Raw genomic sequence first — 144,179 nt, 5'->3', positions numbered from 1 at the left:
ATGATTTCAAACAATATCGAGTTGTAAAAACTAGTTCTTAAGCATATTTGTTGTGCTTTTCTCTCTCTCTTGCAGTCTCTGTATCTTGACAAAATAGTGTGCTTATTGGAAGCAATGATAGTTTCAGATGTATAAATTACATGAGAGATTTGCAAAGCCATCATGTATGACCCTTCAAATTGTTCCCTGGCTGTTTCCTGCAGAGGATACAAGCCTTTGCTAGAGCAGGGGTGGGGGTGGTCTCTCAAACTGGGGCCCAAGACAGCAGAGTTGAAAGATGATTAAAGGTTTCTTTTACAAGTTACCTTCAAGAAGGAGAAGGAAATGTCTGATTTTGAGGACAAATAAATGGGTTGAACAGAAATCAGACACTTAAATTAGAAAAGGAAGAGAAAGCAGTTTGAGCAGAAGAAAGAAGAGAGAAAAGTCTGGGATAAACTGGCATTTCCAGGGTATCCATGGTGTGAAGCCATTGCCCAGTAAAGAGAATGACCAGCTAGCTTACCTGGTAGGGCTGTTGGCAAGTATAAGCAGAACCTCCTAGGCACTGAGGCACAGGAAACACAGGCAAGTGTCTTCTGTGTTAGACAGGAAAAAAAACAATGAAGGCAGAGGCACAGATAAGACAACACCTCCTGACTCCCTGGAAAGTGTCAGGCTCCCCTCAGTGACACTATTCAAAACATTCACATGAGAAGGCTGATGCATGGGCTGGAATTCCCAGGAACCCCATCTTTCCCTTAGGAGTGTTGGTGGATATTGGCTAGGAGGTCTGCTCCAACAGAGCTTGGAGTTGATGATACATTTTCCCACGTGATTTCAAAGCAGTGGTGGGTTCTGTCTTATATTTATACAACCAACAGAAAGAACCTATTTTAGAGAAAACAGGCAAAGAAGGGAGCCGAGGGTAGCAATTTTGTAGCCTGCTCTGTAATTTAGTCTGGTATTCTCTGCTGAAGGAGAAAAGAGTCCCTGTGTTAACACACAGTGGAGGATGAGAAAAGGAAGGATCAAGCAACGTGATCCCTATTCCCAGAATTCTCAATTATTTGGTAGGGAGGAAAAACTTTTTATCATCATAGAAAGACACTGGTCATTTGTGGAAGAGACAGATGCACAGATTCAGATAAAAATGGATGGATGGATGGATGGATGGATGGATGGATGGATGGATAAGTAGAATGGTGAGCAGTACAGGATGACAGGAAATAAGAGTATTGGCTAAGAGCATGGGCTTTGAAACCAGAGTGTGCTTGGGATTGAGTAGCCACTGCCACTGACTAGTAAGTAACTCTGGGAAGGTTATGCAACCTTTCTATGCCTTGGCTCCCTCATCTGTAAAATGGGTTAAAATAATATATACCTGGCACAAAGTAAGACAAGAAAAGCTGGCTTTTTTGTTACAGTATTATCATTAGTATAACTTCCCAGGATATTACATGGGTATAGATGAGAACTCTCTATTCCAACCTGACTTTATAAAACATACTTATTCCCCAGGCCAGGGGAAGTGACTTGGCCTGAGTCTTAACTGATCAATAAGAATTAATATGAGAGGAGAGAGCCAGTATTTCCTTTCTAGGTAGAGGAGAGGAGTCTGTAAGTGAGATGTGTGGAAGAGAAGTTTTTAAGTGATTTGTATTTTTTTGACTCAAAATTGTTTCCATGTTTGAAAAATTTGCAGCATATTTGAAGCATATATGGAAGCCACAATTTTTTTCAGTATACCAAAAATTACCTCAGTAAGGAGGTTCAAAAACATCTTATAATGTCTGCAAGTCTCCCCAAGGGTCTAGAGACCATAGTGTGTAAATTTTATTAGTCTGTGTTCTGTTGCTATTATCAATATACCTGAGACAGGATATATTTTTTAATAATGAGATTTGTTTAGCTCATAGTTTTGAAGGTGTGAGAGCCTCTTCTCAGTTCTAGTTATTGGAGCTCCTGATTGTATCACAATGTGGTGGATTGCATCATGGTGGGAGAGAATGTGAGAGGGAGAGATCACAAAGTGAGACAGGAAGGCTGATAGAGATTCAGTGGCCAGGCTGGTCTTTTACAACAATCTGTTTTCCCCATAACTACCTTACTCCATGACAGCAGCATTAATCCCTTCCAAGGGTAGTATTCCCAAGGAACTAAGTACCTTCAGCAGGCACCGCCTCTTAAAGTTTCTACCTTCTCAACATCACCACTTTGGGAACCAAGTTTCTAACACAAGAATATTTGAGGGGCAAATTGTAGCAAAAATCATTGCTGATATCTGCTGTATCTTGGGCCCAGGCCTTGTTTCCCTTCAGCAATGTTATATAGATGGAGATTCACTAAAGGTTTTCAAAAAGGGGAACCATGATAGAAATAATTATTCTGCACCTATTTCAATTTCTTTTCAGTGTGCCATTATGGATAGAAGTCTAGAGGAACAGAAAAACTAATACAGACTCCCTTGCAGCTGTGTAATTTAAGGTCTACTAATCAGATGCAGTCATTGGAGACATTCAGAATCCATTTACTTAAGTGGTGAAAGAGGAATGGTGGGATGATTCTGTTTTGCAGATGTAGGTTACAGTAGGTTTGGGGTGACTCTGAAGTCAGGGGTTCCAGTGGTAGCTTTCTGATCCCCAGATTATGTCGGAGGCAGCAATACTGGAGCCAACTGCTGAGAGGACACCTTCCTGATTTGCCCACATAACTCTTTCCTGAGGGTGATGGCTTGCTGTCAGGAGAACCTAGTTAGTACATGTCTGGTGTCTGCTGTATTCTAGACCCAAGTCCTACTGGCTTGCCTTCAACAGTGCAATGCAGTGCAGGGACCAGCCCCTCTTTCCTTGTCACCTCCACCCCTGCCCTGCCTGTAGCCCTCCATTGCAGTTATCTGAACCACTAAATTAAGTCACACAGCTGGAGTCTTAGTTTTTTTTGTTCCAGAAGGCATCTGGTTTTCTTATGCCCCTTCCCCACCCTCTCCACCCCTGTGTAAATCTGACCATTCCTCTGCCTTTAAGCTTTATGTTTGTTTAGCTTGAAGGAAATTTACCTCCACAGACACCTTGCCACAAAGTGGTGCCACTTTCAAGGGGTGGAGCAGTATAATTTTGTGGTGGGGATGCTGCTACAGCTGGATAAATTATCTAGGTAAACTAACTGAAATGGAGAAGCAGGGAATTTATGAAGGAAGCAGGTGGAAACAAGAGTTAGGAGATGTTGACTGAAGTGGAAAGAATAATTCTTCAGGATCCTGAACCAAACACTTATAGGCAAGAGAGACACAGAGTAGACTGTGGCACTGGCCTGGGGTGGAATAGCCTTTAGACCTGGGTGGAGAGTTTGAAGCATATATGGAAGCCATAATTTTTTTCAGCATACCAAAAATTATCTCAGTAAGGATTGGGGGACAGTTTCTTCCAGTCCTAGACAGATTTCCCATGTGTAGTGTATGGACTGTGTCTTGCATATGGATACCTGGCAGAGGGAACCCAGCAGGAGCTAAAATCCAGCCTTTGCCCCACTTGCCAAGCTATGAATCCCAGCATGGCACTACATACTCCTGGAGGAAGGAGCACTTTTAAAAGTCCTCACTAAGGACAAGCAGGGACAGGCTTAGTTTCAGGTGATTGGATAGAGAGGAAAGACCCAAAAGCAGCCGGTTTCAAAGCTTCCTGACACCCAGAAGGGTGTGCCTTCCCCCACCCTTCAGGCTACCAAGGGCACAGATGTGTGCAGAGCTGTTGGCCCAGCCCTCCCCAGCTCTGCGTGAGACAGCAGTTTGACCTTTTATTACAAAACCGCACAGAATGAGCAAGATGGCATTGGCTCTGTTATTGCTTCCTCTGCCAAGAGTTTTCATGCCATAAACTGCACGTAACAAACTATGCAATTATTCCTTGGACTTTGAAAATTGCTTAGGAAAGAATACTTCATCTAAGAGAGGATGTGGGAAGATGAGGGGTGGAGAGAAAAACAGGAGGAGACAAAGTCCTCTGGGAACATAAACCGCCAGTTTCTCTTTTGGAGTGACTAACTGCATTTGTCTTTTGTTCTTTGCCCAGGGAACATGTCCAACAAGTATAAGACTGGATCAGGTGGTTCATAGAAATGCTTTGAAGCCACCAGGCCTTTCTGCTGTAATAGGATCCCGGGCTGTGTTTTCTACTGTCCTCAACCACATCCACGAAGAACAAATAACAAGTCAGACCCAATGAAGTCCCTTGGACACTGAAGCTCCCACCCTGCTGTTAACCAGGTACAACTTCCAGGAAGGGAGTGTACCAAAGAAGCCTGTATTGGCAGCATGGGCACAGCCTCTGTATCAGGGTAAGAACAATGAACATACACTCGAGAGAAGATGGTTGGTAGAAAATCAGCTTTAAAGAATTTTGAACATAAATGTAAATCATCAAAACTACCCAAGAAGAAAAAGACTAAAGCAAATGTATGAAGTATGATATGTCAAGAGCTTTGTAAATGTTTTGAACAACTAACAATAAAAAAAGAAAAAAGACTAAAGCAAACTAAAACCCATACCTAGGCCTGTTCCTGCCATCTGTAGCAGATGCTTTGGTGCCCCACTCACAGCTCTCAGCAGGTACCATTTTCGTGTGTACTTACCCACCCTCCAACAGACAGCAACTACTACGCTTTGCCCTGAGACTGTCTGTGGACACCAGAGTAGCCCTCAAGCAGTGCCCTTGCTTTTCACATGGGGTTCCATCTTGTCACCTGGAGTTTCCCAACACCATTAAGCTGCACTTGACCAGGATGCTAACTTGTCTGACAACACATCCTTAAGTGGCTTCCTTCTATTCTCTTCTTTGTCTCACTTTTCCACTGTTCCTATGACGTTTCCTGGAATCTCCCAAATAAACTATTTGTACTGGAATCCTTACATCAGCTCTAATTTTTTGTGTAACCCAAACCATCTCATCCTTCAACATGTATCCATTTTATTAAAATATTCTCTCTTAATAAATAAATGAAAATAAATAAATAAGTAAATAAATAAATAAGTTATTCTCTCTTCCCTTATTTAACAGGTTTAGTTTTCCTTGAAATCATTCATTTTGAAAGCCAATGCAAAGTTGGGGTGGCTTCTTCTCATCCAAACATGTTTGCTACAAGGCATATTATCCAAGTTATAAAAATCCTTTTGTGTTTGTAAAGTACTTTTCCAATTCTTTGATAGACTGGAATTTATTGTATTAGGTATTTGTTCTGGTCTCTGAATCAAAACCAGGTCTTAGCAGGTTTGGCAGGCTTTCACTTGGTAAATGTATTTTTTGATGAGTTTTATCAGTTGGGTCACATTTTAAATAGATTAGAGGAATTTAGAATTTGAACTCTCCTGTGAATCATTTTGTAAAACAAGCCAACATTTATGAATTTTCACATACTTTGTTTTCTTAAAGTGAACTACACCCACCTTGATATTTCCTTGTTAAATCTCACATTTGAATAAAATGTCACCTGTAACTTCTTCCCTTTTTAAATGCTATTTTTACTAGTGCCAGTTAGCCTTTACCAAGGATCTATACAAAATTATTTGAAGTAAAATTATACAGCCTACGGGAAATTACTTTTGTTTCCAAACATCACCTCAGGACTACAACAATATTTCTTTTTTGTGTCATTAATTTGTTGAGGGAGGCTGGATAGATCACTCTGACTCTGCATTCTTCAGTTTTTTTCCAGCATATTGAACAATAAATTAATATTTGAAGTTATATGAAGCAAAGAAAGAATGGACTATATTCCTTTCTTAGAAATAAAGTATTAGAACTTATTTCAGTATAAAAGCTATGTAGCCTGGCATAATGGTACATGCCTGTAATCCCAGCAGCTTGAGAGGCTGAGACAGGAGGATTACAAGGTCAAGGGTAGCCTCATCAACTTAGTGAGCAATTTAGTAACACCCTGTGTCAAAATTAAAAATAAAAAAAGCTAGGACTGTGGCTTAGTGGTTGAGCATCCCTGGGTTAAATCCCCAGTACATAAAAAAAGCAACGTATACACAGATAAAAGTAGAAGAATTCAGAAAAGTAAAAGAGAAAAAAGCACCTATATATCTACTGCATGAGAAACTTAGCATTAAATTTTAGTTTATATTCTTCCATTCTTCTTTTTAAAAATTGTGTTGTTTTTCTTTCTTTCTTTGTCAATTGATCTTTATTTATTTATTTATTTATATGTAGTGCTGAGATCGAACCCAGGGTCTTACACGTGCTAGGCGAGTGCTCTACCACTGAGCCACAACCCCAGCCCTCCCATTCTTCTTAATATGTACAGCTTATTTGTGTTTTCATTATCATGACATAAGTACATTCTATATTATTATATTTTGTTGGATGTCATTATCTTAATAGCAACATGAAACACGAATGAGTAGATACACCATACTTTACCTATCTAGTTCCTTATGTTCAGACAATTCCTCCGTTTTTTGCTGTCATAAATAATGCCTAGCAAATTTAGCTCATGTCATATTGTGTTTCCCCATTATTATTTCCCAATAATTTTTCATTCTCATTCATGATATATAGAACCCATGTTTCATAGGAAATGGGTTCCTAACCCTCTTTGCATCTTGAGTGCTGCTCTGTGTTGGGCATCTTGAGGAAGCTGAAGATTAATAAATATGGTGCCTATCTGTAAAGAGTTTGGAATCTGGAAGGGGAATGCAAAATTGTAATATACAAGCAATAGTAGCCTACTAGTAGAGCTCTACATGGGATGTTATGAAAGAGAAGTAAATTTCTAACTCTAGCTAGAAAGAAGTTTGGGAAACACAAGAAAGAATTTTTCAGACATAAAACACAGATAAAGGAAATAAGAAATCAGGGTAATGTGACAGTACAAGGAGAAAAACCATAAGAGAAGATAGCAAGGATAAGGAAATCCTGTCTGGGGAGACGACAGTTCAGCCATTCAAAGAGCTAGTGGAAGAGCATTCAAAGGAGAGGATCACCAAGCACCAAGGAAACATATGGGATCTTGGCTTATTCAAGGAAGAGTATGGTGGAAATGACATAAGTGAAATGGAGAAGAGTAGACTTGACATCAGGGAATGGAGGAAGAAAATAAAGGGGGTCAAATGAAAGGACCAAAGGCAAGATTGAGAGTTCAGGTGATGTTAAGGACCATGAAGCATGAGTGGCATCAATATATAAAGTTATATGACTTTTAAGACTGCTTAGTAGCATTGTTGTAGATAAGGAGGATGGTTGGATTGATATATGGTTGGAGGTTGTGGAAGAAGTGTAGCAAAAATACAATAAAGCAAATGAATAGAATATACTGGGGGTGGAGAGTTTATACTCTAAGCTCTAGGCTGGATAAGAAAAGAGTAGAAGTTGAGATGTGGGAAGAAGTAGGTGTGACAAATAGAAAATGGGATTGGAAGTTTGGAGGTCTTAGAGGATTTGCAAAGCAGATGTAATACAAACAAGGTAGAAGGAAATCTATAAGAATGAAGGGTTGGACTCTGAGAGCAGAACACTGGGGTTTAGGAAAGCAGAGTTTCAGTAGCTTTCGGTGATGTTCAGGTCCATTATTTAAGTGAAATGAAGGTAATAGTTAAAGGGAAATGAGGGTTGGGTGGTATAAGAAAAAGTATTAGGACTTCATCAAATTAAAATCTTTTATGCTTCAAAGGCCATCATCAAGAAAGGGAGAATACAATTCACAGAATTAGAAAAAATATTTGCAAAATATTTATCTGATAAGGAACTTGTATCCAGAATATATAAAGAACAGTTACAGCTCAATAATAAGAATATAAATAACCTGGGCTAGGATTGTGGCTCAGTAGTAGAGCACTTGCCTAGCCTGAGTGAGGCACTGGGTTCAATTCTCAGCACCACATATAAATAAATAAAGGTCCATCAACATCTAAAACGTATTTTTAAAAAGAATATAAATAACCTAATTATAATTGGCAAAGAATCTGAACAGACATTTCTTAAAAGAAGATAAACAAATAGCCAGAGAGCCCATGTAAAGATGCTCAGCATCACTGGCTATCAAAGAAATGCAAATCAAAACAACAATGAGGCCAGGCATGGTGGTGCAAGCCTGTAATCCCAGCAACTGAAGAGACTGAGACAGGAGGCTGAGACAGGAAGATTTCAAGTTTGAGGCCAGCCTTAGCATCTTGCTTTGTAAGGCCCTAAGCAACTTAGTGAGACCCTGTCTCAAAATAAAAAAAATAAAAAATAAAAAGGGTTGGGGATGTAGCTCAATGGTAAAGCACCCCTGGGTTTAATCCCCAGTACCAAAAACCAACCAAACAACAACAATGAGATACTACCTCACATCCAGTAGAATGGCTGTAATCTAAAGACAAATAAATAAGTACTAACCAGAATATGGTTAAATTGGAACCCTCTTGCACTTTGGGAAGAATGTATAGTGGTGTTGCTGCTTTGGAAAATAGTTTGGAAGTTCTTCAAAAATATTAAACAGAGAGGTACTGATATGATTCAGGAATTTCACCCCTATGTACAATGCTCAAGAGAAATGAAAGCATATGTCCACACCAAAACTTGTATACAGATGTCCACAGCAGCTTTACTCAATATCCCATAGTGGAAATACCCCAACTGTTAATCAGCTGATGAATGGATAAGAAAAACATGATATATCTGTTTAATGCTACCACACAGATGACTCTTGAAAACATGCTATGTGAATGACAAGTCACAAAAGACTACATATTATAAGATATATGATTCTGCTTATATGAAATGTCCAGAATAGGCAAATCTATATATAGAGAAGTTAGATTAGTGGTTGCTGAAAGTAAATTAGGGATAGAGTGTAGCCAGTGTTTTTTTTTTCAATGAAATAGAATACTTCTGAGCATATTACACATAGTAAGAGTAAAATATGTATATGTGTATCATGTCTTGATTTTACTCTTGGTTTCTCTAAAAAATTAAGAGAAACTCCTGTACTATACCCTCTGGTTCAAACATTTATGACTGTAATTTTTTTTTTCTGAAGCATAGATCATTCTATTGGATTGAGAATCAAAGCCAGGCAGGGTGGTGTATGCCCATAATCCAGCAACTAGAGAGGCTGAGGCAGGAGGATAACAAGTTCAAGGCCAACCTCAGCAATTTAGCAAGGCCCTAAGAAACTTAGCAAAAAATAAAAGCGGGCTGGGTATGTAGCTCACTGGTTAAGCACCCCTAGGTTCAATCCCTAGTACCAAAAAAAAAAAAAAAAAATCACAGATTATAAATATAAGACTTTTGATAATTTATAATAGTAAATAGTATAGTATTTTATAAAGTATATTTTAATTGACAAATAATAATTGTATATACTTACAGAGTACATTATGATGTTTTCATCTATGTACAGTATATATTATAGAAACATACAAACTAGTTAACATATCCATCACCTCATAGCTTTTTAAAAAAGTCACTGAAGTGAAAATTTCTCAAGTATAAATTAAACATTAATTGAATTTCTTAAGTTTAAATACATGTTAATTTAACTTCTTAACCAATGAACAATGGTTGCAGTCTACATTAAAATGTTTTTTAGCCTCCAGAATATTTCAACAACTATGATTATTTCTAATAATTTATGGACAAAAACAGTAGGAAGTCCATCTTTAGTTATCTGGCAAAATGCATGTCAAAATTCTTCTACTATAAATTAATTCAAAACAGTTCAATTATAAGATTTCTTCTGTGATGTGTAGCACATCAAATGCATTTAATAATCCTCTTATTTGGCAAGCACGTGGTGGGGAAACATGGAGAATCTGCAGCCAGTCAGGTCTGCCAGAAATCCTGGCTCTATTGCCTACTAGCTGTTTGACATTTGGCATATTAGTATATTGGGACCACAGATTCTTGGTCTATAAAATGGAAAAATATTTTTTATTAGTGTGTTATAGTTATACATAATAGTGGAGTTCATTTTGAAGTAATCATAAAGCATGGAATACAATTTGTTCCAGTTCAATCCCCAGTACTTCCCCTTTCCCTCTCTTCCTCTTTCCCCCTGTTCTCTTTCCTCTACTCTATTGGTTTTATTTTTATTTGTTTATGGTTTTTTAAACTAGTGTTTTATATATATATATACATAAAAGTGAAATTTTCTGTGGTATATTCATATATGTACATACATCACTTTGGTAAGATTCATTCTACTGTTCCTCCCTTTTCCCATCCCTCCTACCTCCCCCTCAGTCCCCTTCTTATGCTCCACAGAGCTCTCTTCTATTTCTCATTCAGCTCCCCCCTTATTTTGGTCTTGCTTCTGCATATGAGAAAAAACAGTGGACCCTTGATTTTCTGAGTCTGGCTTATTTCACTTATCATGATGTTCTCTAGCTGTGTCCATCTAACAGCAAATGCCATAATTTCATTCTTTTTGTGGTTGAGCACACCATTGTGTATATATTACCACATTTTCTTTATCTATTCTTCTGTTGGCAGGTTTCTGGGCTGGTTCCATAACTTGGCTGTTGTGAATTGTGTTATAAACACTGATGTGCCTGTATTGCTATAGTATGCTGATTTTAGTTCTTTTGGGTAAATACCAAAGACTGAGATAGCTGAGTCATATGGTGATTCCATTCCTTGTTCATTGAGGAATCTCCATACTGCTTTCCAGAGTGGTTGTATTAATTTGCAGTCTCACCAGCAATATATGAGTGTACCTTTTTCTTCACATCCTTGCCAGCATTCATTAATTCTAACTAGAGTGAAATGAATTCCATTGTAATTCTGATTATCATTTTCCTGGTTGCTAAGTTTGTTGAACATTTTTTCATATATGTGTCATCCATTTACATGTATTCTCTTGAAATATCCCTGTTTAGTTCATTTGCCCACTTCTTAATTGGGTTATTTTTTTTTTGAGGAGGGGGGAATTAGTTCTTTATGTATTCTGAATATTCATCCCCTGTCTGAGGAGCAGGTGGCAAAGATCTTCTCCCATTATGTAGGCTCTCTCTTCATACTCTTAATTGTTATTGGAATGTAGGGAAACAGTTGAATTATGTATATTGATCTTGTATCCTGCTGCTTTGCTGAATTTGTTTATCAGCTCTAGGAGTCTTCTAGTGGAGTTTTGGGTGTTCTAAATATAGAATCATGTCATCAGAAAACATATAATTTGACTTATTTTCCTATTTGTATTCCTTTAATTTACTTCACTTGCATGATTGCTGTGGCTAGAATTTCAAGAACTACATTGAACAAGAGAGGTGAGAGTGGAAATTCTTGTCTTGCTCCTGTTTAGAGTGGAAATGCTTTCAGTTTTTCTTCATTCAGTATCATGTTGGCCTTGGGCTTGTCATATATAGCTTTTACAATGTTGAGGTAAGTTCCTTCTATCCCTAGTTTCTCCAGTATTTTAAACATGAATGGGTGCTAGGCTTTGTTGAATGTTTTCTCTGCATCTATTGAGAAGATCATGTGATTCTTGTTTTTCACTCTAGTTATGTGATGAATCACATTTGTTGATTTGATATGTTGAACCAACCTTGCATCCCTGTGATAAAACCCACTTGATCATGGCATACTATGTTATTATTTTTTTGAAGTTGTAGATGGACAGCATACCTTTATTTTATTTGTTTATTTTTATGTGGTGCTGAGGATTGATCCCAGTGCCTCACACTTTCTAGGCAAGCACACTACCACTGAGCTACAGCCCCAGCCCCAACATACTATATTCTTAATGTGGGTTTTTTTTTTCTTATTTTTAAAGTTATTTTGTTAGTGCATTATAGTTATACATAATATTAGGGTTCATTTTGACATAATTATACAAGCACGGAATTTGCTCCAGTTCAGTCCCTAGTACTTCCCATTTTTCTCCCCTCATCCCTTGCCCTGTTCATTTTCCTCTATTCTACTGATATTTCTTCTATTTATTTATAGTTTTTTAATTAGTGCATATACATAAGATATACATAAAGGTATACATAGAGGTATAGATATACATAAAGGTAAAATGCACTGTGGTATAATCATTTATGTGCATAATTGTGGCTTAAAATTATTTTATTATGGATTTTTGCACCTATGTTCATCAAAGGTATTTGTCTGAAGTTTTCTTTCCTTGATGTTTCTTTGTCTAGTTTTGGTTTCAGGGTGATAGTGGCTTCATAGAATGAATATGGCAGTGTTGCCTACCTTTCTGTTTCATGGAATACTTTGAGGAGGAATGGCATCTGTTCTTCTTTAAAGGTCTGGTAGAACTCAGCTAAAAATCATTCTGGTCATGGGCTTTTCTTTGTTTTAAGGCTTTTAATTACTTCTTCAATTTCATTTCTTGATATTGGTCTATTTAAGTTTTCTGTAACCTCCTGGTTCAATTTGGGTAAGTCATATGTGTGTAGAAATTTGTCAATGTTTTCCAGGTTTTCTAATTTATTAGAGTATAAATTTTCAAAGCAGTTTCTGATGATCTTCAGAAGTATCTGTGGTGATATCTCCTTTGTCATCTCTAATTTGTTGATTTGGTCTTCTCTCTCTTTTGGTTAGTTTGGCTAGGGGCTTATCAATCTTCTTTATCCTTTCAAAAAACTAACTGTTGCATTGTTCTTTAGTATTGTTTTTATTCTCAATTTCATTAATTTTGGCTCTGATCTTATCTCCTGTCTTATACTGATTTTGGAATTGGCTCATTCTTCTTTCTCTAGGGCCTTGAGTTATAACAATAGATTATTTATTTAGGATCTTTCTAATTTTTAAATGTGGGAATTCAAAGCTGTAAACCTTTCTCTTCAAATTGCCTTCATACTACTTACATATTTTGGTATATTGTATCTTTATTCTTACTTATTTATAAAATTTTTAAATTTCTCACTGATTTCTTTTGTGATCCATTCCTCATTCAAAAGTATATTATTTAATCTCGAGGTGTTAAAATGGCTTCTGTTTTTTTTAATCTTGTCACTGATTTCTAATTCCATTCCATTATAATCTTATAGGGTGCAAGGAATTATCTCCATTTTTTGTATTGGCTAATATTTGCTTTGTACCTTAAAATATGATCTATTTTAGAAAAAGTTCCATGTGGCTCTGAGAAGAAAATGAATTCAATTGTTGATGGATCAAATATTCCATTGATTTTGCTAGGTCTGTTTTATTAACAGTATTTTTTAGTTTTGAAAACTAGTCTTAGTTTATGTCTAGTTGCCTGTCAATGGTGAGAGAGGTGTGTTGAAATTGGCCATTATTATTATATTGTGGTCTATTTGATTCTTTATATTGAGAAGGATCTGTTTTATATACATAGGTACACCACTGTTTGGGGCATCATTTATAATCATTTTATCTTGTTGTTGAATGTTTCACTTAAACAATATGAAGTGACCTTTTTGTCTCTTCCAATTAATTTTGGCTTGAAGTCTGCTTTGTCTGATATGTTTGCTTTCAATATATCTTTTCCATCCATTCACCTTTAGTCTGTGGATGTCTTTGCCTCTAACATAAGTCTCTTGTAAACAACATTGTTGAGTCTTATTTTCAATTCCAATCTGCCAATATGTGTTTAGATCATTTTAATCTGGTATTATTATAGAGAGATGATTTTAATTTCTTGCCATTTTAGTTTATTTCTAATGCTTAATTCAGAATTTATTCTCCTTTAATCAACTTTTTTTTTCTAATATGATTCATTCCTAAACTGGTTTTCATTTTTATTTTTCATTTGTTCTGCATGCAATATTTCATTGAGTATGTTTTATAGTGCAGGCTTAGTTGTTATGAAATTTTTAGTTTCTGCTTATCAATTTTGAAGGATAGTTTTGGTGGATATAGTAATATTTGTTGTCACTATTTTCTTTCAGGCTTGGTATATATTATTCTAAGCCCTCCTGGCTTTTAGGGTTTAAGTTGAAAGATCAGGTAAAATCCAAATTGTTTTAGCTCTAGATGTGACCTGCAACTTTTATCTTGTGGGTTTTAAAATTCTATCCTTATTCTGTATATTAGGCATTTTCATTTTAACGTGTCTTGGAGAGGATTTTTTTTAATTTTGCCTATTTGGGGCTCTATATGCATACTATATTTGGATTTCCATTTCATTCCTAAAGTTTGGAAAAATTTTTGATAATATTTCATTGAAAATACTTTGTATTTCAGAGCCTTCAACCACACCAGTGATTCTTAAATTTGGTCTCATAATATTATCCCGGATTTCTTGAATATTCTGATCAAGGTTTCTTAACATGTTTTCTTTATTGTTAACTTTATTTTCAAGGTTATATACTTTGTCTTTAAGGCCCAAAAATCTGTCTTCAAAGTGCTCTATTAGTGATATTTTCCGTTGAATTTTTAATTTATTGAGGCTCATTTCCAACATTTCTGTTTGATATTTCACTTCCTATATTTTCTATTTATGTCCATTCATTATATCTTCTTTTAGCTCATTGAACATTTTAACTATGAAATTTCTAAATTCTCCAGCATTTCCTCCACTGTGGTATCTATGGGATCAGTTGTAGAGATGTTATGAGCTGTTTGGAGTGGTTTGTTCCCTTGTTTGTTCATAGTGCTTGCATGTCTACTCATTTGCTGGGATAGTTATCACTTATATTTTAATGCAAGGGACTCTTTCCTAAGCTTTTTTTTCTCTTAAATGCTCCAGGCATGGTGAATATCCAAGTATTGATATTTTTACTCAACATGTGTTCTCTGCTGTTCTCAGTATCAGCACCATTTTGAGAGAAGACACTGAAATCTACTTACTGCAATCACTTCAGAGAAAAGCCATGTACTAATCAACCTTAGGAAAAACTGAAAGCTTGTTTGTAATGTTCTCCACAATTCCCTTAATCAAGATATAAAATTGTAGTCAGGCATGGTGACACACACCTGTAATCCCAGCAACTTGGGAGGCTGAGACAGGAGGATCACAAATTCAAGGACAGCCTTAGCAACTTAGTGAGGCTGTTGGCAATTTAGTGAGACCCTGACAAAAATAAAACATAAAAATGTCCTGGGGATGTGGCTCAGTGGTAAAATGCCCCTGGATTCTATACCCAGTACCACAATTGTAGTGATGTTCTGGAATAGGTTCAAAAATTAGTTGTTAAATATAGTAAAATCACTATTCCATTATATTAGTGCAGAAAAGAGGAGGAAAGAAAAAATGGGCAAAAAAATAAAGAAAAGAAAAGAATAATAAAAACCAAGGTAAAAAGAAGAAAAAGATGGATGGGGTGTATCCAGGCAGTAGCTGGTAATATAAGAGAGGAAAGAGGGACTAAGAGGAGCAAGTGTAAATCTGGGCTAGGAAAAGAAGAAGAATGGTTCCCATTAATGCTTTAAAACATAAGAAGATATATAATCAGATGGGTTGAGGGCACAATATTGAATGCTAGGGAACAACTATGGAATCAACATGAAGAGTAATATATAAGATCAAAACTGACATTAGATCTATGTATAGTAAACCACATCAAGGTGAAGAAAATTCTTCTTGAGTCTTCCTGGGTTGTATGTCATCAGGATTTGGGACCTTTAAAAGATGCCCATCAATTTTTAGCTTTCAATCCTCCTAGAGGTACTGGGCACAGGAATTACTTCTCTAGTTGCTATGGATTTCTCAACAGCCAGTTCTTGTTCATCAGCCCATGGGTCTGAGGCTGCCTGCTTGGAGGGTGCTGTGTTGTGTCTCTTGCTGTTTCTATTGGGTGCAGGTACACTGGATGAAGGTCTCAGAGCTGTCCCATTGACCAATATGAAATGCTATGCACTTGTTCTCTACAGGATCTTTTAAAAAAGTGTCATGGAGCCTGGTGTCTGTCTGTAAATATGGGATCTGTGATTGTGGGTAATCTACCCTCTGATTGATGTACATTGCTCAGGCATGTCCCTATGACTGGGATATAGAGTCAGTTGGCCCATCGCATCTGAGTTCCCACTGTAGTTGTAAATGGCTGGTGCTTGCTCTCTTACACTTGTCTTCCCTGGAGCAGTGCTATCTAAGCACTCAGTGGCTGCTGGCAACCAGGGGCCCATGAGTGCAAGCTCTCTGTGGGCCATCTGTGGCACCGAAACCTCTACTCAGGATGATATATGTGACTGGGAAAGAGAGTTGGTTGGCCTACCTGTGGCTGTGATTTCCAGGCATCTGATCCCTTCTGCTGTGATCTCCTAGGGGCTGCTATCCAAGCACCTCATGCCAAGGTCTACAACCTTGGCCACTCTCTGTGGCCTTTTGTGGCACAGAACCTTCTGTTCTGGCTGGTGTAGTTGACAAGTTCTATCCAACATTATGGTGGGGGTGGGATGTCAGCTCAAAATAGAGAAAATATTAAATGTAACCTTAAAGAATTACCAGTTGTAGGAGTAAGGTCAAATATTGGCAATTTTGTATGGTTCAACCTAATAATCACCCTTACAGGTGATTGTGAGGATCAAACAAGATAAAATTTTCTTAATACCTGGCATAATTTTTATTGTTTGTATCTCTTTTCATAAAGATAAAAATATTAGCATTAGTGTTTAATTATCTCTTTTAAACTGGCAGTTTATACATTGGTCCATTGCACATTACATACTTTCTTATTTCATATCTTGCCTTGTTCCAGAAAAGATTTAATGAGATTGTATAGTGCACAGTTGGTACTAAATAAATATTTGAATACGAATAAATTAATATTTTCTGTTTGGTTTCAGTTCCCTGGTCATTTAAGAGCCATCCTTTAGTATTTTAACTAGAAGTTGATCAAAAACTAGAGGGCCAAATTTGCACTCAACTTTTCTGAAAAGTTTGTGACACTGTCGTCTTTTGTACTTTTATAACAGGTTGCTCTTTCTTACAAGCCACTCCATACAGTTGCATCTGATAAATAATAACAATAGGCTCTCCAGAAGCAGGGGTGGAGCTGATGTCTTGCATTTGCCAATTTCCATGTTGTGAGTACTCCCATTACTGCTGATTTCAGGCTACCAATTTGACCTCATTGAATACAGAGTATGGAAGAAATTCAGGTAGAATTAGTCATCTCTTTTGAGCAAGTACCAAGCAGCAAGTACCACTGGCTCCAAGACATGTGAGACCCCCACCTGAGAACTCAGTTCCATTGGCTGTAACTGAGAGCTTTATAGGGTATTTGATTTATATTTATGTTGCTAATAAGAAATTTTTCCCAAATATGGGATTTTAAAAAAATGACTAAACAGAATAAATGCAAAAATGGAACAAAACAATAATTACAGTATTTATTGCTGTCCTAGATCTGTATGATACCTTCTTCTCGTTAAATTGCTTTTCTTAATAAGAACCTTAAAGGTTTTGCTCTCCTTTCTTCCTTTTGTCAACCTATTATATTAATGACTAAAATACTTAGAATGTATTTCCAAGAAAAATATAACCATGTAATTTTGTTTATTGACCCCAGCATCTTACTCAGATGTTGTGAAATTTCTTTTTGGTGGGATTGTAAAATCAAAGATCAAATTTTTAAAAAACTGCAAGGGAATGCAAACAACAAGTGAGGGGCTCAGTATGGATTCTTTTATTCATGTATGCTTTAAGATTTTTAAAAATGACCTTCAAATGATTTTTTACTCTAAATCAGAGATTCTAAAGGGAAGGTAGCCTCATCTGAGGTGGAAGATATTTTAGAAATCCATGGTGGCATGGTTTTTGATTGTCACAGTGACTGGGGGCACTATTGACATTTGAAGTGTGGGGCTCAGCAATTCTAGAATTAGAAATTGTAGCTGGGCATGGTGGCTCATGCCTGTAATCCTTACAGCTAAGGAGACTAAAACGGGAAGATCGGGAGTTCAAAGCCAGCCTCAGCAACAGTGAGGTGCTAAGCAATTCAATGAGACTCTGTCTCTAAATAAAATACAAAATAGGACTGGGGGGTGTGGCTTAGTGGTTGAGTGCCCCTGAGTTCAATCCCTGGTACACCCCCCAAGAAGAATACAGAAATTGTCCCATGTTCTGAATGACCTTCAAATGTACTGCTGAACATTCATGCAGGTGAAAATAAGCACCCAATTTCCCAACACACAGGTGCTGTACAAAGGATGAAAGGATGCTTGCATTTAGTGTTGCTTAGAATTTTCCAGGAATTGTTCACCATGTCCAGCTTTGTGATTGAAATTGCCAGCCAAGCACACCTGTGTCAGCCTGCATCTTGAGCTGTCATTCACAGTGATTCCATGATTAGTATAAGCATCTAACTAGTTTATTATGTCTTCTAGTGTCACTATACCTATAGTTTGCATTTTGAGGTATTTATATGTTATTATATATTGGTTTCCTTTTAACTAGGGCATCCTGTTTTTTTTTTTTTTACAATTCCACACAGATGTATGTAGTATCATCTATGAATTTTATTTTCAGCTAGTATAGGGATTTACTAACTATGTTTTCAAACTGTATGTTTTGGCAGTTATTTAGATCAGCAGTAATCTAAATAACCAATCTTTAATGTATGGCAATATGTTTCTAAGGCTTCTAGTTTATCTTCCTGTCATCTGACATCAGAGTAGTATATCATATTCTCTTGGTTTCAAGACTATAAAAAGATTGTTCATTTCTGCCCTAGTCACAACTATTTGTGGTCTATGATAACAATTTTATCCATTTCCTTGATCACAATGCAATTACAGTTTGTCATTTGTTCTTTGGAATATTTGGTGCCCTCTTGGAAAAGCACATAATCAAAAAAGTTCAGTGAATCAAATCTTTAGGGCAGTTTTAAAATGAAGTGAACCTAAATTTCCTTGAGTTTAGAATTTTCCCCTGAGAAATTTAGAAGCAAGCATTAACACGCACATCTATTTAGTCTTATTCCATATACATTGGCAATAAACACCCTTGTAGGAAATAAGCAGTTAGTGTTAGGCATACAGTGACAAAAATAAATATATACGTTGAGTTGGATTCAAATATGAACCTACAGATCATGTTGTCAACACATTGAAGGAAAAATGCATCATCAGTGAATAAACCTATAATCAATATTCAGGGCTGACTTTAGGCAAAATTGAAAGTAGTTGGTATTTATTTCCACCACTTCCATCTTCTTTCTTTGGTGGCCCTTTCTTCCCTTAGCTAACCTCACAACTGCAAGCCAAAGACCTTCAGTCAGCATGGAATTAGCAAGCATTTTTGAGCTGCTTCTGTATGCCAGACACCATGATAGGCACTATTAAATTCTTTTTGTATTTAAAGCTGTCTTCCTGTCTGAAGGAAAGGGGTCTAATACATTTCTTCCCTTAGTAACTAGAATCTTTGTAGCAGATGAGCTATTTTTATAGGTTGGGATATTGATTATCTTATATAACAAGGAATGACTGGGAAGGGACATGAGGGCTGGTAATGTTGTATTTCTTTTTTTTATTGTGACAAAAAAATACATAACATAAAGTTCACCATCCTAGCCCTTTCTGAGTGCACAGTTCTGAAGTGTTAAGTATATTCAAATTGTAGTAAAATAAGTCTTAATTTTTCCATAATAAAAAACTGAAAGTTTATACCCTTCTATTCAGCTGTTGATAAGAGCTCCCATGACTTCAACACAACATGGTAGCAAAGTAGAAAGGGAAATGGTTGTGTACTGAAGGGGCCAAGCAGGTGAGGTAGCCTCCCTTTATAACAATCCACTCTCATGAGAACTAACTCACTCAGTTCTGAGAGGTCAGCATTATTCACTTTAGAGGACAGTATCCCCAGTGACCTAATTACCTACCATTGGGCCCCACCTATTAAAGGTTACACCACCTGAACACTACCACACTGAGGACCAAACTTCCAGCACATGAACCCTTAAGGGACATATCCAAACTATACCAACTAGAAATCAATTTCATTTTATAATTGACAGAAAAATTAAGAGACTATTTATGAATATCTTGCTAGGAGCTCAGAGTTTAATCCAAACTCTGTCACATACACTGTTTCCCAGAGAGCTGGGTAACAGAAACTGCCAAGAATAATGGTGTGTAGGCTGCAGGAAGGAAGGGCAAAGGACTTCTGAAAGGCCTAATAGTAACTTTTCCTAATGTCAGTTTTCTTCTGAAGAAATCCTTGATGTACATAAATAGGGGTTGCCATTAAAAGTACAACATTAGCACTGGTGAAGGAAACCACATTCCTAAACACTCCATCCTTCCCATTCATCTGTGCAAATGAGCCCAAGGTCATTCAAGGTGAATTGGGGCAGTTGCTCTGGCAGAGTTAGCCCCATCAGAAAGGTTCTGATTGTCTTTTGAAACCCTGCAGTTCATTCTAGTTCTGAGTCAGTAGAAGATATACAGAGGCCAAATCAGTTAAAGTCTGAAGCCCTTAGTTTAAAATAAAATTTTATTTGAAAGCATATAGTGAAGATTAAATAATTAATAAAATGATTCTAAATTGAGTCCTATTTTAATGGTTTATTTTTAAATCAGAAAAATAGTTAAATATAGTTAAAGGCAAAAGTCCTTTAAACAAGTTGCTCCTAGAAATAGGTAAACTATATATGATATTTTTTATACCCATTAATTTTTAATAAACTTTTCTTTCATAGGGGTTTCAAGTAAACTTTCATCTAGCTCAGTTCAAATCATGACAAAACCTTAAAACAATGAAGACCAAATTTCTTGTATAGAAGGCGTGTGTAAAACAGTTATTGGCTGGATATGCAAACTTTTAAAAAAATATTTGTTTTAGTTGTAGTTGGACACAATACCTTTATTTTATTTCTTTATTTTTATGTGCTGAGGATCGAACCCTGGGTCTCACAGGTGCCAGACGAGCACTCTACTGCTGAGCCACAACCCCAGTCCTGGATATGCAGACTTTTGATTGATACTTTTTATGGCTGTATGAAACTGTCAACAGCCTTGACCTGTGTGTTAGACAATTCTCTCAACTATGTAGGCTTCTGCTAACTCATCTACAAAATCGAAGTTGGATCAACTCATCTCTAAGTTCCCTCCACGCTCTAAAATATCTCAACTAGGTTACATCATAGGTGTGTCCATTTCTCAGGGTCAGAGGAGACTCAGAACAACCTACCTAAAGCTTTCCCTGAAAGTGATATTTTTATTTTAATAAATAAAGGTAAGAATAGTGTAGAGAAAAGTTTTCAATTCTTTCTTGCTCCCTTGGAAATCTTCCATGGGTAAAATAATAAAAAATTGGGCAAAACCCAGAATATCTATAAAGTGATAACCTCTAGATGAGAGCAAGGGATAAAGAATTGAGAAGGAGAGTAGATGCCATGAGGAAAAAAACAACACATCTATCTTTGCTTCTACAAATATCCAGAATGTGCCTGATGGGAACAAGAGATTCAATCCCAGTTAGTACATTCAGTGATGCCAAAAGTGATGTCTTCTGTTTGATTCCCATAGCTGTCAGAAAAGTGTGTCATGGCAGCTGAAATATGAGATGGGACTGTTCTTACGGCTGAACGTTTTAACTCATCCTAACTCTGATGTGAATGACCATTGTGTTCTATAGGTAGCACTTTTAAGATTGGGGCAGCTCAATATATTCAAGCCAACTAAAGTATTTAAAATGCAAATTATTTACAACATGAACCCCTTTTTTGCCAAAAAGTAGCTGTATACTTTTTGAATATTGTCCTGCAAATTATAAAAGCATCTCAAAATGTTTAACCACAGCTTCTTGCTAAAACTCTTCATCTGAGATGCCTTGTGACCATCTCCTCAGCCCGTTTCTTGAGAAAGGGACAATCTGGACAGGAGACTTAGAGTTGGGAGGGTAGACAGGAGGGTTAATTCAGCTGCTTGGCTGGGTGGCTTTGCCTTCCTGTCTTAGTTCATTTGCTGTTGCTATAATAGATACCTGCAACCAGGTAATTTATAAAGAATAAAAGTTTAATTGGTTCACAGTTCTGGAGGCCGTATCTGGTGTGCTGTGTTATGCCATGGTGGAAGGTGAAAAGGCAAGTGGACATGTATGCTTGTGGAAGAGGTGAAACATGAGAGATGACCTTGATTTATAATCACCTACTCTCTAGGTAACTAATCCAGCTCCTCAAGGATGATTTCACTTCCATGAGAATTAACCTAGAGAATTAACCTAGCATTAATCCCTATATGAAAGTGAAGTCCCCTCGACCTCTTAAAGGTTTCACCAATCTCAGTTCTGTCACATTGGGAACCAAATTTCAACATAAGTTTTAGAGGGGACAAACAACATCCAAGCCATAGCACTTCCTCACCAAGGGGACAGGAAATTGAAAGAATATGCCAAGTACACCTGAAGACTGAGTATATGTGGATACAATGGAGAATATGTACACATTAAAGGAAAGCCTAATGGAAATGGAAAGGTTTACAAAAGAATATATGAGAGTTATGATGTGGCTCATACCATTATACATATGAAGTATGAATGGTAGTGAAATTCAGGGTTTGTTCCAGAAAAGTTTGCAAAAAACGTACCATCGGAGGCATGGGAGGTGTGGTAGGCTGAAAAACATCCTTCCCCTCATTCCATTTTGTGCTGCTATAAAAAATATCTAAGACTTAATAATTTATAAAGAACAGAATTTTTTGTTTATAGTTCTGGAGGCTGGGAAGTCGAAGATCAAGGTATCAGCATGTGGTGTCTGGCGAAGGCCTTCTTGCTGCCTTCTCACATGGCAGAAAGTAGACGAGCAAAAAAGAGATGAACACTGTGTCCTGGTGAGATAGAAGAGCAGAAGAGAGCAAACCCACTTCCCTTTTTATAATGGCATTAATCCCTTCATGTTGGCTCCCTTAAGTGCAGAAAAATCTCCCCAAAGGCCACACCTCCCAATACTATTACATTGAGAATTAAGTTTCTAACACATGAATTTTTTGGAGACACATTCAGACCATAGCACCCATGAAGATTTGACAATGGAAACAGGTTGGAGTGATTCAAGGCTATGAGGAGTGCAGGCAGAAGCCAGAAAAGGTGAAAAAGGGATTCTTTCCTAGAGCTTCCAGAAGGAAGACAGCCTTGCCTACTGCTTGATTTTATTTTTTAAAGCTTTATTTTATTTTTAATTAACATAATAGTTGTATATATTGATGGGGTATATTGTGAGATACATACATACACACACACACAGAGTGGAATGATCAAACCAGGTGAGTTAATATATGCATCACCTTAAATATTTATCTCTGCTTTGTGGTGAGAACTTTTAAAATCTTCTCTTTCAGCTCTTTTGAAATCTATGCTATTATTAGCTATATTTTACACCTATTGACCAATGTTTTTCCTTTTCTTTCCAACCCCCACAACTACGCCTTGATTTTAGTTTTTCTGACCTCCAAAACTATAAGATAATAAATCTGTGCTGCTTTAACCCACTAAATTTGTGGTAATTTGTTATAGTAGCAACAGGAAACAAAAACAAGAGGATTCAACAGAGTGTTTTTCAGCTGAGCAAGTAAGGCCTGATGAAAGCATTGGGGATAACGATTGGGGGAATGTTCAGAGAACCAGTCACTGTACAGATTTTTCTGCTATCAACTGGAAACTATGCTAGGAACTGAGACCTCAGTGGTAGACAAACAGCATGGGCTCTTCCAATATTGGAATTTATAGCCATGAGAGGAATACTGGCATTAAACCAAAAATTGCTATTGATCAACTTCAAGTACACAATGTGCTATAAAGGAGGACTGCTTGGTGCTATGAGAGTGATTTAAAGGAGACCTAGTCCCATCCAGGGAAGGTTTTCCTGAGAATGTGATATTTAAGGCCAACTCTGAAGGTAAATAGGGATTAGCTATTTCAGATCAATAGGAGTGGAAAGAGTATTTCAGACAGAAGGAAGAACACAGACAAAAGCCATGGGCATGCAAAACATTACATTTAAAGGAATTAAATCCAGTATTACTTGTTTAGACAAAATAAAATCTAGATTTATACAGGAGAGAATGGGGTGCCTAAGAGAAGACCAAGTATTACCTTAGAAGCCATTGAAAGAGAGTGACATGACCATGTTTACATTTTTTAAGATCATATAGGCTGTAGTGGATGAAAGAATAGAGTAAGACAAGGAAGATAGAGGGAGACCTGTTATAATGATATTGCAATAGCCAGATGAGAAGTAATGATAGTCTTGGCCAGGATAGTGGCAGTTGGGATGGAGGGAAACAGAGGATTCAACAGAGACGACCTAGAATCAAGACACTTAATGACTGATGGAATGTAAGCTGTGACAGCAAATGAGGTGCCTAGGGTGATTTTAAGCAACCTGGTCAGCAAAACATCTATTTCCCAAGAAAAGAAGCAATGCTGGAATAAAAGGACTTTGGCAGAAAAATAATAGAATAATTTTGGACATGTATAGCTTGAAAGGATCACTAAGACATTCAATTCAAGTGAAAATGGCCAGAAGGCTCAGAATTGAAATGGTAAAATGAAGCCAGGGGGAAAATGAAGAAGAGAAGAGACAAGTAAGAAAAGGGCTGAGGACAGAGGTTTAAGGAGCTTTAAGAAGCAGTTAGAAGTCAGAAAGAGAGATACAGAGGTGATCAGAAGGCAGGAGTGTAAAATGGAGGCTATGGAGTTCTTAAACTCAAAGAGTTTTTTTTTTTTTTTCCCACATAGAGGTAGTGACCATGAGGTCAATAGTAATAGGACTGACTGAAAAGTATCCCTAGGACATGAAGATCATTGAAGATTTAAGGAGGAATTTGGTGTATTGGGGAACTGTCATGTTGGAGTGTTTCTGGCAGATGTTAGGAAGAATGAGGTTTTTAGGAAAAGGTTTGTGGTTAGGAAGGGATGAAATACATGCCCCCCACCAATAGCACACACATTCTCTCTCTCTCTCTCTCTCTCTCTCTCTCTCTCTCTCTCTCTCTCTCTCACACACACACACACACACACACACACACACACATACACAGCCATTCCAGAAAGACAAATGTAGATCATAGATCTGACTCCTGGCCCTCTGGGCCTTAGCCTCCTGTCTTAGTGTGTTTAGATTATTATAAGAGAGTACCACTAACTGCCTGGATATCTTACAAACAATAGTAAATTCATTTCTCATAGCTCTGGAGACTGGAAGTTCAAGGTCAAGGTGCCAGCATATCTGGTATTTGGTAAGGGATCACCTTCTCATAGATGGCACTTTTTTCCTGTGTCTTCACATGATGAAAGGGATGCACTAGCTCTTTGGGGTTTCTTTTTTTTTTTTTTTCATTATTTTATTTTATTTTATTTTTTTTTATTGTTGGTCGTTCAAAACATTACATAGTTCCTCATACATCATATTTCACAGTTTGATTCAAATGAGTTATGAACTCCCAATTTTATCCCGTATACAGATTGCTGCATCACATCAGTTACCCTTCCATTGATTGACATATTGCCTTTCTAGTGTCTGATGTATTCTGCTGTCTATATTATTCTCTACTACCCCCCCTCCCCTCCCCTCCCCTCCCCTTTTCTCTCTCTACCCCTTCTACTGTAAATCACTTCTTCCATTTGAATTATCTTGTCTTACCCCTCCTTTCCTCTTATATGTCATTTTGTATAACCCTGAGGATCGCCTTCCATTTCCATGCGATTCCCCTTCTCGTTTCCTTTCCCTCCCACCTCTCAACCCTGTTAATGAAAATCTTCGTCTCAAGCTCTTCGTCCCTACCCTGTCCTTGTTTCCTCCCCTTATATCAGAGGAGTCATTTGGTATTTGTTTTTTAAAGATTGACTAGCTTCACTTAGCATAATCTGCTCTAATGCCATCCATTTCCCTCCAAATTCTATGATTTTGTCATTTTTAAATGCAGAGTAATACTCCATTGTGTATAAATGCCACATTTTTTTGTATGGAGATTTCTTGGAAAGCTGGGAATGGAACCACCATTTGACCCAGCTATTCCCCTTCTCGGTCTATTCCCTAAAGACCTAATAAGAGCATGCTACAGGGACACTGCTACATCGATGTTCATAGCAGCACAATTCACGATAGCAAGATTGTGGAATCAGCCTAGATGCCCTTCAATAGATGAATGGATTAAAAAAATGGGGTTTCTTTTATAAAGAGCACTAATCCCAACCATGAGACTTACCTCCCAAAGGCCCCCACCATCACACTGAGGGTGAGGACTTCAACATATTAATTTTTTATGGTGAGTGAGGTAGAGGAAGGACACAAACGTTCAGAGCATAACAGCACAAATCCATGTACACTTGTCACCCTTAGCTAGCTAAAGTCCTTTCATCTCTGACTTTTTTTAATTCTCTAGTCCTTGCTTGAGCATCTCTGACTCAGGTCTTGGTTATTTTGGCTCGAATCACCTTTCTTTTGCTTTCTTCCTTTTATTATCCTAGTGTTGTTAGAGAGATTTGTATCTCCAGAGAATCTGAGTTAATCAAAGTTTCATTGCAATTGCTTTTCATCCAATGAATATGAAGTGATTCCTCATCATGGATACAGCCAGTCCTGTGAGCAGATGGAATACAATAGGATATTAATTAGACAGGTGAATTCATATAGAATTATAAGAAAAGGTTTCAGGTAAACCTCCTCCCTGTGAGAAGCCAGGAAGGTTATTGGGAAAGACAAGAGTTGCCCTGGGTTGAAGATTTAAATTAAGAGATGAAGGCTGGGGAATGTAGCTCAGCAGGCTGGGTGCTCACCTACCATGTGTGAAGCCCTAGGTTTGATCTCCAGCACTGCAAAATAAATAAACAAGAAGATAATGTCATTCTGCTTTTTCATTCACTGCTAAATTTTGCTTATGCTTAATTCAGATGGAATTCTTATGAGGTATATGTAGGAACAGAAGTTTTTCTACCCTGTGAAACAACAGTATAAGAATGGAAATAGTATTTTTTGGGTTATGTTACCAAATAAAACTTACCTAAGACCAAAGTGACTTGCTCACTGAAACCAGAGCGACAACAGGAATGCTGAGAAGAAAAAAAATTGCAGTGAAAGAATGAAACCATTCTGAGGGACAGGAATAAAATAAGAAAATGGTTATATAACAAGTCATAAGGAGAAACAGAATACAGTCCTGACTCGTGTAATAATCTTTCTTTGTTAGGTGGTGAAAAAATAATTGGAGTGATTGACAAGTAATATCAGAGTTCTGAACTCAGTTTTGAATAATGTTTTGAACACAAACACAGCTTTTGTTTGTAAATTTTAGAGTATTATTTTATCCTTTTTTTTACTATTTCCTTTGCCCTTCAGATTTGGAAATTGTTATCTCAAGTAAAATAAAATTATTTCCTCTTGTTCCCTGGGAAAGTACTTGTCCTAACTCTTCCCTCAGGGTCTATTGGATAAGTTACTACTTGAGGAACAATAGCCATGGGTGACTACATTGGCACGAATGAATAATTTATTATTGTAGCTAGGGCTCCTCTCATAGACTCATGATCTCCTTTGCAGAGATCAGCTGAGGTCCAGCCCTCTCACTTTACACATGAGGAATAGGCTGTGGAAATATGAAGCAATTTTTCCCAAATTCGCAGATCTAGTGAGTGGCAGATTTAGGCCTGGAATTTCAAGGTTAGGTGTCTGTCTACATTATATTGTCATGCTTGAATGTATTGAAATAGCAATGGTTTCTGTAAGTGAAATCTGACTGAGGCCTGGAGGGTACTATTTCTAGTCCTCATAACTAACCTATAAAGGGGGCTTCATTAACTCCAATATCCTATCTTTTAGATGAGAAAACCAAACCTCAGAGTGTTGGATAACTCACCTGAAACCAGTCAGTCAGTTGGTGGAAGAACTACTTAATCTTGAGGGATGATCAAGAAGGGATTATGGGTATCTAAGGCTGATCTGGTGATAGCTGCCCGGTGGCTTATGGAATGCCCAAAGGTCCACCCAACTGAAATGATCAATCCAACTTTTGGCTGTAGCTGTTGTACTTGGAATCACTGCTAGAAAAGAGCAAAGTCTTGTGGGAATGGGACACTGAAGAGTTATGTTTTTCTGAGCACTGGGAGGGACTACAATCAGAAGCAAGGAAAACTCTTTAGGCCCAGTAGGATGATACTGGTAAGGTGGAGGCAGTGTGAAGAGAAGTGGTCTCTGGAGAAAGAAGTGCAAAAGTGGAAACAGACACTGCCCAGCTCAGAACTGCCTCTAGAATGAGTCTGGATCTTTGAGCCCCTAATTGGTCTGTGGTATTTATGGAACTTGATAGTATACATTTATAGAACTTGTACAATTTGGGAAGTGAGTTCATAGTTGCATAGAAGTAAATCAGTAATAATCCTGGGCTTGGGATATTCAGGTCCATACTTGGTGCTGCCTTCTTTCTCTCCCTGCCCCGCTCCTCCTCCTCTTCCTTCTTCTTTTGGTACTGGGGATTGAACCCAGAGGTACTTTGCCACTGAGCTACATCCTCAGCCCTTTTACTTTTTTAAAAAGAATATTTATTTATTTATTTTAGTTTTAGGTGGACACAATATCTTTATTTTATTTTTATGTGGCACTGAGGATCAAACCCAGTGCCTCACACATGCTAGGCAAAGCACTCTACCACTTTAGCCACAACCCCAGCCCTCCTTTTACTTTTGTTTTGTTTTGTTTTTGAGACAGGGTCTCACTAATTTGCTTTGAGCCTCTCCAAGTTGCTGAGGCTGGCCCCAAATTTGTGACCCTATCGTCTCAGCCTCCTGATATGATGGGATTATAGGCATATGCCACCACACCTGGCTTGACCCTCTTTTTAATACATAAATACATAAATAAATATGAATACCCATGAATTCAACATCCAAACCAAAAACTAGAGCATTTGATAAAGTGATCTGACAATACCAAGTTTTGAAGAGAGGATATGGAAAAACAAATTCTTATTTTTTTTTTTTTATTGATCGTTCATAACATTACATAGTTCTTAATACATCATATTACACGGTTTGATTCAAGTGGATTATGAACTCCCGCTTTTACCCCGTATACAAATTGCTGTATCACATCAGTTACCCTTCCATTGATTGACATATTGCCTTTCTAGTGTCTGATGTATTCTGCTGTCTGTCCTATTCTCTACTATCCCCCCTCCCCTCCCCTCCCCTCCCCTCCCCTTTTCTCTCTCTACCCCTTCTACTGTAAATCATGTCTTCCATTTGTATTCTCTTGACTTACCCCTCCTTTCCTCTTATATGACATTTTGTATAACCCTGAGGATCGCCTTCCATTTCCATGCAATTTCCCTTCTCACTCCCTTTCCCTCCCACCTCTCATCCCTGTTTACTGTAAATATTCTTCTCAAGCTCTTCGTCCCTACCCTGTCCTTGTTTACACCCCTTATATCAAAGGAGTCATTTGGTATTTGTTTTTTAAAGATTGACTAGCTTCACTTAGCATAATCTGCTCTAATGCCATCCATTTCCCTCCAAATTCTATAATTTTGTCATTTTTTAATGCAGAGTAATACTCCATAGTGTATAAATGCCACATTTTTTTTATCCATTCATCTATTGAAGGGCATCTAGGCTGGTTCCACAGTCTTGCTATCGTGAATTGAGCTGCTATGAACATCGATGTAGCAGTGTCCCTGTAGCATGCTCTTGTTAGGGCTTTAGGGAATAGACCGAGAAGGGGAATAGCTGGGTCAAATGGTGGTTCCATTCCCAGCTTTCCGAGAAATCTCCATACTGCTTTCCAAATTGGCTGCACCAATTTGCAGTCCCACCAGCAATGAACAAGAGTGCCCTTTTCCCCGCATCCTCTCCAGCACTTATTGTTGTTTGACTTCCTAATGGCTGCCAGTCTTACTGGAGTGAGATGGTATCTTAGGGTAGTTTTGATTTGCATTTCTCTGACTGCTAGCGATGGTGAGCATTTTTTCATGTACTTGTTGATTGATTGTATGTCCTCCTCTGAGAAGTGTCTGTTCAGGTCCTTGGCCCATTTATTGATTGGGTTATTTGTTATCTTATTGTCTAATTTTTTGAGTTCTTTGTATATTCTGGTTATTAGGGCTCTATCTGAAGTGTGTGGAGTAAAGATTTGTTCCCAGGATGTAGGCTCCCTATTTATCTCTCTTATTGTTTCTTTTGCTGAGAAAAAACTTTTTAGTTTGAGTAAGTCCCATTTGTTGATTCTATTTGTTAACTCTAGCGCTATGGGTGTCCTATTGAGGAATTTGGAGCCCGATCCCACAGCGTGTAGATCATAACCAACTTTTTCTTCTATCAGATGCCGTGTCTCTGATTTAATATCAAGCTCCTTGATCCATTTTGAGTTAACTTTTGTGCACGGCGAGAGATAGGGATTCAGATTCATTTTGGTGCAAATGGATTTCCAGTTTTCCCAGCACCATTTGTTGAAGATGCTATCCTTCCTCCATTGCATGCTTTTAGCCCCTTTATCAAAAATAAGATAGTTGTAGTTTTGTGGATTGGTTACTGTGTCCTCTATTCTGTACCATTGGTCCACCCGCCTGTTTTGGTACCAGTACCATGCTGTTTTTGTTACTATTGCTCTGTAGTATAGTTTGAAGTCTGGTATCGCTATACCTCCTGATTCACACTTCCTGCTTAGCATTGTTTTTGCTATTCTGGGTCTTTTATTATTCCATATGAATTTCATGATTCTTTTATCTATTTCTACAAGAAATGCTGTTGGGATTTTGGTTGGCATTGCATTGAACTTATAGAGAACTTTTGGTAATATCGCCATTTTGATGATGTTAGTTCTGCCTATCCATGAGCAGGGTATGTTTTTCCATCTTCTAAGGTCTTCTTCTATGTCTTTCTTTAGGGTTCTGTAATTTTCATTGTATAAATCTTTCACCTCTTTTGTTAGGTTGATTCCCAAGTATTTTATTTTTTGGGGGGATATTGTGAATGGAGTAGTTGTCCTCATTTCCGTTTCAGAGGATTTGTCGCTCATATACAGGAATGCCTTTGATTTATGCGTGTTGATCTTATATCCTGCCACTTTGCTGAATTCATTTATTAGCTCTAATAGCTTCTTTGTAGACCCTTTTGGGTCTGCTAGGTATAGAATCATATCATCTGCAAATAGTGATAATTTAAGTTCTTCTTTTCCTATTTTTATGCCTTTAATTTCTTTTGACTGTCTAATTGCTCTGGCCAGTGTTTCGAGGACTATGTTGAACAGAAGTGGTGAGAGAGGGCATCCCTGTCTTGTACCAGATCTTAGAGGGAATGCCTTCAATTTTTCTCCGTTCAGAATGATGCTGGCCTGTGGCTTATCATAGATTGCTTTTACAATGTTGAGGTATGATCCTGTTATGCCTAATTTTTCTAGCGTTTTGAACATAAAGGGATGCTGTACTTTGTCGAATGCTTTTTCTGCATCTATTGAGATGATCATATGGTTCTTATTTTTAAGTCTATTGATGTGGTGAATAACATTTATTGATTTCCGTATATTAAACCAGCCTTGCATCCCAGGGATGAATCCTACTTGATCATGATGTATAATTTTTTTGATATGTATTTGAATCCGATTCGCCAGAATTTTATTGAGGATTTTTGCGTCAAGGTTCATTAGAGATATTGGTCTGTAGTTTTCCTTCTTTGATGTGTCTTTGTCTGGTTTCGGAATCAGGGTGATGTTGGCCTCGTAGAATGAATTTGGAAGTTCTCCCTCTTTTTCTATTTCCTGAAATAGCTTGAAAAGTATTGGTGTTAGTTCCTCTTTAAAGGTTTTGTAAAACTCTGCTGTATACCCATCCGGTCTTGGGCTTTTCTTAGTTGGTAGTCTTTTGATGGTATCTTCTATTTCCTCTATTGTTATTGGTCTGTTTAGGTTGTCTATATCCTCCTGGCTCAATCTGGGCAGATCATAGGACTCAAGGAATTTATCTATGCCTTCACTATCTTCTATTTTATTGGAGTATAAGGATTCAAAGTAATTTCTGATTATCTTCTGTATTTCTGAAGTGTCTGTTGTGATATTGCCTTTTTCATCCCGTATGCTAGTAATTTGGGTTCTCTCTCTTCTTCTCTTCGTTAGCATGGCTAAGGGTCTGTCAATTTTATTTATTTTTTCAAAGAACCAGCTTTTAGTTTTGTCAATTTTTTCAATTGTTTCTTTTGTTTCAATTTCATTAATTTCAGCTCTGATTTTAATTATTTCTTGCCTTCTACTTCTTTTGCTGTTGTTTTGCTCTTCTTTTTCTAGGATTTTGAGATGAAGTATGAGATCATTTATTTGTTGGTTTTTTCTTTTTTTGAGGAATGAACTCCAAGCAATGAATTTTCCTCTTAGAACTGCTTTCAATGTGTCCCATAGATTCCGATATGTTGTGTCTGTGTTTTCATTTAACTCTAGGAATTTTTTAATTTCCTCCTTGATGTCTTCTAAAACCCATTGATCATTCAGCATCCTATTGTTCATTCTCCAAGTGATGCTTGATTTTTCCTTCCTTCTTTTATCATTGATTTTCAGTTTCATTCCATTATGATCAGATAAGATGCATGGTATTATCTCTACCCCTTTATATTGTTTAAGAGTTGCCCTGTGACATAGTATATGGTCTATTTTTGAGAAGGTTCCATGTGCTGCTGAAAAAAAAGTGTAGCTACTTGATGTTGGGTGGTATAGTCTATATATGTCAATTAAGTCTAGGTTGTTAATTGTGTTATTGAGTTCTATAGTTTCCTTATTTAACTTTTGTTTGGAAGATCTGTCCAGTGGTGAGAGAGGTGTGTTGAAGTCTCCCATGATTATTGTATGTTGGTCTATTAGACTCTTGAACTTGAGAAGAGTTTGCTTGATGAATACAGCTGCACCATTATTTGGGGCATATATATTTATGATTGTTATGTCTTGTTGGTGTATGGTTCCCTTGAGCAGTATGAAGTGTCCTTCTATATCCCTTTTGATTAGCTTTGGCTTGAAATCTATTTTATTAGATATGAGTATGGACACTCCTGCTTGTTTCCGCGGTCCATATGAGTGATATGATTTTTCCCAACCTTTCACCTTCAGTCTATGTATATCTTTTCCTATCAAATGCGTCTCCTGTAGACAGCATATTGTTGGGTCTTGTTTTTTGATCCATTCTACTAGCCTGTGTCTCTTAATTGGTGAGTTTAAGCCATTAACATTTAGGGTTATTATTGAGATATGGTTTGTTCTTCTATCCATATTTGTTTATTGATGTTACTAAACCTGATTTGTTATCCTCTTTGACTACTTTCCCCCCTTTACTGTCCTACCTCCCATTGTTGGTTTTCAATGTTGTTTTCCATTTCCTCTTCCTGTAATGTTTTGCCAAGGATTTTTTGAAGAGATGGTTTTCTAGCTGCGAATTCTTTTAACTTTTGTTTATTGTGGAAGGTTTTAATTTCATCTTCTAACCTGAAGCTTAATTTCGCCGGATACACGATTCTTGGTTGGAGCCCATTGTCTTTCAGTGTTTGAAATATGTTATTCCAGGATCTTCTAGCTTTCAGAGTCTGTGTTGAGAGATCAGCTGTTATCCTGATTGGTTTACCCCTAAATGTAATCTGCTTTCTTTCTCTTGCAGCTTTTAAAATTCTCTCCTTATTCTGTATGTTGGACATCTTCATTATAATGTGTCTAGGTGTGGATCTCTTATGATTTTGCACATTCGGCGTCCTGTAGGCTTCTAGGATTTGGGATTCTGTCTCAATCTTCAATTCTGGGAAGTTTTCTCGTATTATTTCACTGAATAGACTGTTTATTCCTTTGGAATGGAGCTCTGTGCCTTCCTGTATCCCAATGACTCTTAAATTTGGTCTTTTGATATTGTCCCATAATTCTTGGATGTTCTGCTCATGGTTTCTTAGCAGACTTGCTGAGCTGTCTATGTTCTTTTCCAGTTGAAATACTTTGTCTTCATTGTCTGATGTTCTCTCTTCTAAGTGATCTACTCTGCTGGTAGTATTCTCAATTGAGTTTTTAAGTTGGTTTATTGTTTCCTGCATTTCTAGAATTTCAATTTGTTTGTTTTTTATTACCTCTATCTCCCTGTGAAATTGATCTTTTACTTCCTGGATTTGTTTGTCAATGTGATCTTTCATTGTCTGATTTTGCTGTCTCATGTCTTCCTTGAGACTCCAGATCATCTGAAGCATATATATCCTGAACTCTTTATCTGATATTCCATCTGTTGCAGCTATTACCTCTTCTAAAGTTGAGTTGACCTGCATTGCTTGTGGTCCTTTCTTTCCTTGTCTTTTCATACTGCTCGCGTTTCTTTCTGCTTGGTGCAACTGTTGTGTTTTGAAATTTACCCCCTATTTATTTATGTTGCTCTTGTATACTTGAAAAGTCTCCCTTGCAGGTGTGGGCGGCGGCTGTGCCCCTACTCCAATTGGGGTGATGTGTCTACCACGCTGGCGGCTCTCTGGGCCTGTTCCGGGAGTGGAAGGCGGCGCTGCTCTGTCCCTATTCCAATTGGGGTGTCGTGACTACAATGCTGGCAGATCGCTGGGCCTGTTCCGGGCGTGGGCGGTGGGCTTGGCTGGCGGGATTCCACCTAATGGCAGTCCCTAACCTCCCTGCTTGCTAATTAATGGCTTCTCTGAGGCGCCACGCCTTCTGTAGCTGCGGGGCAGGCCGCGCGAATCAGTTGGCCTGGATCTCCGGGGTCCTGCTGCTGGCTGTTTTGATGTTGCAAGCTGTTGGAGAGTGGTGGTGTATTCTTCAGCTTTCCCAGATGGTGGCCACTGACTGCCTGGATGGAGTGTCCGCTGTTTTGATGTTGCACTCTGAAGGAGAGTGGCGGTGTATCCTTCAGCTTTCCCGGATGGTGGCCGCTGACTGCCTCGGTGGAGTGTCCGCTGTGGGGGATGGGACTGTACCGCTTCCTTCCCCTTCTGAGATCCCGTGCTCGGCCCAAGGGTCCGTGTGGGCTTGGCTGGTGGGATTCCACCTAATGGCCTTCCCTAACCTCCCTGCTTGCCAATTAATGGCTTCACTGAGGCGCCACGCCTTCTGTAGCTGCAGGGCAGGCCACGCGAATCAGTTGGCCTGGGTCTCCGGGCCCTGCTGCAGGCTGCTGGGATCCCTGGCACTCTATCACTTTGATTTTTTCTGCTTGCCCCTCCCCCAGCGCTGGCTAGCCAGGTTTCCTTTTGGCTGCTACTGGGAGGAGGGGTTGGAGGTCAGGTGTCTCTGGTTTCCCCCTAGCCTGTATGGAGGCTCAGCTTGATACTCCCTCTCCCGGCAAGCCTAGGAGAGATTTTATGCGAATTCCCGCTGTCTGGGGGGTGAGCTGAATGACACCGACCTGTTTTGATGTCGCACTCTGAAGGAGAGTGGCGGTGTATCCTTCAGCTTTCCCGGATGGTGGCCGCTGACTGCCTCGGCGGAGTGTCCGCTGTGGGGGATGGGACTGTACCGCTTCCTTCCCCTTCTGAGAACCCGTGCTCCGCCCAAGGGTCCGTGTGGGCTTGGCTGGTGGGATTCCACCTAATGGCCTTCCCTAACCTCCCTGCTTGCCAATTAATGACTTCACTGAGGCGCCACGCCTTCTGTAGCCGCAGGGCAGGCCACGCGAATCAGTTGGCCTGGGTCTCCGGGCCCTGCTGCAGGCTGCTGGGATCCCTGGCACTCTATCACTTTGATTTTTTCTGCTTGCCCCTCCCCCAGCGCTGGCTAGCCAGGTTTCCTTTTGGCTGCTACTGGGAGGAGGGGTTGGAGGTCAGGTGTCTCTGGTTTCCCCCTAGTCTGTATGGAGGCTCAGCTTGATACTCCCTCTCCCGGCAAGCCTAGGAGAGATTTTATGCGAATTCCCGCTGTCTGGGGGGTGAGCTGAATGACACCGACCTGTTTTGATGTCGCACTCTGAAGGAGAGTGGCGGTGTATCCTTCAGCTTTCCCGGATGGTGGCCGCTGACTGCCTCGGCGGAGTGTCCGCTGTGGGGGATCACAAATTCTTATTTATCCATCAGAGTAGAAGTAGGTTTTGTCAATTTATAAAGTTAAATATTCCTATATATTTTTATATAACCATTCAATTTTTAGGTCTATACACCTATTCAAATGTAATGTTCACAGTAGCACTGTTTACTATTTGTAGTAGATGAATAGATAAAGGAAGGGAGAGAGAGAGAGAGAGAGAGAGAGAGAGAGAGAGAGAGAGAAAGGAAAAAAGAAAGTGAAAGAAAGAAGGAGGGGGACTAGAAACGACCTAAATGCTCCTGTATCTATACAAGTAACATAAAATGAATCTTTGTAATATAATACTGAGTGCAAAGCTAGTTCCAAAAGTCTTCTGATAGCACAATACTCTCTTTTAAAGTTCTAAGTAACTGAAATAAAATAATATAAGCATATATATGTGTGTGATAAAATTATATTTCATAAAATCCAGAGAAGGATAAAATTCAGGGCAGTGTACACAGCAGGCCAGAAGTGCTAGGGAATTGCCTCTCCTTCCCAGGAGCAACACTGACCACTAAGGTATACAAATATCCTGGTTTTCTTGCTTCTTGGATAGGATAACTCTGAGATGTGCTTTTGTACTGTTTCAAGGAGCTCCCTGACAGAGTAAAGCTCCAGCTACCTGAGGCAACTTGTGTGATCACAAGTCCTTAATTGACCTGCCTCCCTACTCTTCTAGAGGTGTTTTGGCATCCTCTCTTAAATAAACAAATAGCACATAATCTGTGTTAATTTTCCATCACTGTAATAAAATACCTGAGATAATCAATTTTTTAAAGAAGAGAAGAGGGCTGGTAAGGTAGCTCAATGGTAGAGTGCTTACCTAGCATCCATAAGGCCTTTGGTGCAATCCCAAGCACCACTAAATAAATAAATGGTAAAAGTTGATGGAGATATGGAGATTGAACCAAGGTCCTTGTGCATGTTAAGTACATACTCTACTACTGAGCTATACCCTAAACCCAGGAAAGGTTTATTTTGTTTCACGATTTTGGAGGATTCTGTCCATGGCCAGTTGGTCTATTGATTTTGGGCCTGCAGTGAGGCAGTACATCATGGCAGGAATGCTTGATGGTGGGAGACCTTATCCCATGCCTGGAAATGAAAGAGAAAGTAAGAGACCAGGGTTCCTTCAAGGGAATGACCTCAATGACCTAACTTCTTCGCACTAGGCCCCACTTTCTAGAGGTTCTATCACCTCCCTATAATGCCACAAGCTGGGGACTAAGCCTTTGACACATGGGCCTCTGGAGGATATCTATATCCACACTACAGTAGTATGCTTTGGGGAAAAACCAAACTAATATCATATCTAAGATCCTAATGGTGATATCTTCAGTGTGACACATGGAACTCTAGAAATATTAATGGAACAGCCAGTTTCAAGCATTTTAAATAGGATCTCACCTAGTTACTTTCACTAATAATTCAGTATTATATATCATCCAATGTTAGCTGGAGGTTCCTCATACCCTGAGAAACTGAGGTAAAAGTGTCCCATGCTGCTCCCATTTACCTTTCTACCCTTTCTAGTCTTCCCTTCAAATCCCAAAGCCCATCACAGTTCTCAGTATTATGTCCTCTTAAACTCCTCTGCTGCCTGCTCTTTGTTTCACATGGCTGCTACTAAGCCCTTCTTAAAGCTCCCTACCCCACCCTAATTATTCCTTCAGTTTCTGCTTCTCCTCTCCCACTTCCATGAGCACCCTGGGGGCTTCAAATTCTTCTTTCCACATCTCCAATCCCAAACTTGTTTATCTAAGCTTATCAAGGTGCTCTTTGAGAAAAAAATGAAAGTAGAAGACTAACTAGCAAAAGTCTTCCTCTTGTCACATCTAAAACTATAGACAAATATTTAAAGGAATCTTTCTTTCTTGAGTGGGGAGAGTCCAGATATCCAATAGCACCACTCAAAAGCTCTAAGTTATGATTAGATAAAAATGAAAGCAGTACTCCATCACTCATCCCCAATCATGTTTGTTAACTTAGCATCAAAGACTAGGAAGGTGTAGTTATATTTTTTCAATGAGGCTCTTCTGTGCAAAGCAATTTTAATTTTAGAGATCATATCTCCTCTGATTTATTTTTTTGTTTGGCATCACCTCTTCTGCATGTGTATGTCTTTAAATCATAGCAGAGAGAAAAGGCTTGGCAACTGAATAACACTCTGAACAATCATCCAGTGTTGAATTTACTGACAGGATTAATATGAGGATTAAAAGAGGTAATTGTACCTAACATAGCCCTGGCACAAAGAAGCCCAAGTGTTAGCTATTCTCCCATATAAAAGAAGAATAAGGGATACTCTATAGAATATCTACTACAGCAATGTCAAGTAGATTTCTAGTATGATCCCGAAATGCAATCCACAGATATGATTTTACATTTTTTAGAAGCCACACTTAAAAAAGGGTAAAAGAAGCAAATGAAATCAATTTTTAAAATCTACTTTATTAAACTAACATATACAAAAGGTTATCATTTCAACATGTAGTCAATATAAAATTATTAAGATAGTTTATATTGTTTTTCATGTGAAATCTTTGAAATTAGTATGAATTTTACATGTATAACACATCTCCATTAGGACCAGCCATGTTTAAAGGACTCAATAGCAACAAGTGGCTAGTGGTACTAAATTGGGTAGTGCAGTTCTAGCACTTATAATGAGGTTGAATCTCTTTAGATTTTGAAATCCAGTCTTTTGTATTTTATTCTATTTTATGGCACATTACAAACTGTGGGTGGTATTCAGTTCCAGTCTTGTTCCTTTAATATCACTAATTTATGGTTGTTCCATGCATCAGGTAACACAAGGGATGGATTATGCTAGAGCAGAAACTCCCAAATTCCTTGTGAGGAATAGCTATTTTTTTCCTTAAAGCTTTCGAACCAACATGAAATTAGGGTAAATGGAGGGCTGGGTAGAATGAAGAGTTGAGACTGACAATAAAACTCTAGTGGCCTGGGGATAAGGCCCTATTGGTAGGCACACAACCTTCTCTGATGGAAATTTTATTAAGATGGAAATTGATCCATGCTGATTTCAATGTCAGTGGTCAGGATGGTTGGGATGGGGACAGAGGCTGCACCTTGATAAACAGCTTGGATGGATGAAGACTTTACCAGACTCGCAGATGTGATAAAAGCCAAATTTTCTAGAAAATTGGTGGCAGTTTAGGTTCACTGTAAATAATGGTTCCTGTTCAGTTAATTATGGTGCTAAGCAAATATTATAGAACCTGATAAGATTAAGTTTTGGATAAAAACAAGAAAGCAGTGGATTCTGACAGTCTTTGAATAATTAACCTTCATCTTTTTGAGTCAAGAAGAACTGAATAAGGTCATTGGTGGCCATACTTTTAGAACACATTCCAACCTAAGGACTCTAGGACTTCCTCAATGTCAACTCTAACCATGATATCACTCAAAGTATTCTTTAGTGATTGTTGTGTTGTTGGTATTTTGCTCCACACTTTTTTCTTAAAAATGTTTTCTGATCTCTTCATAGGTGAGCTAAAATTTAATACATAATTTAGTATCTTGCTTTCTCCCCACTTAAAATGTTTTCATTTCCATGTTCTCATATGGATTCCATACAATGAATCTTTAGTCACAGTGTAATGGTCCACTGAATGTATGTGTCATGGTTTACTTAACCATTTTCCATTACTGTTTTCTTCCTTCTGAATACTATAGGATATGGTTTTGTTTCATAACACTTGAGCACAAGAAGCATTAGTTTACTTTTTAAAATCAAATTAAATCTGGATTTGAATTCACATGTGCATGGCTGGCAAAGACACCCAATAGCAGGCATTACTGGGGGGCTTGGCCCTGTACAGGATATCTGGAGAATGCTTGGTGTGAAAGTTAGGAGTTTTTTACTTTAAGTAATATAAGTATACTCAAGCTGGCCTAAACCATAAAGGAGATATGCTGGTCTATATAACTGGAAATTTAGAGAAGCTCCAGGGTTGGTTTGATTTAGTAGTCTGACAATGTCATTAAGGGCCCATTTTCTTTTCATTTCTGCTCTACTTTCTACAAAGTCAGCTTTACCCTGGTCACAAGATAGTTACCAACTGGTACTATGTGCTTCTTTGTATGCACTCAGAAATAAGGAGGAGGTTAAGAGAAAGAAGAAGAGAGATTGAGAGAGGCACTTTCAGAGGCTTTCTTAGAATACCAAGAAAGATTCTTTCACAAAAGTCCCAAGGAAAGTCTCTTCCCCTTGGCCTAAATTGGATCATGTGTCCATCCTTGGACCAAGATCCATGGTCAGAAATCAGAATTAAGCTCATTCAATTTTAGGTTGATATATCTATATGTATATATATCATTACTGCAATCAAAGTAGGCTATTCCTCCCACCCTGAAAAGCACAAATACACTCAATGGAGAAGTGAATAAAAGTGGGATCAGCTACAAAAATGAGGACAATAAATTTTGTAGAGATTACCAATAGATCACCTGTATCTTCCAAATTCTGTTTTCAGTCTTTGAGGCCAAAAAAACCCTGCCATACAAAAACAGCTAACAAAACTGCAAGTCAGAGGAGCCCAAAGCTCAGAACCAAAGTTTCTGCTGTCTTTTAGGTTGCTGAAGATAATCTACTTCTTTCTTTTGAACATCCAAGGATAGCCAAAACAAATACATATTTTATTTCTCAGAGTATCCTGTCACATCATCCCTATACTTAAAGTCTTTTCTGATCTCTTTAAAGAAAAGAGGAAGACCACTAAGGGTGAAAATTCTTCCTATTAGAAGCAAAAGGACCTGGATAAATGGACTTCAGGAGGGTTTGGGCCACCTGAAATAGTTTGTTGAAAAAAAAAACAACCCAGAAGCTGAACACTTGGAAGAAAGGAGTTACTGCTTTAGATCATACACACATTTGATCAAAGATGTTTACTTGTTAACTAGCTTCACTAATAAAATTTTATTAGGTATCCTTGCTTCCCTAGTTCACTCATTTTCATAATCTCACTTCCTCTTCTTAAAATCAATAGGGAGGCTGGTGAAACTTGGAAGCAATCAAGATGTCCATGTAGGTTAACAGATAAATAAACTGTGGCACATGCACATTATGAAATATCATTTGACCCTAAAAAGAAATGAGGTATCAAGCCATTATGATTTGGATTTTAAAATGTCCCCCAGAGAGCTCATGTGTTAGACAATGCAGGAATGTTCAGTGGTGAAAAGAACGGATTATGAAAGCTGTAACCTCATCAGTGGTCAATCCATGTGATGGAACTGGTTTGCAGGAAGAAATCAAAAGTTTGGAGATGCAAGTTGGAGAAAGCTTAGAAGGTTGTAAGCAGAACTTATTGGGTAATTCTGGCGGGGGCTCAGAAGACCAGAATGCCAAGAGGAATGTGGCCAGTGACAGTAAAAACTGTGCTCATGAGATTTCAGATATGAATGAGCACTCTATTGGAAATTGGACCAGAGGTCACATGTGTTATATTTTGGCAAAGAACTTGTCTACATGTTGCCCATGTCCTGAGACTTTGTGTTAGCTGAATTTAAAGGTGATGTACTAACTAACCTGGTGGAGGAAATATCAAGGCATCACAACACTCAAGCAGTGGCATGGATATTGCTGGCAGCTCTTGGCCAGGCTTACTTTGATAATCAGGAGCTGAAAGCAAAGAAGAAAGATTTTTAAATCTTGCAGTTTGACCAGAAAAGCACATGTAAAATTAAAGCCAAGGAAGGTGTGGTTGCTGAAGAGATTACTGGTAAAAGAGACGCTAAGTACTTTTCACAGAGACAATAGAAAAGATACTTTGATGGCATCTCAGGAATCAGCAAGACCTCACCCATGTCAGGCTTAAGGGTGTAAAGACAGTGCTTCACAATAAAACACCAGCACCAGGCAGCTGAGAAAGCTACTTCTCCAGTATTCTATTCACCACACTCAGTTACCCAGGCACTCAGAGGCCACTTCAGTCATGGTCCAGGAGGGTCCTGCTACTACTTGAGCTGGTGGCAGACCTTGGCCTATCTATGTGGTACTGGTTCTGCAGGAGTGCATGATGTTGGAGTTAAGGGGTCATGGAGGCTTCCACCAAGATTTCAAAAGAAGGCCTGGGAGGCCAGGCAGAGTGTAGCAGGGTCAGACAGCCTGTGGATAGCCCTGAGAGAGAGATGTGTGAAGCTGTGATAACAAAGACAAACCTGTAGTAGAGACTCCTGGAATTAAGAGATGCCAGGAATATGGACTATTATGGACTATCTGCTGAAGAAAGCTACAGAAAGTGAGCAGAGCCAACCTAAAAGAAAGACCATGTGGGCTGCAACTGGCAAGACTGGAGGGGTGGGTCTGCCCAAGCCCTTTGGAGATTACATTTGCCACCATGTGACATGAATTCCAGACATGGAGCTATAGGACTTTTTGCCCCTGAATTTCAGTCTTGTTTTGGTCCTATTCTTTCTGTCTAGGCCCCTATTCCTCCCTTTTGGAATGGGAATGTTTACTCTGTGCTATTGCATACTGGAAACATGTAACCTGATTTTTTAATTTTTACCAGGGCTCATGGTTAAGAGTTTGCCTTAAAACTCAGAGGAGCCTTTAGACTTGAACTTTTGAGCGATGTATTTTGCACTGTGAGATGGACATGAGGTTTTGGGGGCCAACGATAGAATTTTATGGTTTGTATATGAGATGTTCCCCTGAAAAGCTCATATGACAGTTCAGGAATGTTTAGAGGTGAAAACATTGAATTGGATTATGAAAGCTATAATTTAATCATTGGATGAATCCATTTGATGAATTAATAATTTGAATGGACTACTGGGTGGTAACTGTAGGCAGGTGGGACCTGGCTAGAGGAAAGAGGTCACTGGGGGTGTGCCCTGGGAGATTATATTTTAACCCTGGCTCTTCCTGCTTTTCCTCCTGCTCCACCCACCTCCTTCCTGGTTATCATGGCCTGAGCTACTTTCCTGTGCATGTCCATCATGATATGATGTTCTGCTTCACTTCAAGCCCACAGCATTAGAATCAGCTGACCATGGACTGAACCTCTGAAACTGTGAACCTCAAATTAACTTTCCCCCCTCTAAGTTGTTCTGGTCAGGTATTTTGGTGACAGTGACAAAAAGCTGACTAACATGCAAGCCATGAAAAGACATGGAGAAAACTTTAATGAATATTTCTAAGTGAAAGAAACCAATCTGAAAAGCCTATATACTATATGATTCCAGCTATATTACATTTTATAAAAGGCAAAAGTACAGAGACAGTAAAAAGGTCAGTGGTTGCCAAGAGTCAGTGGGGCAGGGGTATTGGAATAGTCGGAGCACAGAGGATATTTAGGGAAGTGAAACTATTCTGTAGGATACTGTAATGGTGGATACAAGTCATTTTGTACCTTGTATGCCATACAAAATCTACAGAATGTACAACACCAAGAGTGAACCCAAATGTAAACTATGGATTTTGATAACAATTTGTCACAATTAATGTAGGTTCATTAATTGTAATAAATGTACAACACTGATGATATGGAAGACTATGTGTGGGGAGGGAGTATGTAAGAACTCCTTATACTTTCCATTCGATTTGAAGTGAACTTAAAAGTGCCTTTAAAAATAAGGTCTGCTTTTTTTTTTTTAATGTCAGGCTGATTATAAAAGACCATAGAATTGTGAGGACACCTGAATTCAAATTTAGGCTTTCATTTACAAAGTGGACAAGCTTAAATTATTTTAAGACTTCTATGTCTTATTTCACTCACCTGTAAATTGAGGATAATATTTATGTCTCATATTTACTGTGAAGAGGCAACATCAGTATATTCACAGAGTACACAACAGGTGCTCAAAAATGTTAGATGAATGTGACAAGAGAAAAAGGAGGAAAAGACATGGCAAAAGTCTCTCATAGCCCTGACAAGTGATGATGGAAGTCTTTTGTAACAAGATCCACCAATTACTGATTAATGATGAAATAATCATGGGTTGTTTTTTCTCATTGGTTCCATTCTAAACTTTGGGTTTTGTCTGTATTATATTATGATTTAACACAGTGTCCATTATTGCTTGTTTGCTCAGAAAACTACAATTGCCTTCATTTCCTCACTTAGAGCTGTAAAGAAAGAATGTGGTTTGGGGTAGGTTTTGTATTTTTTTTTCTGTTTCATAAATATTTGGTGTGAACCTACATGGCAACTGGCACTTATGCTGGACACTGGTTAAGTCTAGTGGGGAAGATAGGAATTAATCAAATTGTAAAAAGGAATTTGGAGGGTTATGGTAGGAAGAATCAGAGAATCAGAGTACCAGATACAGAAAATTAGAAAACCAGATAGCAGGGGGAATGAGTAGACTTTCCATTCAGGGATAACCTCCTTTAATGTTTAAGTGATTATACTGAGACCTGAGGTATTTGCTAGAAGGAACAGAAATCTGCACAGGGTAGGAAAGTAGTTCTCACACCTGAGTATGCATCAGAATCACTTGGAGGTCTTGTATATTAGTTAACCATTGTGGCATAACAAATTATCTCCAAACTTGGCAGCTAAAAGTAATAAACATGTATTACAACAAACCGTGAAGATTTCTGGGAGGTCAAGAGTCCAGGACTTCCTTAGTTAAGTGGTTCTGACTCAAGATCTCTCCTGAGGTTCAAATTAGGTATTAACCAAGGTGCTGGCCAGAGCCATATCATCTCAAGGCTCCACAGGGGAAGGATCTGTTTCCAAGCTTTCCACAGGTTTGCCCCATAGCATGACAGATAGCTGCAGGTAGCTTCCAAGCTTCCAATAACAGGACAAGAGAGAGAAGGGGCTGGGGTGGGCAGGAGAGAAGGCAAGGAGCATTAGTATGATATATATATATATATATATATATATATATATATAATTATTATTAGTAGTAGTATGATATATATATATATTATTATTATTAGTATTATATATATATATATATATATATATATATATATATATATATATATTCTAGGGATTGAACCCAGGGCTTTGTGCATAGTAAATAAGCACTCTACCATTAAGCTATATCCTAAGTCCTTCTTAATTTTTAAGTTTTTTTATTAGTGGATTATAGTTTTACATAATAATGGGGTTCATTTTGATATTTACATAAATGCATATAACACAGTTTTCTTTATTTCAGTCCCCAGTACTTCCCCCTTCCCTTCCTCCCTCCCCCATCCCCTTCCTTTACTCTATTGGCTTTCCTATTTACTCATATATTTTTTATTTGGTACATTATAGTTATATATAAAATTGGAATGAATTGTGATATATTCATACATGCACACAGCATAAATTGGTCAACTTCATTCCTCAATTCTTCCTCTTTCTCTCCCCTTAACCCTCCCTCTTCATCTCCTCCTTCTACTTTATTGATTTCCCTTCCATTTTCATGATTCAATTTTTTATTCCCTTTTTTCTCTCTAGCTTCTGCATATGAGAAAAATCATTCAATGCTTGACTTTCTAAGTCTACCAGCCCTTTTATTTTTGAGATAGGAGATCTCTAAATTGCTGAGGCTGACTTGGAACTTGAGATCCTCCTGCCTCAGTGTCCTGAATGGCAAGTATCACAGGTGTACCCTACTGCAGCTGGCTTATGAACCAATATCGATACATAATTATTAAACAAATTTAGTCCGAAGTCTATACTTTATTCAGAGTGCCTTAGTTTTAACCCAATATCCCCTTTTCTGTTCCAGAATCCCATTCCAGATAACACATTATATTTAGTTATATCTCATTAGGGTCCTCTTGATGTGACAGTGTCTTGGATTTTCCTTGTTTTTAATGATTTTGAGAGTTTTGTAGAGTACTAGTCAGGTATTTTGTGGGACTCCAGTTGTTTTATAACCTAACCTCTGAAGTGAGAAGCCATCACTTCTGGCCATATTCTATATGTTAGAAGTGAGTTTAGCCCACCCTCAAGGGAAGTGAATTTAAGGGGAGGAGTATTAAAGAATTTGTGCTTATTTCTTAAGACCATCAAATTGCTTAAAACACAGATTTCTGTGCCCCACTCCCAGAGTGTCTGATTCAGTAGTGCTGCGGTGGGGTTCAAGAGTTTGCATTTATAAAAAGTTCCCAGGTGATGCTGCCATTTGCTGGTCTAGGAATTTCACTTCAGGAGCCACTGGGAGTGGAAACCTTAGTGCATACCAAGGAAATGGGAAAAGTTCAAGATGTATTTCTCTCAAGAGACCTTTTTTTTTTTTATAACTACAATCAACACTGAAATCAAACCACTTCTTTAGCTTCTGGACTTTGCCAGTTATCATGAAACTATTAGGTAAAAATGTATTTCTGTATAAAAGTGGTAGTATACCTTATGTTTACATTAGATGTGATTTATTTCATTTGAATGCCAGGGAGAAAAATGAGATATCTATATCTTACATTAAAAGAAGTGGAACACAGGGATTGAGGTTGTAGCTCAGTGGTAAAGTGCTTGCCTAATGTGTGTGTGAGGCACTGGGTTCATTACTCAGTACCATCTAAAAATAAATAAATAAAATAAAGGTACTGTGTCCATCTAAAACTAAAAAAAAATTTAAAAAAGAACTGGGACACAGAATGGCTAAGTGACTTGTCTAAGATCACACAGCTATAGAACTAAGCTTCAGACTGGGCCGTTTGAGCCCTGGCCCCAAAGTTTCCATTCTACCAGGCTCTTTATATTGTTTCCAACTTGTAGGACTTTGCCACCTTCTGGAGAAGCAAAAATACAGTTAGGCACATGAAGGTTCAGATAACTGAATCAACAGAATAGATTTAAAGAAGCATTGTGCAATGGAAAAGGAAGACATAAAACAAGTGATTTATTTGCAAGCTTAGGAAGATCAGCAATGTCTTAGGTTTAGGAAACCTTTTTTTTAGATACTTTAACTCTAGTTTTAGTTGGACATAATATTTTTGTTTTGTTTATTTACTTATTTATTTTTATGTGGTATGAGGATTGAACCCAGGGCCTCCCATGTGCTAGGCAAGTGCTCTACCACTGAGCCACAACCCCAGCCCTGGGGAAACCTTCTTATCCATCAATATCCAACTTCTCCCTGCTTACAGACTACCATAACTACTACCAATTACATTCCACCTGCAGGTAGCACCTGAGAAAATCACTAGAAGAACCACAGGCCATGGTCGTCTTTTTGTCTGCCCATGCACACCGACTGGAGTGCTTACTTGTGCTGATAAAATTGCCAGGTGAAAAGATTGTTAGTATGTTTTTTTAGGCTTTGTTGTGAATGGAAGAGACAGAGTAGTAGTACACATACCACCACCAAGATGACCAAGTTGTACATGAGAATCTAGAAATGTGGGAAGACCCTTGGATGTCTTTCAGTGTGTAACTTTTCTTAAAGGGAGTAAGATGCAATTATATTATGAAGCAAAGAATTAGGTGCATAAACACCCAATGAAGTCACAAAAGCTAATAGCTATACATAGCTATACACTAATAATCTTCCTTTTTAAATGAGGTAACTTTTTTTATAGCTTTATTCATTTATTTTTTATGTGATGCTGAGAATTGAACCCAGGGTCTCACATGTGCTAGGCAAATGCTCTACCACTGAGCCACAACCCCAGCTCTGAAAATCTTACTCAGTGAGAAAACCAGCCCAATCAGAACAAAGGAGTGGTTTCTAGTTGCATTTTATCTTTCTTTAATGAACATTCTACCTTTCACTTTAGTTGATGCTTCACATTACCTAAACCAAGTTTTGGTGGAAATGGTTTAAGCAAGCAATATTTCATGCATTCATATTAGCAAATAATGATTTCATATACAGAGCTGTGAGTTCAAGTTCACTCTTTTTTCCTAAAAATTTTTTTAGTTGTAGATGAACACAATGCCTTTATTTTTTTAAATTTATTTTTATGTGGTGCTGAGGATCAAACCCAGTGCCTCACACGTGCTAGTGGAGCGCTTTACCACTGAGCCATAACCCCAGCCACTCAAGTTCACTCTTATCAAACAATATCCAACACGGTGTAAGCATAAGCTCCTGTCCAAAAATGGTAGTGTATGGTGGTGATGAAACAAAAACAAGTCAGTGTCCTAAGGTGGTAAGAGGGTATGAAAGAAAGTGTAAGTGACCTTATATTTGGTGTTTTCCAACAGTACTAGTGGTGCCAGGGGGCACGAAACAGAACCAGTGACTACAATTAATTCTGTCCAGTGGGGTTGGGAGTGGGGGGCAGGAAGGCATGAAAGTGTTAGTGACCTTACAATGCATCACATCTAATGATGGTAGTGGGGGGGGCATGAAACAGAAGCAGTGACCTAACAATGTCATCTAAAGATGTTGGCCCAGGTGGGAATGAGGGGTGCAGGGCAAAGAAAGAGTCAGTGACCTAACAATCCTGTCCCAAGGTGTTGGGGTGGGGGTGGGGCGTCAGAGACCATGAAACAAGGGAGTCGGTGACATTACAGTTAATTCTGACCAATGGTGGGGCGAAGACGTGAACCAGAAACTGTGAGCTTACATTTAATCCTGTTCAAAGGTAATAATAGTGGGGGAGGGCATGAAACAGCCATTATAATTAAGTGATAAACAGAACATGAAAACCAAAATATAAAGATGCAACAAGTACTGTAAAGTGCAACAGTCATTCCATCCAGGGAAGGCCTCCCGGAAGAGGCACCTTGGGCTGAGAAAGGCCTTGAGTCGTGTTTAGGGCGTGGGCTCCCTAAGTCCTCCTTGTCCCCTAGCACCTTGCCTACAGTTCGGCCTCGGAGGACTTGGCCAGGGGCAGGGACAGGAACCGAGACATTGCCAGACCAGGTTGAATCCCACCAGCTAGAGAAAGGGGGCTGGGTGTCTCACTCAGGCTTTTAAGAGCTTGTTCGGTAGCGGCGGCCAATCAGGGGAGCGCGCGTGCGGCCGCGTGCCCCCCGTGCCCCCGCACCCCTCGCGCGTCGTGTACGTGCGGCGCCCGGCTCCGCCCAGGAGGGCGGGACCTAGAGAAGCCGCGGGCGCCCGTCTGCGGCCCGTGAGCTGCTGTTGCTGCTGCTGCGGCGGCTGCAACCCGCGGTTCCGAGGCTGAGAGGCCGAGGTGTGCCCCTGGCGAACCTGCGGGATCTGCGCGGCTCAGCTGTACCGGTCCTTGCGACGGTTAGGAAGTCCCAGCTGGTCTGTGCGCTGCTCTGGTGAGGATGCGGCTGTTCCAGTGGCTGTTGAAGCAGCCGGTGCCGAAGCAGATCGAGCGCTACTCGCGCTTCTCGCCATCGCCGCTCTCCATCAAACAGTTCCTGGACTTTGGTGAGTGCGGGGCCACAGGCCCCCACGGTCCCGGGATGTGAGGGCTCCACCATCCCGGCCAGCCTCCCGGGTCTCCGCAGCCTTTGGGCAAAGTCCGTGGGAACCGCGGGCGGGGCTAGGGGATGCCCATGAGTTCTCCTCCAGGCTCGGATTTCGGGGCATGGAGGGGTAGGGCCTGGCACCCTCACACCAGCGAGGGCCAACCCGGAGACACAGAAACCGCGTCCAAGGACTCTCATTCCAAGGGCGGGGGGACTCCCCAAACCTGCCACCATTAGCTTTAAATCTATGTGACACAAACCTTACCGCTCATAAAACTTAAGAACGAAATGTGTGTGACTTTTAAATGTTTTTAATTTTAGATTTTTTTGTTGTTGTTAGGTAAGAGCTGTTTAGAAACACCTTGAGGTTGAATAAATTATGCAATGGCATTTTGTTCTTTTTCTGCTCTGAGGAGTTGCTGTGTAGCCAGAGCGGGAGGACTCGAACTGTAGTCTCCATCATGTTATATTAGAGCAGTCAAAGGCCTGGACTGTAAATTCCTTGATGCTGGGAAAGAGCCGACGTGTGGGTTCCTAGTGTCAAAGCATGATCTATGACAACTCTGGCCTCGGTTTCAGCACCTTTCATAGCTCCTTTCCCTTGGAGTTTCATCCACCTTCCCCCATCAACTGCGCTGGTTTGCGCCTTCCATGGATTAAGGGGGAGCAAAGACGACCCTGGTCCCCATCCTGCCTTAGGCCTAGCTGAGAAGGAAATAGATTCCACCACCTTCTGTTAACTGGATCATGTTTCCCCAGAGGGTGCCATTCCAACCGCAGCTAAAAGCAGTTGTGCAACACCTGAAAGTAAAACAAAAGTGTGCAGCCAGGTAACAGAATGGAGCTTGACATCCCTAAAGGAAAATAAAATCAAGCAGCAAAGATGTTCTAAGCACACAAGGGAAAATAATGGGGCGTCTGTTCATTTAATGAATTTTATGTAAATGTCAAGGGATTGTGTAGGGCATAAAAACTAAAGTACAGAGTAGGTAGAACATTCCAGAAACATCTGGAATGTGCCAAATGTGGTGTCTATACTTAAACAAGATGGTATAGGAAGGGAGGAATAGTTTGAATTTGAGAAAAAGTTAAATTTTTAGAAACCTATTTGCCACAGACCCATGATGAAAGTCAAAATTCAGTGAGATGTTGATCTTTGCATCTTCACTTCACTCCCCAAAGCTTTTCAATAGTCGGACTTTACCATCTGAGGTTATAGAATTTTAGAGATTGGAGGCAGGTCCTGACTTCAGAGTTGCTGTTGCTAATAAGTAGGCATGTTTTCCATCTCTAATTTATGGTTTAGAGAAGATTATTCTGAAGGTGTCAACCTTTTGGTTGGGTAAACTGGGACATGTTAGTTCACAATAAAAGGAACCTGGAATTAAATCCCAATTCCTCCCACCCTCAGAGTTTGTGCTAGCTTTAAAAGTGTGGCTGAATTTTCTGTTAATTTATTTTCTGTGGCAGTTACTATATACCCCTGTTAACAGGTGTTTTGGCAAGAATGTTATTTGAGTAGGTAAACCCCAATGGGGGATACTGTTATAGTGGAAAACCTATAGGGCCAGTATCTGGAAATGATTTTTTTTTCTTTTTCTTTTTTTTTTTTTTCCGTGCTGAGGATTGAACCCAGGGCCTTGTGCATGTGAGGCAGGCACTCTACTAACTGAGCTATATCCCCAGCCCTGGGAATGAATATTTTAATTCTGGCTCTGCCACTAACTCAGAGTATGGCCTTAGCTAAGTGACTGAATCTCACTGGGGTCCATTTTCCTCATTAATAAAACATGTAGATTGTATCAGATAATCCCTAAAGCTCAGCTCCAAAACCATGTGATTGAAATTTCAAGAAAAAAGGGTGAGCTTTTTAAGAGAAAATTTCAAAAATCTTTTGATTTACCTGTTAAAGTCTTCTGACCTATTTTGAAGGGGTAGAGGGATTCACTCATCTAGGATCTTGAGAGAAGCATAATAATTTAAGTCTTTACCATATAAGGACACTCACAGAAGTGCTATATATAATTGTAGTGAATTTTCTAGAAACTACAAACCTTGTTTGTAACACCCAGAGACAAATCAGGTGGCATTGAGCTTTAATGACATGACAACTAAAAGAAGGGAATTGTCATTAAAAAGTCCATCTCTACTTCTACTTTTCTCTTAGTTTTGTCTCTTGATAGAAGTTCTGTTTGGGATTGGGGGAGATTAAGCATTCAGAATGGATGTCGGGATAGGGAGAGGAGTAATGAGAGGTGTTCTCCCCCTGTGTGATTGAAGAAAACTGCAGGAGAGGGCCAACTCAAATGCTTATAGGACCAGATGGGGAGCAACAGGTGAATGAATTAAACCAGCCAGGTGGGGATTGTGGCCAACTCCTGGTTTATGGCTGGCTCCAAAAAGGGCAGCTGATTGGCACCCATTTGGTTTATATTTTAAAAGACCTTTGATGTAAACAAAGTGGATGGATTGCACTGGTCCACAGGTTTCTAGTTTGTGAATTTTATGTCGTTTTCCTTGAGTAGTTTTTAGATAAATGGGGCATAAGCTTTGGCTAGAGTAACTAGACAGGGACCCTAGAAAGGATGTGCACAGAATTTTTGTTTACAGTATTTGTTAGATAATCATATCAACAAATAAATTGTAGTTTCTATGGACACTGAAAGAGCTTTCTTATTTTAATGTACTGCACATTAGTGAATAAGGAGATTATTTCCTATGTTTAAGAGTGTGGACTGAAAAATGGTGTTTACTTCAGGAGCAGTGATTTTATGTCATTTAAATTTTTTGTAATACTAACTTTTAAGATTTATTATATATTAGTCTTTTTTTAAGTCATAAAAAATTGTGAGTAAAGCCAAAGGCCTCCTTTAATCAATCTCACTAATATCCTGCCAGAGACAGCACTACCAGTAATTTGGTATGCATCCTTCTATTCCATTTATTATGCTGTTCCATACATATTTCAGTGATATTCATGTAAATTAGAGTGATTTTATTTTAAAGCTGAGGTTCACAACTTGAGTACTCTTGATGTTCTAGGCAAACTCATTGTTGTGGGGGACTGTCCTGTGCATTGTGAGAGGCTTAGCCACATTCCTCACCTCTACCTACTAGATGCCTCCCACCCCAAGTTTTGACAACAAAACATGCATCGTATCCGCTGGGAGACCTACCTAAGAGTCGCCTGGGTAGTTCTTTGTTGAGATGCAGTGTTTTAAAACATTGAGATCAGTGTTTTTTTGTTTTGTTTTGTTTTGTTTTGTTTTTAGAGCAGGGCCTCACACCAGGAATTTCTGATGTCAGTGGTCTGGGAGTGGGGTACAAGGCATTGTGTTTTTAGAAAATCCTCAGGTCATTCTAAAGCTTTAAAAAGTACTAACTAGATGCTCTTCTTGCTAATCTACAGTCCCCCTTTCATCTTTGTGCAGTATTTTTTAAGCCCTTTAAAATAATAAAAGTTTCTTTAACTCAAATCATTTTTGGAAATACGGCCTGCCACCCAGCAAGGGTAGCAAGAATAGCAATTGTTTTAGATGGATAATTAGTTTAAAAAGATAATACAGTAGTATATTCTGAAGGATTGGATTTTTAAAAATGAAATCTTCTTTTTGACCTGTGATTCCAGTCATGGTTCCTATTTCAAAGAATGTAAAAGGGCATAAGCAGAAAACCCTGCTTCCTACTTCTGTTCACTAACCACCTTTTTTTTTTTCCGCATAAATGCAGCTTATACTTTTTTTTTTAAAGAGAGAGTGAAAGAGGAGAGAGAGAGAGAGAGAGAGAGAGAGAGAGAGAGAGAGAGAGAGAGAATTTTTAATGTTTATTTTTTAGTTCTCGGCGGACACAACATCTTTGTTGGTATGTGGTGCTGAGGATCGAACCCGGGCCGCACGCATGCCAGGCGAGCACGCTACGGCTTGAGCCACATCCCCAGCCCCCAGCTTATACTTTTTTTTAATATTTTTTAGTTCTCGGCAGACACATCTTTGTTGGTATGTGGTGCTGAGGATCGAACCGGGGCCACACGCATGCCAGGCAAGCGTGCTACCGCCTGAGCCACATCCCCAGCCCTACTTTTTTTTTTTTTAATACCAAGGCGCTTACCCACTGAGCCACATCACCAACCCTTTTTATTTTTTGTTTTGACACAGGGTCTCACTAGGTTGCTTACAGCGTTGCTGAGTTGCTGAGTAAGGCTGGCTTCAAACCTGAAATCCTCCTGCCTCACCTCCTAATCCACTAGGATTACAGGTGTGCGCCTCCACGCTTGGCAGTTTATACCTTTGAATCTTGTATTTTAAACTCAATACATTAGAGAAATTTCCACATATGTACTAATAGAATTTCCTTTTTCTTTTTTATGGCTTCTGAGATCTTGCTTATATATATGGGTGTAGTATAATTAGCCAACTCCCTATTGAAGGCTAGTAGATTGTTTCCAGTCTTTGCTATGACAACCAGTGCTACAATGAATTATCATGTACATTGAAATTTCATGCATGTCTGGGTTTTATATAGGACAAATACCTAAACATGGGGATGTTCATTTATAATTTTGATAAACACTGTCCACTTGCTTTCCATAAAGGGTGTCCGGTTACCCTCCCACTAGAAGTTTCTGAGAGTGCCTATTTTTTAAATACTTTTATTACATTGTTGTTAAACTTTTGATAGGTGAAAAATGGTATCTGGCATTTTCTTTTTAGAAATTTTTTTCTCCTTAAGTGTTTCTATATTTTACCTTTTTATTTATTTATTTATTTATTTATTTATTTATTTTAAGAGAGAGTGAGAGAGGGGAGAGAGAGAGAGAGAGAGAATTTTTAATATTTATTTTTTAGTTCTCAGTGGACACAACATCTTTGTTGGTATGTGGTGCTGGGAATCGAACCCGGGCCGCTCGCATGCCAGGCGAGCGCGCTACCGCTTGAGCCACGTCCCCAGCCCCTTACCTTTTTATTTATAAAGTTGTAAACATTTACAGAAGTATAGTGGTTTGATGAACTATTCATCCTGTGTTCATTATATTGATATCCATTGTCTATAGATATTGTGTTTAAGTGCAGGCTTTTAGGTTTCCTTATCAAAGCTACACTCAGTTCAGAAAAATATTTTTTTCTTTTTCTATACTAACACCAATTTATGAGTTATGTTTTTTATTTGAATAATATATTCTTTAAAGATTGGTAGAGTATCTGTATGAAACCTTTTAAGCTCAGTGTGCTCTTTGACAACTTTCTCTATTCTCTGGTATTGATCTGTATAGGTTTTTTGTTCCTTCTAGAGTCTGTTTTGATATTTTGCTTCTAGAAAATTATCATAGTCATGGAAGGTTCTAAGTCAATGTGGATAGCTGAGATAGTAGGTTTTTTTTTTTAACAGCCTTAAATTTTCCTGTGGGCATTTCCTCTTTGTTTCATAATTTTGTACTTATTCTCCCTACCCACTTCTTGATGAGGTTAGTTGATAGTTTATTTGATTGAATTTATTTCTTAGCTTTATTATGACTGTTGTTTTCTAGTTCATGAATGTCTTCTGATAGTTTATTTGATTGAATTTATTTCTTAGCTTTATTATGACTGTTGTTTTCTAGTTCATTAATGTCTTCTTTGCCCTTATTGTTTCCCTCTGATTGCCTCAGGTTTATTTTGTTCTTTTTTAAAAACAATGGATAGTTTCTTTTCTGTTTACTTTAGTACTTAAAGTTAGTTATTCCTCTGATCACTGCTTTAGCAGCTAATGTGTGCATTTGATGATTTTCCCCCAACTCTTCTGCATCTTCAGATATCTATTATGTAAACTATAAGGGTTGTTTGAGTGTTAAAATTTCCAGTGGATGTGCATTCTGTATTTTAATTGTTTAATTTGGGTGCATTGTTATCAGAAAACAATTGGTGAATTATTGATGTTCACTTTGTAGTCCTGTATATGGTCATTTCCTGTGAATGTTCTTCGGGCAGCAAAAAGATAATGTTCTCTTCTCAGATTATAGTATTTATTTTATTAAATCTACCATATTAATTATGTTGTTTAGGTTTTATATACCTTTACTTTTTGGGAGGAGGGTACTGGGGATTGAACTCAGGGACACTCAACCACTGAGCCACATTCCAAGCCCTAGTTTTTGTATTTTATTTAGAGATGAGGTCTCACTGAGTTGCTTAGCACCTCGCTTTTGCTGAGGCTAGCTTTGAACTAGCAATCCTTCTGCCTCAGCCTTCTGAGTCTCTGGGATTACAGGTGTGCACCACCTCACGGGATATACCTTTACTTTTTATCCACTTGATTTGTCACGTGTCAAACATAAGAGAAGTCAAAGTCCCCTAACAATATGATTTCATTTCTCCATGTATTTCTTTCTTTTTTAAAAAAATATTTTTTAGTTGTAGATGGACACGATATCTTTATTTTATTTATTTATTTTTATGTGATGCTGAAGATTGAACCCAGTGCCTCACACATTCGAGGCAAACACTCTACCACTGAACCACAACCCCAGCCATCTCCATGTATTTCTTATAGTTTTTATTTTATGACCATTAATATTGTGTTTGATGCTTATCGACTGCCATGTCCTCATTGTGAGATGCACCTTTAGCATTAAAGAGTGCTGCCCTTTTACTAATTGAATGCTTTTTGGGCCTGGATCTACCTTATTTGATGTTGAGATCTAGTTCCCTTTATTTTGTTTTATTTCCTGGTACAGCTTGGCTATCCTTTTATTTTTAATCTGTTTTAATTATTTTGGTTTAAATATATTTCTAAATGTATTATAAAGTTAGGTTTAGATTTGTGAATCAATTCTTTTATGTGGTAAGTTTAATGCTTGTATACTTAATGATATGACATATTTGCCATCTATAATGTAAGCATCTGTAGTTACCTTGTTTTTTGTAAAAAAATTTTTTAGTTGATGATGGACCTTTATTCATTTATTTATATGTGGTACTGAGAATGGAACCCAGTGACTCACACATGTGAGGCAAGCACTTTACCCCAGCCCCTACCTTTTGTTTTTAAAATCTTTATTTAAATTTTTTAAAAAAAATATTTATTTTTTAGTTATAGGTGGACACAATATCTTTATTTTTATGTGGTGCTGAGGATCAAACTCTCACACATGCTAGGCGAGCACTCTAACTCTGAGCCACAACCCAGCCCTCTTTTTAATATCTTATTTTTCTCCATGTTATATTGTCTTTGCTTTGTTTTATCATATTTACAAATAGATCTATATATCATATATAATAATATGTAATGATATAATATATATAATGATATATATCATAATATACCATTATTAACAAATAGATTTGAATTTTTGTCTCCAGCAGTTAACTTTATTATTTATTAGCTTTATTTATTATTACTTCATTTCTTTGGACTTTCTTTGTTGGGTATAGTCACAACTTGCCAGCCATGAGCCTCTTGAGTACTTGAAATGTGGCTAGGGTAGCTGAGAAACTGAATTGGTTTAAGTTAAATTTAAAACTGATATTTGGGCTGGGGATATAGCTAAATGGTGTAGCATTTGTCTAGCATGCAAGAGGCCCTGGGTTCCATCCTTAGCACTGAAAAAAAATTGATAATTGATTCAGTTAAGTTTTAAGTGTTTAGAACAACTTTTATATTCGAATCTACTTTATCAGTTGTTAAGTTTTATGGAAGCTAATTATATATATCAGTTATTTCTAATAGCAATTTAGCTTTCCAAATGGAAATGTTATAAGTGTAAAATACACACTGGATATCAAATAATTAATTTAAAAATGGTAAAATATCTCAACATATTTTATGTTGATTGCAAGTGGAACTATTTTGAATATGTTATTTAACATGTAAATAAAGTACAAACATTTCATGTATTTCCTTTATGTTAATGTGGCCTACTAAGAAATTTAAAATATTATATGTGGCTCACATTTTATTTCTATTGGACAGTGTGGGTTCAGATGATATATATTAATTTATTATGAAGAAAAATAGAATTATCACACTTTAATGTTCAGAATAAGCAGTTATTGTTTTTATTTTTCATATCACTTTTGCAAATCTTGTTCCATTATTTCTTCTGTAAACCTCTCTAGCTTTTTGGACCAATTCATTGTCTTCAAATAGCAGTTAATGTTATGGTGGTTCCTTTTTACATTTGTATAAATTTGAGTTTTGTCTTTCCCTTAAGTCACTGCTATGAATTAAATGTGCTCTTGACTGGGAATATAGCTCAGTGGCAGAGCACTTGCCTAGCCTGTGTGAGGCCCTGGGTTGAATCCCCAGGACAGCTGGAGAAAGTTCTCTTAGGTGAGGCACACCTGTAATCCCATCAACTCCAGAGTCTGAGGCAGGAGGATCCTAAGCTCCCTACCAGCCTCAGCAATTTAGCAAGACACTGTCTCTAAATAAAAAATAAAGGGTGGGAGCTGTGTAGTAGCATAGTGGTAGGGCACTTGTCTAGAACACCTGAGGCCCTGGAGGTTTTTTTGTTTTTTAAAGGAGAACTTGGATTTTTGTGGCATAAATTAAAGATAGAACCTTTTGTATGTTGAATGACTTGGTAGGAAATGATTCACATTTTCATTTGGACTTGCTTTTCATCTTTCAGCCTCATTTTATCCACTTCTGGTTCTCTCATTAACCCCATACAGATTTACTTCCCACTTGTTTTATTTCCTAGTTACTTCTGCACAGCTATTTGCTCCTGTCTCCTTTTATTTCATCCTAAATCATCTCTTTCCAGAGGGAGGGTGCTCACCTCTTTGTAACCTCTCTCAGCTTCCTCAGCTCCATTTGTTCTGCTCAGACAGAGTGGACACTCCATAAATGGCAATTACTCCATATAGAGGCCATTAAACATCATGTCATTTTCATTTAGTTGTTATATAAGCTTAAACTTCCATAATTTCCCCACGTTTAAATAGAACATCTCCCAGATAAAAATCACTGGAAAGCAGGTTGTTTAACCACCATGTTCACAATGGCTGTGAACCTCAGTGCCTTTAGCTATTAGAAGGCAGCAGCCAGGTCCCCTGCTCTTATATTCTGGAAGTTTAGGGGTCCAGCTACCTTCTGTTTCCCTTTTGAAAGTAAGGAAGATTCTAATACCCGCTGAAAAGTTGACTTTGGTTCCAAATGACTGCTCTTTCCAAAGTCTCCATTTTTTTAAATGTCATTTTTCTCCTTGAAGCCCAATTACCTCTGGGAAGAAGAGTGATTTTGTTCCTTGAGAAAATGAAAAAGTTTTTTAAAAGATTGTACTAGGAAAAGGAAACACAATCTTGTTCTGTTTCTGAGCGTATTTATTTTATACTTTTACCTGTGTACCCAACACACATTTTCTGTAAGCAGTGAAATTTTTCAACTGTGAGGCATTGCCAAAAATTAGACTAACCTGTTTGGAGACAGAGCCAACTATTCAGAATTAAAATGGAACAGAATAATTTTGCTTAGGGTAAAGATATCTAATTTGGCTAATGATATCGTGATTAGTATTTACGTTTAAACAAAGAACTGGCCATTTGGACCTTTAAGGTCTAATAGGGCTGGGTTTCCATATTACCTGGTGTATCAGTCTCTAGGGCATCTTTGAGGCATCTGAATTGTAGCCTTGACTTCAAAGCCTTTGCAGGACTTGACTGTGTTTTGTGAGCTTTTGAAGGGGAGATAACAGTTAGACTTACTGAATCATTGATGTCTGGATGTTTTTCTCCCATTAAGCTTTTGGGAAATTGATCAGAACTTGGCAAGATTTGGGGAAACTTGGTTTTATTACTGGATGGAATCAGAAAATATCACTACATTTTCTTTTCCTTTATATTTATAAGCATTCAGTTATTCTACTTTAGTAATAATACCACATCAGAGTCGGGCAAATCCCTTTATTTAAGGAGTATCTGTCTAGAATAGAATGTCAAATGAAAAGCCTGGCCACCTATTTTTTGTTGTTTGTTTTTCAATTAGTAGACTTTTTTGCTTTTAAGAATTATTCAGAAAATCAAGTATAATGCAAATTGGCAACATGAGTCCATATGGAAGATCTTTTAAAAATTGTTTTGAAATTAATGTATTATGGTTATATGTAATTGTGGGGTTTCATTTTGACATAATCATACATTCATGGAATATAATTTGCTCCATTTCAGTCCCTAGTACTTCCTCTTTCCTTTCCCTCCTCCCTCTCCCTGTTCCCTTCTTCTACTCTATGGATCCTTCTTCTATTTATTGTTTTTTATTTGTGCATTATAGATATACATAAAGATGGAATTCACTGTGCTGTATTTATATATGTACATAAAATAATGTAGTCAATTTCATTCATCAGTTCCTGCCTTTTCCCATCCCTCCTCTCTCCCCCTCTATCCCCTTCCTCTATTCTACTGATCTCCCTTCTATTTTCATGAGGCTCCTATCCCCTGGCTTTTTTACTTATTTTGCTCTAGCTTCTGCATATTGAGAGAAAATATTCAACCTGATTCTTTGCTTTCTGAGTCTGGCTTATTTAACTTAGCTGTTGTTCTTCGGTTGCATCCATTTACCAGCAAATGCCATAATTTCATTCTTTTTTATGGCTGGGTAAAATTATATTTATATATATATATATGTATATATATCTCACATTATCTTTTTAAAAATTTTTAATATTTATTTTTTAGTTTTTGGTGGACACAACATCTTTATTTTATTTTTATGTGGTGCTGAGGATCAAACCCAGGGCCCCGCGCATGTCAGGCGAGCGCGCTGCCGCTTGAGCCACATCCCCAGCCCACATTTTCTTAATCCATTCATCTATCAGGCATCTGGGCTGATTCCATGACTTGGCTATTGTGAATCGTGCTGCTGTAAACATTGATGTGGCTGCATACCTGTAGTATGCTGATTTTAATTCCTTGGGATAAATACTGAAAGATAGCTGGGTCATATGATTGTTCCATTTCTAGTCTTTTGAGGACTTCATACTGCATTCCAAAGTGATTGTACTAATTGGAATTAGTACACCATTGGCAATGTATGAATGTGCCTTTTTCCACTTATCCTCACCAGCATTTATTATTATTTGTATTTTTGATAATTGCCATTCTGACTGGAGTGAGATGAAATCTCAGTGTAGTTTTGATTTGCATTTCCCTGATTGCTAGAGAGGCTGACCATTTTTTTCAGAGTTGTTGCCCGTTTGTATTTCTTTTGAGAAATGTCTATTTAGTTATTTTGCCCATTTATTGATTGGATTTTTTTGGGGGGAGGGGATTGAGTTTTTTGAGTTCTTTGTACATTCTGGATATTAATCACCTGTAGGAGGAGTAGCTGGCAAAGTTTTTTTTTTAATATACTATTTTTTGGGCTCTTGTTTCTTTTCTGGTGCAGAAGCTTTTTAATTTGATGCTGCCCCATTTATTGATTCTTGATTTTATTTCTAGAGCTTTAGGGGTCTTGTTAAGGAACTTGCTGCCTGAGCCAATATGTTGGAGTGTTAAGTTTATGTTTTCTTATAGCAGTTGCAAAGTTAAATTCCTAGGTCTTTGATCCACTTTGAGTTGGCTTTTGTGCAGGGTGAGAGATAGGGATCTAGTTTCATTCTTCTATATATGGCTATCCAGCCTTCCCAGTACCATTTGTTCAATAGACTTTTTCTCCAACATGTTTTTGGCATCTTTGTTGAGTATCAAATAACTGTTATCTATGTAGATTTGTCTCTGTGTCTTCTGTTTATTCCATTGGTCTTCATGTCTGTTTTGGTGCCAATCCATACTATTTTTGTTACTGTATCTCTGTAGTATGAGATGAGATCAGGTATTATACACCTTCAGCATTGCTTTTCTTGCTTTGGCTATTCAGTAATGCTTTGACTATTCTGGGTATTTTAATCTTTCAAATGAATTTTATGACTATTTTTTTCTAATTCTGTGAAGAAGACTATTGATATTCTGGTGGGAATTGCATTGCATATAACACTTTTTGTTAGTATGGCCATTTTGACAGTATTAATTCGGCCTATTGAAGAACATGGGAGGCCTTTTCATCTTCTTGTGTCTTCTTCAATTTCTTTCTTTGATGTTCTGTAGTGTTCATTGTAGATCTTTCTCCTCCTTGCTTAGATTTATTCCCAAGTGTTTTTTTTTTTTTCAGGTTATTGTGAATCGGATAGTTTTCCTGGTTTCTTTCTGAGCAGATTTGCTGTTGGAGTATATGAAAGCTATTGATTTTTGTATGGTGATTTTGCAACCTGTTACTTTGCTGAATTTGTTTATCAGCTCTAAACGTCTTCTTTTGGAATTCTTGGATCTTCTACATACAGAATTATGACATCAGCAAACAGATAATTTGACTTTCTCTTTTCCTATCTGTATCCCTTTGATTTCCTTCTCTTGCTTGATTGCTCTGGCTAGAGTTTTAAGACTTATATTAAATAGAAGTAGTGAGGGTGGACACCTTTGTTCCTGATTTTAAAGGAAATGATTTCAGTTTTTCTTCATTCATTATGATGTTGGCTTTGGGTTTGTCATGTATAACCTTTATACAGTTGAGGTAAGTTCCTTCTGTCAGTAGTTTCTCCAGTATTTTAAACATGAATGAGTATTGTACTTTGTCAAATGCTTTCTCTGCATCTGTTGAGATAATCATTTGCTTCTCATCCTTACCTTAATTCTATGTGGTGAAATACATTTGTTAATTTGCATATGTTGAACCATTCCTGGGATGTGTCCCTGGGATGAAACCCACTCGATCATGGTGTACTATATTCTTAATGTGGGTGTGGGTTTTTTTGCATTATTTTGTTACCAGGTATTGAACCCAGGGTCACTTAACCACTGAGCCAAATCCCCGGCCCTTTTGAAAATATTTTACTTGGAGACAGGTTCTCACTGAGTTGCTTAGAGCTTCACTTTTGCTGAGGCTGACTTTGAATTCTCAATCCTCCTGCCTCAGCCTCCTGAGCTGCTGGGATTAGAGGCATGTACCATGGCATCCAGTTTTTTTTCTTGCATTTTTAAAAGATTATTTTATTAGTACATTATAGTAAAAGTCTAAAAAATAGTGAATTGTGGATACACATAAAGGTGAAATTCATGAGTACAGCTTTGAGAGATTTTACAACTTTAATTTTAAAAGTTGTCAGCAGAGTATAAGTGTACCAGTTTCTCCACAGCCCTACCAAAATGAGGTTTTATGATTTTAATTGTATAATAGAAATTAGAAGTTTTTTTCCTGCTTAGGTTTATTGTCCTCATTTTTGATGTGTGTAAAGTGCCCTTGATCATTTAGTAACTGGAATTTGGGGTTTTAATCATTTTCTGAATTCCTTGTGTATACTGGTAAATTAGTCAGTGAACACATTGACTAGCACATTATCAAAAATGTGCTACAGGGACTATGGGTAGGCTACCTAGTGTTTCTAAGCTTTTCACCTTTTTCATGTAAACTGACATTGAAACTAGCATTTAAGTTTCTCCAGTTAGACTATTTGGCTTTTATGACAAGGAGGGCTAGTTTACCTCCATATTTCCCTTCCTGGCAGAACCAGGTTTGATTATGACCCATGGTGAGTGTCCTTCACATCTGTCAAGGAGAACCCTACTGCTGGTCATTGTTTCATCTTAACTCTGAGAATGTACCTTCTGCCATACAAATGGTATAAAATAATAGTAAACAATTACATTTACACAGGTCAATATTTATATTCCCTCTAATTGAATATTTTGTGTTCTAATATAGTAGTATATTATTTCCCTAAGGGTTTTACCAGTAATTGTGATTTTATTTTCATTCTTATACTTGATCTAGGATTCTGCTTTAACATTTCAGTTATGCCAGTGTTGCTTTCCCTCTTATTAATGCATGGCGGTCAGTACATAATAGTCTCACTGTTGGGGATAAATGATCAACTCTCTAACATTTTCCCACATCATGCAGTTAAATATTTTCCTATGTGCTGTTGGCCAGAAAACAGTTGAGCTCTTTGAAATGTCTAATTTACATCTTTCTCCAACAACTGTTAACATTTTCATAGACCAGAGCATTCTTAGGTTTCTGTCTAAACCTTTTCTTGGATTGAACTTTTCCTGAATCTGTTCTAGTAGAGTCCAATATTTCTTAAGCTTGGTAGCAGATATTTCTCGATACCTGACTGGGGATTTTGTATAAGTTGAATTAATTTCTCTCCTGATTCTGCAGTTAAATAGAAAGAAAAGTGGTTATTGCTACATTACAATTCCATACTTGTCATATATTGTGCTGAAATGAATGTATTTTTTACAGTAAATCCTTCTGGGAGGAAGTTGCTTGCTTCACAGTGTCTCTTATTCTCTAGAAACTTCCCTTCCTGGATGTGGTACTACTTCTTCTTTACACATGGTAGATCTCATCTCTGGCCTACATACCTCAGTCTTTCTACTGCTCTGACCTGAGGTTGGCTTCAGTTGTGAAGGAAATTAAAATGACTCCTATATGGCAACTGGAAAATATTCAATAGATTGAACTAGCATTTACTAACACTTGGTATAAAATCTGTTATTATTTAATTCTCATGACAGCCATGTCCATTTTATAAATTAGGAAACTGAAGTTCTGAGCAGTTGAAAATTGCTCTCATATAATAGGGTGGTAGAGTCAGGTTTTTGTCCCCCTGGTCATCTTACCTTATAGCTGACCAGTTAGGTGATAGATTGGATGCAGTGTGTGCACAAAATTTGAGGAAAGAACTAACAATTGCATTGCTACCATTTGCCAAATGTTCCCACATCCTGAACTATAGCCATTTCCTTCATGAATTTGTTTAATTTTTATCTTTTCCATTTAGAATTATCTAAAAGAGAAAGGGAGAAAAAGAATGTTAACAGACTTTGAAGGTGTTTGTGGTCAGTTTTCTAAGAGGCTGAAATAAAATTGTGAAAATGATGGCTAAAACACATTGGAAAATAGAAAAAATTTGGATGCTTACTGGGCACTGTTTGAGCTTGAGGAATTCTTTCTTTGTTTTCTCCTATTTAATTGTCTAGGATTAGATGCTAGCCAGTGGTTTTGCCCAAGCCCAAGAGTTATGAACCACTTTAGGAGGTAGATCCGAGATGCTAAAGGTTAACAAGTCATTATGGAGTCTGTCAGCATTACTTGAATGTTCTGGATTTGGAATGAAAAAGAAGCAGAGAAGCACTGGGAAATTGCCAAGGCACAGTCATCGCCTTTGAGGAGCTCAGAAGTAAATGGGAAGCTGAGACAAATACAGAAATTTATATGTGCTAGCCAAATTTTGTGAATCCTGTGATTTTATGGTATTTTTCTGCTGTCCCTACTGCTACCTTAAAGGTTTTTGAAATAGTGGTGGTTTCTGGGAATATGTGAGGTGTTAGTTCAATTGTCCTTTGTCCAAGTGTTGTTGGAGCCCTTCTAGATGAAGAATATACAAAGAACAAAATGTAAATGTGTACACAATTTTTCTTGATTTCCACGTTGTTTCCTTGACTGCTTACTCCTAGCACTTCTCTCCAAATTATCTTATAATTTAGTAGGCAAGGTTGATATAGGATAATATAAATAATTGTAAGCATAGAGACACAAACCAAAATTTATCTTCTTACATTCATTCAGTAGAAATTTGAGCTTAGAGCTCATCTGGAACCTCCCCAGTGTTATGCAGGATAAAGTAGAAACCCTGAATAATGATGGTTATGTCCTAACATCAGCTAGTTGTTGACATAACATTTTGGTCTCCTCTTCCAAAGGAAACCAGAATTTATTCTTTCCAGGAGGTCAAACAAACTTATGTTTGTGTAGCACTCTCTGTCAGACACAATAGTAGATAGGTCTAGCTGTAATTTTCACAGCATCCATATGAAGTAGATGTTTGCATTTTTTGGACGAAGAAACTAAAGCTTACTTAAAGGGTTTAAACTTCTTATCTAAGCAAACTTGGAGGCAAAATCATGGTTCTAATACAGGTAGATTGAGCTTTTGAACCTATGCTTTTTTTCACTTCAACATAATATACTATTACCCCCAAAGCAGTTCTTTATAGCAAATATCTCCATTATGGTTTAGTTTGGTCTAAATTTGTTCTGTTAGACAATCAGGAAATGACATGATCTAACACCTTTTAACATTTTAACATTTCAGGACCATCAGATTGATATGTACTGCTTTTATTTACATTGAAACAGTTCTGATTCTGAAGACCTCTACTTGTTAGTCTCCCTTCTTGTCTCTAGGAATATGAGAAGCAGTATATGCAGACTGATATTCAGGTCTTAATCTCAGATGCCTACCAGCAGTGTGTTTGGGCAAATCACTTTGTCCCACTGTGCTTCAGTACTCTGATCTACAAAATAGAAATTATAGCACTTAATCAGAATTGTTGCATTGATGAGATTGAGAGCATGTAGCACAATGAATGTCACAAGGTGCCAGTAAATGTTGGTTATGAATTGATCAGTAGTGACAAAGCATTTCCTAGATAAAATCTACTTCCTGCTAAGAATAATCTCAATGAGATTGAGATCATGTAGCACAATGAATGGCACAAGGTGCTCAGTAAATGTTGGTTATGAATTGATCAGTAGTGACACAGCATTTCCTAGATAAAATCTACTTCCTGCTAAGAATAAAAGCTGAGTAGGGAGCTCTTAACCTTGAATATTAATTTTCTTCAAGTTTGCTGGCCGAAGGTCTCAGCTGTACAAAGTGATCATTTTCCAAGAATTATAGCAGTTTCAGCACATTTGTGCTATGAGCATGACTGGCTTTGGACTCCCTTTATTCACTGACATGGTTAACTAAAAACATTTGGCCTCAATAAACCTCATAGATGGGTACAGTTTGACCTTTACCTGACTATTCTGCTTCCATGACAACAAGGCTTCCTATAACTCACCAATTGACTGTGAGGACTAGATCTTTAACTGCCTACTAGGTTTAAGTTGCTGTAGATGTGTTGTGGCTTTTGGCTATATAGTAGTAGTTAATCATGTACTCTAGGTGGTCATAACTCTGTGATATGGGTTCTATGTATATCCATCCATCATCTTTCTGCTTTCTGGCCTGTCTCTCTTTTGCTCGTCTTCTCCTAACTTTAAGAATTGGAATAGCCTTCAACAAATTCATAGAATGAAGTTGATCTATAAATGGAATTTACCATTCATAGCAAATTTTATCTTGAACCCCTGACTCTTATTTACTATGGTAAGTTTATACTTAAAACTTACTGCATGTTTTAATTTTCAGTTGCAATCAGAAAATATTATTGAATATCTACAATGTTCTAGGTATTGTGCTAATGGATCTTCAAATTTCTGAGGAATCCTGAGTCTTACACTACATAGAACTCAGTGATTGGGACAATAACAGAGGGGTTGCCCAAGGAGAGGGCACAACTTCTTGGCCCATAGTGAAATTCGTTCACAATTTATTTTGGCTTTATCTGGTATAGAGAGAGACAGGTTTCTCACTTGTCTGCTTATGGAGATATCAAAAGAGCAAACAAACAGGATTTCTGAAGAGAAACAATGAAGGGATTAGTGGATGTTACTCATTTTTCCTCAGAACAGACACACTGCTATTTTTCAGAGAAGGATTCTATAGCCTTCAGTTACTTTAATTAAAAATCCTGTTATGATTACCTTGTACCATCTTTTCCTATCAGAAGAACAAAAATCAATACATGAAAGGAACTGTGGGTGTTAGACCCCCTTTTAAAAGATCTGTATAGGGTAGCATGCCTTGTATGAGATTTTTAAAAATTTTTATAATAGAATGGCTATAGTAGGTTTCTTCTTGTTTAGAATAGCTGTAGTTCTAGGGGGATCTTTTTAGAAGATGGTTTTTTAAACATGTAAATATACAATATTAAAATTTATTTTACTGTTTCAATATTTTTCAACATTTAGGTTGTTTTTGGTGCCCACCCCCCCCCAAAATACCTTTATTTGGAAAAATTCAGACCTTAAGAAAAATTACAAAAATTAACACCTTCTTTCTAGCACCTAGTTTCACCAGTTACTTGGACATATTTTCTTTCTGACTCCCCTCTCCACCCATCTATATCCCAGTATCTTTCTCTTTCTTCTCTCTTACACACATTAGCTTTTTTTGCCAAACCATTTAAGAGTAAGTTGTACACATCCATGCCTCTTTATCCTTAGATGCTTAATTCGGTATATCCTGAGCATAAGAGTAGTCTCCTAACATAGTTATTACACTTGGGGAATTTATCATTAATACAGTAGTAAAATTTAATATTCAACTGGGCATGGTGGCATGCATCTGTAGTCCCAGGTATTTGGGAGGCTGAGGCCGGAGGGTTGCTTGAGCTCAGGAGCTCGAGGCCACCCTAGGCAACATAATATCCTGTCTCAACCAAACTTGAGTATTTAAATTTCCTTTAATGTTTACTGGCTCCTGTATTGGACAGCTCAGGTCTGGAACACACTTAGAAGATACTGTGGCTGAAGAGGCTGCTGAGCAAGTATAGCAGAGTCCAGAAAGGGCTCCCACCTCAGCAATGCAGAGGGCAGGAGTAGCAAGTAGAGCTTTCTGGGTGTAAAGAGGAGAATGAACTGGAAGTCTGCAAACAGAAGGGCCAAGCTCTACCTTTACCTTGAGAACATTAGTGGCAGGCAGTTACCTGCCTAAGCAAAGCAAAGGACAAAAGTGGGTTCTTCTCTAAAGACACTCAACAAATTATTATTATTATTATTATTAGTAGTAGTATTAGTATTAGTATTATTATTTTAGTTGTAGTTGGACATAATACCTTTATTTATTTATTTTTATGTGATTCTGAGGATCAAACCCAGGACATTGCACGTGCTAGGTGAGTGCTCTACCGCTGAGCCACAACCCCAGCCCCACAACAGATTATTTAAGAAGAATCAGGAGGCTATTGTGATATTAGGGGCCACTGAAAAAAAACCATATGATCTTATTTGGAGAGTGCACTCCTCCTAAAGCCCTACAGGGCTTCCAGCCAATTTTTAGGCTACTTCACTGCCAAACCTGACTGAACAACTAAGGATCACCAGGCATCCAAGGGAAGCTACTATGAGAAAGAAAGTAAGACAAACAGACAAACATTGACCCCAGAAGAAACAAATTCAGACATTAGAAGAGTGCTTTGAAACATAATTTAAGCAGTAAATCATCTTCTGCAGCTCCTTGTTAACATCTTAGAGAAGACTGCATTTTCCAAATATGGTCATGACAGTGCTTTTTTATAGTGTTACCTTGGCACTCATCTATCAGTGGGGGAGTCTAATTCTCTTTTTCTGGAATTTGGGTGGGCTGCGGCTGTTACACCAATCAGATGCGGCAGGAGTGAGCCAGCTATGTGACTGTTTTTGTGTGTGTGGTATTGGGGATTGAACCCAGGGCCCTGAACAGCTGTATGACTTCCAACGCTGAATCACAAAAGACCACATAGCTTTGCTAATGTAAATTGAGCTGCTATAAACATTGATGTGGCTGCATCACTATAGTATACTGATTTAAAAAACATTTTTTTGTAGTTGTAGATGGACATCATGCCTTTATTTTATTTTTTATGTGGTGCTAAGCATTGAACCCTGTGCCTCACATGTGCTAGGCAAGCACTCTGCCACTGAGCTACAGCCCCAGCCCAGTATTTGGATTTTAAATCCTTTGGGTATATACCTAGGGGTGGGATAACTGGGTCAACAGGGGAGGAAAGAATAGAAAATCATTGGATTAGACAAAGGGGAATGAAGGGAAGGGGGGATGGGATTAGGAAAGAAAGTAGAATGAATCAGACATAATTTTCCTGTGTTCATATATAAATACATGACCAGTGTAACTGCACATCATGTATAACCACAAGAATGAGATCCTAATGAGGATCCATGCATGTATAATATTCAAAATATGCTCTAATATTATGTATATCTAAAAAGAATAACAACAATAGCAGACCACATAGCTTCCACCTTCTTGTCAAATCCATGTAAGAATCCAAATAGTCAAAAACTGCCATCCTGTGAGGAACTCCATAGAGAGGCCACCCAAAATTGCTTGGGTAAGCAATCCTAGTCATCAGGTAATTTGGCACAAGCATCAGACTTGTGAGTGAAGGAGTGACCCTTCCCCTTCCCAGCCTTCCACTTTTACCAGATGAAGTCCAGACAAGCCATCTATTCTGTATCCTGTGTGAATTCCCAACTCATAGCGTCTGTGAGCACAATAAAATAGACACTGGACTGACAAGAAGTAGTGTAATATCTGTATATTATTGAGGCATTAAATTTGGTAGGGAATCAGGTGTATGTGAAATACTCAATCCTTGGTTCTGAAAATTCTGGCTCAATAATTATTAATCGTAACCAAAACATGGTCTGACCTATTAATGGAGGCAGCCCTAAATTTGTCATATCCAAATCTGCTATTAAATCTTCCTTTTTAAAAATTATAATTGACACATAATAATTGTACATATTTATGGGGTCCAGTGTAATTTTGCAGTATTTGTATACATTGTGTAATGTTCAAATCAGAGCAACTAGTGTATACTGATACACCTCACTTGTCACTTCTTTGTGGTAAGAACATCAAAATACCCTCTTTCATCTATTTTGAAATATGTACTGTTGTCCAACCATAAATCACCCTAACATGCAATAGAACAACCAGAACCCATCCCCTCACCTTTTTTTTTTTTTTTTTTTTGATGCTGGATGCTGGGGATCAAATCCAGTGCTACACACATTGCTAGGTAAGCACTGTGCTGCTGAGCTATATCCCCAACCCTATTCCTCTCATCTAACCGCAACTCTGGACCCATCAACCAACCTCTCCCCATCCTACTCTTCTCCCTCCCCAGTCTTTGTTAGCCACTGTTCTGCTCTCTGCTCCTATGAGATCAACTTTTTTAGATTCCACATGAATGAGATCATACAGTATTTGTCTTACTACGCCAGGCTTACTTCACCTAACCTAATGTCTTCCAGGTTCACCCATGTTGTCACAAATGGTAAGATTGCCTTCTTTTTATGGTCAAATAGTGTTCCATTGAATATCCCACATTTTTATTATGCATTCATCCATAATGCTTAAGTTGTTTCAGTTCATGGCTATTGTGAATAATGCTGCAGTAAATATGAGAGTGTAGATGTCTCTTCAACAGACTGATTTTATGTTCTTTGGATATGTACCCAGGATTGGTATTGGTAGATAATGAGGCAGATCTATTTTTAATTTTTGAGGAATCTCTGTACTGTTTTCCAAAATGCTGTGGTCTCTTCTTAAATTCAGGAGTAAGTTTTCCCAAACAAAGGAAAACTCTTTAAGCTTCTCAAATAGTGAAATAACCACTACTGGTAATGAAATAAAACAATCATTTTGAAAGTCTAAATGAAGTGATTCTTTTGCAGGACATTCAAATCATCTGGTAGTTCTCCATTCACACTTTAGAGTGTTCCTTTTGAAGAACAGTTCAATTAATCATTGTTTAGCCCTAGAAAATCCAAGCATTAATTATTTATGATTCTAAAATTCAATATTTTCATAAGATTGAAATCTAATAAATTCAGTTGGAGAAAAGAAATCCAAATAATATTTTCTCAGTTATACATTAACATGGTTAATGAAAAAATACATTGCAAATTCAAACATTTAGTTGACAATTTTAACAAAAAGTTAGCATTATCAGAATGAGCTAGATTGTTCTGTTTGTTTTTGGTGCCTTGCTAGTAAATATTCCATTTATTGCTCTCATTTTTTTACTCATTTGTCCTCTTATTGACACTTGCAAATCAATCCTTGTCAAGTGTGAAAGCTGAAAGATATGAACGAAGGTAGCCTAAGTGGCCCAAACAGAGGAGACTGTACATTTTAGGGGGTATTATTTCTGTTGATGGAAGAAAGCACAAATGATGTCCTCAGTCTTAGGTTTAATTATAAGATATTTATTAGCAAGTGATTTCATTAACTGGAGAAATGATTTTTTTTCTACCTTCTGTAAATTAGTTGAAAAGAGGATTAAAGACTCACTGGAAATACAAGCCACTGTGGAAACAAGACATTAAAAAAAAAAAAACCCTAAGCCTGCAAACTCTTGTCATCAGGTGGCTAGGGAAATGCTGCTGGTTACCTCCTGGTTCTACTCCTAGGTGGGCTCCCTGTGTTAAACTGAAAGTTGTTTGTATTTCTGTCTATTCATCCTGAGACTTGATGAATGTGAAGCTATATGGATCCTTCCTAGACAAGGCAAATCAGACCTTTTGTATGTGTAGTAACTATCTACAAGTTCCTAATGAAAGGGCAAAGTATAGAAACCAAGATTAGGGATGTAGCTCAGTGGTAGAGCAAGTATGCATGAGGCCCTGGGTTTGATCCCAGCACCAAAAATAAACCGAAGCAGAAGAGAATTAAAGGGTCATCAAACAAGAAAGAAAAACTGAATACATCTGAGTGTTATTTTAGTGATTTATTTATATTCACTAAGTCAGAATTTTCCAAATCCCTTCACTTGCTCCCTCTTTGTCATCATCTGAATCAATACTAGGGAAAAAATGAATTGGTAAATTTGAATAAGAGGAAGTATAAAGAGAAATGCAGAATAAAATTCAAAATTAAGGAATATAGAGAAGCCAAGTAAGTGGGGAAAAATGAAGTCAAATAATTGGAAAGAATAATTGGAAACATATTCAGTATACCAAAAGACTTGTTTTAAAAACAGAATCCTTTTGAGAGTACATTCATTTAAAACTCAAAGATTTTTTGGGTAAGTTTATTATAAAAAGGTTATAGGAACTCTTTGATTTAAATTGAGTGTTCAGCATTAATGCCTAGTATAAAATACGTAAATGTATATGAGGAAAGCCACAGAAAGATTATAAAATTCAAGCATTTCAGATTTATTTTTAGGTTCACTAATTAACTAACTAAAAAAGACTTATCCTCCTGTTTAAGCTGATATATAATTAAGGTATCTAAGTACAAAGAATTTGTCCCTAAAGCTAAATTAGAATGTAGGAAGCAAAACTTGGGGGTTTTCAGCTACTCTTTTTTAAGAACACAAACGTCTGAAAGCATTAGCTATTCTGCCAAGAAATCATTGAGAAACTATAGGCAAGACACTATAACAGGGACTGAGGGGTATAGAATCAGATAAAGTTTTTTTTATAGATTTATAAAAGGCTGATAATCAACAGATACTAGAGTAAAAATGCTTCCTGAAGTTGATTCTCTTAGACCATGCCTAATGGTTGAGTTTTTCATACAGTACATAGTTGACCACTGTAAGCATCAAGGATTTTTATTTTAAAATAGTGAATGGTAGGGACACTGGGCATACTTCCATCTTTTTTAATTATAAAGAAGCATCAAATGAGCCCAGGGGACTGTGCTAATCCAGGATAAGGTCATGCTCTCAGGGCTGACCAAGTATCAGACTATATGATTTTGTATCCCATGGCCTCAGACCATTCTGCTTCCACATCATCTGGCATCTTTAGTGATTGCTATTTAATGGACCCCCCCTCTTCTAAGCTTTAAGAATGTGTCGATATCCAATGTTAAGCACATTTTAACCCTCACCATATCTCCATGAAGAAGGTGCTACTCCTATCTTATGGATGGTTGTAGTGAGATTTAGAAGTGTAAAGAAACTTGTCTGTTTGTGAAGCTTGTGAGTGCTTAAGATTCAAACTCAAGTCTTACTGTAAGTGATGAGCAACAGAATCAGATATCAAAGGTGATCAGATATGGAGGGCAGGGGAGTTTTGCTAAAATGACTTGATTCTTGCTAACACTGGCCTAAGCAAGTCAAGCTAGAGCCCAAGGTTAGTGCCTAGTCAGAGGAGCCTGACTCAAGTTTGGTCAAAGGAGAGAATCTTTGTCATCCCCTACTGAGGACATTTCTTTTCTTTGCTTTCCCTGCCCCTCCCCCAGTACTGGGTATTGAACCCCAAGGCACTGTACCACTGAGCTACAACTCCAACACTTTTCTACTTTTAAAATTTTTTACAGGTTCTTACTAAGTTTTCCCAGGCTGGCCTCAACCTTATAATCCTCCTGCCTCAGCCTCCTAAGTAGCTAGGATTTCAGGCATGCACCACTGTGCAGAACATTTCTTTTTTGCTTTTTTGGGGGGTGCTTTAAAAAAAAAAGTCTGTTACCTAGGATGCAAAGTTATTCTGGCATGTGAAAATCTAGATTTATATTTTAACTTAGACAGTAAGTCTTTTATGAGATTTTCTGTGACAAATATTAGCATTATTTGTTTGTTTGTTTAATTATTTTGGTACTGGGGATTGAACCCATGGATACTTTACCACTGAACTGCATCCCCAGCCCTTTTTATTTTTTATCTCGAGACAGAGTCTCACTAAGTTGCAGAGGCTCTCCCTAAATTGCTGAGGCTGGCCTCAAACTTGTGATTTTCCTGCCTCAGCCTCTGGAGTAAGTAGGATTACAGACAAACTCCACTGCACCTGGCAATAGCAGCATTTTTAATGCATTTAAAATCAAGATTATATAGAACTTTTGAGGGATAATATATATTATTTGAAGCAAAACATCCAGGATCATATAGAAAATAATGTTGGATGTTCACTTCTGGAGTCTTACACCTCTTTTCCCCTTATTTGGAAGTGGGTTTTAGAGATTAAAATACCTATTATAGTCTAAGTAAAAGAATCATTCATTTAAAAGAGACACTATTGAAGGCCTTCAGTGCCACAGTCTGGCTGGGCACAATCAGGAGCCACTTGTCAAAAGAAACTAACTTTATTTTTAGAACCACACACGCCAAACAAAACAGCTTCTCAGGAAAAACCCTCAGAGCCCAACTGCCACCACCGGCTTTCCACAAGCCTTTCCCCAAAAACCACAAGCCTCTTCACCTCCCACAATCCTCCTGCTCTTGAGGCCGATTGGCTGGGTCACGTGGGCGGAGCCAAAAAAGTCCCCCAATGAGCAGCTCCGTGGTCTGAAAGGGCAGGGAAACAGCCCAATGAGCATCACCGCAGAGGAGCCAATCAGCTAGATGTTGCTAGGGCCGCTGTGAGCCAATCATCAGCTGGCAGTTGAAAGGGCGGGGAAGCAGCTCAATGAGCATCACCGCAGAGGAGCCAATCAGCTAGATGTTGCTGGGCCGCTGTGAGCCAATCATCAGCTGGCAGTCTGAAAGTTTGCTGGGGCCCCTTCTGCTGTGGCTCTCAACATCTCCCCCTCACTGTTTAAACAACAAGTATGTGGCTTAGGGACCCTGCCTGCCTTAGGTTGTCCAATAGTACATATGGTCCTTACCCATTATTGGATGAGCTGACCTCAAGGCGTCAGCCTCCTGTCTTAGGTTGGTAGCATTGCAATTGGATCTTACCCGTCACTGACTACTGGTCCAGTATACAGCCACACCTGTGGAGAGGTCTTTGTACCAGCGGGGGGGTGAGGTTCTTTGCCTCACCTCTGTTGGCCCCCAAATTTTAGCTGAACGATCATGACAAGCAGAAGGGAGGAAGATACACCAAGCCAATTGATGGCTCCTTTTGGAAAATTGTACCACTGATGACACCATCAGCAAAAATACCCCAACACTACCACAAGTCGCTGCACCAACAGATAGTTCACAATGCATACAGGTGAGTTCACAATGCATACAAGTGATACATAGTCCAGGCAAGTTCTGGCAGCAGTTCAGTGATGGCTATTGCAGAAGCTGTAGATTGGTTTTATCTTTGTCTTCACCAGCACTGGGATGAAGATAGGAATTCTGGCAATAATGGCTAAAGAAAAAATTATGTAACATTCCAGAAGGCACTAAAAGAAAATAATTTTCTTAACAATTTACATTGTCTTGAACAGAATTATTAAATATAATGAAAAGGAAAGATGAAAGTAAACAAACAGATCTGTTAACCTCCTTTTTTATTCACATATTAAAACAATCCTCAACAGTTGTTTACCCAATTTAAATTAAACCATTTAAATCACGTGAAAAAAAATATTTGGATCCATTTTTTCATGAGCGCTCATCATATATGATATATGGACACACGTACATTCAAACATATAACACAAAACACAAGTGTGCACACATAATATAATACATACAACACATAACATAATAGTAAAGGCCTTATAACTTTTTACAGGTGAAATCTCCATTGCAATGTTTAAAAACTCTATAGTCAAAAAATAGAACTGATCAGCAAAACATTAACCTAGGTCTGTATGAGCTCAAAAAACAAAATAGAACTTCATGATATGGGAAAGGGCAATAATAAAATAGATATTGAAAAAAGCATCCTGGTTCTGTTGCAGATGTAAGAATAGCCAAACTGGAGTTTTGGATATCAGCTGTTTATGGATTTGAGCCAAATCATCTTCTTTTTGGTCTGTAGAAATCGCTTTAGTTAATCTCTCTGGAATCCAAATCGGCTGCTGTTCTCCCTGTGGAAACACACAAACAGACCCCCGACTCCAGACAATTACTGGGTCAGGACCTTTCCATTGTCCTGTTAGAATATCCTTCCAAAGTACCTTGGGCTTATGTACATTTTTTGGACACATATGCCTTTCTGCAGCACTAAGCCCTGATGAATCCAAATTTAAAAAGTTTAGAGTAAAAAGGGTTATTTTAAGTTTATCTTTGGGGAATATATACCCCTTTCCAATTCGTCTTTTTGCTTTAATAAGTACATTTTAATAGTTTGATGAGCTCTTTCAACTATGCCTTGTCCCTGTGGATTGTATGGGATTCCAATTATATGAGTAATGCCAAATGTTGAGCAAAATTGTTTAAAAGAGGTAGAAGTATAACCAGGGGCATTATCTGTTTTTAACTGTTTTGGAACGCCCACAGTGGCAAAATTTTGTAAGCAATGAGCTATAACATCTTTAGTTTTTTCTCCGGCATGAAGGGAGCCCATCAGAAATCCAGAAGAAGTATCAACTGTAACATGCAAATATTTTAATTTTCCAAATTCTGGCAAGTGTGTGACGTCCATCTGCCAAATATGGTTAGGTATCAGTCCTCTAGGATTGACTCCAAGATTAACTTGTGGTAAAAAGGTCACACAATTTTGACATTGTTTTATTATTTGTCTAGCTTGTTCCTTAGTTATTTTAAAATGCTTTTGTAAAGTATTAGCATTGACATGGAACTTTTAATGAAAATTTATAGCTTCTTCTAGTGTAGAGAAAATATGTATGTCATGTGTAGTTTTATCTGCTAAATCATTGCCCAAACTAAGGGCTCCAAGCAATCCTGTATGTGCCCTGATATGTCCTACAAAGAATGGATCTTTTCTGTCCCAGATTAGACTTTGTATAGTGGAAAGCAAAGAGAAAACAGTAGAGGAAGGGGAAATCCTACCAGCATCTTCAAGGGATACTATAGCATTAACTATATATATACTGACTATGGGAAAATAAATTAAATACAGAATTTTTAAACATCACAAAAGCTTGTAATACTGCATTAAGGTCTACCTTTTGAGCTGATTGTTTGGGTACTAAAAATGTAAAAGTTTGATCAGGTGTAACTATTGCTGCTGTACCATTATTTGACCCATCAGTGAATATATTTGGAGCATTCATGATAGGTGTTTTTCTTGTCGTTTTTGGAAAAATTACAGGATGCGATGACCAAAAAGACAATAAAGGATTAGATGGTAAGTGGTTATCAAATGAAACATTAGATTTGCACATGATTATTGCCCAAGTATTTAACTCATTAGCTAATTCATCAATTTGATTCATAGTATGTGGAGTAATAATTTTATTGGGAGAAATTCCAAACACTCCCTTTGCTGCTTTTATTCCTTTGAGTATTAATTGTCCTACAGCCTCAGGATACCTAGTAAGAATAGTGTTAGGAGAATAAGATAAATGTATCCATAATAATGGACCTTCTTGCCAAAATACTCCTGTAGGAATATTTTTTATTGGTAGTACAATAAATAATAAAGGCAAACATATCAATTCTATCCAAATGCATATTTTCCATATATGTTTCAATGATTTTTAATGCCTTTCTTGCTTCAGGCGTTAACATTCGGGGTGAATTTGGATCTGATGGACCTTTTAGGATATCAAATAAAGGTCCCAACTCTCCTGTTGATATACCTAGATAAGGCCTTATCTAATTTATGTCTCCTAATAACTTTTGAAAGTCGTTAAGTGATTGAGTTGATCTATTCATATTTGAATTTTTGGTGGATGGACCATGGTTGAAGATAATAGAACTCCTAAATAATTAATTGGAAAATTTAATTGTACTTTATCTATTGCTATCTCTAGATTATAATTTTTTAATAAGTTTGTAAGTGTGGCATAACATTCTAGCAATGTGTTTTTATCTTTGTGTGCTAATACTACATCATCCATATAGTGAAATATTTGTAGTTCAGGATTTTGATTTCTAAGTGGCTGGATTACTTTGTTAACAGAAATTTGACACATAGTTGGGCTGTTAGCCATCCCTTGAGGGAGTACTTTCCACTCATATCTCTGATCAGGACCTTCATGATTCAGTACAGGGATAGTAAATGCAAAACGTGGACTATCCTCAGGATGAATTGGAATTGAAAAAAAAAAATCTTTAATATCTATAACTAAAACATACCAAGTTTTTGGCAAAGCAGACAATTGAGGAATCCCTGATTGAGCAGGTCCCATAATAACCATCTCATTATTAATGGCTCTTAAATCTTGCAATAATCTCCATTTACCAGATTTCTTTTTGATGACAAAAATGGGAGTATTATGGGAGATACAGAAGGTTGTATATGTCCTTCCGCTAATTGTTGTTTGACCAGGTCATGGGCTGCTTGTATCTTTTCTTTAGTCAGGGGCCACTGAGGAACCCATACTGGTCTTTCTGATTTCCTAGTAATTTTTATTGTCTCAGTGGCCCTTTCTGAAAATCCAACACATGTCTGTCTGTTCCTTGATCTATTTGTATTGGTGCTGCTATACCTTGTTCTTGTTTTTCTAATCTTTTTCCTTTCCTAAAACCTTGTCTAGTCATAATAGTGGGTGCATTTTGGTTGATGTTATTTGTTAATGTCAAACCTAATTGATCTAGGACATCTCGTCCCCATAAATTTATGGGCAGATGATGCAATGCATATGGCTGTATAATTCCTTCACATCCTTCAGGATCCTTCCAATCTAATACCATTGCAGTTCTATGGGGATTAGTCGCCACTCCTAGGCCTCGAAGCGTTTGAGTGGCTTGTTGTAATGGCCAATGTTTTGGCCATTCTTGACGAGAGATGATGCTAAGGTCTGCACCTGTATCCAGTAGCCCATTAAATTCATGTCCTTGAATATTTAGTTTTAGCATGGGGCAAGAATCTAAATTTAAAGAAAGCATAGCCCAATCTGCTGGTGTCATGTTCAAGTTGTTGATGGATTCGACCAAGCTTACAGTGAAGGGTGCTTGAGGACCATAGGTTGTTACAGCCTCTTTTAGCTGCTTCACTGTTTTCAAATTTAAAGCATGGTGAATTCGCTGCCCTCCTGCCTCAAATACAGGGCATGTTAATATTTGAGATCCTGTCTCAGGATCCCAACTGTCAACTGCGGGGGTTGGGAGCCTCCCAGCATATGGAGGTGGCGCTGTTGGTTGGACACTTTTGCCCTCTGGTGATAGAAAGGTGTTAGAAGCAGTCTCCTGTAGAGGTGGTGCTGTTGGTTGGACCCTTACACCCTCTGGTGATAGAAAGGTGTTAGTAGCAGTCTCCTGTTGTAACTTTTCCCCTGATGGCTTTTTCTGCTCTAAAATTTCTTCCTCTGTCTGACTAGTTCGAGAGACCTTCTCTTTTACTTGAATCTTTTCCTCTGTCTGACTAGTTCGAGAGACCTTCTCTTTTACTTGAATCTTTTCTTCTGTCTGACTAACTTGAGAGACCTTCTCTTTTACTTGAATCAATATGTCTTCTCCTTCCTCTACCATTGTCTGAACTGAAGGCTTTGGACTAAGCAAACAAGATACAAACATCCACAATGGCAATGTGCCAACTGGCAGAGTCCCTGGGCTTTTCTTTTCTATTCTTTTTAAATCTTCACCATGATGGTTCCATTGTGATATATCTAACAACTCCTCCTTAAAAAGCCATGGGCTACATTTTTGTATTGTATCAACGTATGCCCTGACTGCTCTTGATTTTACTGGGATGCCTCCTTCCTCTAACAATTTACTTAACACTCTTTCGGTTTGTTTTTTACTAATTTCTGATCCCATATTTCTACTATAATACAACCCAACAAGATAACACCAAACAAAACCGAGACAGAATGAAATAAAAATGGAACAACAAAAAACCATTATAGCCTTTCTATCCTCCTGAAATGTCCATCCGTCCTTTCTCCCTATCTGTTCCTCAGACGCAAATAGTTTTTCTTCAGATGTGAGCGGTTTTTCTTCCGTCTCACTCATCTCCAGGGACTGAAATGTCCATCTGTCCTCTCTCCCTATCTGTTCCTCAGATGCAAATAGTTTGTTTTTCCTCAGATGTGAGCGGTTTTTCTTCCATCTCACCCATCTCCAGGGACAGGCAACTTAAAACAAAAGTGAAGCAAAACAAAAGAAGAATCTTAAAATGGCTACCCATCCTCTCGCCCTGCCCTCAGGGGTGAGCAGTTTACCTTATCACTTACCCTCAGTCGTTCCCCGTGCGGCCTACCAAATGCCACAGTCTGGCTGGGCACAATCAGGAGCCACTTGTCAAAAGAAACTAACTTTATTTTTAGAACCACACATGCCAAACAAAACAGCTCCTCAGGAAAAGCCCTCAGAGCCCAACTGCCACCACCGGCTTCCCACAAGCCTCTCCCACAAAACCATAAGCCTCTTCACCTCCCACAATCCTCCTGCTCTTGGGGCCAATTGGCTGGGTCGCATGGGCGGACCAAAAAAGTCCCCCAATGAGCAGCTCCGTGGTCTGAAAGGGCAGGGAAACAGCCCAATGAGCATCACCGCAGAGGAGCCAATCAGCTAGATGTTGCTGGGGCCGCTGTGAGCCAATCATCAGCTGGCAGTCTGAAAGTTTGCTGGGGCCCCTTCGGCTGTGGCTCTCAACACTTCAGTATACTCAGAATGAAGGAAATGAGGGATGGATTATTTAAGACTGTAGTCATTCATTCTGACTTTTTTGAAAATGAAGAAGGGGTCTGGGTCTGGGGTCAGGAGGAAAGATTCTGGAGATGACTTTCAAGAGTGGGTTCTTTTGGGCTGGGATTGTGGCTCAGTGGTAGAGCACTTGCCTGGCAGGTATAAAGCACTGGATTGATTGTTAGCACCACATAAAAATAAAGTATTATGTCCATCTACAACTAAAAAAAATTTTTTCTTAAAGTGGATTCTTCTACTTCAAGTAGAATATAACTGGAAGAAAATTTGGTTTCTGAATCTCTCATTTGCTGCCTTTATCATGTAGGGATGAATAAGGAGAATTTGAAGATGAAAATTGTTCAATAGGCTCTGCTTCCCTCTGATGTTGTTCATTTCAGAACAGCTTCCAGGGAATATGGAGCATGTGGGGGCCTAGCTAGTGTGAGGGAGATTGGATGGACCCATAAAGTATCATGGAAAGCAGGAGAAGCCCCAGGGTTTATTGGTCACATGCTCCATCTCAGGCTCCACTCATGGTATAACATTTAGTTTTTAGGAAGTTTGATCCCTGTATTACAAATTAAGGCAGATGAAATTCAGAGGAATGATGAAGAAGCAGTTTAGCAAAGGTTTCCCAACACCAGGATGGAGGAGTTGGAACTAGAGGATATTTTTATCCCCCAAACTTTTGTCCTTTCTATCATGCCCTCTGTCCTACAGCCATCATTGAGTTTATACCAGGTTTATAGGCAAGGCTAGTTCTAGAACTACTCTAACCACATGCAGCAGGTGAGAGTGACTGGGGCACCTTTTCTTTCCTTGTGCCCTATTTTTGTTAGTGTTTTGCATAACCAGTTTAAAGTAACCTGTAGAAGACTCCTTAATTTATTATTTTATATTTTAACTGATACATGAAAACATTAAACCATACATATTAATGGGGCACCATGTGATGTTTCAGTGCATGTATACATTGTGTAAATCAGGGTAAACACATCTATCTCCTCAAACATCATTTTTTTTAACTTTTTAGTTGTAGTTGGATACCATAGCTATATTTTTTTAATACCTTTATTTTGTTTATTTATTTTTATGTGGGTGCTGAGTATTGAACTCAGGGCTTCGAACGTGCTAGGCCAGCGCTCTCCTGCTGAGCCACAACCTCAGCCTTTATGGTGAAACTTTAAAAATCCTTTCTTTTGGGGGCTGGGGTATAGCTTAGTGGTAGAGTGCTTATCTAGCATGCGTGAGGCACAGGGTTTGTTTCTCAGCACCACATAAAAATAAATAAATAAAATGAAGGTGTCATGTTCATTAAAAAAATAAATAAAATTTCTTTTAACTTTTTGAAATGTAGAATTTATCATTATCTGTAGTCACCCTGCTTTGCAATAGCACACCAGAATGTCTAACTGTAACTTACAATCCATTGATCAACTTTTCCATTCCTCCCTCTATGTGACTCTCCTCAGCCTCTGATAACCATCATTTTACTCTCAACTTCTATGAGATTAATTTTTTTAGACTCCACATATGAATGAGATCATATAGTATTTGTCTTTCTGTGCCTGACTTAATTCATTAACCTCTTTTTTTTTGGTTCTTTTTAGTTACATATGACAGTAGAATGTATTTTGATATATTATACATACATGGAGTATAATTTCCCATTCTGTGGTTGTACATGATGTGGAATTACACTGGTCATGTATTCATATATGAACATAGGGAAGTAATGCTTGATTCATTCTACTGTCAGCCTCTTTGTTTATTATCAACACTGTGTCTTCCCATTTTTTGACATGCCATAGCAGACCCCTGTACCCATGGGAACATCATGAGCTGGTTTCTCTGACACACGTGAACCCTTTGTTTCAGAGTCCCACATTTAGAATCACAGAGCCTCCTGAGTCTGTGGCTACTTTCCAGAGTGATAGTGCTATGGTTTCTGAAGAAATAAATTTAAAGAAAATCTTAGGAAACAGTTGGCACACAGTAGGTGAACATTTATAGAATGAATGGATCTGTTGTCTCCTGTAAACCCCTATGTAAACAGCAATAGATTTACATGTTCTACTACTTTTGTACTTGGCAGTTTTCCCACAGTGTTTATTTGAAAACAAGTTCACATTATATCCCAGGTCACTTTTATATTGCTGCTGGTAACACTAGGAACTTACTTGTTTTAAGGAAAAAAAAAACTGTTTTCAAGGTTACTTCATGGAATAAATGCTCTTTTTCTCTTCTAAGTTATTTTCTTAAACTAACTATTTCAGAGGATAAAATTTTAACTAGAGACTGCAGGATTATTTAACCTTTCCTTTCTGACTAGTAATAACTGTGTTACCATGAAAACACTTTATTTCTTCATTTATTAAGTTGTAAAATCATGGAACATTTTTATCTCTTAATAGGGAGAGATAATGCATGTGAGAAAACTTCATACATGTTTCTACGAAAGGAACTTCCTGTGCGACTGGCTAACACTATGAGAGAAGTTAATCTTCTGCCAGATAACTTACTGAACCGCCCTTCAGTGGGATTGGTTCAGAGTTGGTAAGTAAATAATGTGGCTTGAAATGAATCTTCCCACAATGCTATGAACATTTGGCTTTGGAACCATTCTCCATAAAAGTGCACATACTGCCCATGTGGGAATGAGTCATTCAGGGTAGCTGGGTTTTCCATGCCCTTAAAAGATGGGTTCTTTTTGAACTGTTCAATTTAAAGTAGCTTTAAAAAAATATTTCTAAGGCATAATAGATACTTTCTTGACTTTTCAAATATAATTGTTCTGCTTATAGATGTGATTGCTCATTGAAAAAAAGGAAAGTAGAGAACAGTATAAAGGAGTAGCAAGGTAGTAGCCTGTGAGAATGGACCTGCCTTCCTTCAGATAGGAAGATGTTTCCCACATTTATCAAGTTTAAGCTTTGCTGCTTTTATTTTCCTTTTAACTAAGTTCCTTTAAGGCAGTGCTTCTTGGAGAATATGTGAAGTTATTTAAAGGGGAACCTCAGGTTGGAAAAATATCAGCTCCACGTTGTGCTTCATTTGCCCAATGAAAAGTATGAAAAATCTTAAGACTATAACTTTCAAGTTAAATCAGATATAGCACATGCCTGTAATCCCAGCAACATCAAAGGCTGACACAGGAGGATCAAAATTTTGTGGCCAGCCTTAAAATTTAGCAAGGCCCCAAGCAACTTAGTGAGACCCTGTCTTAAAAAGATATGAAGGGCTTGGGTTGTGGCCAATAGTAAAGAGCCTCTGGGTTCAATCCCTAGTACCCCCCCCCAACAAGAGAATTAAATCAGATATAGCTCTGATGCATAAAACAGATGTTATTAATTGAGGAAGTTGAATTTGTGATGAAACTCCCTACTAGGTAAGCAGGGTGAGATAAGTGAATGGTATGATGTAAGAGCAGGTGATAAGTGAATGGTAGAATAATGGAAGGTGGTGTGTTTTCAGAAAGGAGTTTGCATATATTTGAGAAATATTCACAGTTCTACTCTGTGTTGTAAAAGCAAGGTAGAAGTCCCTGGAGAAAGGTGGAGGAGTTTGGAGTTTGTGAGGCCAAATGGCTTAAGTGCTCTTGGGGCAGACACAGTGTGGTGGTAACACAGAGGAGGGGCAAAAACTGCTCACTGTGGTCTTTAACTGACCTTGATGGGGGTGGAGTTGACCAGTTAGGTGACTGGGATAGCATCTTAAGAGAAGGGAATGCTGTGGACAAATACAAGGAAAATGGAACCAGTAATTAGTTTGCATTTAGAGGGTTCATGGAGGCCAGGCTACTGAAAGAGAATGCACATTCAGCAGTCATTTCTCAATAGTAATAATAATAATAATGTAATAAATTCTCACTTGAGAAGCACTATATTGGATGGTATTAGAGTTATAGTGTCATTCCCTTTCCCCAAAAAGCAACAGCTCCTGACTAGTTTGCATGAGGCTTCTTTATTGCCTCAAGATAATTATTAGAGCTCTTCCAGCATTCTAGGTAGGCAAGGTCAAGTTCCCAGATCTGGTTGGTGGTGATGGTCAAGCATTTTCTATTACTTTTGTGGTAGTTACTTCAGTGGCTTCCAAGTGAATTGCTGGCTCTGTAGTGTATTCCAGTACTAATAAGTAATTCTTTGATTCTTCAGACACCAGATGGGTGTTTAACAATTCAATTCAATTCTGGTATTAAGTACCTGAAGTTTTCACAGACCCCACAACTTAAGAGCTCAATCCCTCAAGACTGACACCTACTTCAGACACCAGTTGCAACTCCCTGGGCCACCTTTGCTTTTTACAGGCTGACTGTAAATTGAGTTTCCACAGCTCTCTTTTTAGTTTTGATAATTTGCTAGAATGGCTGACAGAACTGAGAAAGGTACTTTGCTTACTGTTTACAGGTCTATTGTAAAAAGCACAACCCAGGAATAGCCAAATGGAAGAAATATGTAGGGCTAAGTGGGAGTGTGTATGGCTTCCAAGCTCTCTCTGGGTTCAACATCCTCCCAGCACAACAACCTAGGGGCTTTCAGAATCTTTCCCTTCAAGAGTTTTTATAGAGCTTAATCTCCTGGCTGTTCCCACCCCTAGAGGTGAAGGTGAATTTTTTGGTAACCAGCCCTATCCTGAGGCTATCTAGGCACCTTACTCTCAGTCAATCTCATTAGCATAAACTCAGGTGTGTTTAAAAGGGGCTTTTGATGAACAAGATACTCCTATCATTCAGGAAATTCTAAGGATTTTAGAAGTGTACTAGGAACTGGGAACAAATACATGATGTATTTTTGTGTTATACACCAGCACACCACACTAGCAGAGTATAGAACTCAAACAAATTAGTGCATCAACTCCTTTTTTTTTTTTTTTTGGTCTCTCCACCGTACTTTTTCCATATCTCTTTCAAACACATACATGCCATTTTGTCCTTTTTGTTCCTTTAACATTATATTTTGAAATAATTTCCTACCTAAGAATTGCAAGACTATTAGAAAGAATTCCCATATGCCTTCACTCAGATTCATTGATTATTAACATTTGGACACATTTGTTCTACCATTGTGATTCATATTCATATTCTGTCTCCATATGTGTGTGTGCATGTGCATATGTATGGTACACACATATGTGTATATGAAAGAAATATAAAAGTTCTCAGAATCAAAATAGAGTCACTTGTAACAACTTTAACAAAAATAAATAAGGCTAGTAGGTTATAAAGAAAGGGTTCTTATGTGTGAGTGCCTGATAGTAACTACCACAAAAGACTGCCAGAACCATAAGCTTATACAGAGTCCACCACAACCTTATACAAAAAATACTTCTCTAAGGACATCTGCCTAGCAACTGTTTAACCTCATACTGATGCAAATCTTGCTTACCCTCATGGCCAAGGATTATTGTTTGAAAATCTGATGTAATCATCTTCATTTTTTTGTCTTTAAAAGCTTCCCCTTGCCCTTCAACTCCTTTGAATTCATCATAGCTTACTAAAATGTATTCCCATTGCCAGGCTCTGCTATTGCCATTGTAATGCTGTTCCCAAATAAGCATCATTATTCTTTGGATAATCTCTCTCTGATTTTTTTTTGTATTCTTTTTTAACCAAACTTTATTATTTTATTTTTTCCACTTTTTTAAAATTGGTGCATTATAGTTGTGCATACTGATGGAATTTGTTGTTCTATGATTTTTTTTAATGATTGCCATATTGTACACATACATTTTTTTTTCCTGAACCATTTGGATTAAGATAGATATCATGTCCCTTTGCCCCTAAATACTTTGGCATATATGTCCTGGGAATAACTCTTAGAAAACTAGAATATGGTCATCACATTCAGGAACTTTAAAATTGATACAGTAATAATTCCTAATATGTAGAACTTGTAATAGTGCACCTTTTTTTTTTTTTAGCAGTCTCCCCTCCTGATTTAGGAATTCAGTTCAGGATCATATATTTGTGTGTTGTTGTCATTTGTTTTTAAAAACAAACTTTATTTATAACAAATTGTCCCCATGCTGAGCCACAGTGTGTTGTTCTTGCTATTTTGGTTTTTAGGCTGGGAATCTTAGCATAATCTTTTATTCCTCTCCATATATGACTTTACTCTTTAAAAGACTATCCCCTTTGGAAAAGACAGGAGGCCTGCCAAAATTCCCTTGCATGTGGCAGGACAAAGGACGTTCCTGGAGCTGACCAACTTTGACTTCTCAGGGTGTTTTGACCTAATGATTTTAATATCTCTTACCTGGCCTTATCTACCCAGAAACTTTTTAAAAATACACATGGAGATGACTGCCCTTTAGTATCAGATACATTATCACAAAGTTCGTGTGAGGCTGATGAATTAAATGTCATTCCTGCTTATATGCATATGTCATTTTTAGTCACTTAAATGTTCTAATCCTCTATAATAGGATTAGTGGTAATTAATTGTTAGAAATTATTAGAATGAAGGGATAATTATTTCAGGATATGTTAAGTACCAAAGCCGTGATCATACACCTCTAATTGGAATATCTGAATCCCTACTAGATCCATCCAGTTTGGGACAGATATAACTGCCACACTGATGTGCCTCTCTGAATCCCATTTATCTGTGTGTTTCAGATCTTAATGTTGTACACATTTTTATTGTACTGGCCCTCACTGAAATATGCAGCCATTCTTAATGCAGAAGCAGTTTCTGAGGACCTAAGATATATTCCTCCATTACAGGTTGATGAAATGAATTTCACTTGGAGAAGGAATCTTTTTTTTACTTCCAGTTTCTAAATTCTTGGTGTGTACTTGAGTGTCACTCAGGTGCTTCTTAAAATTTATATGCATGTTTTTAGTCAAGCTGTAAAATATCAGTTAGGATATACTTGTAATAGCAAAAAATGAAGCTGAACCTGGCTTGTGTAAAGATCCAACCAAAGGATAAGCTTTTGGACTTGATTTGAATCAGAGATTCATGAGGCTATCAAGGCCCTGCTTTTGAAAATGTTAGCTTTGTTTTCAGGTTGGATTTCCTACTGCTGGCAGAATAGCTACACAGTTCCAGACTTAACATCCCCATAGCACATTATATAAAAGAAAAGCAAGTTGATTTCTTTCTCAGAGACCTCCAGCAAGGTTTCTCTCTCTTTTTATTTGCGTGAATTGAGGCAGTATGCTCATTCCTGAGCCAGTCCTTGTTTTGAGGGGAATGCACAGCATAGGCTTAGACCTAACTGTTGAACTAATTAATATTATTAGTAGCAAAAGCAATAGGATTATCCAGAGAAAAACGTGTATAAGTTTTGGAGGCATCAGCTTTTCTTGAAGCACTTAAGCTGCATGTGGGGATGGAATGAAATCTGAATGAAATTTTGGAGTGCTTTTGGGAAGAGGGAAAGGAGGAATGGCTATCTGGTAGGTAACTAACAGCAACTCTTCTTCTTTTTTTAGGTACATGCAGAGTTTTCTTGAACTTTTAGAATATGAAAATAAGAGTCCTGAAGACCCACAAGTTTTAGATAAGTAAGTATGCTACCACTTAACTGAAAGAAAAAGTATCTAGGTAAAAAGATGTTTTGGTAAATGGAACTCCTGCCATTAAGACCCAAGAAATACAATTTGCACTAGTTTTCTTAGTTGCTAATGGCTCAAGGTTGACTTTTTTGAAATTTTTGAGTTAAGAATTTAACATAGTGCACAAAGAATAATGACCCTTCAAATTAATGCTTCATGACCTAATTCTTAATACATTTAATCAAGGTGAACTGAGTATTAACTCTAAACATTGCAGTAAATGTTCCATCTAGTGGTAGTTTTAAGAATGCAGTGACCTTCATATATATATGAATCATCCATCCAGTCTTTTTAAAAAAATTCAATGGGATATTATATTTGAACCCACAAACTGTATTTTAGACAAGCAAAAAAAGAATGTACTTTTTTTCATATGGGGAATTGAACCTAGGGGCACAACACTGACCCACATCCCCAGACCTTTTTATATTTTATTTTGAGATAGGGTCTCAGTAAGTTGTTTAGGGCCTCTTCACCTGGTAAGAATGTGCTTTTTATATAACAACCTGAATTCTGTTGTTGTCATTACACACAAAGACTACTAAGTTCTCATGCTGATGGAAAGTATTTCACTTTTTCATTTTTACTTAACCAAGAAACATTAACCCTAGATGTGAATGTGTTTTTCTCCAAGAGAAATTGCAGTCTCTTTCACATTAATTTCTTCCTGTTTTATGTATATACAAGTGAATGCACATGGCAAGTCTGTTTTGCTGAGCAATTTCTAAGTATAAACCTAATTCACATAGTTGTGAGACAGGCATCTATTTCAGGTGTGTCATGAAAAGGACTATAGAAACACCACATTATATCAACAACCTTAGGAGGTATTTAACACAGACCTCTGAATTCACAGATAAGGAAACTGAGGTCAGGGATATGAAATGACTTGCCCAAGATTGTGACAGTTCTTAGCAGAGTTGAACCTATAAGTCATGGTTCCTTTTCCCTTGTACACTCTTCTTTATAGTATACCATACTGCCAGAACTGCTGTTTGAGCCATAATTAGCTAGCTCAAGTTAATTGTAAATTAAGATATGAAAGAGAAGAATCTCTGATCAGTTATATTTTTATTTATTTTTTGGTACCAGGGATTGAGCCATGGGGGCTTGACCATTGAACCACATCTCCAGGCCTTTTTTATATTTTATTTAAAGACAAGGTCTTGCTTAGTTGCTTAGGGCCTCACTAAGTTGCCGAGGCTGACTTTGAACTTGCAATCTTCCTGCCTCAGCCTCCCTAGTTGCTGGGATTACATGTCTGTCCCTGACCGATTTTATTCTTCAGTAGGTGTTTTGTCTAATGGATCTGTGAAATGTGGATGCAGTGGTTTCCTTGATTCAAGCCACTGCTATAATTTAATGTGTTGATTGATAATAAATGAGTAGAATGCTGGAGCTTCGTTTTCTCAAAAGTCATTAGCTGATGACTGTTTGGCTAATGTCCCAAAAATTAGGTCTGGCCTTTCCAGCTCCAAATTTGAGGATGTAGATTTGTGGAAGAACACAGTACTAAATTTCTGCTGTGTTTTTCTGGACTCCTGACTTAGTTTCTGGAAGAGGTTAACAGTCAGATGTAATTTATGGACACAGGTCTGCTTTGTAAATAGCCACTGTGAATGTAGCCTTTTCTGTTCAGTGGGAGGTTATTTGAGATTGCCAGCAGGGAAATCATTTTAGTAAAGTCAAAGTAGCTTAGAGGACAAGCATGTTTATCATAATAATAGAGTTTAGAAGAACATGGAAGATTGAGAAAGTATTCTGAGAATTGAACCATTGTCATATGTCTCCTCCCTTCAGATACATTGAAATACTACTATAATTAATTAACTGTTTCACTTTAGGAAATTTTAATTTAATTTATATATACATTGGAAAGAGTATTGTATAAGGACAAATTGTCCATTGTAAAATTTCTTATAAATATTTGTGTCCTAATTTAAGAATTTATTCATTCATCTTTACTGTCATTGTATGTATGTAAGATCTTTCATCATTGAAAAAAATAAGACTATTCAGACAAATAAAAAAAAATTGTTCCAAATTTCCACTAGGAGGAGACAACTACTGTTAACATTTTCCTTCTGTCCATGCTTTTTCCTAAGCATGCATATTTTTGTATGTATAAAATATTTTTTTACAAAAGTGTCTGCATAACAGATGTATACCATTATTAGTTTCATAATATGGTTGTGCATTGCATAATGACAGGGATACATTAAGAGAAATCTGGGGCTGGGGCTCAGCAGTAGTGCACTTGCTGGGCATGTGTGAGGCACTGGGTTCAGTTCTCAGCACCATATATAAATAAATTTTTTTTTAAAAAAAAGGTCAAACAACAACTAAAAAATATTTTTTAAAAAAGAGAAATCCATCATTAGGATGATTTTATCTTTGTGCAAATATCATAGAGTCTACTTACACAAACTAAGATGATTATGACATTGATAGGTGCTATAATCTTATGGGACTACCACTTTGTGCAATTTGTCATTGTCTGAAACATTATTACGTGATACTTGGCTATTCATATTCCTAGTCCTTCTATAGGTATGTCATGCAATTTGATCACCTGTTGTTGGATTTTAGACTGACTTGAAGATTTCTTGCAATCACAAACAGTACTCTAAGGAACAGTTTTTAAAAACAGCTCTTTACCTTGTCCAGTTATTTTCCTAGAATCGATCCTGGAAATAGAATTATTTTATTCGGGCTTTTGATGAGTATTGTTAAATTGCTCTTAGAAATTTGTCAGTTAAGCTCCCACATTCCACTGACACTTCTTTGACAGTCTGATAAGTAGAAAACAGTATTGCATTGTTTTAATTTACTTTGTTTTTTAAAATATTTTTTCGTTGTAGATGGACATTATTTATTTTTACATGGTCTGAGGATTGAACTCAGTGCCTCACATGTGCTAGGCAAGTGTCCAACCACTGAACCACAACCCAGGTAAAATTACTGGCATTTGTGGTTACTCTTTGGTAAATTTTCCATTGATAATCGGCACTTTGCCTAGTTCTTTAATAGGACACTCATCTTTTCCTTTATCAAGGATAATAACTCTTGCAAATACATTCTTCCTGGTTTCAGGTTGTTTTTATTTTATATATAATGTATGTTCCTATAGAATTATTGAAATTCTACATCATCATATCTTTGTTTCTTTATATCATTTGTTGCTACCTTTGGTATTAAGCTTAGAACAGCCTTTCTTATCCCATGCTTATATACTTGTTCACTTTATTTTAATCACTTTTAAAGTTTTAAAAAATATTTATTTTTTAGTTTTAGGTGGACACAATATCTTTATTTTGTTTTGTTTTTTTATTTGGTGCTGAGAATCGAACCCAGTACCTCATGCATGCTAGGCGAGCGCACCACCTCTTGAGCCATATCCCCAGGCCACCCTTTTACATTTTTAATCCTTTTTTTGGTTGTTGGTTTAAGACTTGCAATTGGGATATGACTTAAATTGTTAGCCTGCTATCTGAATTGATTTGATTATTAATTTGTGTGTGGAGGTACTAGAGATTGAATTTAGGGGCACTCTACCACTGAGCTACATCTCCAGCCCTTTTTCTATTTTATTTTGAGACAGGGTCTTGCTAAGTAGCTGAGGCTGGGTAATCCTCCTGCCTTAGCCTCTCAAATTACTGGGATTACAGGCATGCACCATCATGCCCACTTTGATTATTAATTTGATTATTTTTCTACTGACTAGCAATGTCACTTTCCCAATATGCTAAATTTTTATGTACACATACTTACCCTTGGGCCTGATTTCAGACTTTTTATTTCATTCCATTGAAGGACTTATCTTTCTATACTAGTCACTATTTTTAATATATTTTTCCTATGCATGTTTATGATAATGTGCGAGAATACTTGAATACATTTTTCTTTTTTCTTTGAGATGGGATTTCACTATGTTTCCCAGGCTAGTCTCAAACTCCTGGGCTCAAGCAGTTCTTCCATCTCAGCTTCCCAAGTACCACTGTGCCCAACAAATACATTTACTGTAATTGCTTTTTTTTTTTTTCTAATTAGAATATATATATATATATTTAGATAGATCTCTGCTTCCATGAAATGAAAATAACTGTTTGTGTATTTTTTTTTGTAATTGCTTTTTTAAACTCTACATTTCCCCCTCCCTTTCCACAGGGGATTAGCAAGGATGGTGGAATGTGATAGACATCATTATCCAAAGTACATGCATGAAGACATGAATTGGTGTCAACATACTTTATATACAACCAGAGATATGAAAAATTGTGCTGTGTATGTGTAATAAGAATTGTAATGCATTCCGCTATCATTTATTTTTTTTAAAAAATCAATAAAAAATAAAACCTACATTTCATTATTGTATTTTACTACTGTAAGAAATTTATTTCCAAAGTTTACTTTTAAAAAGTTTGATTTTCTGCCGGGCACAGTGGTGCATGCTTGTAATCCCATTAGCTTGGGAGACTGAGGTAGGAAGATTGTGAGTTCAAAGCCAGCCTCAGCAACAGTGAGGCACTAAGCAACTGAGTGAGACCCTGTCTCTAAATAAAACACAAAATAGGCTGGGGATGTGGCTCAGTGGCTCAGTGCCCCTGAGGTTACTTCCTGGTACTCACCCCCAAAGTTTGACTTTCTGTCTTTACTCATGGAAGGTATTGCTTTGAAATTCCATTAAAAAAATCCTTGGAGATTATTTTGGGATTTTCCTCATATTTTCAAAATAAATATTGACATGTTCTGCAATTATTTATAAACATTTATAAATCTATAAAACATTTATAGAATCTGTACTTCTTGTAACTACTTACTCAAAAACCCAAAGGACTTCGAATCGGCATAATACAGTGATGCATCCACATCAATGTTTATAGCAGCTCATTTCGCAATAGCTAAACCAACCTAGGTGCCCTTCAACAAACGAACAGATAAAGAAAATTTGGTATATATACACAATGTAATATTACTCAGCCATAAAAAGAACAAAATTATGGCATTTGCTGGTTAAATGGATGTAAATAGAGAATATCATGCTAAGTAAAATAAGCCAATCTCAAAAAACCAAAGGCTGAATGTTTTCTCTGATATGTGGATGCTAATTTCACAATAAGGGGGTGGTTAGGGAAATGTAGAACTACTTTGGATTAGAAAAAGGGGAATTGAAGGGAAGGGAGGGGGAATGGGAAAAGGAAAGATAGTAGAATGAATCTGACATTTCTATCCTATGTTCATAAATGATTTTATGACCAGTGTAATTCTACGTCATGTACAACCAGAAGAATGAGAAATTATATGCCATATATATATAATATGTCAAAATACATTCTACTATGTTGTATAACTAATTAGAACAAATAAAAGGAATTTAAAAAGTCATTGGAGTCCTAATAAGGTAGTTGAGCATTTTTTTCCTTACCAGAACCTTCTACTTTTTGCATCTCTGAAAAGAACTTCTGTAGGAAATTTCAAGCTAACACTTGGTTAAAGTTTTTGTTTCTTGTGAGTATTTCCTTGATGAGAATAATGTCTACCTATAAAAATACCAGCAGATTAACCAGTCTGGGGATGGAGTTGAGAAGTGTGTGTATTAGCCCATGAGATGTAAAGACTGACTGTGTTTTCTTTCTTTCCCATACAGCTTTCTACAAGTTCTGATTAAAGTCAGAAATAGGCACAATGATGTGGTTCCTACAATGGCTCAAGGAGTGATTGAATATAAGGAGAAGTTTGGGTTTGACCCCTTCATTAGCAGTAACATCCAGTATTTTCTGGATCGATTTTATACCAACCGCATATCTTTCCGCATGCTTATTAACCAGCACAGTAAGTTGAGTTTTGTTGATCCTTTTACAGAGGTAACCACAGTGATTTTTCCCAGTATTCTTCTTATTTCACTTTTAATTTACTGACCTACATTTTTGGCTATAAAAATTTCATTGCTAATTTAGTTTTTCCTAAGTAAATCCTATTAAAAGGCTGTTAATTGGTATTCTTGAATACTAATTGTTGATGTTCATCTTAGATAGGACCACTCCCTGCCACTTAAGTCTCTGCCATTATATTCCTGGTAGACAAAGGGACTAGCTTTAATGGCAGCTGTGCATTCATCTCTGAATAATTTTATGTGTCTCTGAGAGTATGTTATACTCTTTGTTCAAGTTGTTGTATGTTTTCCTTTTTAGTTTTAAGAATATCTGGTACCGGGAAATATTGAATTAGCATGTTGGCAATATGAGCAATCAATCCTGTATTTTAAAATATCAGTGAAATCTGATTAAGCAAGATTGTCAGTGCCTAATCCTGCATTGAGAGTTTTAGTTCACTTTCTAAGCAGATATGAAGAAAACTAAAATTCTCTCAATAAAATAAGCTTTTTGGCTCATTTTCAGTGTTATATCTTTGGCTGATTTCATAATTCTTAATAAAAAGCATTCATATGTCTAGAGCCTAATTCATCCTCTTTGCTGAATCAGAAAATGCATAGAGCGCCTTTATTTTACTAATTTGATTCATTGGATAAGCAAATGTTACACAACTATTAAATATGGTTTACTTAAATGTGTGACAGAAATGTATGACATTTACAGGAAATTTAGATGAGAAAAGACCCTAAATACTACTCAGCTAAATTACTTAGATAACTGAAATTTCTTTTGGGATCTAAGTATGTATATTTAGACATATATCTACATTTTTAGATCATTGGCTAAACATATATCTCTGATTCCTTCCCCTTAATCAGTTGAAACTTTATGTACTGGTCTAATGCCCATATTTACCATTTTTCATAATTCAAAATCTGTTCTATTTTATTTAGGCCTTTTTTGTAGTATCAAAGTTATTTTCAATTTTTTTACCTGATTTAAAATAACTGCACCTATAAAACATTTGGACTGAGGTTGCTTTTTTCTTTGGGGTTTCTTTTGACTTTTGTTCAGAAATAAAATTAGCAGTACTTGTGTATGGTGAAATTTTCTGAATGTTCTTTTTAAAATACTTGAACAAATATTGTTTGTGTATGTGACATTGAAAAATAATCTCTATGATGAAAGCTTTTGAAATGCTGCCAGTGAAGAACATCACAGACCTATCCAAATGGTAAAGACTATGTGTTCTAAATATTTAGCAAATGTTGAGATAAATGTCTGCAGTAGTCCTGGGAAGGTGGATAAACTTGGCTAAGGATGAAAGTAAGTTTCTTCATCCAAGTCACACTGGTTGGGGGAGAACAGGTTGGGCACCTAGCACCTGCTGACTATAACTGATGAGTCTTAAAAGCACATTCTTATTTCTTCATTGATTGGTGGAGTTTCTCCTCCATCAATTACATGCATTCCATTGCTTTAAGTCATTAGGGACACTAAAATGATTCTTACATATAAGGGAACCTTTCAATGCTTATAAACTCATATTTCTCTGCTTGATCATCCCAGAATGCTTTGTTTAAAAATCTTCTCCCTTTCCTTTTGTGTTCATTTAGCACTTCTATTTGGTGGTGACACTAATCCTGCTCATCCTAAACATATAGGAAGTATTGATCCCACCTGTAATGTGGCTGATGTGGTGAAAGGTAAGGAGACTGATATAGCATTTCAGCTGCAACCCAAATAGTGTTGTGGTTTATTGGAGGCAGATTGGCCATAGGGTTATGTTGTTATGTTTACTGCTGATTCATCAGGCCACCTTAAACCCACGCCACTTAATCCAAATATGAAGTGTTCTTTGTAAACAGTTCTAAGAAAAGATGCATAATTTTTAATGTTCAAAATGTTAGCTTCTTTTTTTGTGTGTTTAATATTTTTTTAATTGGTTGTTTTTAGATATATATGTTCTGCTTCATTGATTAGGGCTATACTTGTAGTTTTCTCTTATACACTAAAAATTTGAGTAAAATTCTAAGCTTTGATTGCCAACATCATTTGAAAATTTCCTTGTTATAAAATTAGGCTGAGTTCATATATTTGTAAAATGTAAGCATCTTTCTGTTGTGCACTCCTAGTGAGAATCCATGTGGCATGTGAGCTTAGTTAGACACTGCAAGTAGCCTTAGGGTAGATAAAACTGGGCCATGTAGTCATAAATCCCTGGTACCCAAGCAATTTAAGTTTGAACAGCAATTTCATAATTCCTTGAAGGTAAATTGTTATCTCCATAAAGCCTGATTGGTTATAAGTGATCTACTAGGTTCCTGTGCTTCAGTTTTTTTCAGTATTATAATTACTCTGTGTAGCCTCAGATCCCCAACCTGTCTCTTTTCCTACATTTTATCTCCTATTGTGTTCCTCATCTCCCTCCTCTAAACACTCAACCTGATACATTTTCATGACCACAACTCTCCCTGGTTTTCATCAAGGAACTCTGTTGCTCTTCAGCATTCACAACAAAGGAAAACCTATGCAATTTGTTTACCCTGGGCATTTCTAAACCCAGGGAGGAGGACCCAGGCCTGCTGGCCTTAGCTCAGCCTGATTATCAAACTGCTTTGGCCTCTGCATAGTCAGAAAATATTTACTCACATTATTTCAGTTATAAGGTGCAAATTCAGTCTGTATTTTGCATGTGTACCTTTTCTCTTGACCTATGAACAATTTAAGGTCAGGTTATGTGTCTTAAAATTGTTTTCTAACTTGCATAGAATGTAGTATGATACTTGTGTAGATGATCTATAAATATTCCTTGGTTTGATACATTTTAAACCTTTTGATAATTTGCTCAGCAAGTTGAGACATATTCTAATACTATTCAGTTCACCAATTTAGTGATTTTCAGTGGTTTTTAGTATATTTACAGAATTGTGCACCCATCACCACAATCTAATTTTAGAACATTTTTCTTCACTCCAAAAAGACCCTGTACCCATTAATAATCACTCTCTGCTATTCCTTTCCTCAGCCTTAGGCAACCATTAATCTACTTTCTGTCTCTAGACTCCCCTATTCTGGACATTTCAATATATAAAATATGTAGCTCCTTTCACTGAGTATAATGTTTTTATGTGCCATCCATTTTGTAGTGCTTATCAGCACCACATTCCTTCTTTTTTCATTTATTTCATTTTTTATTTTCAATTTTTTTTTTGCAGTGTTGGGAAGCAAACTAATGCTAGGCAAGTGATTTACCACTGAGCTACACCCCCAGGCCACTGCATTCCTTTTTTATGGCTGAAAAATATTCCATAAAATGGCTATCACACATTGTGTTTATTACCAGCTGATGAGCATGTGGGTTAGCTGGGTGACCTTGAACTGTTATGTAACTTCATTGGGCTTTAGTTTCTTTATCTGTAAAATGGCAGTATAGGGCTCTTAAGAGACAATTGAAATTTTGAATACTGGATATTTGATATTAAAGAAATATTTTTGGTATGATTTTTGTTTGTGGCTATGTATTTTAGAAGAATTCTAGCTTTGAGAGAGGTATTTAAAAATATTTTGCATGATATAAAATGATGGATTTGCTTCAAAATTATATAGAGTGAGGGGGATGAGAAAGATTGGGTATGTGTTGAAAATTGTTGAGGCTATTAATGAGCACATGGGGATTCATTATACTATGTTCTGTACTGTGGTATGTTTTTTGGTTTTGTTTTTGTGGTACTGTGGATTGAACATGGTAGGCAAATTCTCTACCAATGAGCGATATCCCCAGCCCGTATGTTTGAAATTCTTCATGATAAAGTCTTGAAAACACTCATTTTAATTATCTCATTGTTTCTTCACAAATAAAGTCTTTCACTGATTTTTAGGGGAAGTTTTAACCAAGAGCCAGTAGAACTTGGTAAGTAACCAGGAATTTTATGAAACTGTGACTACTATAGAACAGAGAGATTTAACAGTGTTGAAATGAGTCAAAGGCCTGTGGGGAGTTCAAGGAGGGATCTTCTGTAACTTTATACCTAAGGCCAAAAGAATCTATTATTTTTGGGCTGGGGATGTGGCTCAAGCGGTAGCGCCGCACGCTCGCCTGGCATGCATGTGGCCCGGGTTCGATCCTCAGCACATACAAACAGTGTCTGCCGATAACTAAAAAAATAAATATTAAAATTCTCTCTCTCTCTCTCTCTCTCTCTCTCTCTCTCTCTCTCTCTCTTTCTCTTTTAAAAAAAGAATCTATTGTTTTGTTTTATGGCACATACTGTCTGTATTGCTCTATTATATTTAATACATATTACCTGGTCTTGTCATTATTTGTTCTTATGTTATTCTTTCTCAACTGGGTGTAAATGTCTAAAAGTCCAGAATTACTCTCTCACACTTTTGCATTACTCCATTTTTTTGTTTGTTTTTTTGGTACTAGGAATTTAACCCAGGAGTAATTTACCACTGAGCTACTTTGCAGTCCTATTTATTTATTTATTTATTTATTTTGAGGCAGCGTCTCTAAGTTTCCAAGGCTGGCCTTGAATTTGTAATCCTCCCGGCTCAGTATCCTGAATGCTGGAATTATAGGTGTGTACCACCACATCCAGCCCATCACTCCACTTAATGACAGAAATTTGTACCAAAAAACTAGCTGAAGACTATTTGTAAATTAGTTCAATACATATTTGAAAAAAGCCTGGAAGTTTACGCTGATAGCATACCTCTTAGCCTCTTTGTGTTAGCTTTCCATCACTGCAAGAAAACACCTGAGATAAACAACTTAAATGAAGGGAAGATTTATTTATGCTCATGGTCTTAGAGGTTTCAGTCTATGGTCACTTGGCCTCATCACTTTGGACCTGTGGCAGCATAATTCATCATGGCAGGAGTGCATGGAGGAGGCCTGTCCACTACCTGCCAGGTAGGAAGCGAAAGAGAGAGGAAGAGACTTGGGGTCCTGTTTTAGTCAGCTTTTTCACCACTGTGACCAAAAGCCCTGACAAAAACAATCTTAGAGGAGGAAAAGTTTATTTGGCATCCACAAAGTTTCAGAGGTCTCAGTCCATAGACACCTGACTACTATGTTGCTCTGGGCCCAGAATGAGGCAAATACCATCACAGAAGGGTAAGGAGGAGAACAGATGCTCAGGACATGGAAACTGACAAGCAGAGAGAGACTGAGCTCTGCTCACCAGAGATGAAATATATACACCAAAGGCATGCCCTCAGTGACCTATATCCTTCAGCCACACTCTATCTTATCCATAGTTAATCCCTAACAGTGGATTAATACACTGATTAGGTTAATACTCTCATAATCCAATCATTTCATACTGAGATTTTCTTGCATTGTCTCACACAAGAGCTTTGGGGGATACCTCATGTTTAAACCATTAACAGGGCTCAATACCTCTTTTAAGAGTATGCCCCCAGTGACCTAACTTCCTTCCACCAGGCCCTGCCTCCTAATGGTTCCATGACCTCCCCATTGCACCACAAGCTGTCAATACATGGTCTTTGGGGAACATTTAAGATCCAGATCCCTTTTATTCACAGTTTTGATCATAGGCTAAAATCCCTTTCTTTTCCCCACTCTTCCTGTACTTAGTCATAGTTTTATCTTCACTCCTTCTGCCCCTTTTCACTTTATACCTAGTAGTATACTATGAACAAAGTGGACTACCTCTGCTTGTGCAAATTATTCCTACTGCTTATCCACTGTAACTAAAGCCTAGATTCCTGGTGAAGCTCTATCCAATGAAAGTCACTTCCCCCACTTCTCTATGCCTCATAATTCCACTTATATAATAATTCCACGTATATATACGTGTGTATGAGCACACACACACTTGGATGTATACATATAGATTCTACCTCCACACTCATGGAATAAGAAGAGACTGTTATGCTCTCTTTTCCCCTGTGCATCTTTCAAACAATATTTTTCATCTTTTAACAACCTCTTCCCTTAAGAGGGGACAAAACAGTAGAGGGTGGTTTCAGATTCAAAAAGTACATAAAAGCTCTAAAGCAACATCCACATAATTAACTTTTCTTTTTTCATAATGTCCTAATTTTTTTTAATTTTTAAATCTTTTTATTTATATATGATAGTGGAATGCATTACAATTCTTCATAATTAACTTTTCTGACACCCATCTTTTCCTTTGTACATCATGCATATTGATACTCTAGCACATTTTTTTGGCTGGTATATATTTTGTAGAATGTGTTTGTACTTCTGCTTCCACCCAGTAAGGTGTGTACTTACTAAGGGTCACTTATTTGTACCTAAACTTGGTATAAGTTACAGTGCCTTTTGTGATTACTTAATTTATTTAAATGGCATGTAAACTGAAGAAATGTGACTTTTCTCATTAAAACCAAGTTGATTGCTTTGGAGAAACTCAATAAGGGAAAGTCTCTTAAATTTAATGAAATTACTGTGAACAAGAAAATTATTAAATTATAGGCCAACAAAAAGTTAAAATCTTCGAAGGAATCCATAATCAGATTGCTTATGAGTATCTGCAATCTTATAACACTTTAAAGAAATAGGAATTGTAATTCATTGATGTGGTGTTGTTTATCCAAGAAAGATAACCTGAAACCCCAAAATAATCCATATTCAAAGAAAAGACTTTGGGCTTACATGACCTTATTGGCAGACTAAATTGTATATTCAAATTTGCATTTTAAAAGCTGGGTGCAGAGGCGCACGCCTGTAATCCCAGAGGCTCCGGAGGCTGAGACACAAGGATCATGTGTTCAAAGCCAGCCTCAGCAACAATGAGGTACTAAGCAGCTCAGTGAGACCCTGTCTCTAAATAAAATACAAAATAAGGCTGGGGATGTGGCTCAGTGGTCAAGTGCCCCCTGAGTTGAATTTCTCTTGCAAAATTTGTATTTTAAGTTATATTTATGATTTCCCAGTTTAGCCAGCTCCTATCCCCAGTTGAGGCAATTAAGAAGACTAATACCATATTGCCAAAATAATGAAAGTGCTCAGTGAAGAAAATTTAGAATATGTGGAAAAAGAGAGAAGAGAATAAAAAGAACCTGTTTTTATAATCTAGCAAGAACACTGTTTTATGCATTGAACTCACATCAGATTTACAGGTCAGTATGTAACTGCAAATACTGTGAATACTCTGTGAAATTTATAGTATTTGTGTATTTCCCCATTTCCAGCACTAATGCCTATCACATACAACCTTCTGGGTACATTCAAGACCTGACAGTAATAGCCTCTGTCCTGCCCCCTGTTCCTACATTTGGTCTGTGATATTCATCATCTCTATTCAAGTGGTTTTTCCAGTCAAGCATATATAATCTTTATTCCTCAATGGAGGATTGGCCTTAAATCAATTACTGTTTGTACCATGGCAAAATGGGCTAGGCAATCTAAAAGGAAACCTAAAGATCTTTTTTTTCCCTGTAGATTAAATCAAAGTTTGACAGCTTTCTGCTTCACTTCCTACAGGCCCTACTCTTAATTTCCTGAGTGTCTGAATACCTAAGCAGAAGCTCTTTCTAGCTCAAAATAAGACTGGACGCAAACAAACAAGGCAGAGAATGTCAAAGGTCAAAAGGCCTAAAAGTTCTTCTGTCTTTTAGTTGAAATCCTTGGAGTCTCTATCCCCAAACACCTCAGGAGCAGCTAATCAAAAAGCCTCACAAGACCCAGGCCCCAGCTCTTCTCTCCAGTACCTCCAAATATTGCTGAGGACAGGAAGAAATGTATGTCAACTTCCTTTTACTCTTAGTGAAATCTTACCACTCCCTTCCTCTTTTTAGAGTAGTTGGTGTTTTCACACTGACTTTTTATATCTCTCATCATCCTCCAAGACTGCTCAGTTTATCTTCTCACAAACTTCTCTATATGCAACGATTTTCCTTCTGTTTGTTTAAGAAACTTGATGTAGAAAGTGTAAAAGTTCTGGGTATTAATGATAGCTTTACACAGCTGTGAAGATCTCCCATGGTTTAAGCATAGTCAAATGTCTATCCCAAAAGGACGTGTATGTGTATGTGTGTGTGTGTGTGTGTGTGTGTGTGTACACGTACGTGTACGTGCATGTACCTGTGTGTGCACACAGGGGTGTGTTTTACATACCTTCATGAACGTCAATGAACTAACACTGATCCTATACTTAGATCCCTTGAGGAAAACTATAGAAAACTTTTAGGTGGAAGGGACAATATTTTTATTTTTGACTAGACAGTTGTATAAGCATACAAAAGTGGGGGTGCACCCTGCCTAATGTTAATTGAATGTGCAGAACCTTGAAGCATGCCTCCTTGCTGCTTATTTAGCACATTAATTATCTACCTTTACACATCTGCAAATTATAGACTCAGGGTAGTGAATGCTAGAATTAGTGTTGTAAAGCAGGTTCTATTATCCTTTGGGAGGTGCCTTCTTCCATTGTGACCCTTTTCCCTCCTTTCTTTGTAAGAAACCAGGAAGTGAAATGGAAAAATTCTGTAGTTGGATCATTTTAAGGGTACACACTTATATACTTGGTAGAAAAGTCTACTCTCACAATGATGTTAACTTGCCCATGTTGTCCCTATTTGCTATTTTTGCTTAGTGTAATAGTATACAAATGGTCTCCTGAAAGTGTGGCATTATTCTGGTTCAGAAATAATGTCTTATGCTCTCATTTAGGCTCTTCAAGTTGAAAGAAACAAAGACCTGCTCGCATTAACTCAAGAAACAGATTTATTAAAAGAACCATACTGGTCGCGTAGTAATCCAAGGATAGGAAGCACTTTAACAATTGGAGCAATAGAAACTGGAATTGGAAAGCAGAAAACAAGATTGTTTTCTTGGTATCTTTGCAGCTGTAGTGGCCAAGTCATGTCCTCTCCACCTTTCTTTGCCTCCTTAATTTACCTGTTTTTGTCTATACAAAACTGGCTTACTTAGGTGCAGTTTGTTTAGGGCAATCATGATAATTCTCATTGTGCCCCCTTGGCTCCTGCCCTTCCTGATCATCCTAAGTGTCCCCATCCTAAATTTTCAAAAGATGAATTTAATTTGGGCTGCTCATTTTTATTTATTTATTTTTTGATTATCATCTGTGATTACAAGTTTGAGGATTCTGGTCAGCCAGGGATATTGGTTCTACTTATCCAGTCTGCTCTGGTTTGGGGGTCTGGGAAGATCTACTCCTTAAGAAACTAATAGTTCATACCCAGGATTGGTTTTTGGTAGGAAAAATTATGATAAACATGGATTATTAGAATTACTTTATAATTTGGAAGGGTTTCTAGAAAATAGTATACCAGATCTGGAAGTTTCTATCTGAGGAGCCTCTAGGTCATTGTGGTGTTTGTGAACTTCCATTTTAGTGTACTGTGGCCAAGGTCAAAAAGTGCAGAAAGTGAAGGTGTAACCCATCAACTTCATCTTCAGACACTTGCAAAATAGTTCCCAATTTCAGGTTTGGCTCTATGAGCAAGTGAATGTGCAGGTTGAGGGCTCAATCATTGGTTTTAAGAAGTATATGAACCTCATATCAGATGATGCAGAAGAAATTGATTTAAAACAAAGTAAAGAACAGAACTGGGTGACTGTGTACTAAAAGGAGATAATATTACTCTGCTACCAAGTGTCTCTAACTAGAAATGATCAATGAAGTCATGAATTATTGAGAAGGCAGCTTTGTTTTTTTAGGTGTTTTTGTTTAGGAGTATAATCCTAAAGTATTTGTTCATATTGCTTTGATTACCCTTTTGTTATTACTAGATGACAATAATGGTATGGGGTTGTTTTTATTAAAAAGTAAAAATTAAAAGCAACATATCCATGACTTTGTAATGCTTATGGTCACTTATGGTTACCTCCTTAACCTGAAGCTTCTATGTTTTTCTCTGTTCTATTAGACTCAAAATTTGTGACCTTATCATCTTTAATTTTAAGTTTTTTCAGCAATCAGATTCATCCTCTCTGTTGAGCTAGTCTAGACTTGCATTAGATATGTGTAAACAAATCAATGTATTTGGGACAGAGGCTAATTTTTGGTAGCAGAATTCTGTGGTAGATTTTGAGTAAGAAGGTCTAATAAAACAACCTCAATAATCTATTAAATTTTCTTGTGTCCTGTTTCTTAAAACTGATTCATGGCTAGGTTGTATCTATTAGTTTAGTTGCTATGTGAACTTTTACCTTACTTTTTATGGCTCAGCCTTTTAAATTCTAAATCTTATGTGTTTATGGTTTGGGCATGTTAGCCTCGGGGAGTATGTATGTGCCACACCCACATTTTTATTAATTACTTTGTGATCAACACCTTATTATCTTTGCAAATAAATTCTTAAAACAGTTATTATCACTAATGTTCAGAGGAAATAATAATACTTTCCTAATATTTTCTTTTAAAGATTAGCAGTAAATACTGGCTAATTTGTAATTATTTTGAATTTTTATTTCTAGTTAAAAAATAGAACAATTTTATTAGAAAACTTGTAAGTACAGCTTGCATTTTGCTCTAGATATAAAAGAAATTTACAAGCTAATAGTTGAATTTTGGTTGTTATAGTGATGATTTTTATTATTTACTTAAATAAATAATATTATATGTCTGTCTTAGTACATATGTGCTATCAAACACCTCAGTACCCCATGATCATTCATTTCATGAGAGAAAGTGCCATAATTAAGTGTGACCCAGCCTTGACTTTCCAGGCAACTTTCCAGGACTATATTAGTCCCCCAGTATAGCTTCTCTTCAGAGTTACCTGCTAAGGTTTTAAAATGTGGGTTCCCAGCTTTCAACACAGGCCTCATAATCTTTAGGGATTCATTTTATAATATGCACTTTTCTTAACTTGAATGAATTCTATACACAGCCATGTTTGGGAACTACTTGAGGCTGCTAGTTCCAGACCCTAAGGACAACAACAAAAACACCTCCCATCAGTGTAGTTGACTGCATGTGGAGAACTTTATCATGGGCCAGAGGACTGTTCCATTTAACATGTACTTACTAAGTGTGTTGTGTCTATATGATATGCTATGATAATTTATGCCTATCAATATACATTTTACCAGTAATTCCCCCAAAATGCTTTTGCCTGGCTGGTATATGTGAGCCTAAATTGTGATCTTGAGTATTACAAAGATCATGCAATTCTGGATTATAGCATTGATAAACTATAATTTATAGTGATGCTTTAAAAATTCTTACTCATATGTAATTTAAGGAGCTATACTGGGTCTTTGAATTTGAAGCTGACAGCTTCTGTCTGACTCCACTATCCTCCACATGTTATATTTGTGTAACACATTTTCATTACTATCATAATTATGCTGCTGGGCAAGCTAATATGATGAAGAATTAGCACATCAAGTGGATTTAGTTTATTTTTCTGTTTTATAAGTGAAAGAAAGAGCACTGTTTAAATATCTTTATTAAACACCTGGAGAAATTGTTTTGTGATGTATTGGTTTGTATCTATATAACAAACCATAATTTTTAGACTTCAATCTGTGTGATCTTGGAAGTTCATAGTTGGCTTTGTGCTATCACGTCACTAGGTGGAGATGTAGCATTGTTTGGTGGTGTAGCCAAAGCAAAAAGAGTGAGTCTTGAATTTTCCGCTCTTTACAGAAGTATTTTACGGATATTTTATGAGATTTACTATATCCTAAAAGAAAAAAAAAACTTGAAAAATTAATATAATTTAATTTTTTAACTTTTTATTTTCAGGATTGAAATTCAATATAACTTTAATGTCTATTTTAACACTGATTCATTATTTAAAAAAAATTTTTCCCTCTTATTCTAATTCCTTTTCACTGTCCCTCATTATTTCATCTTTTCAGTTATTCTATTTCTTTTTTTATTTGTTGATGAATTTTTTTAATTTTATTTACTTATTTGTATGTGGTGTTGATAATTGAACCCAGTGTCTTACACATGCTAGGCAAGTGCTCTACCACTGAGCCACAATCCCGGCCTCAGTTATTCTATTTCTGTATCTTTAGTTCTTCATATTGATTTCATTCTAAAGCTTAATAGAACAATCCAAATTTTTACCAAGGCCAAATAATATATAAAATTATAATTTGGTATCAATATGAGGTAAACAAAGGTAAATGAACCAAAACTTAGTCTGGAAACACCTTAATATTATCTCTGTATTATTTTAGGTTGATAATGTCAGTATTTAACATTTAAATTCTGTAGAGCTTATTTTCCCCTTTCTTCTTTTTTCTTCCCTTCTTTCTCTTATTTCTTTAATTTCCAACAAGTATGTGCATTATGGATGTGTGAATATAAAAGAAGTACAAGCCTGTCTCCAAGGAGCTTATACATAGTTGGAAACATTGCAGATGTACCTGTGAAGCATTTTAATGTAATTTCAATATCTGATCTTTAAAAATTTTAAAGGTGAAACTTCAAAAAAATTGCTTTGGCAAGCAATCTGGCAGTATCTCAAATGTTTAAATGTAGAGTTGCTATATGATCCAGCATTTTTCCACTCCTAGATATATGCCCAGGAGAAATGAAAGCATGTTTATACAAAAACTTAGACATGAATGTTTACAGAAGCATTATTTATAATGCCCAAAAAGTAGAAACAACTCAAAATGCTTATCAACTGATGAGTGGGTAAAAAATATGGTATATTTCTACAATATTACTCAGCAATTAAACTGTGAAGTACTGATTTACAACATAGATGATCCTTGAAAGCATTATATTAAGTAAAAGAAGACATAAAATATCACACATTATCTGATTCCACTTATTTAAAGTGTCCAGAGTGGGCAAAGTATTAGAGACAAAGTAGATCCATGGTTGCCACGGGTTAGATAGAGGTAAATGATGGCTAATGGGTGTGAGGCTTTTTTTTTGTAGTAATGAAAATGATGTAAACCTGACTATGGTGATGCGTATAGAACTTGTCAAATATACTAAATACCAGTGGATTGTATGTACACTGTAAACAGGTGAATTGTATGAGAATTATAGCTCAATAAACTTTTTAAAGTAAGTTATCAAAACATTTAAAATTTATCAAACCAAGGAACATTTATTAACCATCTACACAGGCATTATACTAAGTTCTATGCAAGTTACACAACAAGTAGAAGATATGAATCCTGACCTCATATTATTTTGTTGTTGTTTCTTTTGTAAAGATTATTTCTAGTTCAAGCGAAAAGGCAATATGTCACAAGGCACTTTAGCCTTCTGAATTTGTTCCCTATCTTTTGAACCTCCTGAATTCTCTCTTCCAGCTATTTCTGTAATCACCCTATCTTCTTATCCTAAACCTTATTTTTTTCCCCTTTCAAAAGTAAACTCTTGCTCCTTAGACTTGGATAACTATCTGTCTCAACCTGGCACTGTTAACTTAAAGAACATTTTAAAGTGATAGTGATATCTCCAACAACTTAAATTATGTGACTCACAGAAACCCATTCATTCAGCAAATACTGATAGATGTTTCATTTACAAGTAACTGGCAAATCATAAGACTGTTGACATTATGATTTTTAAAATTATAACAAATGACCTTTTGCTACAATTTAGTCAGATTGCTTAGTATTTATAGTCTTAAGTTGTAGATTTTTATAAAAAATAACTTAGGAATGATTAAAAGTTAACTGTGTGGTGGTAATAGAGCTAGCTATATTTATTAATCTAATATTTTGACATGGTTATGGCTATTAAAACTTTAAGGAAAGAGAAATTTTGTTTTAATCCCATAATAACTTTATTAAAGTCAGAGACTATTTTAAAAGAGGGTAGTTGATTTATTTTAAATGTCAGTTTAGACTGTTTATTATGCACACATACATACACACATGTACACATGCATTTGTGCCTGTCTTGAGTGCAGCAGCTAAACTTTTCTCTCTTTGCAGATGCATATGAAACAGCCAAGATGCTGTGTGAACAGTATTACCTGGTAGCTCCAGAGCTGGAAGTTGAAGAATTCAATGGTAAAAGAAAAATACTTTTAATCTTAAATACAAAGAAGCTGACTAAAAAACTGATTATACCTGAGGTATATTTTAGTGAGATCCTAAAATTATGCTACTTTTTCTTCTTTGATATCTTTTAAAACTTTTTCTATATTGTTGGTCAACTGGGAGTGTTTTTGCAAAGTTATGCGTAATGTATTAGACTGCTAAGTTCTTGGAACAGAAGTAATCAAGGAAGAAGATGCATAAAGTTATAAATAGGTAGTTTTCAAATTAAAAACACAGCAGTGAATAAGTATATGGAAAAGTGTGTAACTTTACTAATCAAAGAAGTACAAACAAAAACAAATGCCACTTTTGTCTTTCAAAATAATGATGATTAAAATATTGTAGTGCTTTGAGTTTATGCCCAGAAAAACACTGTCACCAACACATACATTTCTCATATAAGTTAAATTGGTTTAGTCTTTCTCAAAAATGCTAACAATGTCCTTCCTCTTTGGTCCAGTAAATTAAATTAATAATAAGCATGTCTTTAGACCAGTAAATTAAACTTCAGGAATTGGATTATAAGAAAATAGAGATGTACAGAGATTTATGTACAAGAATGACCATAGAGCATTTACAATTAAGGATAAACCCAGTTCCTCTCAAGGAATACCAAAAATATATTTCTCCTTCAGTGAGATGAAAATGGGAAAAGACTTCACACTGCCATTGAAGAATAGTTGTCCCTACATTCTACTAGAATGTATGAAGTCAGAAATACTGTCTCTTGGGTTTTCTGAGAATGCTTGTGCCTGTCTTGAGTGACTAGAACTGAGTGGACTTGGCTTGGGAATTTATAATTAGAAACATTGTAATATTCTCTGTATTTCTTCCTAATGTCTAGGCCAAACCAGACCTAACTGTTCTTACTTATATTGGCCAAACAATAACACTTAAATCACAAGTAGTAACAAATGTCTCCTTGGTGTGCATGGCAGCCTTGCTCATTCTGCAGGCTGGAACAGCAGGCCTGTTCTTGCTTTCTTAGAGCCAGCTGACTTGCTGACACAGCCAAATCTGTTAGACTGGGCAGCTCAGCCACCATGACAGGAGCTTTAAAACTATTTTTGACATTATCTCATGGATCAAATAACCCCCTTTACATCACAGTTTGAAGCCCTGTTTCCAATCATTAAGAAAAATGAATCCTGGTGTTTTTAGGTAGCCTCTAATTTTCTATTCCTGTGGATAATGTAGTTATGATTTTTATTTATGATTTCTTGAATGTCAAAGCTCTTAGTCAACATGATTAAGGAATGTGCTTTAGCTCTAACAAGTTCTGTGTTAGAGATACAGGTCAGAAGTTGGTTCTGAACACCTTAAGTAGCACTTTCGTTGCCTTATAATGAAAGAGTATGTGTGTTTCCTACAGTAGGACAGCTGACCTGTTTTCTAGGGACAAATCACATCAAGATTCATATAGATACACATTTGGAGTTCATCTAAACTGTATAGCATGGCCTTTCAGGAAGCTTCCATTACACAACAGGTGCCTATAATCATAGAATGATAGTGCTTGCTGCTCGGACCTTCAGAGTGAGTGAGGCTACCATTAAAGAACAATTTGTTGTTCCCTGAAAATTGAAATTCTGCTGGTTTGGTGTATTATCTTTTGTTTCTGAATTTTTGAATTACTTCCCCCTTTCCCAATGCGACCCCTGAAAAAGTAGTAATTAGGATTAATAATTAGGATTATGTAGAACCCAGAGTGGCAACACCATCAGTCATCACCATAATTCTGGATGTTGGGGACAAGTTATGGTAAATTTCCTTCATTTTTCCTTTCTATAACACATTTAATAGGAACATTCAAAATAACAGAACTCTGGGCTGAGGTTGTGGCTTAGTGGTAGAGCGCTTGCCTAGCATGTGCGAGGCCCTGGGTTCGATCCTCAGCACCACATGAAAATAAATAAATAAAATAAAAGATATTGTGTCCAACTATAACTAAAAAATAAATATTAAAAAAATAACAGAATTTTGCCCAGGTGCAGTGGTACACGCCTATAATCCTAGTGGCTCAGGAGGCTGAGGCAGGAGGATCATGAGATCAAAGCCAGCCTCAGAAAAAAAGTAAGGCACTAAGCAACTGAGTGAGACCCTGTCTCTAAATAAAATACAAAATAGGGCTGAGGATGTGGCTCAGTGATTGACTACCCCTGAGTTCAATTCCCCCCACACACAAATAACAGAATTTTGTTTATGTTAAATCAAGTTTCAGATGTTTCTGCCTCAATTTTTGGTGCTGGGGATCAAACCCAGGGCCTTGCACATGCTAATTAAGCTTGTGCTCCACCACTGGGCCACATCACCATCATGGCTTCAGATATTTCTCACTATCACCTGTGACAGTCCATGATCAGTTTCTCTGAAGTCCAGAAACATTTTCATCATATTGGTTCTCATTCTTTTGCTGTTCTGATTCAGTTGCTAAAACATTAAGCAAATAAACATTTTTACCTTACCTTTTTCCATCCATATGATGAGGCAACATGGCTTAGGGGAAAGGCGAGCTTTGTAGCTCACTAGGTAGTAGACACCCTGATTCTAACACTTAAGTAACGTGAGCCTTAAGATGACTTCAGCTCTCTAATGCTCAGCTTCCTCATTGGTTAGCTTGCCTTGCATGGAGGAAGAAGAATGTCTATTTCCTCAAATATTGCACTGGGCACATACTGGATATTTAGTAAAGGGTAACTACTTAAAGTCAAGCTTGACTTTGGAAAGATAAGACTTATAGTCCCTTGTATTTCTTCACCATTTGTACATTAGACTTTCTTAACAAGAGAATGATTCATAGCTTTGGGTTTGGTGGGAAAAATAAAAGTTTCCTTTATATTGTATGTAATGTTTTAATAGAAAAGGAATGTGTCTATCCTAGAATCTTTAACCTCTAGTTTTCCTATATTGAATACTTTTATGGGTACTTTAAATCAAGTGGTTCTGTACAATCCAAAAGCTATCACTGGTAGCACTGTTAACATTGAGAAATTAATATTAGTAATAGTAATAGCCAACATGTATCAACTACTTACAATGTGGAAGACCCTTTCTTACCAGTTTATCACCATTATCTCAATTAATCCTTGTATTTGTCCAATGAAATATGTACTAGGTCCCTCAGAGATGGAGTACTGGGGCCCAGGTAGGTTAAGTACATATTAATATAGCTATCAAATGACAGAGTTGGCACTTGATCCCACTATGACTTTGAACTCTACTATATGCTGTTATTAATAGCCTTATCCATTGACCTTGGGAACTGATTAGCCAGTTTTAAATACACTGCTACCTTTTCTTTTAAATGCATTTTTTCTGCTTAGCCTCCAATTCCTTTTTCATTCTTATAGAACTATCTGAAAATAAAATTCCTCATGTCTGGGCTGGGGTTGGGGTTCAGTGTTGGGGCGCTTGCTTTACACACGTGAGGCACTCTGTTAGATCCTCAGCACCACATAAAAATAAATAAACAAAATGAAAATATTGTGCCCATCTATAACTAAAAAAAATTTCCAAAGAATTCCTCATGTCTACATCAAGTTCTTTGGTATTTATTAAATGCTGCTTCAACTAATGGTATTTATAGCAATGACTATGTAAAATAGACACTTTATTTTTTTCTTGAGTCTTGAGCATGAAAAACCTGAACCATTTTTCCATTGACTTTTTAAAAATGTACCCTTAGACGGAAAATTCATATTCTGTTTGTCTCTTATTTTAGAAAGTCAACAAACATCTATTAAGCATTCAATATTTAACAGCCACTAGACCCAGAATAAGAGAAGAGTCATGGACAGAAACATTTGACAAGGCTTTAAAAGGAAGGAAAGAAATCTAAACCATAATATTCCCAAAGAAAAGTGCAAGTAATTGAGCAGGCCTTTAGATGGCTCCCAGAGAATGCTGTTTGAACTAAAAAAAAAAAAAAAAAAAAAAAAATCATACTGTAAAAGGTATTTTCATTTCCTTGAGATTTAGAATGAAAAGGTTGAATTCAGAGGCTGTTTATAAAACTAATCATGCCTTTTGGTACAGGATAGACTAAGCATTCAGACTCCATTAAAACAACAGTAAAGGAATCCAAAGAAAATCACCAAAGGAAAGTCGGGGGTTTTATTGGTGGACCATTATCTTAGTTTCTTTAGGTTGCTATGATATAAGTACCAGAGACTTAATGGCTTAAACAACAGATATTTATTTCTCATGTTCTGGAGAGTGAAAAGTTCAAGATCACGTTGCCAGTGGATTTGGTGTTTAGTGAGGGTCTACTTCATGATTCATGGATGGCATCTCACTGTGTCTTTATATGGAGGAAGGGGTGTGGGAGCTCTCTGGGGGTCTTGTTTATAAGAGCACTGATACCATTTGTGAGGTCTCCACCTTCATGACCTAACATCTTCCAAAGTCCCCACTTCCTAATACTATCATTTTGGCAATTAGGTTTTAGTGTGTGAATTGAGGGGCATATATACTGAGTCCATGGCAACCACTAATCCTGAAAGAAGGTAACCAGGTGAAGTTATGCTGATTGATGGGACAGAGCAGAAACAACCACAAAGGAGAGGGCTACAGCAGAGGTGGGAACCAGTTTGCCAAATGTTTTCCTGGAGGAAAACATTTCCTAGGAGAAGAGCTGGTGGTGCAAAGGACTAGAATGGGAAGGAAAAGCCAAAGGGTAGGAGTTAGCTGAAAGCTGGTCTAAGGAGGGAGCATAGAGGGATAATGGGGAGCAACTTGACTCTGGTGGGGCTTTGCCTGCCAACAGCCAAATAAGAGTACTTTGTTTAAGAACAACCTGGGAGCTGGGCATGGTGGCTCATGCCTATGATCCCAGTGGCTTGGGAGGCTGAGGCAGGAGGATTGCAGGCTGTAAGCAACCTAGTGAGGCTGTGTCTCAAAGAACACTGGGGATGTGACTCAGTAGTTAAGCATTCTTGAGTTCAATCCCAGTACCAATATGAGTTATGTTAATATGAATGGTATTACTCCAAAGTAAGCCCTCTTCATTTGCTGTCTGCTTGTCCTGAAGCCAATTGAAGTTTCTATTCAGTACACAGAGCTCCAAGTCAGCTTTCCCATGTAGGGGAGAGCCCTGTGGGAGATGAACACTAACTACTTCAAATGATAAATCCAGTTCTTGATTCTTAAACAAGAACATTACAACTGTGGTGTGTCATGGTCAAAGCCAGTAGTAGCATGAGTGAAACATAAATGGCATTAAACTTATCAACTGTACTGTTATTGCTAGAAGACCCTCCCCTTACCAAATTCTAAGAGAAAATTATTTCAAATACAGAATTCTATAACTAATCCAACCTTCCAGCAGGTAAATCATAAGGATTGAGATATGTATACCTCATCCACACCTTTCTCAGCAAGTGCTCTAACTCTGAGCTATATTCCCAGCCCTACACCTTTCTGAAGTAGGTTACCTGACTAACTCAATGAAGTGTATAAGATAGATTTAAAAAGGGGGAAACATTCTAGAACTTCAATCAAAAACAATTTTAGGATGGTAGCTATGCAGCATGTTTGGAAAGCAATCAATTCTAATTTGAAAAATCTTAATAATGGATGGATACTATGCAAAAGAAGAAGCAGATGGAAGATCTTGGTGATGCAGTGATGAAAGCATGTTTCTTGTCCAGTTGCCCAAGAGGAGAGGCAGTTAGAAATGCTAGGAAAAATTCACAGCTGTGCAAGATAGACTAAGTATGAATATGAAACAACCTAAAAAGGCTAGCATGATGTTGAACAGTTGGAAGAATATAAAGAGAATCCATTTCACCTCAAGGCTGAGAGTGTTGTCCTCCAGTTGACACAAATCATATCATTGGGCTTGCAAGGGAAGGAAATATCATCCAGGTACATTGTTGTGGCTGCATTATAGCAGTTGACATGTATGTAGTTATAATTTGACCATAATACTGATTTTCAACTTTCTTAACCTATAGATGACATGCAGAAAAGTTGTTTTAGGGCTACAGAGCATAATGTAAATGTCAAACAAGATTACAGCAGAGGGCTGGTGTTGTGGCTCAGCAGTAGAGTGCTTGCCTAGCACGTGCAAGGCCCTGGGTTCGATCCTCAGCACCACATAAAAATAAAGAAAGAAAATAAAAAGGTATTGTGTCCAACTACAACTAAAAAATAAACATAAAAAAAGATTTCAGCAGAAATAGCAAAGAGTAGCTGCCCAGGCACAGACAGGGGTAAGGTGGAAGAAGATAGAAGAACTACTTGCTGCTTTTCTTCTTTATGAAATGGTAAGCCATTTCTAAATAGTACTAAATAATGTTTAAAATAACTTATCATAAAAGGGTTCAGGATTTAGAATCAAAAGCTCTTGTGAGCTGAAGATATAGCTCAGTTGGTAGAGTGCTTGCCTTGCATGATCAAGGCCCTGGGTTCAATTTCCAGCACCACAAAAAAGAAAAGAAAAAAAGCGCTCAGGGCCTGGAGATATAGCTCAGTGGTAGTGTACTTGCCTAGCATGAATGAGCAAGACCCTATGGTTAATTTCCTCAAAAAAGCTCTTGGGCCAGGTGTCCAATTTAAGCATCACTTCTTTTTAAAAAATATTTTTAGTTGTAGATGGACACAGTACCTTTATTTTGTTTGTTTCATTTTTTTTATGTGGTGCTGAGGATCAAACCCAGTGCCTCACGCATGCTAGGCAAGCGCTGTACCACTAAGCCACAACCCCAGCCTAAGCATCACTTCTATTACCATAGTCAGCCTCCTCAAAGCTTATTTGTTCACCTGTAAATAATATCACCTACCTTCTGAGCCACGAGGCATTGTCATGAGTATTCAGTTGGATGATATGTGTGAAAGCTCTTCATAAACTGCCAAGAACCAAACAAATATTAGCTCTAATTTCTATTATTGTTATTTACATAATTAGAGGAGGTAGTTAGGTTGAAATTATAACATGGATGAGTATGTCTGTGTTTTTCTTGAGAAAGTTCATGCAGTTTTAATCTCTTAAGTGATTTCAGGTCATGAGGAGGAGGAAGGACTACATTTCTGAGCACCACCTCTCTACCCCACGCTGTTCTTTGTGGTTGACATAGGATTCAGTGTTCCTCAGATTTTCCTCCGAAGGTCCCTGATGTAAGGAGAAAAACTGTATGTCTCCTGGCATTTAGCTACTAGGTCCTAGTAGAGAAGTTACATGAACCTTACATTTTACTCTACAATATACCCTGTATATCATAACTTAACACAATTTAGTGCTGCTATTTAGTCTACTTCACCACCCCCTGTTCTCCTGTGGCTTTCCATTTCTCCAACTGACCATGGGTTGGTAGCAAGGGTGTCCTCCTAATTTGAAAAAATACAAAGTGATATTTGGATGACCTTACATAATGTTCAAAACATCATGACATAGATGATAATATTCCAGTTTTGCTCAACTAAATTTTGGAGTGCTTGAATGATCTGTCCAAGGTCACATAGCTGGTAAGTGAAGGAACTGGGTTTCACCCCAGGTTTGTTTGATTCTGCAGCATATGTTTTTGCTCATCACTGCCTTTAAAGGAGGAAACCTAAGTTATCCTTTTATAGAGTTCTGTTTTATGTACTCAGAAAATAGAATGCAAACATCATTCTAGTTTTGGTCCTTATTCATTGACGGTTTTGTCTCTGTTTTCAGCCAAAGCACCAGACAAGCCCATTCAGGTAGTTTATGTGCCCTCACATCTGTTTCACATGCTATTTGAGTTGTTCAAGGTAAGTGGAATTTTAAAACATGGAAAGAAGTCTTCATTTTAAATTACTTTGATTCAGGGCATAATGGATTCATTAGATTAGCATAAGAAAAAGGTTTTGCATAACCATTCTAAAAATTCTATTTCTGATATCCTGTGGGTTTTATAATTTGTACACTGTGAGATGAAAAATTGCTGTGTACAGTATAGTTTTTGTGAATATTAGTACATATTGATTTTGAAACTTAATTGTACTTTAGAGACTTTACATAAAATCCATACTGTTTTTCCTTCAGTTATGAGATTAGAGATGCTTTTTAGTTTGCAAACCTAGCAAAGGCTTTATTGGTGATAGCCAGAACAAAATAAAAACATGTTTATGCATGTCTATGCTTTTGAATATTAACTGTGTTGGTGTATTAGTAGTTGTTCCAGTCTTGAGAGATCCTGTAACCCTTTTAAATATTTGAATTAATTCAGAAGATCCTCCAGAAGCAGAGAAGAAAGATGTGGCTGGGCTGAATAAAAAAGAACAAAAAACCAAACCAAACAAAATAATACAAACAGAAAAACCCCTCACCTCTTTAGACTGTATAGCCTAAGCTATTGCTTTTGTTACTTGGTAGTTAATGGCATTTACAGTGGCAGTATTACAGGCACAAGATCTTTGAGCTAAAATTTTATTTCTTCCAATGTGTAAAATACTAAAGTGAACACCTGAAAAATCAGTTATGCTGATTTGCTTCTAAAAATTAGAATGTTACTGATGTAACACTTTAAGGTGGAGATGGGCATTCAATTGTGAACTTCCTCTTCAACAGCTGTGGCTTTTTCAGAATTTCTTTTTAACGGGTATTTCTTCTACTTTTTTGAGTCAAATGATTAATTTTTGTGGAAAGCATGAATCCTTTCAGTTTTTCTCCCTTATTTAGAGGAAAGGTGCTCTATAAATGCAGACTGATAAATAGGACTTAAAGTGCACAAATCAGCCTGTGCAGCCTCATTAGTTGTGATAAAAAACATTTCTCTGGGTTGAGTTGAATGATTTAAATACCCTAAAGCAAAAAAAAAAAAAAGGAAGGAAAGAAAAAATATTTAGTATGTTGGATATGGCTAAAACTCGATGCAAAATAAAGTGTGAGGAAATTTTTCCTTGATCTGAATATATTTAGCTAAGCTCTTTAGAGGGAAAAATAGCATATAAATCCAACTATATTTGCCCCCACAGAAGAACTTTCAGGTAATAATCTGGTGCTTGTTTCTTTTTTTAAAATTATGATTTGTGGGATTGGGGGAGTAGCTCAGTGGTACAGTGCATACTGTTAGCATGTTCAAGGTCCTGGATTCAATCTCTAGCACCAAATGAGTATATAAATAAATAAAATTGTAATTTATGAGTCATCAGTATGTTGAAAAGAGTTTTATTATTTTAGAACTCAATGAGAGCAACAGTTGAACTATACGAAGATAGAAAAGAGGGCTACCCAGCTGTTAAAACCCTTGTTACTTTGGGTAAAGAAGACTTGTCCATTAAGGTAACTGCTTTATTTATCAGTTGATTTCAATAGTATCTAGACATTGAGAAATCAGAGGGAAGGGGAAAAAACTGACATTTGTTGAGTATCTTACTTGTAAATACAGTTATGTCATGATGCTTCTGTCAATGACTACATACATATACAATGGTGCTTACATAAGATTATATTGCCTAGTCAGTTTAGTTTGTGTAAGCATGCTCTATAGTGTTCATATGATGAAATCACCTAACAATGCATTTCTCAGAATGTATCTCTGTCATTAAACGACACATGACTGTACTGCACTGGATCCTTGGCTTAAGTTACCTCATTTAAGCTTCACTGAACAAGACCTCAATCCCAAGCATTTTGTATCCCACTGCACTATTATACCTCTTTTATTTTATACTGTCCCCAAAGGAATAATATTTCTGTGGAAGTTCAAAGCCCTTATGCATTTTAGAGTACTTTAGCATATACTTTAATGAACTCATTGCCTCCTACTAAGTATAGATTGACTTCTCTTTTTTAAAATGTTTTCTACACTACAGATAAGTGACCAAGGTGGTGGAGTCCCACTTAGAAAAATAGATCGTCTTTTTAACTACATGTATTCAACTGCTCCTAGACCTAGCCTGGAGCCTACAAGAGCTGCCCCTTTGGTAAGTTAACATTGAAAATGGCTTCTGAAGAAAAAGTCATTAACGAGAGAGAGGGAGAGGGAGAGGGAGGAGAAGAGAAGAGAAGAGAAGAGAAAAGAGAAGAGAAGAGAAGAGAGAACGAACTGCCCATCTCTCCAGGTTGTTGAACTAGCCTCAACTAGACTGCTTCCTGTACAGCTTGGAGGAAGAAACTTTTTGCCTTGGCTTTCTTTGTGAGTCCTTTGGACTTAGATTGCTTCTCTAATTTGTCTAAGAAACACTCTGAGCTGAGTGCCTCAAATCCCAAATACAGTGAAAAAGCATTTTGCTGTGTTAAGACTGCTTGTGAAGCGTCATTTACCACCTTGTGCTGTCCTAGGAGGGGTTGGAAGCTATCAGTGGGTGAGTGAGGGGTCTGTGCAGGATGTATAACTGTAGTTTGGTCCTGGGCACTTTGGTGCTACATAACCATAGAGGTCCAAGTCTCCCAGAGCCTTTGAATCTCCACCATAAAATTTGTTTATATAATTAAAATGTTCAGTTATGAAAACATTAAATTTTTTCATATTAAATAACCTAAGCACAAAACATATAGGTGGTGTATGCATTTTCAGAGCCCTTTCTATTGCACTCTGGAAATAACCTTGAGCCCTATTAAGGCAGTGAGAAAAGCCTCTGGTTACCATGGTAGCAGTTAGATCCTGGTAGGGCCACACTTTCTTCCCCTGCTGAGTGTTTCTAATTGACAAACAACAATTGAACCCTTTGTCATTAAACACAGCAACATATCTATCAGTCTGCAAAATGGTTCAGGGTATAAATTAAGTTTCATTTTAAAGTCCTACCTGACTGATAAGCACATAAGATTATATTTTATTTGTATGAATAAAATCAAACACTTTGTATTGTTTATTTGAGACAGAATTTGTTAACTCAGCATGAGGAAAGCAGAGAGGAAGTCATTTATGTAGGATTCAGGAAAAATTTCTGAAAGATCAGTTTGTGAAAATTTGTGAAAGATCAAAAGCATTGTCTTGACTAGGTTCTGGTACCTACTTAAATAAATATCAAAAGAAAAAAAAGGCACTACAAACAAGTCTAGAACCTTCCCCAATCATTTAAAGGAATATGGATTGTCTATTCCAGGTCTTAAATAACATCCTGAGGGCAGCAGTTATGTCATAGTTTTCTTCATGAAACTGAGGAATTGAAGCAAGAAGACTTAAAATACGTACCTACTCTCCCATTGTATAGATAAGGAAATAAAGTTAGTACCTTGCCCAAGGTCACTGAGCTAGTTAATGGTAGAGCTGGCTCTGGCTACATCTGTGTTCTTTCTAGCATACCATATGGCTTCTCCTTTTTATTTTTGTTGTAGATGGACAGGATACTTTTTATTTTACTTATTTATTTTTATATGGGGCTGCTGAGGATTGAACCCAGTGCCTCACACATGCTAGGCAAGCACTCTGCCACTGAGCTACAACCCCAGCCTTGGCTTCTCTTTTTGAGGAAATATTTACTCAAGTGTCTCTCCCAGTTAGTAAACTTCTCAGCTTTAATATGGGTTCATGCATACGGACTACTAGAAAACATAATTTCCTCACTGAACAACTTAGAATTTTACACCTCTGTGCCCTTGACACATGGATTCTAGGTTGGAGGAGTGTGCACCCAACTAATTCCTATTGATGCTTTAACACTCTGGGAAACCTTCCCTGAACTTTTGCAAATCCAAGGTAGAGGCCCTTCCTCTGTGGTCCTCAGGACTCTGGACTTTCCTACTTCCTCATAGTGTTCTCAGCTGTTCCCCATTACATCTGAGGGCAAGCACTAGCCTTGCTTGAACACAGAAGTAGATTCCCTTGGGTCTCTTCCTGAAGTATACTGATTTCTTTGCTGTGGTTTCTTTTGTCATTAAGGATAGGTCACGTTCAGTGACCATATTCAGCCAGTGTGACTTAAATGATAGGTGTATTCTGTTACCCCACCCTTTTAATTAGGCCCAACAATGAGGAAGATATTTAAATGTTAGAAAATGGAAGAAATCCATGTAACTTGGTTAAATTGTTACTCTTAGTAGCCATGATACCTGCTTCCATTTCTTTAGATTTGCTATATGTTTCGCACTGTGCCAAGACTTTACACTTATTTTATAATTTAATCCTTAGAGCAGGTAAGCTTTTTATTACATGTTTGAATGAGAAAATAGTCTTAAAAAGATTGAGTAAATTGCTCAGTTGCACAAAAAAGTAGATTTCAACTTTGGTCTGAATCTGAAGCCCATGGGACTGTGACTATGGGTATATTATCCTACTGCCCCTCTTTCCTTAACCATGTTCATAGATTTAATCAGAGGTGATGAAACTGGATGGGATAGCATCTCCCCGCCCCCAGACACCCATGACCAACACAAAAGTTACTGAATTTAGTCTCAGTTATTCTTATTGTTCTCACCAATATCTGAGATCTTTAAAAATTACCTCTTTCTGACCATCAGGGTTCCGTGACATAGAGATACAGGAAGGTACTAAAATATTCTCTTATCTCTAAAAATATATGAACTATAATATATTAATATATTGTAGCATTTACAGAACCTTGGGAAGTAGCCTCCCAGGAAATTATTTTCTTTTCAAAGTTTTAGCCTTGTTACTGGTAGATGTGAACTCTGGTGCTATTAATTTTCACTTCACAGAGCAAGAAAATCTGATAATGGAACTTTGAAATGAATGTGGTTTAGTTTTGTCATTAGACCAAATTCCATATCAAATTTAAAACGTGCTTAAAAACTTACTTTACAATGCCAAAAATCTAATCAAATATTGGAACATTTCTGTTATTATCCAAACATATGAGAAATGTTTTTGCAGGGTGAAAATAAAGAGATTTACCATAGATAAGCATATGCGTGTGTGTGTGTGTATATATATATATATATATATATATATATATATATATATAATTGTAAAGTTTGAATCAATAATTCATTTGATTTAAATCTGAATCAGTAATTTATTTTTATCTTCTCTCAGTGGTCCTCATATGAAGCATTGTGCCTGTCTCACTGTATTAATTTTCTTTTCTTGATAGGCTGGATTTGGTTATGGTTTGCCAATTTCTCGCCTGTATGCTAGATATTTTCAGGGAGATCTAAAACTGTATTCCATGGAAGGAGTGGGTACTGATGCTGTCATTTATTTGAAGGTACTGCATATTTTGTTAGTATGATCTTCACTTTTTAATGCTATAAGTTCTAATAATTCACCAGTGATGACTAGTACTATACAATCACTTCAGATTTACCTCCATTTCACATGAAAACCATGTTGTACCTTACCCTTGATTTTATGCTTAGATACAGCAAAACATTAAGCATAGAGATGTTTAAGTATTAAATTATTGTTTTCAAAACCATAGTTCCAAATTTTGATTTTTCAAAATTGCATGTCCATTGAAGACCTAATTTTAAAGACAGATTTTTCAATAATTTGAAGTTGTTTTATATTTTGCTTTAAAAATTTGCTAGTTTTCCCTAAGTATAAAAACTCAATAATAATACATACAGCTCTTCTCATTTGTTGGTGGTGGTAGATCTCTTACCTAAACTCTGAAATTTTTTTGTATTTTCAAATAGGTAATATAGGCACATTATAAAAAATTAAAGCTACAAAAGGAAGAACTAAGGGCCCTAAGCCACCATTTCTCTTTTCCCAGAAGAAGTGCCAGTTTCTTATGGATCCTAGTAGAGTTGAGTCTGTATTTATAAATGACTAATCTTTTTCCACATAAATGAAATTTTAGCACCTTGTTTTTATTTTCCAATATATCTTATAAATCTTTCCTTGTCAGCTCATATAGAAATGGCTCATTCTTTTTTCCTCTCTTAATACCTTTCTTTTTAAATTTTTTATTTTTATTTTTTTCTTTTTAGATATACATGACAGTGGAGTATATTTTGACTGATATATGGATGCTAACATACAACAAGATGGGAGGGAAATAGGAAAGACAGTGGCTCATTCTTTTTTAACTGTGACTACTATATGTGACATCATAATTTAGCCATTTATTTGAAGTATTTTTCTTAGATGCCAGTGTTTCTAAATGATGTGATTGGTTGGTTTGTTTTGGTGTTGGGAATTGAATTCAGAGTCTCCTGAATGCTAAGCACACTTTGAACTACATCCCCAGCCTCTAAATGATGTGATATTTGGTATTACTTGATGGCATATGTTTATAAATCTGGTAGGAATGAGAATTTCTCCTTGGGCCCTTTGGGAGAACAGCTGCCTGGTAAACCATAGTCCTGGTTTAAGAACATACAATCAAAACAATTGAATATCTGAAAGCAGTATTAGCTGAATTGAAATGTATTTTGTTCTAGTCATGTGTACTTTATTCTGACTTTAAATAACTAAACGTTTTCATTCCTTTAAAATAGCTTTAATTTTTCCTTGCTAGTCTAAGTAAAACTGCTAAAATATAATTTTAATATAATTCCAGAAGTATACATTATGGTATCTGATGTTTTAAATAGTAAAATTTGGGTTAGTATTTCATGTGAGAACAATGGCACCCTAGACCTTTGAGATATATATATATATATATATATATATATATATATATATTTTTTTTTTTTTCCCAAACAGGCTCTTTCAAGTGAATCATTTGAGAGGCTGCCAGTTTTTAATAAGTCTGCATGGCGCCATTACAAGACCATGCCTGAAGCTGATGACTGGAGCAATCCCAGCAGTGAACCCAGGGATGCATCAAAATACAAGGCTAAACAGTAATGTAGCACTTTGATTTCCATTGTAAAGGATCTGATTTGTCGCTAGAATGTACCAGCCAGAAGATGAGAGATACTTTCCACCAGATATTCTTTGAGGTTTTATCATTGGAAAAACAAAGTGACCTGAAGAGAAAGAATGATGGGAGCAGACTATTTACCTCAGAACTAAGGATAGCAAGAATTAGGTAGCCAGAGTCACTATTTCAATAGTGGTCCTCCTGTTCTAGGAAACCTTTCACTGTAGGTAGAGTTATTAGCAACAGTGAACAGGGGTTTATCCTGCCATGAGTTTTATTTAAAAAGTAATAAATTTGCATTTTGTTTTCATCCCTAGAGACAGAAGAATGTTTAGGGAAATTCTATAGGTTGAAACTGAAAAAATGAAGAATTTAAAATTATCTACCAAGATAAGCAAAATGTGGTATATTCACACAATGGAATATTATTTGGCTTTAAAAAGGAAGGAAATTCCCTCATGTGCTACAATATGAATAAACCTTAAAGTCATGCTAAGGGAGATAAGCCAGACCCTTAAGGACAAATATTGTATGGTTTAACTTATATCGGGTACTTAGAGTAATCCAGTTCATACAGTCAGAAAAAAAGAATGGTATTTGCCAGAGAGTGGGAGGAAGAGGGAATGAGGAGCTGTTGTTTAATAAGTAGAGTTTCAGTTTGGGATAATAAGAAAATTCTAGATAAAGATATTGATGATGGTTGCACAACTTATTGCCAGTGAACTATACACTTAAAAAGTGTTAAGAAGGTTAAGTCCTATGTTCTATATAGTTTATCATGATAAAAAATTGAAAAAGAAAGTTGTCAGTCATAGAATAATAACTGTCATTATTTTATATTAATTAAGGAAAATAGTCCAATCTTTGGTTTTCAGATTTGTTTTTATTCTGACTACTCTTAAGCTCCAACTTTACTAACAAGAGTAAGGATTCTGTTTATTTAATTTAAAATAACCTTTTGTTAATAGAAAAGCAGCATATGTTCATTGTAAAAAATTAGAAAACATAAATGAGTGAAAAAAGCAGAAATCACTGTATTTTCACAACCCACAGATTGCCACTTGTTGCTGTCTTGTGTATGATCTTCAAGATAATTTGCTAATTGTACTATGAACATATTTTCCCAAAATGAGATCATAGAATTCATACCATTTATAACCTGCTTTTGTTTTATTTAAAAATCTCTAGTTTTCCATGTCAACAAACTTTTACTTCATTAAATTCTCCTGATTTGTTCAACTTGGGATCCATTTCAGCACCATAATACATCAGGGTAGTCTCAAATTGCTTTTAATCTAGAAAAATTTTTTGTTGTTGAAAGTCCTTGTCATTCGTCTTGAAAAATGTCCCACCTAGATTTGGTTGATTTCTTCTTTGAAATATCACTTAGTTTATTCCCCATTCCCATATTTCCTGTAAACTATAAGTTGATTGAAAGTCTCAGGGGAGTTTTGTTTTCTAGAATACTCCATCAATATATTGCAGAATTACATGATGAGACCCATGATATCTCTTTGATCCACCATTAGTGATGTTAAGATAGACCATAATTTAAGTGTTGACTGTCCAAAAATATTATCATATTTTCCCTTTTTCACCAGAAAATTCTTTATGTGGTATTATTTTGGCACTTTACAAATGTTTATTTATCTATTTGCCTTATGGTTTTTACCCTAATTAATAATTTTGGCTCAATAAGGATACCCACATTCACCACTTTTATTCAACATACTACTGGAGGTCTAACCAGACATTAGGCAAGGGAAAAAGTAAAGGGCTTTGAAATTGGAAAGGAGAAGTCAAATTGTCCCAAAATCAATTATCTTATTACTGTTTGTAAAATTATGTTTTTTAAAAGAAAACTCCTTTGTCAATTATTAGCTAACATTTCCCTATAAAGTAAAGCTCTTTCTCCAACTCAGGCCATTTAGGTACCTTGAAGTATACTTCGTCCAGTGAGTACTGGTAACCATAGAAAATAATTATGAATTAAAGCAAGGGTTTTTGAATTACCACCATAACTAAATGCTCTAAGTGTTGCTTAAAATAGAGATTGTACTCATAAACTCACTATGATATTCCCAATATTTTCTTTATAGGGACAAGATCAAGACTAATAGAACTTTCTAGAGACTGAATGCTCTGATTCCTCTCTGTGAAGAAAGATTGTCTTCTCCAAGTCAACCAGAGAAATTTCTTTCACCAACTCTTGAGTGTGGCACCATAGTTATTCCCAGTGCTTGAATGTGTGTTTTCTCCACACCAGCTGGACCTTTTCATGGAGCCCTTCCTCTAGTTACTTCAACCAGATCTTCCACTAAAGTAGTAACTTGAGTATTTTTTCATGGTATCTTGCTGTGATGTGCTTGGTACCTGCCACAAAAGAGCACAGAGCCTCATTAGAGCCCTCATGTCCTCATATTCTCTATCTCAATATGGTAGAGTCTGATGTCTAAAGTCTTTGCAGAATTTTGAGCTTCTTCCCCATTCCAGACATAGCAGATCATATTATTGTTCTTTGTGACCCCATTTTGTCCCAAACCTCCTGCTTTGGCCTAGGGAATCTGGAAATGGAAGATATCAGTTGAGAGCACATTTTGATAATTCAGTCCCAGGTCCTTTCCTGTCTCATATGCATCCCTCCTTTCTCTGATTTAGACTTTGCCTTTTCTATCTAATTGTATTCTCATTGTGCAGTATGATATTTTTCATGTTATTTGATATGTTGATTTTATTTTAAAATTCATTTGTATACTACCATTCCATTGATTAAAGCATTCCAAAAGTTGTGTTGGAATTTTTCACTTAACAGCTTGGTTTCAAAGATCTTAAGTGAAAAACCGCCTTCTGGCCAATATCAAGCTTCTAATGAGTGGAAAGTGGAATTTTGTGTCTGTGAAAGTATTGCCAATTTGATACTGTACCTTTATCATATTCCTTTGTTGTCTTCTAAGGAATTGGAAGTTTGTGTGTAATGCACTTATCCATAGGGAAAAGTTCTTTCTAGTTTATTTTTTTAAATCCTATAGATCTTCATAATTTTCATTGTCACTAATTTTAATTTTAGAATTATAAGCTCAATCTGATTTTCAAAATCATTATTTTTTGCTAGAAGTTGGAAGTGGAAATTAGTAGAGGACTTGGGATAAGGAAAGATGAATGGGGTTATATTTAACCTTAGTAATAGAAGTTATCTGAGAGTCCAGATTAAAACCAGCATTTTACACAAATCTATAAGATGTTTCTCTTCACTATAATTTTTTATATATATATCATGTCTGATTTCTGCCCTCTTTTATTGTCTATATAAATGTTTCGGTCCAATTTTTAAGTATCAAATCCACTGATTTAGAAGTTTTAACTTTGAAGTATTCCTCCTCCTCTAGTCATATGATAGTAACAGTGCAGTTGTCCCCACTGCCACCACAGTGGGGGATTTTTCCCTGAGTAGAGTTGTGCTCTTGCCAGCTCCATGTGGCTCGATTGCATCTCTGCCTCTCTTAGTTCTAGTGAATCTGATTTGCATTTATTTTATTATACTGTCTGAGTTCATGGCACTTCCTTCATCTTCAGAAATATCTCTTCTCTTCCATGCTTAGAAGGATCTCATTAGAGAAGTCATATATAATCATTCAGGTGAAAGAAATACCAGTGATCTTGGCCAGAGATCTGGGTCAGTGTCTTGGGAGTGGGGCTATTCCATGCAATTATTTTCTTGTCCTTTAAAAAAAACATAGCTTCCTTATAGATATTAAATAGTATATCAGTACCTTACTAGGCCTTAATTTCCAACCATTTTTCTTTACACTTTCAAGTGTGTTATCCTGTAGTAGAAAGGAGGCAACAGATTTGGGTTGTGTTACTCCCTTGTTCAGGCAGAGTTTTTATTGCTTGAGGAATGTCCATTGATTGCTATGTCTTTATGACAACCACCACGTAAGAGATGGATATGGAAAATATCGTATAGAAAAAAACGTATTACATTCCTTACACGTCTTTTTCAAAAGTAAAAATTTATTTTGACGTTTTTAAGGATTTAATGATTAGTTTTTTACTAAATATACTTTGGGGATTACTCATATCCATCTGATGCCTGTAAAATCTGGGCTTCTCCTATCTTCATTTTCTTCATTAATAATTTAAATTTATACCTTAACAACCACAAGAACTGTTTAAGGAATATCTTGTACACTTACAGTTTGTCAGCCCCTTTACCAAAGTATTTATTCTTTTTGTTAGTATAAGCAGATGGTCAGATTTCTACATATAGGTTGTAATATAAATAGATATTGACCCCTTGTCCACTGAATTCTTCCCCATTCCTCTGAAATGCCTTCTCATTTATTCTATTTTAAGTATTTGGGGACCGTGTCTACTATTTGAAATGGTTCCTGGCCATAGTAGGTACTTAACATTCATTGAATCAAACAATGAAACTGACAGCCATTTACCTTGGTTGGTGGGGCAATATTTTTCTAAGTTCTTAAATTATCCTTGTCTCCACATTAATAACAATTCAGGTCAGGAGATGTGGAAGTACTGAATTTCCTTTCTATAGTGCTAAGAAGTGATTTAAAATATAGAGAAATGGCAATAAGTCAAGGTGGATCCACAGGAGTCATCTGATTCTTTCTTTGTCTCTGAATATATAATTTTGGCTCTATAATACAGGGGTTCTTTTCCTCCAAACAGTGACATGGTTTTACAGCCTTGATTCCAAAGAACTTTCACATTCAGCAGCTGGTTTGATCTTTACGATGCCATGCGGTGGACCACACAGGACTATCTCTACTTTTCATATGAATCCCAAAGTAGTTAAATGGTTTGCCAATGTGGCTTGGTAACTGAATAGAAGAACCTAAGTGAGTAGTTGGGTCTTCTTGTTCCTGGATTAGTGCTCTGAACAATATATCAGGTAATTAGCATTATCCCTTTTGAGGAATTTCTTGGCTATATTAATCCTCAAGGGTAAGCTCTAAACCAAAAATTTTCTATAATACAAGGTAATTCCACTCAGGAGAGGCTTTCTTTTGTGTGTGTTTTCATTTTGGCATAGTTAGTTAAAGGAGATAATCAAATGGACTTGGCAGGTTTTACCTAGAAAGACAGGCAACCTAAAGTGTATAGCTATAGGTAATTACTAGAGTTATTTGAACTTAATTCTATTTTTGAATGAAATCAGTGCTCACTGCCAGCCCTTTTATAAAAAGACTCCACATTTGAGAGGTGATGCTTTTATCTTCTGGTATGCCTGGATTACAGCTTCAGTTAGATTCTCTCACGTATTTATAAATAAATATGTTGCTATAACTTATAAACAATAACTTGGATAGCTATCAGATTTTGTGGATCACATCCTTTCCCCCTGATATTTTTGGGATTATTACTTGTTGTCTCTAGCTGATGGTGCTAAGGGGTCCTAAGTCCAGATAGATTTTTCTTCCCCTTTTGTAGATGGCCTGCTTGCTTGCCCTGGAAACATGTGATTCTTTGTTTAGTCCTTAAAATTCAGTAGGTTCATTTGAATATACCTCAGAATTGATAGTTGTCCTTTGGCTTTTTCTGGTACATAGTGAGCATTATATATTGACATTTCAGGCCTTACTGCATTTTGTATTGGTTTAGTCTATTCTCTTTGAGAATTTGTTGTTCTCTTGGCTCTCTATTATCTGTCCTTCATATTTATCTTTCTTTCAGTGGGTTTTACCTCCTGGTCTTCCTTCATACTGTGATTTTGTTTTTCAGAAGCCTTATTCTCCATTTCACTGACTCAGCTTTCTCTCCTGTTGATTTTGGGCCTTGTTATTTATAATGTGGCTTTCATTTCTGTTAAGTTTAATTTTTTTTATGTTTCTTCCCCTGGGTCATAATATTGTCCTCTTTTATTTCTTATTTCATTTCTTGAATGAACCATTTTGTCTATATTTATCATGGTTTCTGAAATTAGAGTGTATTTATGTGCCTTTTGCTTTATCTGTTAGACACTCTCCTGGAGTCCGTGGTATGGGGTTGTGGCCTTTATTAGTTTCATTATAGACAGCTTTTTGCTCAATTTTTGGATGTGTGTGTTGGAGAGCAGGAGCACTTATATAAACATGCATTTATTCTGCCATCCTTCCCAGTGGTCCAGGTGCTTAAACATTGACTTTGAAGATAATGTCCTTCATAATCTATATGTTAGTAAACAGAAGGAACCAATATTGCCAGCAGGAAAGCACTTAACAACTTTAATCAATACAAGATTTTTGTTTACTGTTCTGTGTGGAAAGATAACTTTTAACTCAGGTTCCTGTTCCAACAATTAGAGATATCAGTACCTTCTGGCTTGAAAAGAGGGGACATGTGACATTTTAATGAACTTAAGTTATTGGCCATTGACAATGATTAATTAGTTAATTAAATATGACAGTATGTTTCAAACTAGCATGTAATCAGAGTTGTCAAGAGAAGTATAATCTGTTTTTATTAATAGGTTGTAGTCAACCCATCTCACTGCGACAGTTAACCCTTCTAAGAGCTTTGTTTTGACACAGGTTTTTTTTTTTTTACCTGTCTTTTAAATCAACCCATTTTTTTAAATGTGGTTCATTAATAAATAAAAGGGTGTTATGTTTTCATCAGGATTTTTTTGTTATTTATGATTATACATTCAAATTGTTTGTAGATCTGGGGCCTATCCTGGAAGCACATAGTTTAATGTTTCCGAAGTACATCTGCAGGTAGATCATGGGGTAAATTTTTATTTGGCCTCTCAGAGAATTGAAGCCTCCTTGCCTTAGTGACCAGCACACTTCACTAGAAAATCAGCAGCAAACTTTTGTCACCTTCAGAGCTCCCACATAATGATCAGGGAGTACAAATGACAGCCTTGCTCTATATACCAAACTCCACTCAAGGCAAGGCATTCTTAAGACCAGAGCCTATGCCCTAGTCTGCGCTATTGTAAAATGGAGAATTGAACACGGTACCCTCAGGTAAAGGAGACTAATAAAGTGAAGGTGGCAGACAGAGGAGTCATGGGAAGAAAAAGTGTTCAATGTTCATTTAAACAATATCCAGGTTAGAAACCATGTTAAGTATGGGTACATGGCAGTGATCAAACAGAAATCCTCACTCTGTGACTCACATTCTTGCCAAGAAGACAGTCAAGAAACAAAATAAGGTGATTTTATGGTTCAATTGGGAGATGAATGCTATGGAAAAAAATGAAATGAGGGACAGGACCAAACCTTCTCAGGGATGCTTTCATCATAGGCAGGTGTGTTCCTCAGAGGAGGAAGTATTGGTGATTCCTGGTTTCTCTGCTTTGTATCTGTTGATCTCCATTTGGAGAGTTCATCTTCTATGCCTGGTTCTGTGCTCAGCTCTGTGGGGGACCCTATTGAGGCCCTGCATTGCAGCTTTAGGTAGACAAAGGGAACTGACCTGTTTCAGTCATGGTTTTTCTGACTTACAAGGAGCAGCGGTCAGGTGAAAAGAGCCAGTTTTTACAATCAAATTTCACCAAATGATGTGAGCTGCTGTGTCCAAAAACACAATTGCCACAGGTTCCAGATATGTTTTTAGAACTTCTGAAATCATTCAGTAATTGTTTAAAGCATCTGGATGCTGATGCTGCACCTAAAATAGCTGCTTGTTGAGAAAGACCCTATTTAATACTTCCAAACTCATTTTAGAAGAGGATTAAAGAAGTATCCTAGAGGCTTCTCTCTGAAGTCCCCAGGATAGCATCAGCTGTTTGCCTCCCAAAATAAGACAATAAAAAGACACAGAGCTCTTGAGAAACATTTTTTCACCTCTCTGTCTCTAAAATAGGGACATGTATTCCTTCTGATCTCTGCGATAGGCTTATGGTGGCTAGGACACAGGTTGTCACTTGGTGTGTGCCACATGTGGCCCACCACTTTCCATCAGAGCCATGGTGGAGATTTTTAGTTCCTCACACTTGTCTGTCTTGTCGCCTTTAGGATAGAGCTGAGTGACCCAGCAATAAATAGAAGGTTTAGCTGACTGGAGGAAATGTGATACACTTATTTATTCCCATAGGCAGAGCCAATTGGTCACCCTTTAAATTGTCTTATTTGCATGTGAAAAAGAACATCATGGGATATCATTTCTGAAAGCCACCAAACAAATGTCTGATAAGGTTATATGCCTACATTCACACCCCCCTTATCTCACATCTAACATCCTTTCAGTGTTTTAGCTAAGTCCAGAAAACATCCTATACATGTGCATTCTTTGCACAGAAAATTCTATCCAAAGTGGAGAATTGACCTCAGGTCTCAATATCCTTTCCCTTATTGTTGGGCGACTCCATAAGCACAGTGCTTCCTAATTCAAAGTGATGAAGTCAGTTTTTGATAGAGGTTAGTCTGCATGTCTCTTGAAAATGATAAGAAGTAGTTTGATGTCTGGAGTCCCATGGTCCTGTTTGGACTATTGGAAATATTTTTTGTTTGATTTTTTTAAAAAGTTAGATAATTGAAATAGTAAATCTGTGGTAATACTAGATCCAGGAAGCTTCCAGTTCTGAAAGAGTATGAACTTAACCTGAAAAATATTTCTCGGTTCTATAAATCTCTCAGTGACATTTGGATTAATCAAGTATAATTAAATGTAGTTAGATTTTTGTCAGATTGTAGTTCAAAATAATATTCATCTATGGAGAGGGTAATATATTCTGTAGAAATTTTATTAAGCACTTTAGTTAAGCAAACACTAAGGAGAACAAAATCAGCCTCAGGAAGGTTAATTACTAAAAAAACACAAAGTATAGTAGGTTATGTAAATCATTTTAATTTTGAATACCATGGCTTGAGCTTTAATTTACATAGAGAGGTGTTTTGGATTTGTTTTTCACATTTATATTTTCCAAAAAGAACAGAATTAAACTTGGCATTCTTTAAAAAAGTTCTAATCATTCTAGGATTCCATTAAGTTTGCTTAACTTTTTCCTATTATAGTTTCCAAAAGTGAAGAATTACAGTTGCATTCTAACTAATTATCTTAAGATTCCGTTAAGTCAGTATAAATTGTAAGAACTGTATTTTTATTTCTGAGAGTTTTAAGAAAAGTATCAAGCAAGAGAATGTATGTGAAAGTATCAGCCCATGTATGACTTTGCAATAAATATTCATTTAAAAGAAAAATGTTTAAAAAGGTAAAGCATAAGAGTTTAGACTATAATGATAAAATTTTTTATTTTAGTAATTTCTTTAAAGGGAGGAGTAAAGAGATTAAATTGATTTTATATGTATATTTTTTGTACTCAGAGAGTTGCATTTTCACTCCACTTTCATGTCTCAGGGAATAGCCTTTGATAAGAATCTCATGGGAATCTCTGGAACTGTACCACAGTGTGTTCAAATTTGATAGTTGTTGTCTAAATATCAGAGCTAAAGTTTCAAAAGTATTCTCATTTTAGGAACATGAGATTACTCAAGAAACCTGAACTTAACCTTTTTTGTTTTTTATAATAAAAGACATCTACTTTTCCTTTGCCTAGGAGGTAAACAGAAGTCTTTTTATGACACATCTCTGAGATTTTCTTAGAAAACCCCCATAATTTGCTTTTGTTTGATAGTTTGCTTCTTGACTTTTCAGTGAGGATTGTCTTTTCCATTGGAACAGACTCCTTTTGGGATAATAAACTTACACTTAAACGAATATTCTATCAAGTAATTCTAACTTCTATTGACCTAGAAATGGCTTATTAATTTAAATTCTCTGGATAACTTTCTTAAGTGGGCCAAAACAGCACAAATGTCAAAGATCACATATGTACTAAACAAGTTTTGCCCTGCATTTAGCAAGGTAAACATCAAACTCTGGCATTTAGGACTGATTTAACTGCTCTCCAGTTCATCTTTGCCTTTCAAAATGATTGAAAATGGCAAACATAGAATGGAATGCATATTAATAACAAAGCTACTTAATGTTTAAAATATTCTTACCTTGTTGGGCATGGTGGCACATGCCTTTAACCACAGCAATTTGAGAGGGTGAGGCAGGAGGATCACATGTCTGAGGCCAGCCATGGTAGCTTAGCAATACCCTGCCTCAAAATAAAAAATAGAAAAGGGCTAGAGATATGACTCAGTGGTAGAGCATCCCTAGGTTCCATTTCCAGTTTAAAAAAAAAAAAAACTTGATCTTTTTGAGAGAGGGAATGAAGAATCTTAACATTCATTGCTAACTGTTTTGGCTGTTCAGATATGTTAGACATTAACAAGGAAGTTACAAAAATGTGATTACAAGTCAAAGGTGTTCACCATTTTGCCATGCTAAATGATATGTCACAAAAGGAGTTTGTGAAATCAGGATGAATATAAAATGTTACATTGTTTAAATCATGCCATCCATTTCTCATAAACTCTACTTTCTTTTTGTCATTGAACTTTTATATCTGCCAGAAAGCTCAATCTGTATTTTAAAAGGCACAATGTATTTTCAGTAAGATCTGGCTATGCCTTAATAGTTAAAAATGCTGAGGTTAATATCCTACCCATTTAATTAGAATGTTTTAAAATGTTTACAACTAAAGCCTATAACTGTAGGGATCTGAAGACTTGAGACCACCTGCCATTGAAGAGGGACCAGGCTGACTATTTTGGGCCTCACTTGCTGAGTCCTCTCAGGAGGCAGGATTTTCCCAGCTGTTGTAACTAGCATGAAAAATAAAATAGAAGGAACATTACAAAGACCTGTATCTGTTCTTTTTTTCCCTTGGATACCTATGTAACTCTTCTTGGGGAAGATACCACATGAATTCCTTTGGTATCTTGTATTTCACTTTGAAAAAATTTCTGTTAGAGCTCGTATGTACTTTTGACAAATTGTGCATATACCTACAAATTTTTTTAGATTAAACAAAATATACCTTGACTCTTGAGTGGATAGCCAAGGCAAGGTTTTCCTAGAAAATATAAAGCACTGAGTTATTTAAAAATTGCAGTGGACTGAGCTGGGGATGTAACTCAGTGGTAGAGCACTTGCCTCGCTAGCATACTTAAGGTCCTGGGTTCAGTCCCCAGCACCACAATAAAAAAATTGCAGTGGACTTTATTCAGTATTGGAAGAATTGAGTTCTACTGCTTCTTTCATTTCTGGTCCATTCATTGTTGCAATCCTGCTTCTTTTTTCTTGTTCTGCACTAGAACTGAATGCTATGCTTTAATTAGAAATGAGTTGTGCTTGAGTCAGTTCTGGACAACATGACACATTTTTAGAAGAATGGAAATACTGCTTTAGCATCCTGGCTAACCCTAATCTCTGTAGAGTTCCTTGGGTTAAAATCATTTGAGGTCATAATTGTTGTTTAAGATTTATGTACACACCATCTGCTGCTCTTAAGTTCACACACTCAGAAAAGTATGTAAATGCTTGAAATTTAAATATTTTCCAGATTTAGAACACGACTTGTAAATGCCTAGTAAATGCTCAAACTGAATAAGAAAGCCATCATGGAATAAAATATACCTTAATGCACATGTCTAATGCTACAAATTAAGTGAAAAGTTTCTTGCTTGGACAGTTTTTCATCATAACCCCTTATAAAACTGGTGTCCAAAATGGGAATTATTGCTGATTTGATAAGAAAATAATATTAAAATACTGAAATAAATGTTCATTACAATATTTGTACCAGTAAGTTCAAATCTGACCTGTTCACTTTGTGCCTCTGTCAGCTTAGTTACAGTGATAAATGTACACACAATATCCTGTGTTTCCAGGCAACCTTGTGGTTTGTAGACTAAAACCCAGCCCCCCAAGTTCTGTGCTGTTCTGTGGCCTGGCTGGTACACACTGTCATGAGTGAAGAATGACTTTGGATTGGGTCATTTGTCATTCCATGTTCCGTGAAAAAAAGTGTTTTGTTGTGATTGTTGGAAAAACAACCAGAAAAGTGTATGGCTCAAATAATGTTCCCTGTAAATTGTGGAACAATCTGTAGTGTCCATCATAGCCAAACTAGTCCTGGAGCACATGGACAATTCTGTACCCCAATAATCAGAACAATAAAGTGGTAGTTGTGATTCATAATGTGTCAGTGTGGTGTTTAATGACCTCTGGTCTATATTCTTATTACTTCCACCTATAAACTTTGTTTTCTTTTTCTGTTTCTGAAATTCAGTACATTAGTTGTAGCAGGCATCTTTGTAAGTTTCTGAGAATGCACAAGGATACTTAAATTCTTTTTTTAGACCTTTATTTTATTTGTTTGTTTGTTTATTTATATGTGGTGCTGAGAATCGAACCCAGTGCCTCACACATATCAGGTAAGTGTGCTACCACTGAGCCACAGCCACAGCCACAGCCCTGATATTTAAATTCTTATGATCAAAAAAAACAGGTTTATTTGAATTCTCTATAGCTGGGAATGTTGAATTCACCTTTTGGGGAATATCCTATGAACAAAACATAAGAACTGTGTAACAGTAAATTATATAGTGGTGTTTTTCAAATTATGGTCCATGGATAGAGGAAAGAAGACTATATATTGTCCAGCCCAGGACATTTTTGAGAGTGAAAAAGAGCACTATTATTATACTTTAAACTGTAAACAGGTATAAATTGGAACTGTCCTGGGCAAAATGGAATGGCCTGGTCATAGACCTTCTACTCCAGAATTAACTGAAATGCTGGTTAAATGTGGAGTCTTGAACTCTTCTGAGCTCTACTGGTTCAGGTTTTCTGGGATGGGGGCCTAGGGTTCCAAATATAGATGCAGTCACGTGCTTCCAAATAATTAAAAAGAGGTAGTCCTCATGTTGTTTAGAATGTGTCATTCTTTCACTCTACATTCAGTAGTGAAGAGGTATCTTCTGTTTTAAAAAAAAAAAATTGTTTTCACAATACCTTTATTCTATTTACTTTTATGTGGTGCTGAGGATCGAACCCAGGGCCTCACACATGCTAGGCAAGTACTCTGCCACTGAGCCCTGGCCTCAGCCCAAGGGTGTCTTCTTTTTTCAGTTTAATATAAAAGCCACATAATGCTATATTGTGTATTTACCACTAAAAACAAAGTTTTTGAAATTTTGAGGAAAACCTTACATTTGAATGATTCTTTAGGAGCATTAATGTAAGGAAGTCATGTTTATTCTGTTACCAGCTGATTCTTTTAACTGTGCTTTGGTTTCCTTGTCTATAAAATTAGAGAGTTGGATTACATGGATTCCAAGACTGTTACCTAGCTTGTTTTATGGTACTCTTTTAAAACCTAAAGTAGGAAGCAATCAACTATGTTCATTTTGTTACCTATTTTGCCCAAAGAGTACAAAACCAGTGACTCTTGAAAGTGACTTGTGATTTTAGTCAGAATTTTTAAAATTATCCATGTATATTTTACCAAAAGTCAGCTGCTGTGTTAAGACATCATTCATGACTGAGAATGGCTTTCTTGCAGCAGCTGCTCCTTCCCTTGTTTGAAATTCATAAAGTATGAGTAAGCATGGTTTATACTTACAACTCAAGATCAAATAATTCCATGAAGCTGCTCCAGGGCACTGCACATCAGTGTATATGTTTACTTCCCTTGTCCTTCATCTCAAAATCCTTTCCAAATGACTTAATAATGCATGCTTACAAGTGATTATCTGTTGATAGTATTTTCAGATGTTCACTTCATTAATAACATAGATTTACTTTGATCACATGAATAAACCATAAGGCATCGTGTAAAGGGGTTGCCTCTGGGAAGGGTTTCTGCAGACCACCATCTGCCACTAGAACTCTCTGATGATGGAAATGTTCTCTATTTGTGCTATCCCTTATGGTTGCCACCTGAACAGTTTAAATGTGGCTAGTGCAACTGAGGAACTGCATTTTAAATTTCATTTAATTTTTAAAATTTGAATAGCCACATGTGTGGCTCATGGAACCACATTAGGGCAGTTATCTATAGTCATTTCTCTGTTGAGTTTTTTTTTTTAATTTTTTGTAGTTGTAGATGAACAGAATGCCTTTATTTTATTTTATTTATTTTTATGTGGTGCTGAGGATTGAACCCAGTGCCTTAAACATGTGAGACAAGTGCTCTGCCACTGAGCTACAGCCCCAGCCCCATCTGTTGAGTTTTTAAAGATAAACATCACCCATTTTCATCAGTCACTAGGCTACATGCTTGATGGCAACTGTCATTTATCAATGTTGGTCTTAAAGCCTTTGTCCTCTACCCACTGATGACACTTTGGTTAAGAAAACAACAAAATGATATTTAGATCTTTTCCTTTCAATTTCTCCTGGCAGATTGATTCTCATCTTTGCTACACAAGCTGTTGATCATCCACCTCAGCTAGTCTCAGACTTGCTTTGTTCCCTGAGCTGAAGTATTGCTATAGCCCAGAGGGTCCTAACCTACCTCCATATTGGGAGCTCCAAGGCCTAGACCCCATCAGAGGGCTCTGGGAAGTAGTTTTTGAGTTTTCGAAGAGTTTCTAATGTGTGACAGGGCAAAAAACCACTGGTTAAATCTGAATTACGGAACAGCAAACCCATTTCCTTGGCACAGAACAGGCCTAGGACCTTGTGACTTACTGATAGTCTGTTTAACTGATAATTGGAAAAAATTTTAAAGGAGAAAAGGCCTTGTCTATTTAAATTTAGGGCAACTACATAGCCTGTTATGCATGTTTATGCATGTATACTGTGCATAAAATTCTAAGCTAGGCCAATGCTACCCTTACTGTTCTGTGGAATTCTTGTCCAAACAGAATTTGCCAGTCCACAAATAAAATAAACATGTTAATGATTTCAATAACAGTGATGGATGCAGAAGCTTTTGATAGTTCCTTAGAAAGAGCTTAATATATAATAGCAAAATTATTTCTAAAGTTAGAGGTAATTATTGTCACCTAGTGCAATAATTGGGATGAAGCTTCCTATATGTAATCTCTACTCCTGGGCTTCAACTGGTAATGAAATAACAGTTTATGAGGATACATAAGTGTCTTATTATTTCAAGTGAGGGTCGCCCATCAGACACCCCATAATCAAAGAATCTAGAGGCTTGGAGTGACCATCTCATCCACAAAACAACCCTAGCCAAAGTTTAAACTATTCCCTGAGAGGCCCTAGGCCTGTTTGTCAAGCTTCTGAAGAGAAGTTAGTGATGACTTTGGTAGGTCACTTATACCTTTGTTCATGGGCCTAGATAAGAGATGACATTGTCAGTCTCCTCTCTTCAACATACTCAAAGAGTGGTTTCAAATAGAAAATCCTTTTTAATTTTTCTATTAATTTTCTTAATTTTTCTGTTTTCCCCTACTCTGAGTAAGAGTTGGCAATCTTTGCATTCTGGGACAGTTAGAGCACTCCACCCCAAAGAAATTCATAAGTAATGTAAAATTAGTAAGTAAAATAATTGTAAAATTTTATTTGGTAGAATCAAAGTTTTGGTGGCCAGAAACGTGGGCTTTTCATTAAGAGCTCAGTAGATTCAAAGGTAGGAGTATCAAGAGAGAACTGAGAGCTAGGCTATTAAACTGAAATTGGGGGCTAGGTATTTTTTCCTTTTTAATCTTTTTGTCCCTAGAAACTACAGGTTCACTCAAATGTTACTGAGTACTTGAGATGGGAATGTTTGGTAGACCTTAAATTAAAATGAAGACCAAGGGCCATGACAGGAAAATAAGTTATTCTGGAAAGGAGCCTGGAATAGCTTGATACTTGATAGTTGGAAATGAGTCCCAGTTTAAACTGGCTGCAGCCAGCATCCAAAAGACCAGCAAAGGGGAAAAACAAGGGAAGAATATGAATAAACTATATCCCTGGATTTGTTTCAGCAAGAACATATCCAAATATCTAATAATCAAAGACTTTGATTAGCTTTTTTTTTTTTTTTTTTTTTTTTTTTTTTTTTTTTGGTATCAGGAATTGAACCCAGAGTCACTTTACCACTGAGACACATCCCAGCCCTTTTTATTTTTTATTTTGAGACAGGATCTTCCTAAGTTGCTTAGAGCCTTGCTAAGTTACTGAAGCTGACCTCGAATTTGCGATCTTCCTTTCTCAGCCTCCCAAACCACTGGCATCACAAGCATGTGCCACCATGCCTGGCTCCTTTTTCACTTTTGTTTTTTGTACTAGGGATTGAACCCAGGAGCACTCAACCACTGAGCCACATTCCCAGCCCTATTTTGTATTTTATTTAGAGACAGGGTCTCACTGAGTTGCTTGGCACCTCGACATTGCTGAGGCTGGCTTTGAACTTGCAATTCTCCTGTCTCAGTCTCCAAAGCTGCTGGGATTACAGGCGTGTGCCACTGCGCCTGGCTCCTTTTTCACTTATTGTTTTAGAGAGTCATGTATGGATTGGAGGGTATATAAAGGGAATAGGAAAAGAAAACCCTTAAATTTCCTTCTGTATTGGTCATGGTTCTATGTTCATGAGTGGAATCCTCATGGACCAAATAGCATATTTATTTGGGTCAGACATATCTCATTATTATCTATTCCATGCTTCTCTTGTGGATGTCAAGAATTGAGAAACATTTAAGCAAGGTCATCTCTACTAGCTGTCAAATAAGAATTTAAATGTTAAATAGAAATGTTAAAAAACAGAAAATCAATCTATCTGCCAGAAGATAACTGTTCCTCAACCTGGAAGAAAATTCAAGGGTTTATAACTGCTCTCCTTGTACACCCTAGACAGGATATTGACTCCCTAAAGATGTTCAAATCCTAATCCTTACAATCCTGGAATATGTTGTAATACAAGAAGAAATTAAGGTTGCTGATAAAATTGCTGATGACCTTAAAAATAGGGAGATTTTCCTGGATTTTCCAGGTGGGCCAGTGTGATCACAAGGGCTTTTATAGTGAGGTAGGGAATCAGAAGAAGGAGTGTCAAAATGATGTCAGGTAAGAAAGATTGGATTGGCTATTGCTAGCATTTTAGACATTAGGGGGCCATGGGTCAAGAAAAGAAAAGGAGACAGATTCTCCCCTACATTCTCCACAGACAGGAACCTCCATCACCTGTTATCATCTTAATTTTAGCACAGTAAGACCCATTTTGGACTTCTGAAATTCAGGACTATAAAACAATAAAGTTGTATTGTCACAAGTCGCTAAACTTTTCATAATTTGTTTCAGCAATAAGAAACTCACACCTCTTCAACTTATTTCATCTATCATTCATCTAGGGGCACCAGATACGGAAACAAATGGAAAATTAGAGACTCATTTGTGTTAATGTGAGTTTGTGATCAGGATAGTAAATGGCATCTCATCAACATTTGTCTAGTAGAACATGACTACCAAACAAGAAAGGAAGACTGGTTATCTTCTCAAGGTAGGTAATGAGTCATGGCCTGCCACATACTTGGCAGATGATGACAGGTTTTCTCTAGACTTGGAAATTTTAGAATAACAGGATTATTTGCAAGTATAGTAAGTTGAAAAAGGTCCTTGTGGAAAGGATAGAGTACTCCATATTTTTTCAAGTATGATTTCATTTTTCTTTTTAAGTGAAAAGTTACATGTCCAATATTTTTGTTGTACCTAATCCCTTAATCAGAACTCTCCTTTTATGAATAGAGTACATTAACCTTGTGGATTAATTCCTTCTTCCCTACTACCCAAGAAAGATTGAGTAAAGGAGGATAAAATGATTTATAGGGGACAGCACAAGTCAACCCTATCCTGAATATATCTTATCAACTTTACCACATTTGATCAATTGCAACTGAGGGTTAGCCTATATGGTGTCTTTTCTAGGATACAAGTAATGCAGTACAGAAATACCCAACATATGCCCTAGTTATTATCTGCAGATATTTGTGGTGTTAATAGTATTTTTAGATTATACTGGTTATTTGTTGGTTTGTACTTGATGGTTTCTAAAGTAATTTGATCACTGGGTACACCTATATGTGTACAGATTGTCATATTCTGTCTGGAAAATGTCCTGATGGCAGTCTTATCTGACATCTCCTGCTGAATACCTGGAGAAGTCCCTTAAACTTTCAATTTCAATAGCCAATGAGTACTCCAACACAATGTGTGGAATGGAAACACGTGGAAACATTTTTTGTAGTGTACCTCTTCCAAGGAGTTCTGTTTATTAACAAAGGTTAATTCTCTTTGCATCAAACATCAAAGTTATTAAATATGAGTGTTATCATAGCTTAGAATTTGCTATTTTCCCCTGGAGATTATGTCTGAGGTATCAGAAAAGTCAAGAAAAACCAATTAACTTTTGCTTTAAATACAATCTGTCAAGATCATGTTTAATCTGTATGAAAAGGCCAAATAATGTGGTCTATGAATAACAGGTATTGTTTTAAAATGTATTCCCTTGATCACTACATCCCTAGCTTTATTTATTCTAGAATCCAGGCTAGTATTAGAACTATATTTACTTCAAAGAGCTAAACCCCTCCAGATGGAGGTAATGGAAGCTCCTAAATTGAGTGAGGGGAGGGCATAAGCACACTTTGCAGAACATCAACATCTGCCTTCATTATTGACATTTGGGCATGACTTAGCACCTCCACCTCCATCTGCCTGTCTCCAGCTGATCAAAGGATATTTCTCCCCCCAAAAGGAAAAGTATTAAACATGGCCACTTCCCAAAGTCTAGGTACACATGAAGTATTTTGTTAAGTCGCAAAGTAAGAAAAGTAAAGTCTGAGAGTCTTTTATTTTGATGCTCCAATTATGGAAGTAAGATCACCAGTAATGCTGGTTGTGGAGACCCCAGGGGACTGGAGGACCATCTCTCCAGCTTTCTATTCAGTGAGAAGTAAGCACTTTCTCCTGGTCACACAGAGATAGCATGATAGCTTCAAGAAGCTTGGGAGCAATGCATAGTACTTCGCAGCCAAAGGAGACTTCAGAAACCATTTCCTCCAACCCTCTCATCTTACAAAAGTAGAGACCAGAGAAGTGAAGTGGTTGGCCAAAGTCACCAAGCAAGTGAGTAATAAGACCAACAATCTAGGTTCCCGACTGGGCTCACCACATGACTTTCCCTCTAGGTGGCTCTATGTAAGTTCACCTTCTGTCTGTCTCTCTCTCTCTCTCTCTCTCTCTCTCTCTCTCTCTCTCTCTCTCTCTCTCTATCTCTCCACAGTTTTTAATGGGTGCATTATTAACTTAGCTTTTAAATCAAGATGTAGGGCATTTAGCAACTTCAAGATTTGTCCCCATTTTGCACAGTGTAGTCAGATCCTTCTGAATGCTGGAGCCACAGATGGGCAAAGCCAGCTAGAGGTCTGGGATAGCTGCTCCAATGCCTGTATTTTTCTGCATTGAACTAGAGCTTCTAAATGGGCACACAACAACAGCACACTCAAGAAACACAACAGGCAAAAGTGCAATTCTGCATCCCTTTATTTATAAACAAGTTGGGAATGCTGTGTTTGGGAGCAGGAGTGGGGATGGAGAAGGAGTATGGGGAAGGGTACTGATTCCAGTAGTTCACATTATTCAGCACCAGAGCAAATGCTTGGGCATTAGGTGGGGCTTTAACCCAGACAAGTCATCATCGTCTTCTTGTCTTATTATATGTACAGCAGAGTCTTAAGTATGTATGCTCTTCTTATGGCTTTGTCCCCAGACACATTGCAGTGACACAACAAAAAAACTAGAGAGGCGTCTAGAGAAAAGGAGAATTGCAAATGCCTCATAAGCTATTTTTTTTTTATCAGACAGCCAGGACAAATGCTGCATGGATGCCTGAGAAACAGGCACATATCTGCTAGTTAGGAGCTCATCTGATTCAGCTGAGCCAGTGATGCCATTTTGCATCTCTCCCTGGGGTATGACTGGGTGCCAAAATAAGTCCTGAAGATGGAGAGAAAACAAATCTATGCTCCTCCTGTTCCCCTCCCCTTCAAGGATGAAATCACAGCCTCTAGGAGCCTAAAACATGGAGAAAGGTTGAAATTCCCCAGCTGTTTCTTTCACCCAGAGCAAGTCAGAAGTTAGGCTCCATCTGCCTTGCTCCTCATGAAGCTGGCTTCCCCTTGCCTTTGTAAGGTCCTGGCACACTGGAGTTTGCTTGCCAGAAACAGGTCATGCAGTGTGACTGTGGTGTTATAATTCCACACTTGTTTAGTTGGAGGAGGGGTCAAAATTTGATTTCAGGGTTCCTGTCAGGAGGATGTGGAAGCACTGAAATGTGAAAGGCTGAGAGGCAGGGACTCGCACCTGATGCCTCCTGTGCTGCATGCATATCCACTGAGCTTGGAGGTATGTAACAGGAACCTTCCTCCTTTGCCTATTAGGGGCCAAGTTAACCCTGGAAAGGGAACAGAAAATACTGACCCTCCCACTCCCACATTTCTTCACTCCCATTTTTTCCCATCTTCATAACCTGCCCCATCCACAATCCTAAACTGCTCTCATCTAGCTCTTTTCAGTCTGAAGTTTCCTTCCATTTCTACAGCAAAACAAAATCTATTTTCTTGCTTTTTGTAACTTCTGCCTACCTCACTAAGTTTGTAGCATATTTACTATATTTCTTACTCCAGCCTTAACTTGCTCTTGGCCATGACTGTTGACTGGATGGCCCAAACAAAGGGCAACTCCAGTTCCTCCTGGGTGCAGGGCAGGTGGGGGTAGGGGCTGGGAGAGACTGAGAGATGGCCAAAGATCAACAAAGTTTGGATGGCAGAAATGTTCCCATTCCTTTCTCAGTAGACTCGTGGTCTTAGGAAGGAGGGGAGGTGTTGTTAGAGGTTAGGAGGATGAGATTTAGAACCCACTTATCAGTTGTTGGGGCCCGTCCCTGTAATATCCCAGATTATTAGTCATTTCCCATAATTGGCAGCTATGGTGGCACTATCTGATGAGTCACATATGTGGCACCTGTCAGTATGCTGTATAAGGCCTGCAAATTTATAGTCAGACTTGTTTATCAACCACATACTGTTTGCTCCAGAGCAGGACTCAGTTAGAAATGGATCTACCCACCCTGGGAATGGAGTCAGAGCATTAAAAGGCCTCCTCAAGAGAGTTTCACCTACAAAATGAGGTCCTGACATAGTTTAAGAGAGTGGATGTTCTTTATTCTCCTCCTCTCTCTCTCTAGGAGCCTCTTTTCACTTTCTTAATTCTCACCTTGTTTCTCTTTTCTTGCCCAGCTGGTCCCCTGGACCTTTCACTGCTACAAGTATCAGTCGTGAAATGACAGGCATACAATACATGCACAGTGTGCCCTGGGGGCATGGTGGAAGGCAAAGGCCAAATGGACACAAAGGAAGAAAGGAGCCCTTGCTGCTCTCCGTAGAGTATGCTCTGGGAGGGCCTTAACTGCAAAAAGAACTTTACTTCTCAAAGACCAAGTTCCTGCTCGTCCTCTGTCTTGCTTGAGTGCTTTACAGAGTTCTGGAGAAAACCAGGAACAAGGAGGTTCCAAGCCAGCTTAGCAGCATAGTTTTGCTTTCCAACAAACACCGCTAGTCTTCAGGTAGGCAGGGAGGTAGTTCAACCCCAACACAAAGGGGAAAGACATGCCACCTTCCTTCATCAGTTGCCCCCAAAAGGCTGGCTCCCAAGTCCTCTGAAAAGGGGTGCTTCTGTCACAAGAGGTGCTGGGCTCTGCCCACAATTTGCTGGTTGGGGCCTCTGCTCAGTCAGATCCCAGCTCTGCCTGACATTACCAGGATAATGAGGCAATATCTACGTCTGCCCAAGAGTTTGGTTCTAAACCTTGATTCTACCTGTTCATTTCCTACATGTGATAAAGGAGCAGTAACTTCAGACAACTCTGTAGGAATCTTAAGAGTCTTCATCCCATTTAACAAAAGCTATAGCCAGCAATAACTAGCCCATTCAAAGAACTAGCCCATTGTTCTTTGCAAAACTCTTCAGAACCTGCCTTCACCCCCAAATGTTATGGGAGGCCATGAGAACAATAATAATTTCCTGGTTGGGACAAAATAT

General features: G+C 37.2%; 1 protein-coding gene and 1 pseudogene across 1 annotated transcript; both read left to right on the top strand.

The window, feature by feature from the left end:
* The first annotated feature begins 48,809 nt into the window (after window positions 1–48,809).
* On the top strand, window positions 48,810–124,972 carry Pdk3 (pyruvate dehydrogenase kinase 3). The gene is made up of 12 exons (XM_026401377.2): window positions 48,810–49,078; window positions 82,591–82,732; window positions 87,615–87,686; window positions 93,385–93,569; window positions 95,227–95,316; window positions 107,493–107,570; window positions 115,258–115,334; window positions 116,746–116,847; window positions 117,381–117,491; window positions 120,564–120,677; window positions 122,123–122,262; window positions 124,382–124,972. Exons 1-12 carry the CDS (start codon window positions 48,973–48,975, stop codon window positions 124,410–124,412), a joined length of 1,248 nt encoding a protein of 415 aa, XP_026257162.1. The 5' UTR covers window positions 48,810–48,972; the 3' UTR covers window positions 124,413–124,972.
* LOC113191576 (small nuclear ribonucleoprotein E pseudogene) lies at window positions 98,487–103,238 on the top strand (annotated as a pseudogene).
* Window positions 124,973–144,179: the final 19,207 nt, after the last annotated feature.

This window comes from Urocitellus parryii, chromosome X (genome assembly GCF_045843805.1).
Source record: "Urocitellus parryii isolate mUroPar1 chromosome X, mUroPar1.hap1, whole genome shotgun sequence".
Lineage (NCBI taxonomy): Eukaryota > Metazoa > Chordata > Mammalia > Rodentia > Sciuridae > Urocitellus > Urocitellus parryii.
The sequence above is the reverse complement of the archived record's forward strand: the minus strand, read 5'-3'. Positions and strand labels throughout refer to the sequence as shown.

Coding starts and splice junctions, on each gene's coding strand:
- Pdk3 (XM_026401377.2), top strand. CDS start 48,973: ATGCGGCTGTTCCAGTGGCTGTTGAAGCAGCCGGTGCCGAAGCAGATC. Junction 95,317..107,492: donor TGTGGCTGATGTGGTGAAAG/GTAAGGAGACTG, acceptor CTCTCTTTGCAG/ATGCATATGAAACAGCCAAG. Junction 107,571..115,257: donor GGAAGTTGAAGAATTCAATG/GTAAAAGAAAAA, acceptor CTCTGTTTTCAG/CCAAAGCACCAGACAAGCCC.